The sequence below is a fragment of the Diorhabda carinulata genome, chromosome 4 (genome assembly GCF_026250575.1).
Source record: "Diorhabda carinulata isolate Delta chromosome 4, icDioCari1.1, whole genome shotgun sequence".
NCBI lineage: Eukaryota > Metazoa > Arthropoda > Insecta > Coleoptera > Chrysomelidae > Diorhabda > Diorhabda carinulata.
Genome location: NC_079463.1, coordinates 19,822,217 through 19,956,751, shown reverse-complemented (window position 1 = coordinate 19,956,751; position 134,535 = coordinate 19,822,217). Strand labels below are relative to the sequence as shown.

General features: G+C 32.5%; 4 protein-coding genes across 8 annotated transcripts; 3 read left to right on the top strand and 1 right to left on the bottom strand.

Moving 5' to 3' along the window:
• Window positions 1–26,129: 26,129 nt before the first annotated feature.
• Window positions 26,130–82,580, bottom strand: LOC130892802 (muscarinic acetylcholine receptor DM1). Of its 2 annotated transcripts, none has more exons than XM_057798431.1 (9): window positions 82,084–82,580; window positions 73,799–73,860; window positions 54,753–54,945; window positions 48,910–49,255; window positions 44,681–44,959; window positions 38,220–38,370; window positions 35,412–35,626; window positions 31,161–31,380; window positions 26,130–26,648 (listed from the first exon to the last, which is right to left on the bottom strand). In XM_057798431.1, the coding sequence occupies exons 3-9, from the start codon at window positions 54,859–54,861 to the stop codon at window positions 26,130–26,132; spliced, it is 1,839 nt and encodes a 612-aa protein (XP_057654414.1). In that variant the 5' UTR covers window positions 54,862–54,945; window positions 73,799–73,860; window positions 82,084–82,580. The 2 variants fall into 2 exon arrangements, with proteins under 2 accessions (XP_057654414.1, XP_057654415.1); XM_057798432.1 differs by having other exon boundaries at window positions 38,220–38,355; window positions 82,084–82,506.
• LOC130893013 (uncharacterized) lies at window positions 70,166–90,336 on the top strand. The gene is made up of 3 exons (XM_057798774.1): window positions 70,166–71,655; window positions 87,202–87,340; window positions 90,169–90,336. The coding sequence occupies exons 1-3, from the start codon at window positions 70,166–70,168 to the stop codon at window positions 90,334–90,336; spliced, it is 1,797 nt and encodes a 598-aa protein (XP_057654757.1).
• A 12,914-nt stretch (window positions 90,337–103,250) lies between these two features.
• LOC130893553 (dual specificity protein phosphatase 23-like) lies at window positions 103,251–127,834 on the top strand. Of its 4 annotated transcripts, none has more exons than XR_009059218.1 (5): window positions 103,251–103,508; window positions 105,524–105,648; window positions 110,346–110,506; window positions 125,025–125,801; window positions 127,261–127,834. XR_009059218.1 is itself a non-coding variant. In XM_057799802.1 (5 exons), exons 3-5 carry the CDS (start codon window positions 105,528–105,530, stop codon window positions 115,278–115,280), a joined length of 588 nt encoding a protein of 195 aa, XP_057655785.1. In that variant the 5' UTR covers window positions 103,405–103,508; window positions 103,702–104,112; window positions 104,195–105,527; the 3' UTR covers window positions 115,281–115,790. The 4 variants fall into 4 exon arrangements, 3 of the variants coding, with proteins under 3 accessions (XP_057655787.1, XP_057655784.1, XP_057655785.1); XM_057799802.1 differs by lacking the exons at window positions 125,025–125,801; window positions 127,261–127,834 and adding exons at window positions 103,702–104,112; window positions 114,975–115,790 and having other exon boundaries at window positions 103,405–103,508; window positions 104,195–105,648; XM_057799804.1 differs by having other exon boundaries at window positions 125,025–127,834.
• Window positions 125,323–127,619, top strand: LOC130893012 (uncharacterized). The gene is made up of 2 exons (XM_057798773.1): window positions 125,323–125,427; window positions 125,736–127,619. The coding sequence occupies exon 2, from the start codon at window positions 125,739–125,741 to the stop codon at window positions 127,617–127,619; it is 1,881 nt and encodes a 626-aa protein (XP_057654756.1). The 5' UTR covers window positions 125,323–125,427; window positions 125,736–125,738.
• Window positions 127,835–134,535: the final 6,701 nt, after the last annotated feature.

Sequence of the window (134,535 nt, the reverse complement as noted above, 5' to 3'; positions counted from 1 at the left end):
TACCTCTCGGTTAGGTTCGTCCTTACCACTACTATTTTTCAAATGCTGATCTACAAACTATTTTTTCTGCACACATTTATTTTGTTTCACTCAATATGAATGAGTATTGCATAAATTTCATAAAGCCTTTACAAACTGTTTCATGAGGCCTAAATTAATATGAGATGGTGGTAGGAGTACGTTTTTTGGGTCTACAAGGTTTTTGCGTAAAATGTTCTTTTCGCCAGGCTTTAAAGATTCTCTAGCAGGCTAGTTCTTTTTGCACCAATGTTGATTCCTAGCTCACCGTCCCATTCACACTGGAAACTTGGTAAAACCACCTTGCTGACCAAGGAGCATGCACGTTACTTTCAAATCACCACATAACATTCAACCATGTGCAGAATAACCTATTTTATTTAACACTATTTCTAGATTTTCGTAGCTCCTTCCATATGTACAGAATGACCGACAGGTATAGAAGCATACACGTTAGCATTGTGTAGTAAAACAGCCTTCAAACTATTTTTGAATGAATCAATAAACAGCCTCCAGTCTTCTTTTTTGTATTCAATTCTAAACCCACTTATTAGACCAGGAATGTCTGAGCAGTACACCAAATCACCCTCTGGTACAAAATACTTTGAAAATTGCTGTTCTCTCTCCCTATGCACATGAACGCTAGTTCCAGCCGCCAACAAGTTCTTTTCTTCTAGCCTAGAGCCAAGCAGTTCAGCTTTTTCTTTCGTTAAGCCTAGATCCGTCGTTAAGCTCGACCTGAGTACACAATTTAGGCTCCACATTGAAATTCTTCATCGTGTTCATCTAGCTCTGACTGTACATCAGAAAATTCTTCTGTTACAATAGAATTTAAGTTCTCTGGTGGTTCAGGGACCTGCAAATCTACACCGTGCCCTATTGGTCGGATAGCGGACGGAATGTTAGAGTTATTACCTTCTTGTTTCTAGAGTTATGCCACTTTTGCCACTGCTCGTGCGCAGCAGTTAAACGATCGATAATAATATACGTTTTAGAAACAGAGGTAAGTTCAAAAACGTGGCAGCATCTAAATACTTTTATGGCTCTCTCGACCGCTCGATGGGGAGGAACTTAAACGTTCCACAAGCTTTGATTGGCTAAACCTCATTGTTGTTAATTCAGTGATATAGCTCGCATGCGAACGTTTTGAAAGACCCTGTATATTTTAATTGAATATATTGTTTCCAATTTTTTCTGTCAAATCACCGATAGTTGATAGTTGAGAGGGATTAATGCGAAAAATGGTTATTAATGAGAAAAAATTCTCATAATTTCTTGAAATATACTGATAATTGATATCATTCATGTTCATAATTAGCTTTATTATCTCAATCAGTTTTATACATTTTTATTAGTAACATTATTTTTATAATACCCGTATTTTCTCAGTAATTCTATTAACTCCAGAAAAATTAGACTCATCTGACGAAACCTATTCATCTATATTAATAAAATCTTTATCTAATATTATCTGCATTAATCTCAAATATCTCAAAATTTCATATAGTACCTAGTGGTATGCGTCATCTACAACAAATTATTTTTACATAAAATCAAGATTCGTAAACGCTACACAATAAAAATGAAACACATTTATTCTTGTCTAATTTTACTGAAGTATAATGGGATTTTTCTTATAAAATCTTTTTAAATAAGTATATAAAACAATTTTTTATTTATTAACATCATTTACAAACTAACTTGTTATCGGGAATGATAAATTTTGCAGTCTTTCCATGCGTATATTTGCTTTATACTTATTTATAGACGTACTCAGGATATAATAACAGGAAATGTCGACAAAAATCGTTTCCCAAGATAAATTGGTTCTTTATTTTGCCTACAATAACTTTGTATTCATAGAATACCTAAGTATTCTATAAATTAACTAATGATAGACAATTGAGCCGAAAAAGAAGTAATTTTTTACAACAAGGATTACTAAAATAACACTTGGAATTACAAAGAACGTTATTTCTAAGACAAAAACATTTTTTGTTGACACACTGGGTTTCACACAAACATTTTTTAAATCCCCGACCAGTACCTAAACTTTGAGCTGTAGCAACCGACCGGAGCGATATTTCTACATCCGCTACATCTTCGATTCTCAATTTATGTAATTCTAATAGCAGATATTACTCCCTCTGCTACGGCGAAGGATTATAACTCTGTTAGGCATCGAAGAAATTAGATTCTGGACATACTCCACCGGCTTAGCATCCCATACTTCTCGAAGAAAAATTTGGAAATGATTTAAGTCATTAGGAGGAGGATGACGACGATGCCTCCCTAAATTATCCAACAAATGAATAGAATTCATATCGGGAAATCGTGCAGGTCAGTCCAGAAGATTCCCACTTGCTCCAAGTATTCGGTAACAATTATGGCGGTATGTAGACGAGCATTATCCTGCCTTAAAATTAATTGTTCACCAATAAATGGAGCAAATGGGATCACAATCTCTAGGAGGACTTCCTCGATGTAGCTCCGACCAGTCAGAGTCTCATTATTTATGAAAATCAGTTCAGTCCGGGCGAGGAAATTAAATCTACTTCAAATCATAACTGATCTCCTTTCAAAAGACCGTGAGTCACGAATGGTACATAGAGCAAATCGCTCCCCTAGTCGTCTCCACTCTCTGTCTCGATCGTCTGAGTGGTATAGACCAAATAGTGACTCATACATGGATAAAACAGTTCCCCATTGTTCCAGAGTCCAATGAGAATACTGATCGGTAAATAATCGCCTTTCCTGGAGTTGGGGCTACCAGGAAACGCCGTGAATGGTAGACTTCGCTACCCCAATCGTTTCGGTAATGTACCGCAGCCTTCTCTGGCCAAGACATCAGCTTAGGCTATTTCAAAATTTGAAAGAACTATTATTCTGGACCAAAATAAAAAACTTGTCTATTAATCACAGAAAAGGCTTGGTTAATAAATTAAAGATGTTTAAATGTGCGAAAAACTACTACAGTTTAGGATAGATCCGACAGGTAAATCAAGTTTTATCTAACTGTTTACTATTCCTGAAGGGATTAGTTCAATGAACATAGACCTTACATTCTCTGTAATAACTGGAATGCTCACAAAAACAAACACATCGCTGAAAATTAGCTTTTACTAAAAAAAATATGAAGTATCCGGTTTTTTGTTGTTGAGTATATATGTTAACGGAAATGTATGTAATCCGTCATTGTTTACAATTCCTAGGAAATGTATGTAATTCCTAAAATAGCACGGAAATGTGTAAAATAAATTATATTAAACACATTTCCTAGGAAATAGCAATCGGAAATGTAAATATTTGAGGCATAAGTTGGCGGGGACAAATAAATTTTTTTTGCTAAATCGTTTGTTCGTCGTTTGTTCTTGATTGTTCGATCAAATATGATGTTTGTTGGAAATTTATTTTTTTATAAATTATTATCAAAATTTTGGTCTTAACCCAGCTCTTAAGGTAATCAATTATGCGTTTTTTCTATTATTCTACTGAATCTCAGTTAGTTATCGTTTGTTCTGTTAAAAAATATGTTCGTTCGATCGTTTTATTCTTAATAATTAACAATTCCCTAGTATCATCATTTATCAATTATCATTTCTGCGGATGCGCGCTTATTACGCGGTTCATTTGAATCTTGTTGATAACAATCAATATGAACAATAATAATTTATTAAACATAATAATAATCATTCAACAAAAGACTAGGATTCTGTATGTAAGGTGTTCTAAAGATTAAGGATGTGTGAAAAATAAATCGTTGAATCTTAATTACTACAATAGAATTTCCAAGCTATTTCTAGGGGCGGGCAGCAACTGCGAGCCAAACGAAACTAAGCTAAGCGAGGATAAGTTTCCTAAAAAACAGCTGTCATACTTTTAAATGCCTAAACTAAACTAAACGAAACTGTGCAAACGAATGTTGAAATCGTATCTTCGTTTCGTTCGTTTTAGCCCGTGTCAGATTCTAGCTAGGTTTTGCCCATTGTTAGTTGATAATCGCACTTGTCAGAGGACGCATATTCGGAAAAGTATTGCACGCAAAATGTCCAAAACATGTCAAAGCGAACACTTAATTGAATGTGTACGAAAACACACTGTGCTGTATGACACCAGTTTAAAAGAGTATAGTGATGCTCATTTAATATATGAAGTATGGCTAACTCTGCCATAGTAAACAACCCAACGGTGAGTTAAAGTAGTCCATAAAATCATTTCTGAAGTCGAAAGCCTCTTGGGCAGCTCTTCGGCAATGGCAAAGTTTGTTTGGTATATTTAGTAACTGATTATGCGTAAAATCCGTAGTAATCTCGGTTAGATCGGATGTAGTTTCAGTTAAATAATTATGTAAAACACACGTGGCTCTAACAACAGTATCAACAACACTGTACTTCCACTGAGATTTCGAATGGCCTCCGATATACTTACCACCTTGCAGCCAAAATGCCAAAGGCATTTTCAACGATTCTACTGGCTCGAGATAAGCGATAATTAAAATTTTCAAGTCGCGGATTTTCAGATGCTTGTCTGTTTGGATTAAATGTTTCATCAATGGAAACGCCTCATCGCCGACAGCCACAAAAGGCATTGGTTTCCCTCCATTATACAAGGGTTCATCTTGTGGCAGACGTTTTCAGACGTTGACCAAGTGGGCTACTTGAAAAAATCCCGCCGTCACTAAAGAGACCTTTCGCCCCAATATCTATTGCTAAGAATTTGTAATTGGCATCCACTAGTACCATGAGTACTATAGAAAACGTCTTCTTGTAATTAAAAAATGATGAATGAACTTAGGAGGAGCTTTATCGCCTACGCAGTGATCAAAATTATGGTTACAATGTCAACCACATCACTTTAGTGACATCTTTGAAGCATCGTGCAACACTTCGTGGACTTAAGCGATAGCTGTAGGCGATGGTCTTATATGAATTGTCTGTTGCCATATATCTAAAAAAAAACAAGACTGACTTCACTTACCAGCTAATATTTGAACGATGAATAATTTAAGTAAGTTCATAAAAACTAGTATTTTTGTCATTTCTAGGGAAGGAAGCCAAAAATGCATGGAAAAATTTAAGAAATGGGCATAAAGGCTCTTTTAAAACAGCCACGTTTACCAAAAGTGATGATGCCGCCAAGAAAGCCAAACCGTGGAAGTTTTTGCAATAGGTGAATTTCTTCACTCCTTACATGAAGGATCGACCGAGAAGTTCCAATATTTCAGGGAATGGTGAATCTACATCTCCGCTGATTGAAACATAACATAACGATGACGATGATGAACACGTTTTGAAACTGACTGAAACGCCATCCACGTCATCTGCGAGGTACCTTACAAATAAAATAAAACAACAACAAACTAATGAGAGTGCATCTGTCAAGAAAAATAAATTGGTCGGAAGTAAATATGAGACATTGAAATTTCTCAAAGAGCAAGCATGGAAATGTGAGGAGAGATCCGAAATCAGGCAACGTACTAGGGACGCACTACTGCAACCAGTGAACGATAGTCCGAAATTATTCTTTGACTCTATGTGTGAAGCTACAAAGATTTTGCTGTTGCCATAACAGCGTCAAGTGAGAACTGCTCTTTATAACGCAGTTTCCAGTGCCGAGCATTCAGCTGAAAATCAAACCGTTGGTAGTGCTACTCCATTATCAGCATTTTCATTGCCACATTCCGACGACACTTGTACGACTGCGACATTTGTACCCAACGTACAAGCTACCTATGACGATTATAATATTGTAGACGTCGTGCAGAATGTGTCTGGACCCACATTTATCTAGGTAACGTGATATGTTAGAAATATTTAAACGTCTTATAGAACCAGATGTACAATACTATTTGTCAATAAAGAGTTTATAATTCGTATTTATGTATGTACTTACCGCAGGCAGATTGCTAGTCTCTCTTGAGTACTTATTTCTTGCCGAAAATTTTTGTTTTTCTTTTGAATATCATTCGCTATTAATTCGTATAATTCCCAAAATTGTTCTCGACTGACTCTGAAATAGTTCTTGAACTCAACATCGTCTAGGTCATTTATTAATTTATGAAATTCTCCGAATTGTTCTCGTGTCTGCATGTAATTGCTTATCCATTTTTTTTTCTTTTCTTCTTTATAACCACTGCAGTGATATCATCAAAACCATCGGATTCATCTGATTCCGAACTTAGATCTAATAACAGCACGTTTGCTACAGAACTCATCCTTCACACAAAACTTCAGCTGGCAACTAACCGAAATTCAGCCGCAGTGGTTTCACTCAACGTGTTCCGTTTAGTTCTCTTCGTTTCGCTCGCAGTGGCCGCCCGCCTTAAGAGTGTTGACTTACAAAGAAAAAAAAATTTTTTTTGATTTTTTTTTGTGTATGGTTGAGGTTGTAATACGAACAAGTGTTACTGTTTTAATAAGTAATCTTACCATAGAGTTATTATTGTTAAAATTATTTCTTTTCTACAAATGATTATTAATTATACAATTAATGATTTATTGAATGCGGGAATATGAGACTATCCGGTGAATGTTTTCATTTTTATCATCAAGTTTTTTGTCTTGAAATGACCTACGAAAAGAGTTTCTCACCCGTTTTCTACTTTTGTCGGGTAGATTTTCCGCTTTGTTCGTCATTTTTGCAGAGCTTCGGTTATCAACTTAAATTCTTCAGAGTTTACGGGCTAAAAAATCCAAAATTTATACTGCATAGAACATATAACATGAAAATCATAAATTGGCTACATAAATCATCAAAAACGCAATACTCTAGCATTTTTTAACATTTATTTGAATTTTAAACTGCTAATGATCAAAATAAACTATAGACTTATATAGACTATAGTTTCTTAAAATTTTAGGAGTATATAGGTCAAATTGACGTCGGATTCGGATACAGCGGGTTAAGATATAAAGACTTCGAAAGGTCCCGTCAAATGTACGGAGCACTTTTATTTTTCTTATGTGCAGAGGTAATTATTATTTGTGTTGATTGATATAAACAAGATTCAAATGAACCGCGTAATCTTGTATAATCGTGAATGCGCAGAAATGATAATTGGAACATAGGGAATTGAAAAATTAAATATTAAGAATAAAACGATCGAACAAACATATTTTTTGACCGAACAAACGATAACTGACTGAGATTGAGTAGAATAATAAAAAAACTCATAATTGATTACTTTAAGAGCTGGGTTAAGACCAAAATTTTGATAATAATTTATAAAACAATGAATATCGAGCAAACATCAAATTTGATCGAACAATCAAGAACAAATGACGAACAAACGATTTAGCAAAAAAATTTATTTGTCCCCCCCAACTTAAGGGAGTTATATTTGAGATATCAATGGGTATAGCGGGGGTGAGGGAAGGGTTAGGTTAGGTTATGTTAGGTTAGGACTTTATAAGAATAATATAAGTCGATTTTGTGATAAATACATTTTACAAGTTCCTAGATACTTCATTTTCTAAGCTTTAATTAGTAAGAAAATATGAAAATTATTGTATTTTACGATATGACTGTCACCTGAACTTTTGTTGTCTCAAAAGTATTATTTTTATACATTTCCTTATAGGTTATTGGAATTATATACAATTCCTAGGAATTCTGTACAATATTTTATTCATTTAGCTTCGGTATAATATAAATTTTCTAGGATTTGTATAGAATTTCTAGATTTCATACATTTCAGGTAACATATACAAAAATAAGGGTGATTCTTTATATACACTTTTCTATAGTCTATTTCAGAAATGTATAGAGCAATAAAATGGGGAATTCCGTCCAATTCGGCTCAATTTCGGTGTCGGCCATAGGTGTAGGTCTTGAAATATTGTCTAGGGATTACTTAGGTAGTAGATTATACAGTTACGTTTTGCGTTTAACAGGTACCGTTTAACCTTCTATTAGTGCCTCTGCCTAATTCCAACCCGATTTCAAATTCGGCTTTCCTTTTTACGAGTATCCTAACGGCACGCCTTTGGCACACTACTTTTAGTGTTGTGAATGGATAACAATAGGCTAAACCCATAAATTGACCCCAAACCATGTGGTAATACCTGCACTTGATAAAAAGAAAGAATTTTACAATGAAATCAATGCCAAACTATTAAAGTGGCTTAAATATTCCTTGGGTCACTCTATGGTCCCTTTGCATACCTAATGAGCTTTTATTACTATATACCTTTCTGAAATAAACTATAGAAAAGTAAACAGTAGGATGATTAATTTCATATCACTAACTACTTCATCCAGTTTAAATACAGGGTAGTTCAAGTATTCTTAAAATACGTATATTAGAAGAAAAGAACAATTTATAGAATATATATTTTTCAAAAAATTAGGAATAAAAAATATTTACGTAATAATTTTATTACATAACATTTGTGATTGCGCTATCAGCTTTTATAATATTTTATATCTTATTATTTCCACATATTTTTTCCTGAATATGTCTATACATGTATATATTTTTGAAAATTTGAAAGATATTCATCCTCACTGGTTTAAAATGACAAAGAGAACGAGTTTAGTTTACATATTTTGCTTTGTGCGCGTAAATATTTACAAAAACAAACATTGTGCATTATTTTTTAAAGTTTGAGATCTTTCATTTTATACATAAAAGTGTACTAATTATTTAACTGAAAGCTTTCGATAATACGTACAAATTTATTAATCAGCCGGACACCCACCGTTTATTTTGACCGGACACACAATCAAAAAGCCTGCCTATGTCCGGCTTTATCTGGACGCCTGAAAACGCTAGGCGTCGAAACAACCAGTGTGAGTTATTGCTGAAAGTACGGCCCTGCTAGTTGTTTGGATATGTTCATTTTTTTAATTGTTTTATTGTTAGGTGTGTTGAGGTAAATGAATTGTCTTGAAATCACTTTAAATTTGTGTTTAAAGTTTAAAAATTTGTGGTATTCAGTCCAATTCTGGCCGAAGACCATCGGAAAATCACACGCCAGATTACATTCCAGAATCGCGTTCAGATTCAGATTGACCAACATTTTATAAATTGTTAGTTTATACCCATTCTTCAGTACTTTAGTTGTTATAGTTTTTCCAATATCAATTGCAGAACACAGTTATGCGAGGAACAATCAATATTTCATAAATACGCATTCATACCAAATTAAGAAATTAAAAATAATGTTTACTCCCCGTATAAAATTCGGTAAACATCTAACAAACCGTCAGTCTACGTGGACTCAGCCGTAGCTGTCAGAAGACGTTTGTACACAATTTCTTCGAAGTATTCCTGCCAAGACAGACTGCGATAAGCAGTGGCGTGGCTGAGTAAGTTCTAAGTAATACTACAATTAAGTGCATAAATTAACTACGCCTATGGGAGATCAAACAAAATTGGCGACAAGGGTTTTTATAATCTGCAATTGATACTGGAATAATAAAAACAATTTTTGTAGTTTTAATTAGTTCAATTATAAATGTTTTTCCTCGTAAATACCGGTTTTTATTCGTAAATTTGACTTAATTATAATATTGTTAAGAGAAATAATATTTTTCAAATATTATTTTCATACTTTTCGAACTTAATCAAATATAAATATAAAACTTAGAAATTATAGTTCAAAATTCTTCTAGACGATAGTGAAAATCAAATCGATAAAAAATATTGCACAGTTGACAAGTTCTTTCTATTAAATTCAGTCCAAAATTTCACGTACACTTGATTTATTTTATAGAACACGTTTTGAGCGACAAACATTTACAAATATAAAAACATCTAGAAAGTTCGTTGAGGATTCTTATTACGGAATAATATGGGGTTAGAGGATATACATATGAGATACATGGGGCGACAAGATGCATGATACACTTTTAGCACCATTTATTTTCACCTTAAGGTCAGTCTGGGATTTTAGTTACAAAGTCACGATGTTTCAATGAAAACATGACACATAACCAGAGCATAATTGTACATATTAGTAATACGTAGTTATAATCTGTAACGGGAATAGAAAAATGTTTTATTTTATTATTTTCTTGTATTACTAAAATTAAAAATTGATGCAGTTTTCGAAAATCAGAAACTTTATAATCTTTGTTTTCAAAATAACATTTTTCACTGAAAAATTAATATAACATAATAATCATTTTGATCTAGTTAACAATTATTTTAATTTCAATCTTTTTTGCGACACAAAATTACAAACTACTGATACAACTTTTAGTTTTTTGAAAGTTTTGGAGTATTGCCTCTGGAGAAAAAATTTCGTTGCTTTAGAGCTCGAAATTGATAAATTAATAATAGTGAATGTCCATACAAATTTACACACTTTCTGTTTAAATTTTTTTCTGTTATCAGTACTTGTTTTCTTAATTATCTGTTGACTTTGTTCTGCATCTTTTTTTCACTTAGTGTTTATTACTATTTTCCTTCGTGTCTTATATATCTATTTATGGGCACGAGTACGATTTCCGTTGCCCCTGGATTTGATTATTCCCAAAATAAGTCGAAAATGAAGATTAAAATTTTTCGATATCTCGCTTCGTTTTCGAGATATCGATACTTTAAGCTGGAAAAATTTGTTTTTATTTAATATTTGTATATATCAACCTAACCTAACCTAACCTAACCTAACCTAATCTAACCTTCTCGTAGTGCACTTTGAGTGTAAAAATTTTAAAAATCGTGAATTTTTTACAGTCTAAAAAATTATCTTCTCGTGAGGATTATTTTAGTTTTATTTTATTATTTTTTTTTCTTATGGGGGGCTTCGCCTCCTCGACCCCACCAGGTCCCCTGGACCCCGGACCCTGGTTTGCCCAAAAGTCACAGATCGCGAAGAAAGGGTGAGTTTGGAAGGGGAGATTAGGGGCAGATAAATTCGGAGCGGGTAGATTTGGAACGATTTTTTATATTTTTCTTATTCGGCAGATTGTTTATTAAATTACAAGATTCATATTGAATTTGAATTAATAAATAATCATTTGGAACGAGGTATAGAACGCTATCTGTTCAATAAAGCAAATTTTGAACTAACGTTTGATTATAACTTTTAAGTATCGATATCTCGAAAACGAAGCAAGACATCAAAAAATTTCATTCTTCATTTTCGATTTATTTTGGCCTTATTAAGCCAAATTCGCTATTAAATCGCGGCGCCACGGCAATAGTACTCTTCACTATTTATGTTATACCTACATGTTTTATTTGATACTGCATTCTACAGGGTGTTCCGGGACTTCATATAAAAATTTTGGGATTGAGTAGATGACGTGAAAGTAATGATGTTCGCCATAAGAGATATTCTGAAAAAAAATATCAAAAATTGTGATTGTTTATTGAAAATACTTACAGGAGGTATTAAACATAATTTCTTTGAGAACTAATGAATAAATAAATAAATATTTCTACTACATACTATCGAAGATGATATTACTGACATAAGGAAAAACTTAAAAGATATTAATGATTATTTCATCTAGTAGGCAATGTCAAATAAGCTACTACGTGATATTCAATCAAAAATTGCAAGCGATTTAATTCGTTAATATCAGTTTGCTATCAATTTTTTCAATACCTGCCAACGATAATTATCATATCGTATTTAAAGTTTCAATATGGTAGAATTTACCTTAAGTGGATATACAGACATGCATTTGATGTATGGATTGGCTTCTGGTAACACGTCAGAAGCCAGAAGGTTGTATACCGAACGTTTTCGGGGCACAATTATGTGTTAGGGTTGATAGCTTACGGGAAACAGGTTTGTCTACATAAATTGAGTAAACTAGTTTCCATTATTTTTGCCCTACCAAAAAAGGTGGTGAAGGTTAATACGTACACCAGCTTTAAAGCAAAATGCAATAGAGGCAATTGGTGCCGATCCCACTACTACCGTATACAAAATTTCACTAAAATTTAACTTACAACGACCATTCTTCATAGGATTCTCCAGGACTTCATTACTCCTTTTACATCCAAAAGGAGCATGCAATGGAAGTAGAGGATTATCCAGCAAGACTAGCTTACGCTCGTTGGTTTCTAGATAAATAACGAGTCCATATTTTTTAAATAATAACATGACTGGTTAACGATACTTATATATACAAAATGATTTCTTACCCATGATAAGTAATATTCCTCTAAACATTCGCAGAGTCATGTGCACGATGGAGCCCCTCCCCACATCCTAAATGATGTAAAAAATCATCTTAATAACGTTTTTTCTAATATAGGTGGAATGGTCGAGATCTATTAGCATGGCCACCATGTTCCCCTGATTTAAATACAATGATTTAATTTTTTTGTGAATATCTTGAAAGCCTGGTATATACAACACCCGTAAACATAAGGAACGCTATAAGGCAGAATCTTTAAATGCTCATCCAAGTTCAAAGAAATATTCTTCGTAGACTCCGGAAGTTTGTAGAAGTGCAAGCTACCCGTTTCGAACATTTGTCATAGTTTTTGTTTGTTTATATTTGATAAGTTGTAGGCTAACCAACTAAATTTTTCTACACTTCAATTTTTTCTTATGTAAGTTACACAATGTTTAACAGTATGCAGTTCAATTAGAAATGTTTTAATAACTGCTATAAGTATTTTCGATAAATAATTACAATTTATGATAATTTTTTTCATGTCTCTTTATGGCGAACGGTTTTCTTAAATGTACAACGATCTAAATATCTACATATCTCCTGAACCATAAATTTTATCGAGTTAAACAAAGTTCACCGTTTTGTTATAAATTCGATTGAAAATTTAATTTTTGCTTTTTTTTGATTGCTTAATAGTTAAAGACATAAAGAACGGGCACTACAAAGTAATACCTCAAGAGGAATTATAAAATCTTGGTTTTCAAGAAATTAAATTCAATATTCCTCGGTTGGTTTCCAAGATGAAGGCTCTAAGTCTCACATTGAGACAAGAAGTTGCATTTCATCAAAATTCTCAGTGATCAAGGTTTTCAAAAATCTTCATGTAAAGTTGACAATGAACAGTGCAATTCAAATAAATTTGCCTGCTTTAAAATTGATAATCTATGTTCCTCTTAGTACCATAGAACCTTGATATGCAGTAATAAATAAATAGATATTTTGTTTTCGCAATTTTCACTTTATGTTGAGAATTTTAAGTATATTGAGTTTATTTCTTTGATGTGTATTTTACATTAGACAAAGTTTGCTTAGATATCTATACACTTACGAATTTCTTCAAATTTAGAAATGTTTATTGATGTATTTCTTTTGAAATAAAGCTGTGGTTAATGAATCTATTTTTTATATCTAATTGTGACAAGGAAATAACAGGAAAATTGTAAAATGCCTCAAAATAAACACGCAAAATGAGATACGTTGTCTCCCATATATGTTATGCCTAGGGTTCACACCAGCAATGAAAATTTAATGGTCTAAAAGGACCACCTAAGTTATGATTTAGTGGTCCAAAAATATAACGTGGTAGACAAAAGTAAAAAAATTAACATATGCATGCTACACACACTTTTATACATATTTTTACGGCATATATAAATTCTTTTATGCAAAAACAGCACAGTAAATATTATAAAACATAGGTTTTTTTAAAAATATTTTGGGCGACAAATTTGTCGTCGATGTGTATGATTTTGGCGACATTTCTTGATGATTTGGCGACAATTGTCGCTATGTCGCCATGTTGGCGTGAACCCTAGTTATGCTGGTATTTTGTCAAATTGCGTAAAATTATTTATAGTTTATTTCACAAAGGTATAGAGTAATATAAGCTCATTAGGTACGCAAAGGAACCATAGAGTGACCCAACGAATATTTAAGACACTAATAATTTGGCATTGATTTCATTGTAAAATTTTTTCTTTTTATCAAGTGCAGGTAGTACCACCCGGGTTGGGGTCAATATATGGGTTTAGCCTATTGTTATCCTTTCACAAACATTGAAAATACTGTGCCAAAGGCGTGCCGGTAGGATACTCGTAAAAAAAAGAATATTAATTTAACAGAATAAAAATTAGGCATTATGTACATAGTATTAGGTAAACTTATTTTTTATTGAATATTATACAAAAAATACATTATACAGAAACTAAATTATAAAAAATCATAATATTCTTCGTCATCTCAGGCACTGTGGTTATAATTAACGGGTCGACGGTCCGATCGATCATTGTTTCCTCTTCTTTAATAACATGCTGGACTGCTTTTGGCAGTTCTCTGGTTTCACCTCCTTAATGGCTTGATCAAACAGTAGCTTAACGTCTTTCATTTTGAATGTCGTGTTGTGTCTTGCTACAAATCCTTCCACTTGCGCCCATATAAGTTCCATAGGATTTAGTTCGCAATGATATGGCGGTGTGCGCAGCACACTTACATTATGTTTTTCTGCTATATCTTCCACGGCGTATTTCATAAAACGATGTTTGTGTAAATTTGCTATAGTTAATATGGCACGATTGAAAGGTTAGCAAACCTTCTTTTAAAAATCCCTCTACGCTTTCAATATGGACGATTATTAGTCTTTTCCCTTTACCTGAAGGCACCTTAATACCCGTTGACAGGCCTTCCATGAAAGCTTGGCGAGCCCTGGTTATATTTTTGTCTTGCCACATTTTTGATAGTGTATACCCTTCATTAATTCACGTCTCATCAAGATAAAAGATTTTCTTCTGCTGTTCTGTGCTGCTTTATACTTCTTAAGTATTTTCGTCGCCAGCAAACAATTTCATCGCTTTCCAGTAAAAGTGCTTTACGGTTATGGTTTTCCCAGACAAAATCCATATTTCTCAAAGGTCAAACATTTCGGATAAGGCACCATTGCCCTTACGGCGCATAGTTAAGCCGAATCTGAAATAGGGCTGGAACTAGGCAGAAGCACTAATCGAAGGTTAAACGGTACATGTTAAGCCCAAAACGTAACTGTATAATCTACTACCTAAGTAATCCCTACACAATATTTCAAGACCTACACCTATGGCCGACACCTACATTGAGCCGAACTGGACGGAGCTCCCCATTTTATTGCTCTATACCTTTCTGAAATAGTCTATAGTCATAATGCAAGAAAGCTCTCAGGATCACGTTTTGCCATTTTCGTAAAGTCTTTGTACACAGATAGAGGCAGTAAGAAAGAAATTATAGCTGTTTTAGCTGTATTATCAGCTCTAAAGAGTCCACCAACAAAATCTATAAATTTTCTGATAAATATCAAGTATTTAGGTAACCAGCTGGTTGCAGAATCTTCTTCCAATGACGTGCGGTGAAGATTATGTAGGTTCTGTATGGATAAGTCAGCTAAAAGGCTATGGTCGTTTCGTATTTTTTAATGTGTGAACTACAGAGTCCTTCACGACGAGCTGAATCGATATGCATATGGGAAAGTACTAGGACTAGTGTTCTGAAATTTTGCTTGCATGGGTTTTCCGAAATGCTCGTTTCAGCAAAAATAATTTCAGTTTTCTGAAATTTTCGGTTATATCGGAAGTGGACTCAAACTTCGTTATTTTAAACGGATTGCTATGGTTTTTATCAAATTTTTGGAATCTACGCAAAATTTCAATATAACTTTATATGAAACATAGTATGCCTAAAGTCCACTATTTTTTAATTATTTCACATTTTCGAAATTTTTGGATACATCCAGCCCTCCACTAAAAAAATTATATTCCTGTCAAGTCTAATATTTTTGGGATTTGGACAAATAACACTTACAGCTCTCAGAATCTGTGAAAACCTTGGCAAAAATTTATATAGGATGTTCAGAACATGGTGCCGAATTTCGCTATCTAAAAACTTCGAAAACTTTTTTTGGTCGCTCCAGAACAACCGACAATCAAAAACCATGAAAATTTCAGTTTCTAAAAATACCGTTAATTTGAGATATATGAATTTACTAACGAAGTTTACTTAATTTGAAGCGTAGAATCCAATGGTAAAGAAAAAAATGGGGGTTGCCATATGAAATAATTAAGTTTTCGAAGTTTTTACATAGCAAAATTCGGCAGCATTTTCTGAACACCCTATATAAATTTTTGTCAAGCTTTTCACAAATTCTGAAAGCTGTAACTGCTATTTGTCCAAATCCCTAAAACATTAGACCTGACACATTTAAACTTAGAAATATAATTTTTTTAATGGAGGGCTGCATGTGTCAAAAAATTTCGAAAATGTGAAATAATTAAAAAATGGTGGAATTTAGGCATACGATGCCTTATATAAAGTTATATTGAAATTTCGCGTGGATTCCCAAAAATTTAATAAAAACCATAGCATTCCATTTAAAATAACGAAGAGAACTGAACTTATTTTAGCTGAACCGAGTCTCTTGGAAAACCTGTGCAAGCAAATTTTCAGTCGCACTAGTCGCAGTACTTTCCCCATATGCATATCGATTCAGCTCGTCGTGAAGGACCCTGTACTTCATATTTTGATTCCAACGTGACGTCACATTATGAGATATATGGCGTGGCTGCGCATGAGCATACCGGTGTATGTGTATCGTGCTATCAAACACAATTCTACGTAGAATAATCTGATAATATGAAGTCGAGAAAGTGGATACATCCATGGAAAAAGCTAAAAGAGTCATTGCATTCTCGGGTGACAACATATTATTTATATACGTTAACTAACATCTAAAATATACAATGCGATCCATATGTATTTGATTCAATTTTAGCGTTATAATATTATAATGTGCTATGTAAAAAACATGAAACAGGTCGATTTTTATTCTTAAATTGACAATTTGCAGTACGAAAATATTATGCCTCTCTAGCACCTATTTTAATTATGATTGGTTGTGGTAATAAAACAAAAATTCAAAAGGAGGTTTCACAAATTTTTAATAATAAATACCCTGGTCAACACGTTTCACAGTCTACAGTTAGCAAAATTTAAAAAAAATTTTCGTGAAACTGGATATGTGAAAAATATTGAAAAACCAGGTAGAAATGTTCAATTTACTGAACAAAAAAGTTGAATGTACTTCTAGAGATTGAGGAAAGTTCGCATAAGACAACTCAAGAGCTTGCCGCCGAAAATGATAGATGATAAGAAAATCATCTATTTTGAGAGTTTTGCATAAAGAAAAATACCACCCTTACAAAGTTTAGGTTGTTCAGAAGTTAAACGAAGAGGTTCCCGATAGAAGGCAAGAATTCTGTAAATTGATGATGGACAGAATGAACGCAGATTTGCAGTTCATAAACAAAATAGTTTGTAATAGAGACATTATCAAAATTTTACATTTCAAAAATTAATTTTCTCAGTTATGATTACACCAAATTTAAAAAATTCATATTGCTGAACAGAGGACTAAAATCCCTTTCCAACAAGCTGCCACACGATCCCATTTCTTATTTAAAATTTTCGAGAGGGTGCTAGAGGGAGATAATATTTCCATACTGTAAATTGTCAATTTAAGATTAAAAATTGATTTGTTTCAGGTTTTTTTCACATAGTACATAAAAACGCTAAAACTGAATTTATTCCATACATATGGACCGCATTTTATAGCTAGAAAATATCTTGGGTAGGAAATTTGGAATTCAGATAGAAAGTTATTATTAAATTTTTTGCAAAATATTGATCACCGCCAATTATTCAGTTATCTCAAAAAAATTTAATGGATATCAAAAAGCAGAATGCAAAATCGGATGAAAATAATTCAAACAATATGACAGGAAACATCTCGTTATATTAGGAATAATAATATTTTTCGGAATTTATAAACATTTCATTGACCATTCTATGTTAATTATTACTGGACCGCTTATATGTTTTAAAACATATAAACGCTATTTTTCTAGATTCATACATAATGTTTTAATTCCTATTATCTTTTTTATGGAAAATTATTTTTTAAAATTGAATCAATTCATAATTGAATTCTGACTATTTTGAAAATTGAATCAATTCATAATATGTTAATTTTCAAGCAAAATAACCAATATTTTGAATTTTTCATGTTTGGATATCGATTTTAAGCGTATGTGAGAATTTTCATTAGGACTAATTTGGCTGTGACACTGTAAGAAATTTTTTTCAATATTTTAATGCATAGCGTTTGTTAGTCCAGGTGGTTTATTTTAAAAGTCACGAAACAGTAAATACTCTATACTTACTGAAAATGAAAAGTGACTTCTGGCAGCCCTGTGTGGCCGTGGAATACTACCCTAAAAGAAGGGTGAGAAATAAAATTTATTTTAGTTAAGGTATTAGTCATAAAATTTTTAAAAATAACTTTCGATAGTTTTCTGTCTTCATGGAAGTTTTGCCAGAACATTTACATCTCTCCTAATTATTGACAGAACGCTATAAATTGAAATAAACAGACAATTAATAATATACAATGCCAGAACGAATTTTCATCACCAACAGTCTGCCAGAGCGAAAAACGTATCCGTGCGAGTGAAAGTAAGACAGTAATATGGAAAACCAGCGGGTTAGAGTGAAAACGCTTACTGGGAAAGCTAACCTAACCTAACCTGCTATTAAAATAAATATTTTATACTGAAGTATTGGAAAAAAATTCTTTATTGTTAAAGATTTACAATATATTCGTGTAAAGACAATTTTAAAGTATTGTGAGGTATATTTCTACGTGTGTTGATTTGCCTACTTCATTATATAATACTTCTAACTCGTATGCGATAGACCAGAATCGTTATGGACAACACCTCCTACCACTGGCACCAACTCCTCAAGATACCAAATAATAGTAGTAACAAAGCTTTGGAAAAACTATTTTGAACATGTTATCAAAGAATGAGATGAGTATTTAGTACCACCCACTTCACAACTCTTCATAATTCAATCAAATTATAACTCTAGCTCAGACGATTCTGATTACCATGATTATTTATAAAGATATTCTGGAATTGAAATGTTTTTTTCTTTTAGTTTAATTTGCAAATAATTTATTTTCCTCTATGTTTTTGCTTTTTAATTTCGTTTTCCAGAAAAAAAAACGAATGGGGTACAAAAAGGGCTCAGTTCACGTCGGGTACCCTGTTTAAACCAAACGCCACTTCAGGCAGGTACCTTTTTCTCGTCTATTCACGTTTTATAATTTTTTTTACGCCCATGTCTGTAAACGTCAAAAATCGCACTGTCAACATTCCTTGTGAATGACATTTAATAATAACATGCAAGTAATGAGATCCCATAACATACACGTGCGTTTTGAGAAGAAAACTTAAACTTCTTGGTTTAATTAAATTGCAATCAAATTTTTATTTACGTAAGACTTTATTTGGTCTATTTACACAAATTTAGTCAATTGAAAAATATAAAAACTTTTAGCATTAGCGAGATATATTTAGGGCTGAAAGAGTAATGCCCCTAAATGTAGGCAGCACATTATGCAATTTCTTTAAAAATAAGACACGTTTGCTTAAGTAGCATACTATGAAAATAAATGTCATGTTATTTGTATTGTCATTTTCTTGACCAAAATATGATTGTATGTATCCGAACATTTTCTCAACTTTATCTACGAATATGTCTGATAGTAGTGAAAGTGATGAAAATGCGAGAACTCCATCGGAGATTTTAGAAAAAGCTCAAGCCGCCACACATAATTTGTTACCGCTAAAATCCAAAGAAAGGTACGAAATTACCTATCAATCCTTTTCGGAGAATGTTTTACTTGCGTATTTTGAAGAAATTTCAAACACTATAAAGTCATCTTCACTATGGGCTATTCATTAGATGCTAAGAACTACACTAAACATTAATAATAATATTAATATTTTTAACAACAAGTTTAAATAATTGCTATGTTTTTTATTTAATGGAAAAAAATGAATTGGCGTAGAAAAAGTATAGTATGTTATAAGAATTGTAAGCCCATTACGCACATTACACATTAAGTAGGACTACATTTATTATATATATTTTTAAAAGTATTTATAAAAATAATGAATTTATAAAATGAGGTATCTACGCCTATGGTAGATCAAACAGAATTGTCGGCAAGGGTTTTCATATTCTGTAATTGATATTGGAAGAACTAAAACAGCAATAAACTTACGAATCGTCACTCCTAAAAGAAAAAATACTTAGAATATTATATATGCGGTTTAATATTTTCCTATGGTATCCTTGACAATGACCTGGAGAACATCTGCGTCAAAGTTACAGAAAAATCTTTTAAAAGTGATGTTTCAAGAGGATTAAGGAAAAATCTATTGCATTATGTATCGTTTTAAATCTACGTTAAGTCCACAAATACCCAATAAGCGCTTTCCATATTACTGTCTGTGTCGCATGGACACGTTTTTCGCTCTGGCAGACTGTTGGTGATGGAATTTCGTTCTGGCATTGTATATTATTAATTGTTTATTTATTTTATTTATTTCATCAACAATCAGAAGAGATGTAAATGTTCTGGCAGAAATTTCATAAAGACAAAATGACGTCGAAAGAAATTTCCTGAAATTTTATGACTGATTCTGTAACTAAAATAAATCTTATTTCTTACCTTCCTTAAAATTTTAGGGTAGTCTTTTTTAATCATTACCCCAAAATATTTTGATATTACCCCATGGCTAAGAACAAAAAAAACGAAATCGCCTCTTTTTAGCATCTTTCATATTATAGCCCCCCATGATAATTTTGAAAAGAAAACAATAACTAAAAATTTAATTTAAACATCATTTATTCAATTTATCAATGTGATACTTAGTAAAACATAACGGTAATAATAGTAATATAAGTAATATTTATGTATATATAACAAATTGAAACCCATTGAGGTACAATTGAGGGTTGACAATTTGGGGTACTGTAACAAATTATAAAAATAATAATAATAATGGTGGTACAAACAAAAATTAGAATTGAAAAAACTAAAAAAAAAAATAATTTAAAACATCCTTCCTTCACGTTTTGGAGAAATGATGTTGTTTCACGTTCGATACAGTTGCTTCAAAATTGGGAATGTTTGATGTAAGAGCGATTTGAATGCAGTCTTCGGCATTTAATCGATTTCTGTTCTTCGTCTTTATGTTCATTCGAGTGGAAAAGCCTTGTTCGCACAAATATGTTGTTCCAAATGGCAGCAATTTTTTAACCGTCTCTTCATGTGCAATTTTGAGATCCTTCGCAACTTTTGGCATACAAAAAAACGACAGATTTGGTTTACTCTCAAATTGAATACGTGCTTCAGTATTAGATCGGAGTTCAAAAATTGCTTCTGCTAAACCTGAAGGTTCTTCTGGTATCATAGCAATCACACATTTAAAAGGATCTACAATCCAACTGACAGTAAGTGTATTAAAATCTGGAAAGTAATCTGAAAACCGCTTTCTGAGTTTGATAAGATGTCTTACAATTTATTGTATCCTTGATGTCAGCAAAATTAATATTTTCGCAATCTTCTAAAAACTAAGCAAACCTTGAAAAAGAAGCTATCTTGTTCTGTTTTACTTTATGTATCCAATATTGCAGCTTTAATCCAAACGCTGACATTATTTCGCTTTGTGAAATGATATTAATATTATTTACTTGCAATTCTTTGTTTAATACATTTATACTTTCAAAAGTGTCCGCTAAATATGCGAGATATGTAATCCAGGAAGAGTTTTTAAACTTATCCGATCAACCATAAAAATTTCTAGTTTTGAGAGTTCATACTCGATTTAGTAAATTTCCTCGAGAGAGCCACATTACTTCTGTATAATAAATTAGGTCCGTATATTCAGCTTCACCGACCTAACATAATTCACGAAATAGCCGCGTGTTTAGTGCATGTCCCTTGATAAAATTTATAATCTTGATGATATCATGCATGACGGCTCCAGTGTAGGTTCTAAATATTTCACAATAAGGGCCTGGCGATGGATCATACAGTGAGTAACTTCAATATTTGGGTTATTTTTTTTACGAAAGCCGAAAAACCATTAATATGACCCAGCATAGCTGGAGCTCCATCCAAAGATACAGAAATATAGTTTTCCCATTTCAAACTTTGCGCATTGAAGTATTCATTTACTTTATTGTAAACATCAATTCCACGAGAATTCAACGCGAGAGTAGAACAAAACAGCAATTCTTCTTCAAAATTATCTGCAGTCAGTACCTTCATACACACACTGTGGTTTCATTGTACCATTGTCTTCGATTTGTGTAAAGCCGTAATTAAGGAATTCGTCTGGGTATGTTCTTTTTCAATTTGCTGCCATCTGAAGGGAGACAAAAAATAATAGTTATCAAATACTGAATTTTCAAATTGCGGCTTACCTTGATCGATATATCGATGATTAATGATAAATACGCCATTAAAACGGTGCACAAAAAGGGGTCGAAGTGGAAAGTTTTGGAGTAATTGTTTTTATTGGTTTATTCTATGTTTTTAGGGGTGCTGAACACGAATCTGAAGTTGTCCAACAAAAATTTGCTCGGCAAATAAGAGAAATCATCAAAAAAACACTCAAAATATTGTTTTTTAATGGTTTTCAGCTTATAACTTGCAAAGTAAGCTATTTATGAAAAACGTGTTTATGTAGTAAAATAAAGAGGAGAAAATTTCCTACAATTTATGTCTCTTAACATTTTTTCGTATATCGTATGGTTTCCACGCAAAAGAGTGCTGAAATATGGGGCTAATCAGTATTTTTTTGGAAAAAAGCAAAACATAATGAATAAATTAATGCAACTTTCCCTTTAAGTGAAAAAATTCATTTGCAGCACCCCGCCTTTCAAAAAGCAAAGACAGTTCGGTTCGACTATCCTGACTGGAGGGGGTATCCGTCAAAATCACGTGACTGAAAAGGGTGAGCGTCAAGGGCACGTCTTCATGCATTCAGTACTGCTATTACCGTGGCCGTGTCATTTGTTTCTTTCTGTGGCGGCGCGAAGTCCTGTTATTTTCGTTTCCGAGTGTTTTCGTTGAGATACAATACAACAACTCCTTACAATGTCCAGTGATAAGTGTTTTATTTGTGAAAAACATTTAAGTGAGGGCCCAGTGAAAGTGGTAAAGGAAAAAGGAGTAGAAACTTTACGAGATGCTAGTAAAAAAAGAAATGATAGGAAGGGAAATGTTTTGGCTGGTAAAACGTCAGTAAACATACATGTTTCATGTCAGAAAAGTTACACAAATGAAAAAATGATAGCTGCTTACCTGAAAAATGCTGCTCAACCAAGCACATCTTCGAGAAAACTAAGATCATCCTCTGACTTTTGCTTCAAAACAGATTGTTTTGTGTGCGGAACACGAATTCCCGAAGATTACACAAGGTCACAACAACGACTGCCTCACCATAAACGTAATTTGGTACATCAGGTGATGAAAATAGAGATGAAAGATACAGTTATGAAATACGCTCACCTTCGTGGAGATGATTTCGGTGCAGCAGTTATCAAGAGGATCCAACCGATAACAGATATGGTGGCTGCTGATTGTCAGTACCATGATAAATGTTTAAAAAATCTGTACAGTAAGCCCAAGGTTGATGAAAAAAAGAAAGTTGGCCCTCATTCTGAAGAAATTGACAACGCTATGAATGACATTTTCTCTTTTATGGAAAGTAATGACGAGGAATGTCAATTTTCATTAGACCAGCTAATGACTCAGATAGAGGGCGACTATATTCCCCAAAGAAAAACTGTAATACAACATTTACTAGAAAGATATGGGGAAGATGTTATCATATCAAAAATCAAACAGAATACAATTGTATGTTTTAAACATACTGGCCATAAGATTTTGACAGATGCTTGGTACATTGAAAAACGTTTATCAGAACGGGAAGAACGTCTTCGAATAGTTGAAACAGCGGCTGATGTAATTCTTGAAGAGATACAATCAGTACCGTATGCGATGGATGACTATCCTCCTCCAGATTCTTTCTTGGACGAAAATGAAAGCCTTGTTCCGGAGGTTCCCAAAGTGTTCTGGTTAGGTAACTGTGCATGAATAATTCTATCTTACCATCATTTATCTGCTCACTAATTATTTGTGTGTCAAAATATGTGTCTACTGCTTTCATATCTATTCAATATGTTGAAAAGTGTTCGAAATTTGGTCTCTTATTTATTTCAGACGTTGAAGAACTGGATGGCTGCCCTAAGGAAAACATGGAGCCGGCATCTAAAAGGGCTCGTACAAGTAAATAGATAGGTACTACTACTTATAAATTGATATTTTTCATATTTATTCAATAAATAAAATTGTTGAATATTTTGCAATTAAGTCGATGATTTTTGTTTCAGACCTAGAAGAACTGGAATGCTGCCCTGCTGGAATCCGGTGTCTAAGAGGGCTCGTATTAGGTCATAAATATTTAAGTGTGTTGAAATAATTAAATACCTTTGTTTTCTTTTGTTTAATAACCTTTTTTATTGATGTATCAAATAATTAATTAAAACATTTTACAAAACATCAAATAATGTTCACCTACATAAAATAAAAAATATAAACTAATGCCGTATTCTGCTATTTTTTTTTGCAAATGCTAATTTCTCTCATATTTCACCACTCTTTTGCGTGGAAACCATACGACGTACGAAAAAATACTAAGAAACATAAATTATAGGAAATTTTCCCTCCTTTATTTTACTATATAAACGCTTTTTGCATAAATAGCTTGCTTTGCAAGTTATGAGCCGAAAACCACTAAAAAACAAGATTTTTAGAGTTTTTTTGATGATTTCTCTTATTTGCCGAGCAAATATTTGTTGGACAACTTCAGATTCGTGTTCAGCACCCCAAAAAACATAGAATAAACCAATAAAAACAATTACTCCAAAACTTTCCACTTCAAACTACCATTTGACTGGACAAAATGGTAGTTTTGTCAGCAACTAACTAGTAAAAACTCGCTCTCTGACTCGTCATTATATTTGTATCTTGACCTCATGGCACGGACTGAGCAGATAGCTTTACTGCGCAAAGATATAACTCGAGAACACTCTAATGGTGGGAAGTGAGCGTCGCGGCCTGCATATCTCGCTAAATTGTTTAAGTTGGAAAAATACTATCAGGTTTATAAAATAGCAAATTAAAAAAAATATAATTTTTACTCACATAAATTTCATTTTTACCCTCAAAATGTTCATTTTTACCCCAGTTCCCCGACCACTGGTATAGAGTATTTACTGTAGAAAGTTTCGTGACTTTTGAAATGAATACTTAAAATTGGTCACAGGCTCTTCTTCTGAAAGTCTGACAATCTAAAGATTCAATAATTGTTAGTGGATAATCAATTTTTCAGAATAATGTAGTTAAACATCACATACTACCAACATAATTGAACACTGAAACACACAAACTGAAAACGATTTTTCTTTCAAATTTGTTCATAAAATCTTAATATTATGTGTGTAGTAATTGATTGGTTTAATTATGATCCTCTTACGAACTAAATTGTTAAGCGCAATTATGTTAATGAATAATGTATTTTAATTTATTGTAACTAAAGAATGGAATTTAATGGTGATTATACATTTGGACCCATAATTGCAGAAATTCGCATTTTAAATGAGTATTGGAAAAATGGTCATCGACAGCTACTTATATAAAATTATCATTGCGGTTTAAAAAAAATTAGAGCGATGTTAAACACTCAATTATTGATCAGTTGAGTAGAAAACAGAAGTTTTGGCCAATAATAATCTTACCAACTACTTTTATATCACATATTATACTGTATCATATTTATATGACATTTACCAGATAAATCTAATTTTTTTATAAATATTTTTGTTTTGTATCTACATCTACAGATACCAACTTATTATTCTTGAAAGTAAATCAATACAAAATCCATCAAATAAAAATTACATGCATCATTATTATTATGGGTATTACTTCTCCAAAACTTGTAATATTTTTCTGTATGCAAATAATTTCCCGAGAAACGAATTCTAATAGATTTCTATTCGATAATATCTATGATAACAGAGAATAAACATGTTGAGTACATCAACTTGTTTATTAAATCTAAAAAGTGCACCATTAATAATCAATTCTCTCAATTTTATTATTATGGTAAGTAAGATTCGTGAATTTAATGATTTGGCCTACAAAACTACAGTTAGGTCTGCCAATTTATTACATCCCAATGAAATCTTACTCAGTTTTTAAAGTGCACCTGCAAGTTCAATCCTACGTTCGCCCCACGTCTCTGCTAATTGTAGTACCCCCTATTCATTGCAGCCCGGTTTCTGTTCTGCCATTTGCACTGCAGAATTCTTAAATAGGTTCTTCTAAAGCTAGCGTTGCACAAGGCATAACACACTGGATTTATAGTCGAGTTAATATAACACAAGAAATAGAAAAAGTCCCAAACCTGCGGAGGAAGACGCGTACTAGTGCTTGTCACAGGCTTTAACAGGACTAAAATATTATATGGTGTCCACGTTATTATGAAAGTTAATAAAATGGCTGACAAAGTCTTGGCTGCTTTTTTGTCAGCTTTCTTTTCTTGGGTTTTCTTTTTTTTCTTCCCTTGACTTTTGATGGCGTTTGCTAAAGGAGTTTTGCCAGCTAGTTGTTTAGGAATTATCTTTGCATTTAGAGGTATGCGGATATCTGGCATTGCCGAAGGACGACGGTTTATATGATTATCATGGTCTTGTAGATGATGAAAATCGCTGATGGTGGTTGTACCCGATGGACCTGTTGTGATAGGATGATTCCTTGGTGCCTAAAATACGACAAAAAATGTGAAATTTGAGAAAACTAATACAATATGCGTACTGGAAATTCGATTGTTTTTCATATTACGCTTCTAGAAGTGCATTTCGGAATCCGATTCCGAAAGCGCTTTGCGACTTAACTAAAATATTCGAATGCGTGGATAATTGTCCGAATAAATAATATAATCATAAACAGATCAATATATGCGCAGAATCTTGAGACGCGTAACTCAGAAGACAATTGGATATTGGTACTATCAAACATAAAAAGAAAGGAAACGATAAACTGGGCATCTGATCCTGTTGGATCGTGCAACTTATAAAGAACAAAGTCGACTAACAGAAACTACTGGAGATTATATTAAAGATTACTACTCTGCAAGAAAAAAACTATCATACAAAAGGTGGTCCCGGATAGATAGAAAACTGAAAAATATTTGGGGTTTTCTCAGTAAAAAAATTTTCGTAACGCCATCCGTATTCAAGATAAATCTTGATAAATCTTTTACGATTTTGCCGCAACTACAAATTTTATACGAATATATTTTTGAAACTGATAATTATGCGAGGAACATATTTCATAAATACGTACGGCACTCATACAAAATTAAGAAATGAAAAATTGTGTTTACTTCCCGTATAAACTCTAACAAACCGTCAGTTCACGTGGAATCATCATCTCCACTGAAAATGAAAACATCGAATCGTAAACATAAATGCAATTCTAATGGTCGCTGTTGCGGGAAGGCGTATGTATACAATTCCTTCGAAATATTCCTGCCAGGGATATGAGCAAACGTAAATTCAGAATTACGAAAATGGTATCAGTCTCCAGAACTAAGTAAAGAGGTAGTAGAACACGTAAAGAAAGCTCTAGCAACAGACTGCCAAGAGATTTGGGAAAACTGTGTTGAAAATGTTATCAAAGAAGAAGATGAGTGTATGTAGTACCACCCTCTTCATAATTCAATCAAATGATAACTCTAATTCTAATTTCATTTGAAAAAATTCATTTTCCTTTATGGAATTTTTCGTTTTCCAGATAAAAAACGAATGGGGTACAAAAAGGGCTCAGTTCACGTCTGGTACCCTGTTTAAATCAAACGCCCTTAGACCACACCTGCATCTCTAAAAATTTACGGAAAACATTCAATATATGGATAAAGGTAAGGTTTAGGTATAGAAAAGTATACATAAATTTGCCTTATTTTTTATCCTTGAATTCATTAAAATAGAAAAAACCGGTTGATTTAATTTTTTTACAGACCTTGACAAGGTAAAGAAAAATATTTTTTTATTTCTTACTGCTTGTATCAACAGGTCAAAATAAAATTTAGACCAGACCTGCATCTCTAAAAATTTACAGAAAACATTTAATATCTGGATAACGGTAAGGTTTAGGTATAGAAAAGTATACATAAATTTGCCTTATTTTTTATCCTTGAATGCATTAAAAAAATAAAGAAATTTGATATTTATAAACGTAAACTTTGAACATTTTTTATACACGTCCTGTATAAAATGAAAAAAAAAATTTCAACATAGATTCAAATATGTCTGACCTTGCTAGAAGCAACTGAATAGAAATATATTTAAGGGTATCCTCGTAAAAAATAATTTATAAGGTCTGCAAGGGTCAAATTTTTTACAAAAAAATTCGAAAAGTATCAATTATTCGAAAAAAGTATACTAAAATTTCACGTAGATTTCAAAAATTCATTATTATATAGGGTGTTCTACTTAAATTAGCAAAGTTACAGTCGACTTCCGGTAGAAATTATTATAGTTAAAAAGATCTTATACGAAAACCCAAACCTAGAAATTTTCATGATGTTACTATAATTTTGCCATATGCAGATAGTTTTAACTCTTTGTGGGACACACTGTATAATCATTACTTTTATACAGCTTCATGGATTTTGAAAATATTGGTATTATAAAATAAAATGCTCAATATAATCGTTTCCTTTCATTTTTTTCTAACGACTGCTAGGTGTTGCTTGAACAATTGTTATAATCTGTGGTGTTCTTTTCGACCATTCATTTGAAAGAACGTGAAACCATATCTCATACATTTGCGCCGAATATTAACAAGACAAGAAAAGTCAATCACGTCGGAATGATTGAAATCAGATTAACAAAAGCGTACCGATACTACCCGACCTTGACAGTTGTCAGTGTTTATACGAGGTTGTTGCAGACCTGTGACAATTGAAACGAATACATGTACACTTACCGGCGTGATTCAAAACTTTCTGTGTATTAAAAGCTAAAACTGAAAATTTAAGTTGCTTATTTGGCGGATTATAGATTTATTCAGATAATTAATGCAGATGTTGTTACTTGGGAATTATTTGTATTTTTTCCTTCTTGAAAACTTATTATGTTATCATGGGATATGTAATAAAAAAGTTCGAATTTAAGCTAATTTTATCCAAGCATTTAATGCAGTCTCGTTCTTTTTATTTCATTATTTTATCCCAAAATTCGTTATTGTTTTGAGTTGGTGAGCGGCTTCCCAATTTAATAAAAAATTTTTAGACTTTACAACAAAATTTACAACAGGTGGCACAGCTCAGTTGATGGTGCTGGCGAGAGATTAAGTTCACCTGGTTTTATGTTTACAATTTTTGTTTTTGATCATAACAACCAATTCCAGACCATTTGGACATCCTAAGAACTGGTTGCTAAGTTTTGCACACTTGTTTGCTTAAATTTCAATAATCATGCAGGGATGGGTTTACATTAGTGTGCGTTCACATTGGCAACGCTCTAGCAGTGTTAAAAAATATTTCTGGCTATAGACTTTAAATGAATGTGTTCACATTGCAAAAGACCACCGCTCAACGTCGCGCCGCTCGAGCTTCGATCTTGTTCGTTTTTTTGAACGGCATCGCCTTCGTGGTGCGCTCATGTTTATATTTTTGTTCAGTATGGAGTCGAAGTGCGACCAAACTATACGTTCTAGTTTTAATTAATAGTTATTAATATCGGAAATTGAAACCAGGCCAGCCCTTTGGAATGACACCGTTCCTAAAGACAGGAAAAAATCTTATTGGATCACTGCGAAGTTCATGATAAAGGTGATGGAATTCGCCATAAGCAAGTATATTTATATTAAGCTCATGAACGCCTTATATTTTTTTGCTTTTCTTTAAAATTGATTTTCGTATACTTTCTATAAGTGTTAATCGTTTAGATAGCAAATTCATTAGGTCCTTTTGGTTCGAAAGCTAGAAAATAACTAAAACGACGCTCAACCAATTTGAACAGGCCAACGCGCGCGATAATATCGCAAAAGTGGCATCGCTCGACGCTCATCGTTCGAGCGTCGCCATTGTGAACGCACACTTAGAATAACGAACGTGAGAGGTTCCGGGTTCCGAAATTCGTGGCCTTTTGTCTCATTTTGTCACCTCTTTTTCAATTTTTTCAAAAGTGACAGTTGCCGATGATAAAATATGGAAAACAATATAGAAATTTTCCAAGCTTTTTGTTTTGGTTGAATGGGGGTTTTTATTGTTCCATTAATTCAAATAATCAATAATTAAAAAAAATCAATTCTCAACCAAACTCCTTTATATTAAGTTTAAAAATCAACTCAAACAACAAATCGACAGGAAAAGGTAAGATTAGTTTTCATGAAATTCCTCAAAAGGAAAACATTTTTTTATTCCAAAACCAAGTTATATATATATATATATATATATATATATATATATATATATATATATATATATATATATATATATATATATATAACTTGCTATAAATATGATATAGTTAAAAAAAACATTTAGATTATGTGTGTTCCTGTGATATTTCGCAATATCGGCTTCGTCTTAAATATAAGGAGGTTATAACAATTGAAAAAATTATTATTTTATGAACCAGTTTAATTTGGTATTTATTACATCCTCGAAAATGGATGCAAAGTCGTTCGAAAGCTTGGTATAATCTAAATAAGTTCACAAAATTAATAAAATCTCTCCCATGACTGCTTTCCCCATGATTGAAAAATGGTATATGATTTTAGGTCTCTTCTGTTATAAAATTAGTTTTTTTTATATTTTTTCAATTTTTGGTAGACAGACAAATAAATAAAACTGCATTGACGATTCACGAAATATCCAAAAAAAACTTATATCGACCTTTTTGTCGATGTTGACATCCCCAATGGCTCACAACTGCAAGGAGAGGTTTGTAACCACTGATTAGTTTCGACGTTATTACGTCTCATCAGAATGGTATAACAAACTATCGTTCGGGCTAAAGAACCGAAGTGAAGAATAAGTCAAAGAGCGTCGCTATTTGATTCAAGTAGTTAAATATTTCCCAGCAAACGCTATCCTGGCGCCATACCCACTTCCAGCTGCAACCCACAGCTCAGGTAGAAATCTAGCGTAGTCGCCGATTATCTAGATTTCGATGGTATATGAGGTGCTTTGAATGTATCCAAACCTTATGAACAGATTTTGCAATAAAAACTTAGCAAAATATTATTTACAAGGCCTACTTACTTCGGTAATCATTTTAATAGAAACTCCTTCTCCAGATCCATCGCTCGAATCACCTGGAAGTCGAATTAATATGGTGTAAACACTTTCAGTTGACGAAGATCGACCAGTTAATCGATTACTGGTTGGCAAACTCCTAGAATCTCTCGGGCGTATTGGGGTTATGTTGGCCTGATTAAATGTTTGATCCCGCTGTGTAGTAAGATTCTGAACATATGAATCCCTGGAAATAGTAACACTTGTTAAATTTATTTTCATTCATGTTAATCAAATTGTAACTTGTTCAAATTGGATTGAATGAAATTTTATTTAAAAATATAAAATCCTGACGTTATTATTAATTTTATATGATGTGACATCGAAAAAATTGATTTTTTATGATATGAATTGAATTATCAATTTCCTTTTTCTCAATTCAATCATCTATGTGACGGTATATTTGTTTTACTTTGCTTAAAACTGATTCCTCAATATCTTCCAAAACTGATTGTGCTAAACACTCGATATGTAAATGACTGATATTTGAACTTCAATTCGTGTCAATCTATGTTACAAAAAAGATCAGTGATGATAAATTTAGCTGATAGATCTATCCAACTATTAGATCGTGGATTTAGAAGCATAAGTTTTAAAAAAGCAAAAACTGCATTGAAAGAAAATAATTATCGTGATAATATGATAATTGACATAGGTATTCAAGAGAAGGATAAACAAATTATATCAATTAAGGAACAAAACAGGGCATGAAAATCAAATTTCCTTACCATATGTACAAGGATATTCTTAATAACTAGCAAATTATTTCAATAATATTATTGTATTATTTCTCTGAATCAAAATCGAAACGCCCAAAAATACAACTAAAATAATATTGTGTATCAAATACCTTGTAATTTTATGCGACGCTGTTTACATAGGACAGACATTTCAATATTTGCAAAATAGACTAAAAGGTCATCAATATGTTAACAAATAAAACCGCATTAACACGCATATATATATATATATATATATATATATATATATATATATATATATATATTCACTTAATTTCCTCAACCATATGAGTATATTTATTTTTTTTCCTTAATTTCTTGTGATGATAATTGAAATATTTGTAGATATCTTAAAAACATTATTACAAACATTAAGTATTAATATACAAGTATTAAAATTAAAATTATACCAGATAAATTGAAATGAACTAATTAAGCAATTCATGGTAAATTTGGCTGAGGTTTTTTATATTTTGTCTATCCTTCACAGAAAACCTATTTTGTTTTATCTAAATAATTTCTTTGATTAATAATTTTTGATAGTTTGTGTCTTGAGCTGAGATTTTGGTTGTTTTAAAGTCAAATTCATGATGTTTATTTTTTTATATTTGTGTAAAGCAGTTGATGCATTTTTAATGTATTTGTGAAAACCTATTCTACTCTTCAAGTATTGTGTCGTCATTCCTATATAATTTTTAGGATAATTCAAACATGGTATGGAATATATAATATTCGATTTTTTAGTGTCTTTATTTTTTTTTAGTTTAGTGATGTTCTGATTTCACTTTAACTTTAAAGACCTATAACTCAAAAACAATAGGTCGTATTTAAAAATTTTTGACATGTCTGGTCTTATATAATGGTAAATTTTCCTTCTCACATACTTATGCAGACTTTGTTATTCTCTTCATGCCAATAAAAAATAGCGATTTTATGAATCGCGAATTCTCATTTGGCAAAAATAATTGGCAAATATTCGGAAGTTTTTCACTTATGAATAAAATTTCAAACACAGATGTAACGGAGTTTTTTTAAAAAACCTTGAATTTCTATTCTCTATTATACAATAAGGAAGTGAACTCATTATTTCGGCTTGTACTATACTTTCTTTGAAAGATAGGTACCACCCCAATTTTTTTAGAAAGAAAATATGAACTGTGATTGCTGGTGATGCCAAAATTAGTGATCAACATAATGGCAGATAATTTCAAATGTTTTAATCCATGTACAATTTTGAAATTACTTGAATTCGAATGTTAGTATAGTTCCTCCAATATCAATTGTAGAAGACACTCATTAAACATAACACTACATTAAGAAATGAAAAATAATGTTTACTCTCCGTAAAAAATTCGGTAAACATGTAACAAACCGTCAGTCCACGTGGACTCATCATCTCCACTGTTTACCAATGAAAACATCGAATCATAAGGACAAATGCATTTCTATTGGCCGAAGCTGTCGGAAGGTGTATGTACACAATTTCTTCGAAATATTCCTGCATTTATGTCTGAAAGAAATGTTCCTATTCCTGTCAGCGATTGTAAAAAAGGCCCAACAAACAAAGAATTGGTTACTGTTATTAAAGATCTAAAGTTAGACAAATTTATTACATTGACTAGCTGTGAAAAGATCTTTTATTGTCTATTCACAATAAAATCATTTGCTTTCTCTGAAACTACATGTTTCAAAATTTTAAATCTAATTCTATGGACGGCTACCAATGTATAAGTTTGGAACAATGGATTAATTGCTTCATTTTTCAAAAAAAAAACAACATTCGCATTCAACATAATCTTCTTGGATAGAATATGCAAAAGTATATGTTGGTTATGTTTTATACAAACTCAAAAAGTTGTGGTGGGGCATGGATTTACTTCTCATATGCCATGAGCTGTGGCAAAAAATCATCTCATCATAAAATTTTCCTCATGAAAGCACAGATTTAGGTATTTTTTTGCTCTAGGGATCGGAAACTATTACAATTTCGTTTTTTTCTTTGCAGTATATAACAAGAGAATGGATTGTGATCTGTTGGCTTGTCCTATGGTAGCTTTGTACTCAATTTCATGGGACTATGCTATACTTTTTTGAAAAATTACCGGTTATAACAAATTCAGATGGTTCCAGATTTCTTTTGTATGCTTCAGAGAAAATTCCTGCTGTTTGGAAGTGAAGTCATGCTGAACTAGAATTAATCAATAAATTCATCTGAATCTGTCTCTAAGAACTAGATATTAAACAATCTACTGAAACTCACTAACGGAATTGTACTTTTTCAACTGAATTTTCGAAAATGATCCTACAGCTGACAATCTTTTCCCTGATTTTTAAATTTATAATTTCCAAAAAACGTTTTTTTCTAAAAATTCTTTTCAAATGTTTGACCATGTATTTTGGGGTACCAAATTCATGCTTCATCTCTCTAATCTCTTAAACAGCAATGTTTTTGCATCAATGCTAATAATTGATCAATGCTGTTTACACCATAACTACACCAACACTCACAATTACACTGTCTGACGTGCGTTTCGATAACCAAGTTATCGCCTTCAGAGACTGAAGATAAACTAAAACTGTTTCATTTTACCTAAACTAAGATAATCTAAAACTGATTAACTTAGTTATCGAAACGCGCGTCAGACAGTGTAATGGTGAGTGTTGGTGTAGTGACAGTGTAAACAGTGCGTTCAATAAGAATATCATCAATGGTTCCAGAAATTCCAGCTTAAATACAAATAGTTGGTGTTTCTTTTTTGGGTTCTATAATTATACAATTTTATACCCTCATATTCCAGATACAAGTTGACAGATCTGGTTCACATTTTCATATTTCCTCTCCAATTTACACCTGTGCCAAATTTCAAGCATTTATGGAATGGTGATTATAAACATTGTTGTTGATTTGGTATGGCCCACAAACATTTCGGTTTGGTCAAATATATATGGATCAGCCAATAAAAATCAAGTAAAATCAGTTGATTAGTGAAGAAAGAATTTGCTGATGTGCTTGAAGCAAAGCAAAAGTAAGATGGCAACCGTTTAAATTATTTTTTATTATCAATTCCTAAACGGGAAATAAGTTAAGAGGATATTGTGAGGAATGATTTTTTTTTAATACTTTTAGATACCTTCATATTCTTGTACTCACAACAGAAGCTCTGCACTGATATAATTTGTTCTTCGCAAATGTTATCAATTCATATCTGACTGGAAGTAGAAGGAAGGGCTTCCAATTTAGAAGCAAAATAAATAAGCAAAAAACCAGCGGAATGCATTAACAAGTTAATAAGTTAGAGAGTTAATAATTATTCTTTAGACGTAAGTCAAAAATGTTAGATTCATCGCTTCATATAAATTACTAATCCGATATTAAAGAACATCATGGTACTCATATAACTTAGTCCTATTAATGCCTCTTAAACTAATACCACTTTTACATCAACAGGAAGATTTAATATTAGATTTTCTAACTAACCTGATGACGTTAAACGACGTACACCTTGAAACAGAACTTTGCAAAGGCGTGTCCAGAGAAACAGGAGTGATACATCCCTGTCCCTGTTCACTGGGACTCTCTTCTTCAGTGTCGCTGCTTTCTTCCCTTCCGGAATGCCACCAGGCTACGCACCATTCGCGGATGCGCCACAAACCAAGAAGTAAACCATGACGTCGATTCGATACGAGGATTACCTGATAATAATAAAACTTATATCACAATAGTATATGATGCTTGATGTTGTTGTGTCCTGTATATTGAAGCAAATATGTTGCTTGAAACGAAGTTTTTCCACTTGCATAATAAGAAATTGACTATACTGAACACACTGTTTACTGTCAAAGAAATTACATGGTTTTCACGTTTCGATAAATATTATTGTGAAACTACTGGGAATTAGAAAATTAAATATCTTTCAAAGCTTTGATCTAAATTTGTTTTTATCCTACTTTTAAAAAGCATATCAACAACTTGATTTTTATCTGAACCATTTATATATTTTTGAAACTATCAGAGTTAACGGTACCAAAAAATAAACAGATTACAGTTAGGGATACATTTGTACCCCAAACCTAAATACAGCTTCCCTATTTTTATGTTATTTTAAAAAGCAAAAAACAAAAATTGATGAAAATCATTCATTCATTTAAAAGAATATTTACTAGAAAATCTTGGTTATAATACAAAAACAAAACGCAAAAATATAAAAAAAATCAATTAAACTATTTTGTCACTTTCCACATGCATTTTTTGGAGTGAAAGAACACAAAAAATGATTACACTGACTGTATATTAGTCTCCATTGTCTTTTTTTCTAATCGCGTTAAAAAAGCATCCGGGAGTAGACCTTCATGTTCTACTGCATTTCTATTTTCCAGATCAGAAAATATATAAATAATATGAGAGTTATAAGAGTTCTATGCATTTTTCCCGGTCTCCAATCTTATAATAACATTGTTTTCCATCGGCGATTCTCCGAGCTCATTCAGGAATTTTCTACGGCAATATTTACGAGTAGTAGCTGATTTAATTGAAAATTACACACTCCCTAAAATAAATATATTTTATCCAGAAATATCCAGTAGTTGTCCAAATATTATCATAGATAATCTATTAGTTAGATAAGTTAGTCTACGTGCTTAATACTCTTCAACCATTCTATCAGTAGTATCTACAGCATCTGGTTAAATTTACTATCAACTCCAGCCACTGCATTATCCTGGTGTACTGTAGACAGCGGTAGAAAGTTGGTTTTTAATGACGTTACATTTTTTATAGAATTTGTTTTTTCAAAATCTAAAATATATGCATAGATTACACCAAGGTTATTTAAATCAGTTTTCTTATTAATGCATTTAGCATTTTGGGCAATATATGTTGTTTCTAAAAATAGACGTTTTTGACAGGTTTATGATGTATCGCTAATGAATATCAGGATATAATCTGCTATAACTCTTGTAAGAGGAATCCGATAGGTGAGTGACCCCCCAACTGACCGATGTACTTCTCGTTACAAATCAAACAAGGAATTTCATATACTATGCTAGACAATTTATTAATTGGTGTGTTATCTTTTATTTTACTAAAAATTGATCGAATTTTAAAGATTTGACTGACTGCACGCTATCTTAATATTGTGTTGTTTAAAGAGTACAGTCAAAATCCCAATATTCAATCTATTCAAAGAATTGTAAATAGGTTAATTAACCGTTATAGTTTTAAAAAATCTCTGTGGGAAATCACTTTTTTACAAATTCAAAATGAAAAACAAGAAAAATTTGCTCTGTTACCTTTAAAGTTTGTTTATACAAAGGGAGTGGAAAGAATATTTAACATGGGTTTTAAATTGGTTTATAAATCAAACAATACATTGAAACAATTGCTGGGTAATCCTAAGGATGAAATACCAAATTTGGAAAAGAATGATATATACGAAATAAGCTGTGGTGATTGTTATGGGAAGTACTTGTATTTTGGGCAGACTAAGAGATTGTCCGGTTTAAGGAGTACATAACACAAATACGGAGGGACCGAAAAATCGAGTATTGTCGATCACGCTGCCAGTCATAATTGAGAAGCAGATCAAATGTAAATATTTGTTCTGAATTTTTAGCACATCTAACCTAACCTAACCTAACGAATATCAGTTTTCATTTTTTTTATTTCCATATTTTTTTTCATAAATCTGCCGTAAAAACGAAGATTTAAACAAAAATTCATCGAAATCAGATTCGATTTTCTACAGCCAAAAAACGAGGGGACCGCGAAAGTATATAATTACTTCATGTAGCAAAATTTCTTATCAGCAATTAACAGTCTTTGTGGTTTTTTTAAATTTTCATTTTAATATTAATTTAAATTTATTAAACAAAAAAATATTTCCAGAAATCGGTGTCGTGCGTTATTTTTAACCACGAGTTATATATTTATATATGAATTTTAACAAAGTCTTGCCAGCTATATTATGAGCGTTTTCTTATTGGGAACGTGGCAATGAAACACCGAAGTAGACTAATTTCAATATATTTTCCGAGCTTTCGAATACTTCATTGTCTGTGAAATAATTAAGATTTTCGGTGGCTTTGAGTTGTATAGATTCTTGTAGGAATTTTAATGAATTTAAACCGTTCTATAGTGAAAAAAGTATTACTTTACTCACTCGTTGCATAAATAACTATTATAATACCGCTAATATTTATAATGTTAATTTATTTTTTTATTCGTTTTGTTTCAAAATAATTTTTTTCGTATTACGATAACAGAACAATATTTTACATGTGAACTCACCGGTTTTTTTCTTCTATGAGTATCTACACAAATATTGTGCATATACACAGAATCGGAGTCGGCTCCTGTAGATTCTGATCGTGGCCGCTTCCACTCGTCGTGGTCCATCGTTGAACAAGCATTGTTTTGCTCATCACTGCACACGAATACACTATATGTAACGTAACACACAATTAAATGAAAAAAATTAAAGATCGAATTGTTTTTTACCCTAGCAACATTGAACATCTAAGGAAAAAATAAGTAACTTGTAAAAAATTCCATACGTGTATAATAGTTTGAAGATAATTACCAAATATCAAGTGGCGAATGAAAAGATGCATTTCGAAAAATGAAGATTTCATAGTTTTAAAGAAACCAAAATTTGCTTGTATGACAAATTTTGAAGAATTAAGAAATTCGGCTAGAATGGAAATTATGCTAGTAGCTTTAATTTGGTAATGGTTACCAGTAATTGGTATTAACCAGAAATAATTAGTTAAACTGATTTAATAGGTTTCTTGACGAAGTTTTTTTAGCTTTTGGCTATTCTAAATTCAATAATTTTAGTGGACAAAACAGGTGAGAAAAATTTTTTTAGCTAAATTTGTTATATTAATTCAGAATCCAGTTTTATTGATGAGCTTTATTATTTATATATTTACTACTATGTATTTACAGACCCGGCCACGCATTGATGTGGCTGAGTGATTTAAACAGGATATATAGTGTATAGTCTAAGAAAATATATCAAATTAAAGTGTGGAGCCATCTATGAGGTGCAAATCGCAAAATTTTACAGTTCTCTCTAAAGAAATTCGCTTATGGCGCCATCTGTTCCAGATTTATGGAAACTACGATTAATAACAACAATCAACGTTGATTATCAGTTTATTATCAATTATTAATTATTGAGACCATTAGTTTAAATAATAAACATCCTATCATTTAATTTGGACCAAATTACATATACAGTGTGATCCAACGAAAAGGTTGCACCTAGCTTTTTTCTTGTAATTAAATTCAAAAATGCTCGGACACATCGATTTTAAGCATATTATTCGATCTGCGCCTTTCACCCTCTAGTGGGGGTGAGTAACAACCCTAAAATTTTAAATGGAAAGAGGGATCGACTGATACATCATTTAAAATGGCACAAAATTGTCTTTGTAATGATACCCTATTTGTTGAATTTTACTAAAACAGTTAATACGAAAACGGGGTTAAAGACATTAAGCCGAAAATTTTGATATTAATGAAAAATACAAATAAGTTTTAATTATTACGCGTGAAAACAACTGCAATCGTTAATACATTCCAATATTTGTTATTTTTAATATGCTTTGTAAAAAAAGTAAACTAGCCGTTAAATTGATTTATTAAAACCTCATTAACAAATGTTGAAAATGTGACCCATTTGATTCCATACAATAACACAGATTTTGTTCAAATCTATTTCTAACATTTCGTAGTATATCAGGTGTTATGTTTCTGTACTCTGCTGTAATCCGTTGGCGAAGATCTCCTATGGACTCGGGCTTCGTGAAAAACATTTATTTTTTAAGTATCTCCAAAGAAAAAAGTCTAAAGGCGATAAATCCGGTGACCTGGCAGGCCATCCAATTGAGCCCATCTTTCCAATCCACCGTCCAGGAAACCGGTCATCTAAGAACTGTCTTACAGAAGCCACATAGTGCGGAGGTGTTCCATCTTGCTGAAAATGAAGCCGATCAGCAGTATGATTTTGGTCATCTTCAATTATTTGTGTTATTAAAGGATCAATTGTAACTTCAAGCATGTTTAGGTAGACTTCACCAGTTAAATTTCCAGGAATAAAAAGTGGTCTTAGGATATGATTTCCTAATATGCCACACCAGACGTTTATAATAATTGCAAATCTTCAATTAAACGCTGACTGGTGTTTTACATTACAGACAGATCCGGTATCTACAATTTTTTAACTAACTTATCTCTCATTAAATAAGCGAGCCGTAAGTCTAGCACAACTATTATTTTGAAAATAAAGTTTAGCTATTTCAACTCGTTCTGGAATGGAATAAATCATTTTGTACCGTGAAATTAAAATAACTTGAAAAGCAACCAATCTGAATCAATAAAGAGAATAAAATAAACTGTGTAAATTCTTTTCCTACACGTATCTGCAATTTTTATTTCAACATAAAAAGGCAAACGATTAGTAAGGAATTTAGTTCTGATAAATAATGTCGTGTTTTTGAAATCCCATTTTCCTTTAAAATAAATAATTTAGAAATTATTGTAGTTGTTTTCACTCGTAATAATTAAAACTTATTCGTATTTTTCGTTAATACCAAAATTATTGGCTTAATGTCTTTAAAGTCGTTTTCGCATTAACTGTTTTAGTAAAATGCAACAAATAGGGAATAAAGACAATTTTGTGCCCTTTCAAATAATATATCAGTCCCTCTATTTGAAATTTTAGGGTTGTTACTCACTTAAAGGTGCAGATCGAATAATATGTTCAAAATGTGTTCCTATAAAAAGCAAAATCGTTGTGTCCGAGCATTTTTCAATTTAATTACAAAAAAAAAGAGAAAATTTAGTTGTAAACTTTGGACCACCCTGTATATGTAATCAATAAAGTTTGTTTGCTGATGACCTAGAATACAGTATAACTTTACTGTTCTTTGTTTTAAAGAGTTTTCATGAAAAATTTCAGTTCAATCTTCTTCATAGAATGGTTCATGATGATAATATTTTACCTATTTTTTGAATTAAACATCTCGTTTATCATTTTCTCTCTTATACCTGAAAATATCATTTCACATTCTCGACTTATCTTTTTAATTATAAGTAAAGGTTTGTATTAGAAAAAGTTGATGACAGACCCGAAGAAAATAAACATCATACCAAAGGCAATAACGTAGCTAGATTAGTTTTGTTAGCTTTGGTAAGTTTTGGGGCTAAACTGAGAAGGTACCTTGCGAAACTCAAAGGGATGCAAAACTCGTTAAGGTGCGTTAATCAAAGAAATGTGATAAAAATGACGATGTGGATATGGAAATAATAAAAGGAATGTTCTTACAGATAAAAGAAAGTCTCAAGAGTACGGAAGAAAAAATAGACATAAATGCATATATTATAGATGAATTAAAACAAGAAAATCAAAGGCTTAATCAAATAATAGCCGAACAAGAAGAAAGACTGGAAAATGTGAAAATATAAACGGATCGCAATGATATAATAATTCAAAGGGAAATGTCAATAAAACATAAAGGTTCAAATATTAATGAGAAAAATAGAGATAGAAGTTGACAAGGAAGCTGATTTAGTGGAATATAACTGACTAAGAGCTTTTAAAACAAATAGAAAGACATCAGTTATAGTTAAAATCAAAAAATGGAAGAAAAAATTAGAAATTATGAAACAAGCTAAAAAACTGAAAGGTACTCATGAAACAGAGGCATATGAGCAGAAAAAGTCGAGAAAAAATGACGACTAGAAACGTGCATCAAGCGATCTTCACCCAGATAAAAAGACGAACAGTTAAATTGGTTAGCTTGTAATGAAATTCGTGAAGCACAATTGAGAGAATTGCTCACATACACTTCGGCAACAGCACGATGGTTTTCAAGCGCAACCTCGTATCTCAAAAACTACTACTTTTCAGGAATGATAAAAAACGTTTTATAATGAAATTGAAAATTTTTTTAAACAATTTTTTTATTAATTTAAAAAATATTCACTCTCTTGATAAATTTCCAAGCTCAGTATAGTATTTAAAACATTTAATTATTAATTTTTCTTTTATTTTCTGAGATACGTGTTTGCTGCAGAGAAAAAAACGTAACATACATGATTGCATAGTATTATTTACAAATATAAGTACATGAAAAAGTTTTGTAAATTATTTTATTTTGCGAACAAATTAACTTTTTAAATCATTCTTAATCGAACAAAAGTGCTAAACTTTTAAATATACACCCCACAAAAATTATCGGATCACTGGTATTTTAGGATATTTTTAATATTTAATTTTAGTTTTTTTTATTTTTTTTAATTTTTTTTAGTTTAGTTTTTGGTTTTTTAGTTTTTTGTATATGTATTAACTTAATAGATATTTCTGGTTTGTTATCATGGGCAAAAAAATATCACAATTTCTTACAAAGCAAAAATGCTCGAGTAAATGATTTCTGTCTTTGAGAATGCATTGAGATCGAGAACTTTCTAAGCAAATTGTGTTATTGTATAGTGAAAATTTAAATTTATTTTGTTAATAATGGATGTGTCTCAACGTTTAACAAGACATGTGACGAATGAAAAAGCCGCTAGAATCATCGCGCTCATACAAGATGGCCGCAGTCAAAGATACGTCGCCGGGGTAATTGGAGTTCAACAAAGCACCGGACAAGGCCGCGGAAGGGTAACTTCGGTAGATGATGATCTTTATTTGAGGTTAACGGCGTTAAGAATTAGGCAAACCACCGCTCGAAGGCTGGAAATAGATCTGTTGGCTGCTCGTAATGTACGAATAAGCCTACAAACAGTTCGAAATAGGTTGAGAGAAGCAGGTATACGAGCCTGAGTGCCAGCTAGAGGTCCACGTCCACGTCTTACTAGAGAACATCGAGTAGTAATATTGGAATTTGCTCGAGAACACGCAAATTTTAATATTCAAGATTGGTCCAATATTTTATTCACGGATAAATCAAGATTTTGTCTGTATTCATCAGATAGGCGTATACCAGTATAAAGGTTACGTGGTCAACGGCACGATCAAGTTAATTTTTGTCAAACTGAGAGCTTTGGTGGTGGCTCTGTCATAGTTTAGGGAGGAATTTCTTTCGAGGGTCACACGGAGTTAGTACCAGTGAATGATGGAAAACTAAATGCTGGCAGGTACATAACCAATATCCTATAACCCAATGTTGTGCCCTATATGCCTCATATCGGTGACAACTCTGTGCTAATGCACAAAATGCTATAGTGGTTCAGCAGTGCTGAGAAGAAATAGAGATACCCACCCTGAATTGGCCTGCACGTAGCCCGGACCTTAACCCAATAGATCATGTGCAGAACCTGTTAAGAAGCCTTCCAAGACGAATGGAAGCTGTAATTAGAGCGAGGGGCGGCAACATACGCTATTACATACATAGAAATTCATTTTTGAATTTTCACAAAAACAGTGAGAGTTCTCAGATATTAATGGTTTCAGAGATAATAAGTCCATGTATTTTTGCTTAGTTAACGGGATTTCTTTGGAATATAAATAAACATTATCTTGTCTTGACAATGTTTTAATCATCTCAATTGTAATACTAACTAAATCACATTGCTGAGAGGGAACTTGTTTATGCGCCATAATGTATTTTAAGATACGAGGTTGCGCATGACACAGTTTTAAATAAAAAAAAATTGGATGAATATTTTTATTTACAATTACCGATTAATTTTTCGTTTAAATCCCAAAATCGTTAAAAATCGAATTAGTAATATTTGAATCCATTTGCCTTCCATTCGTAAGGATTCTCCAATTTCAGAAAGGTCATTGCAGGGCTATCCACTTAGGGACGCGGAGCAGGACCTTTACATACCTACAGAACTACTTAAGGGCTCAATATTTTACAATGCAAAAAATGCACAATCACTTGCCAATTGAAATCAAATCGATATCATATTTTCTCACATTCCGCAACAATTTGAGGGCATATTTACTGGTAAGTGCATTCTACAAGCGACTTGACTTCTAATAATAATATTTAATTCTGGACATGCTGCATACTGCTTTAATTTTTGGACTTATATAATAATTATTACCTATTACTATTACCTATATTTCTTTTACTCATTGTACTCATATTTATTTAGTTTATGTTTGTTTTTTAGTTCTCACAAGCATTTGTCTACAAACTGTGACAATTTTTTCACAATAAAGCATTTTTCTCTATTCATCTGGTTGCGGCAAACTTAAATATATCGTAACTAACGATGGAAGTGTTTATACCAACAATTTGATTTGTACATTTTCCATTTCTATATGATAGGTCTCAATTCAGCATATTTTTGATATAAATGTATTAAATTCATGTTTGAACAGGTTTCTCCGATAACTTTTAAACCTCGACTTGTAGCGTTTTAAAATCTGGGGTTCGTGATGAGTTGTAACTTCCCCTTATTTTCAATGTCAATAATTTCCATTTTAACTCTTCAACTCTTCTCTTCGACAGCCTACATCTATTCCCAGTGTTAAAGACTATTCATCGAAGAAAAATAGTAAACCAAAATATAATCACGCATAGAGCAAGTGTACAGGGTTGAAATATAAATAATGATGCACACTTATTATTACAAAAATATACAATATGAACGTGAAGTATAGTTAATGTCAACTACTTTATCATTGTCTCCGTGTGAGACATGCTTAAGACAATCATACAACAAGGAAATCCAAGATGAAGTGAAAATTAATAACTATGAAAACATACAAGTAATAATATCCTCACCTTGAATTACTTCTTTTACTACTATCCTTTTTTCCCGCTTGTAGGTTTGGAAGGTCCTTTTGTCTTTTTTCTGTTTCCCTCCATATCCTCCAATACAAAACAATCATTACAGTTACGGGTACATAAAACGCAGCTATCGCCGTTCCAAAGGTAATGTAGTGATTGGTTTCGATGAACTGTATGTAACATTCATCTTTTGGTACAGTCCGTTGTCCTTCGATGTATGGCCAACTATAGATCCATGGAGGCCATAGCAGCAGACTGATTCCCCAAGCAGATCTGGATAATTTTAAATAGCACATTAAAACATCTTTGAATCAAAGAAGAACTAATTTTTAGAACACGATCAATAGAAACAGAGATTTTTTTCAGATAATTGATTGGAAATATTTGAAGCTGAGATAACAAGAAGGTAAAAAATTGTGGGGAAAGTGACACAAGTCACCGTTAAAAAACTAGATAAATAAAGAACATTAGTTGGGGTGATTTAAGTTGCATAGAAAATAACATCTAAGTGATACTAACATCATAAACAATATAACTAGCGAAATTAACGAAATGTTGAAGGATACATCATAATGGAAAAATTAGAAACAAACAGACAGATTTTAAATAGAAAATAAGCTGAGGAAGATGACAATAGATATACAATAGATATACGACGAGTTTCGGTTTTCGGATACCATGTTTTTAACTAAAAGATTCCCGACTGTAACATTATCATTTTAAATGGGACACCATGCAAAATCCAAACTTTTTGAGTTATTAATATTTTTGTAATTAATTTGACCGTTGCAGGCCCTTCTAAATTATTTTTTTACGAGGATACCATTAAATATATGAAAATGGTTTCTATTCGGCTGTTTTTAGCAAGGTGAGACGTATGTAAATTTATGTTGAGAAATTTTTCATTTTATACAGGATGTATATAAAAAGTGTTCAAAGTTTAACTTCATAAATATCAAATTTCTTTTTTTAAATAGAACCATCCAGTTTTTCCTATTTTAATGCATTCAGGGGCAAATTCATGTATACTTCCCTATACCTAAACCTTAACGTTATCCAGATATTGAATGTTTCCTGTATATTTTTAGAGATGCAGGTCTGGTCTAAATTTTATTTTGACCCGTTGATACAAGCAGTAAGAAATAAAAAAATATTTTTCTTCATCTTGTCAAGGTCTGTAAAAAAATTGAATCAAATTGTATTGACCACTCCTATTCCAACTTTTAGTCGTTCCCGAGATATTCGAGGTTTTAAATTATTATAGTATTTTTGAACAAATTTTAATTTTCCATGTATATTTTTAGTAAGCTTTGTAATAAATGTTATTTATTCAACTGATATGACATATGCATAATTTTTTACCCCTGAATGCATTAAAATAGAAAAAACCGGGTGGTTCTATTTAAAAAAATGAAGAAATTTGACATTTATAAAGGTAAACTTTGAACATTTTTTATACACGCCCTGTATAAAATGAAAAATTCACATATATTCAAATACATGTGAATTTGCTAAAAGTTTCTGAACAGAATCTATTTTCATATCTTTAAGGATATTCTCGTAAAAAAATAATTTATTAGGATTTGCAATGGTGAAATTTTTTACAAACAAATTAATGACTCAAAAAGTAAGCATTTTTTGAAAGAAGTTCTCAAAAAGTATACGAATATTTTGGGTATATTTCAAAAATGTATCAATATACAGGGTATTCTATTTAAAATAACAAAGCTACAGTCGACTTCCGGTAAAACTAGAAGTCAGCCATCTTTTAAAATATTTTAGTTAAAAATATCGTATCTGAAAACCCAAACGTAAAAATTTTCATGATTTTACTATAAGTATTTTGCCATATACAGATAGTTTTATCTCGACGTGGTTCACCCTGTATATAAAATATAAATTTACTAATAGGAAATGGAGAAGATCTTGTCTATTGACGTACCACAAGAACAAAAACATAAGAAATATGGCCTAATGGAAGATGCATTCTATAAGTATCCTAGAGAATTTTCTACAAAATGACAAATAGAATTTGATGCAGGACTTGGAAGTAAAACAAAAATAATATAATAAGAAAATGGGATGTATGAGATACCACGGAAAAACAACAATTAACAAATATGTATACGAAAAGAATCATAAATACACTTGCATTATAAAATGCTTCAAATCTGCTATGTTCATATCGCAAGTTAAATGAAAATATTACAAAAATACAACAAGAAGGAAGATAACAAGAAAGAAGAGAAAAATTACATTCAGAGGAAGAATAAATGTTTGTCAACTACTATGTAAACAAGTTCCACAAAGGACCTTAAGAATAATATACAATGCTAAAATAAATAAAAAAGGTCAAGATGAAATATCGAGAAGAATTCAAATATAGGACAAAACAGGAAAAGGAGGCGGAAGGGACTAAATAGCATCAGAATGTAATAGATAGTTGGTTGAAAGTGAATAGATATGGAGGATCATGTGAGAAACAGCATATACCAAGAGAATATAATTAACTAAGTATGTATACATACAGTGTGAGTTTTATGTATGGAAGATGAGTAAGATAATGGAATCCGAATATGTCTGGCAATATGTCTGGCTCAAGGAAGTTACAAACTACATGCAAAAATTTCAGATTAAATATTGTAGCCCTGGTAAGAACTAAAACTATAAGCTTTATCGAATACTTGTAAAGGAACTGAGTGGATTAGAAAAGCAACAAAGCGAGAAAAATTAACACAAGAATCAATTAAATTAGTGTACATAAGTCGTAAAAATTCAAAGAGATAGGGAGGAAAATCATGACATCGGGAATAAACAATGAAAAAACTCAGAAAGACATTGATCAACTGGGAGAACAACAGTGGAAAATCTTGACATGATTTCGGTAAACGAGAAATGGGAGCCCTAAATAAACACCCGAAAAAGTAAAGTGAAAAGAGACGACGAAGAAAGCAGAGGTTGTTAATTTTTTCGAAATTTTGTAACAATTGTGGTTTTGATTATAGATCGTTAATTTTTGGAGTGATTTTTGGTTGTTAGTAGTTATATCAATAAAGCATTCGAGATCACTTATATTTCAACTAAATCCGAAAATTATGGACATATAAAAATAACTGAGTAGTTGAATAATTTAAGCGTTTATTTTGATAGTGGCCTCAGTCCATTTATATTTAAATAATCAAATAAGGATATTTATTAATGAAATGTGATTGATGAAGATGATTTAAATCGATTAGTATTCAATACGTTTACCTTAGTGAAATTACCTCCAAAATAACACAGCTCATATATTTAATGACGTCGAATAATAAAGGTGCAGAAAATAGAGCCATGGGGAGAGTGAATAATCTTTTCTAATAGTGTTAAAAATTACATCTTTTTTAATCGCTAATTTTCATTTAAACAACGAATATAATACAAATTTTGATAGTAACAAGGAAAAAAGAAACAAAAACTCTGAAATAAAAAGCAAAACAAAAGCCAGACATGTTTAATATGGCCACATGGAATGTGAGAGGCACTTTTCATGAAGGAGGAATAAAGATACTGATGAAAGAAATAAAAAGATATAACGTAGATATTATATCTTTGTAGAAAACAACTTTGTGTATCTAAAAGTAGTAATAGAAAACAAGGGAGTAGAAGAATTAGAACTGAAAGCCAGAATAACTGGAGGAGCACAAAAACTCGGTAAGTATAAGATCACTGATGAAGTCAAAACACGTGTCAAGAAAAAAAAATAAGAATATATAAAACAGTAGTGAGACCCACCGCAACATATTCATGTGAGACATGGATATTAAAAAAGAAAGATGAAGCCATGTAAGAAAGATGGGAGAGAGAGAAGAAAATACGGAGGAGTACACACGGATGAGGGCTGGAGGAGAACAGCTAATAAAGAAAGAGAGAAAGTGGTGACCAAGAAAGCGATGAGATGACTGTGTAATAAAAATAATAATGTTCAGAATTGGATAGAAAAAGCTGTAAACAGAAAGGAATGGAGAAATATTTTGTGGAAAATGCAAAATAGAGGACTTTGATATATAATATATAAAACTATATAATATTGCCATTCTTGCCCTATTTTCACAATGTTTCGTGAAAGAAGTTGTTGATAAAGTGTGTGTTGTGTAATAGGTTCTCTGGAAAATTCTATCTATTGACAAAATTCCTTCGAATTTGGAATTGAAACATTTCTATGTACTATTGAAAAAGGTACTCACGCTATCATAACAGCAGCTCTTCTTGTCGTTCTCTTCGCTCGGTATGAAAATGGTCTTGTAACTGAAAAATACCTATCAAAACTGATGATAAGCAGATTCAGTACGCTAGCGTTGCTTGCCAAATAATCTAATGCCAACCAGGTGTCACATATTAGCGGTCCCAAAGGCCAATAACCCAGAAGTGTGTATATAGTAAAGAGCGGCATTGAAATCAGTCCTATGGCAAAATCCGCTACTGCCAATGAGAATAAGAAGTAATTGCTAATGGTTTGAAGCTGTTTATCGATTTTGAATGATATCATCACCATAATGTTTCCTATTACGGTTATGATGGCTAAGATAGCCGCTGAAAGTAAATGTATATAAATTGCCTACAAATAAAAAGTATCTCTTTCTTAATAGGCTAGAGCACTTACAAAAAAACAGGCTTTTGGTGATAAAATTAATAATAGAAAAAAACAACGCCAGCAACAAATTATTGAAATTTAATTTATAAAAGCTTATTTTGAAAATTCTTCAATTCTCTACAATATTGTCCATAGTAACAAAGACAAGTCTTGCATAAGTTCAGCGCAAAACGCTAATAACAAAATTTGTACCGATTTTTTAGTGTTTTTATTGTTTAAAAAAATAACGCATAGACAAAAAATGTGGAATTCTATGCATATAACTTTCATTTGACCCCTAGAACACGATGGCGTTGTTTTTTCCTACTATTAATTGTATCACGTAATTTCGTAAATGCCCTGACCTGTAAACATAATTAAAATATTCACCTCTAAAACTCTTCATGATTTATGTGATTACTATTTCCCTGTATTTTGTCATTTTTCATTTTTTAGCTGTTTTAAAAGCTGAGGGCTACATTCCTTAACTACTAAGCTATACAGTGGGCTGTAAGGAATATGCCCTTTGTTTTTATTTAAACTATTCTTAAATTTAACAATCTAAATCAGAGTTTCCTAACCTTTGTTTTGTTGAGGCTCCTCAGACTATTAATAATTTTCTCATGCCGCCCTTTACACTTTCAATAAATACAAAAAAACGCACATTATGTACTTAAAATCCTTTCATTTTAATTATTATAAACACTTTTTAAAATTTTAAATTAAAATAATAAGTGTTTTATGAAAAAATCATAATAATCATAATGAGATTGCATGCTCAGAACCAGTTGGTTAATTCAAGGTTCTGTTTCGAATTAACAGGCAATCTTTTGATCCAAAATTGCTCCAATGTCAAAAAATGGAAGTCATCGTCCATGAACGAAGCAGCTATAAATTCTTCCAGAACTTCTTCTGGTAACTGTAACACATCGACAACAAATAGATTTCTTGTCATGTTCCATATTGGTGACTCGAAATCGATGTCTCGATAGTATCGGCGAAATTCGTCTTCCAGCTCTTGCAAATGAGCTTTTACGTCAGCTTTCAAATTTGCGTGTGTTATTTTTAGTTGCTTCGAACAGCCGAGAAAAATGTTATAACATTTTCAGAAGATAATTTTTGATTCCAAAGTCGAAGCTTTGCTATGAACCTCTAAATATAATCATAATTGTTTATTTTAGTACTGTTTCTGCCCTGAAGTTTCAAGTTTAGCTCATTCAGTTACGAAGATATATTGAAAAATTGTTAGCCTACTATAGAACCAAACAAAATTTCAATGTCAAAATATTTTATTACTCGACATATTCTCCTCTTAATTAGATACATTTATTACAGCGAACCTGCAACGTCTATAGACTTTAAAAAAAAAATGTTTCTTCTTGCTCTGCAAACCAAACCTCCACGTTGGAAGAAAATTTACGACCTTTGAACTTTTTCTCAGTTGAAGAAAGAGATGATAGTCGGACAGAGCCAAATCTGATGAATAAGGGGGGTGTTCTAGTAATTCAAACTCTAAATAACGAATTTTTTGCATGGGAAAATGAGATTTGTGTGCAGGGGCATTGTCCTGCAAAAACAAAGCACCTTTGGATAGCTTTCCGCGTCTTTTCTCTTTAATTTTTTTCCGTAGAGTGATCAATAATGTCGAATAGTAATCTCCAGTTATTGTTACACTTATCCAATCCAATCAATCATGATTACTCCATTTGGACACGAAACTTCTTAGGTCTTGGAGAACCAGAGTATCGCCATTCCATCGATTGTTGATTTGTTTCTGGATCGTAGAAATGTACCCAAGTCTCATCCATAGTAACAATTCGGTTCAAGAAGTCTACATCGTTTTCAAACCGAGCACAGATCGAACGCGATGCTTCTACCCTTGCACCCCATTCAAGCATTTGGGGATCCATTTTGCAGCAATTTTTCTCATGTCCAAATTGACGTGAATTATATGATGAACGCGTTTGTATGAAATATTCAGTTCTTCACATATCTGTTTTAGCCCAAGTCGACGGTCTGATAAAATCATGTCATGAACTGCATCGATATTTTCGAGGACTGACACAGAAACTGGCATTCCCGATCGGTCATCATCTTCAATGGAAAATTTACCTCTTTTTAAGCTTGCAGTTCATTTTTTCACGGTCACATACGAACGACATTGATCACCAAGGGTATTAAGCATATCTTCGTAAATCTGCTTACCTCTTAACCCTTTTAAATACCAGTACTTGATGATGGCTCGATGGCTCCAATTTTTCGATTTTCACAATTTCGGTGGACGTCTTTTTTCTTTTAATTTATTGCGTAACTCTGGTCTACTTTTTTGACGTCAAGCTTTACACTGACACTTCTAATAAGCTATTGTTCGTTGCTATGGTAACACAATATTTTGTTTATCCATGAAACTGGTCTAGGCTAACTAGATATCAATACATCCTCGTAAATAAGCCAACTTCCATTGAAATATGTCATTTTTGAACATTGTGAGGAAAACGTGTTTTTCTTTGACCTCGAGAAAAATAATTACCTCTTCTTTCAATTCATAAAGGCGAGCAAACATGTTTCCTTTGGAAAGCCCGCGTACCTCTGTATGGAACAGAAAAGCTTTGTGATTTGAATCGAGATCTTCGCAGTGTAATGTAAATAACCAACTGTTCAAAGCGCTGTTCTTGATGTAGTTGACAATTTTTATAGCTGAGTCCAAAGTTTGTGACAAAGTTTTGGAAGCCAAAGCTTGCCTATCAATAAAACTACTGTGTGTAATAACCATTGCGGGATTCTTTTCCTTGAGCTTTTTAGCTAACCCCGATCGTACACCTATCATTGCAGGTGCGCCATCTGTGCAAAGTCCAATGAGCTTGTTCCAATCCAAATTATTTTTTTTCAACGAAATTTGATTTTGGATTAAATATATCTTTAGATGTAGTACCTGCTGTCAAAGATTGGGAGTATAAAATCTCTTCTTCAATGATATTTCCACCGATGTAACGAACATACAATTGTGCACAATTAATTGCGATAACTTTATTTTGTTAATTATTTATGACTTAATGTCTGCTGCAATGTCATCGATTCTACGATTGACTGTGTTATGCGAAAGAGAAATGGACTTTATTTTTTGCTCTGCAACTTCGCCTAAAGTTATCTGCGTGGCTTTTAGGACACATGGTTTTATTAATTCTTCACCGATAATATGTGGTTTCTTCTTTGCTATCATAAAAGCTACAAGGATGTATTAATATCTAGTTAATCTTTTGAGATTGCCGGATCCCGGACTATGTGGTTTGTTATCAGAAATATAATATTTTCAATATCAAGACAATTAAAGTGTACAATTAAGGAGAGCACTTGACCCTATCGCGACAAGTAATTATCATAAAGATTTCGAGTAGCAGAATTCATAAGTGTCCGAGAGAAAACGCTGGAAATTATGTAGTAATTTAAAAGATTGTTGCGCAGCGAGACAAAATGGAAAAAATTAAAAATCATTGCATAAACAAAATATTGCGTAACAATAAATTATTAGAAGTGTCAGTGCGAAGTTTGACGTCAAAAAAGTAAACCAGAGTTCGCAATAAATTAAAAGAAAAAAAATGTCCACCGAAATTATGAACTTCGAAAAATTGGAGTATCGAGCAATCATCAAGTATCTGTATTTAAAAGGGTTAAGAGGTAAGCAAATTTACGAAGATATGCTTAATACCCTTGGTGATCAATGTCCTTCGTATGCGACCGAGAAAAATTGGACTGCAAGCTTCAAAAGAGGTAAAATTTCCATTGAAGATGATGACTGATCGTGAAGGCCAGTTTCTGTATTAGTCCCCGAAAATATCGACGCAATTCAAGACATGATATTATTAGACCGTCGAATGGGGCTAAAACGGATATCTGAAGCACTGAACATTTCATACTAACGCGTTCATCACATAGTTCACGTCAATTTGGACATGAAAAAAATTGCTGCAAAATGGATCCCGAAATGTTTGAATGTTGACCAAAAGCTTGAAAAGGTAGAAGCATCGCGTTCGATCTGTGCTTGATTTGGAATGACGATACTCTGGTTCTCCAAGACCTATGAAGTTTCGTGTCCAAAAATCTGCTGGAAAAGTTCTTGCTTCAGTTTTTTGGGATTACCATGGAGTTAGCATGATTGATTGGATTGAATAAGAGTAGAACAATAACTGGAGATTACTATTCGACATTACTGACCACTCTACATGAAAAAATTGAACGGAAAAGACACGGAAAGCTTCCAAAGGTGTTTTGTTTTTGCAGGACAACGCCTCTGCACACAAATCTCATGTTGCCATGCAAAAAATTCGTGATTTAGGGTTTTTACTACTAGAACACCCCCCTTATTCACCAGATTTCTTTCCTCAACTGAAAAAAAGTAAAGAGGTCGTAAATTTTCTTCCAACGAGGAGGTAATAGATGCTGTGGAGGTCTGGTTTACAGAGCAAGAAGAAACATTTTTTTTTGAAAAGTCTAGAGACGGTGCAGGTTCGCAGTAATAAATTTATCCAATTAAGAGGAGAATATGTTGAGTAATAAAATATTTTGACATTGATGTTTTGTTTGAGTCTATAGTAGGTTAGGAATTTTTCAATATACCCTCGTAAAATATTTTTTCAGAATCATTCAATGTTCTGGATACATATTGAATTAATTAACTTTCAAATCATCTAATCCTATCAATCCTTCAAAAATTTTATGAAATTTCAAATTATGATTTGATCTAAATGCTATAAAGCTTGGAAAAGTAAAAGAATCCTCTTGAGATTGAGTTTGAAAATTGATAAATATTTTAAAAATAATATTTCATATTATTTTTAAAATATTGAAAAGCAATATCAGGATTCAACAATAATTTTGTTAAGCCTCTATCTACGAGGAGTTTTAATAGTAGATTTTTAATTATAATTAAAGGTAAATTCTGTTTTATCTGAAAAATTATCAATTTCTACTACCACTTTGAATTTAGATTTTAACTTTTACGAAAATTTTCATTATACCTAGTTAAGATTTTCATTGAACTCTTTATCATTTTGTTCACATGTAAAATTTTAATTATTATAATTTTTTGTGAAAATTTGGTTAGGTGTGTAGGTGTACTTGATATGCTCATAGGGATTGGTTTAGGAATATTTCCATTCGTTTGCATTTGTCTTGGTTAATGTGCCCAGACGTTGGGGCTTACCAAACAGCTGTATGTTCCTAAACTCATCAAAATGAACGATAAAGTAGCCCATCTTAATGTTAAATATCTCATGGAGTTAGCACCTATAGGCAGTGCGTCATAAGACACAAAATACTTTATACAAGTCGTGTAGAGTGGCAGGAATGATATTTATTTCCATTCTCATTTTCAAAGTTGTGTTTCGAACCATATGATTCTAATATTTTATCACAAAATCACTTATAGTTTTCAATTAAATTAAAATAAATTTAGCTTACCTATCGTGCCAAAAAGAACTACCTCTGTTATATTATACGTGGGATCATTAGAATCAATTGTTGTAACTGAAGACGAGTTGTCGTCTGTCACCAATAGCGACGAGTTCATCTTCACGTCACGAAAAACATCTGCCGGAGGAGCCCAGGCGCCACCGTCGCCGCAGCATTGTGTTTTTTGTTGATGTTATCACTGCTGTAAATAAAATATTAAGAAATTTTAGTATACAATCGTACGTCCAATTAATATGCATGGTAATTTCAAGATGACGTAAACATAATTATAATATTTTCCAATGTATATTCGTCCTAGTATTAAATGCTGAAAAAACAGAAAATTCATGATTAATGAAAATAATGAAAATGTGAAGTGAACTGACAAAATTATTCATCTACTCTACCTACTCTTCCTATTACATAATATAATAATTCCAATATAAGTTGACAAGAAATTGTGGTGTTATATAAATATGTCAATGTTTCCAATTCTACCATGTCTTCTTCAAAAATTACGCGAAGCTACAGAAAAATAAGACAATAAAAGCTGCCAAAGATATTTATTATAATAGGAGACTCGCTAATTCTCGTGATGTTTCTAAAGAAACATGGTCCATTGTTAATGATCAAAGAAATAAGGCTTCTTCATTGAGCATATTCTCTTATAGGGGATTACCCTATTACCCTAATGGCTCCTCCCGTCAATAATATATTTTCCAGGCGCGCCAAAACCTCTAAACCCGCCAATAGGTTCCCTATAATTACAAGGTTGAGATGACTAGCTCCCCAGATAGCTCAAGACCAGCAGTAATTGTCTTAGTGTCAACAGTGATCTTGATGGTAACATATTATTTTTATTTTCTATTTGATTCATTTTATATTTTTTTATTTCAGCTTTCATTTCCTCGGTGGAATTTCAAGGAGTAGGCAGATTGAGGCCTTGGAATCAACCAAAAAAATGGGTGATTCGTTGCGTGGAGTAGGTAGATTGAGATCACAGATCACTTCTTACCAATGAAAGAATAACCACCCTATCCCTACTTTTCTCTTGATAAAGGTTCCAAAGTGGGAGCCGAAATGTTGAGAATTTTCAAAATTCCAACTATCAAAGTGTGAAGTGTAGAAGTAAGATTAATTATAACTTACTGAGTTTTAATATATGTTACCTACGCCATTGCCCTTAAGTAGCCAGTTTAGATTGTCGACTCAACACTTTTTAATTCGTTGGTCTAGAATTGAAATTGTAAGCAGTATTTTGTTGTTAGTAATAAAGTCAGTTCTGAAAACACGTTTACAGTAAATAAAAATATAAGTGGCGCAGTCAGTAGGATAGTCAAACGAGCGTCAATGAACATTCGGTTAGTTTCTACGATTTATTGACTATTCGAGTTTATAAAGCTGGGCGAGTCGAATAAGCCAACTGCGTTGTGCTAAAACCTAGAAGAAGCAAGTGATATCGAAATAAAATTGAAATTAGTTTCATCAAAACTTTATCCTTCAAGTAATTCAAATAATAAAATGGCTATTACAAAAAAAGAATATTTGGATATTATTCCAAAATTCGATAATACTTTTAGCACTCAGAGTATTGCAACGCGATTTGAAAGAACCATTAGGTACATGAATGGGCACTAAAAACCCAGAAAATTTAAATATCGATCAAATATTTAACCTAATGATATTTAAGTCTATATTTTATTCCTTCCGTACAAGGAAATTGACAATTTGCTATACTGCAATAGTTTCAATCCTATAGAAAGAGAGTATTATAAACGAAGAAAATATATGGGAAATAATGAGAAATAGAAAACTTGAGATAAACACCTGATAAACATACTTACTTAGGAACATATATATAAAAAATAGAGAATGTGTTACGAGTTAGCGGGACAAGTAGTTTTGTAACTTACAGTAGAGTGAGACAAGGAGGCGTTTTGGGCCGGTTATTGTTTCTTCTAGGCATGGACGAAAAAGCTGAAGAAGTGAAAAAAGAAGTAAAGAAAACAAATATAGGATAGAACAGATTGAGACCAATTTACGTAAACGAGCTAATGTATGCGAACGACCTACTAATATTCGATAACACAGAAGAAGAGCTACAAAATAAGATATGGAAGGGGAGCAATGAAATGAAACAAAGCAGACTAGACTTCAGATGAACATACAAAAGACAGAAATAATGAAAATATCAAACAAACCAGAAGAAACAACTGTGGAAACACAAGATATGGAAAACAAGAACGTTAAAAATCGTAAAGCCAAATGGAAGAATTGACGAAGAGGTAGTCAATAGGGTAAAGAAAAGTATTTCTCAAAAAAACCAGAACCACAAAAAAGAGGATCTACGAACCAGTATTACAAGTAACGCTGATCTACGGCTGCGAATCCTGAGTGCTAACTAACAAATAGAAGCAAAAAATAACAATATGTGAAATAAAGATACTGACAAAAATTGAGAAGAGACACTATTAAATTAGGAACGACATGATTAGACTTGAATTAAACGTGCAGTGGGTGCAGTGTAAAAAATTGAGCAATAGTTGAGATGGTTTGAACACATTGTGAGAATGAAAGGGGACAGAACAGTTAAGGTGATATGAAAAGAGGCAGGCCCAGAAGAAAATAGAGAAAGAGAACTAAACTGGAAACGGGCTAAGCAGGAAGGATAAGTTAAAATTGAATGGAGAAGAAATATCACCTCCAGATGTAGTAGAAGAGGTTCCAAAGGAAACAAGAGCCAAGGAAGGGGTCGCTAAATTAGTATCAAAGAGAATTGTTGCATGTAAAATGAGATTAGGAGAAGAGCTAATCAATATCATAGTAATATATGCGCCGGAAAATAATAGAGAAGAACACATCAGAGAGATATTTTTCGAAGATCTACAGACAACAATAGATGATATGCCATCAAACAGGTGCATGATTGTTTTTGATGACTTCAATGCTCGAATTGGAAATGACATCATCCCAGGAATAAAACAACGATTCAACGAAGATTTCAGGAACGAAAATGGGGACCTTTTAATAGATTTATGCAATAAAAATGAATTACGCATAAATAATACATTTTCTCACATAAAGACCAATACAAATATACCTTTGAAAACACAAGAGGACATAGATCCATGATCGATTATATACGAACTAATAGAGAAATACACCCGTCCAAAATCTTAGATGTAAGAGCACTAACTTCGACAGAAGTAGGGAGTGACCGCAAATTAATCATGGGAAAAATAAGAATGGTAAAATCAATTTACAATCCGAACACACCATCACAATACATCACAAAAATAAGAGTTGAAAACCTACAAGATGATTCAATAAAGTACCTATATGAAAGCAGATGGAAGCACGGATGATGATGGAATAGAGAATAGCTGGCTAAAAGTAACAACTAATATTCTAAAAGCAGGAAAGGAATCTCTTGGCAAGAAAACGGTGGATAAAAATAAAGAACTCAAAAAGAAAACGCCATGGTTCTGTTGAGAAGTAAAAGAAAAATGTAAAGAAGAGAAAAAAACAAAACAAAACACCACAGAGACAAGAAATGAAATGAATAGTAGAAATAAAACATATGGGAATAAAAACTTGGATAGACTACCTAAAAAGATTGTACTCACAAAACCAATTCACAACAGGAGAATCGGAAACACCAAAAATCAGAAATGATGAAGAGACCAGAATAAGTACAAAGGAAGTGGAGGAAGCTCAGTAAAATCTAAAAAACCGAAAGGCTAGCAGCAGTAATGGAATAGCAAATGAACTTTAAAAAAATGGGGAAAGTAATGACTGAGCAGTTGGCACTGTTCATTAACAAAATATTAAAACACAAAAAAGTTTGTGAAGAATGGAAAACAAGTATACTAATTCCACTGTTTAAACACTACTCTAAAAATGACAACCAAAATAAATCACTAACTAATAAATCAAAGAATATCTTTTGAGGTCGAACAACAAGGTTTTAGAAGGGAGATCATGTACAGACCCAGTATTTGTAACTAGACAAATCAAATAGAAAGCTCTAGAATATAATTGACCGGGTTCATTTGCTTAATTGACTTAACAAAAGCCTTTGACAGAGTTAGATTAAAAGACGTTATACCATATACAAATACCGTTCGACATCATCAAAACAATCCAAGACATATATAAGGACAACAAAATACAGGCCAGAATAGACGGACAACTTACAGAGGAAATAAACATAAGCACGAGTATAATACAGGAAGATTAAGCCCCCTACTTTTTAATCTCATAATGGATAAAATAATAAAGGCAGTGGAAAGCAAGAAAGGTTATAAGATGGAAAATAGAGAAGTAAAAATTCTCTGCTATGCAGACGATGATATCCTCATAACAGAAAGTGAAGACGATCTACAAAGATTGATCCACAAGTTTAACATAGTAGCAAAGAAGATCAACATGGTAATTTCATCCTAAAAAACAAAAACACTGGTCACTGGTCACTGGAACCGATTAGATGTAAGATAGAAATTGACGGTATACAGAATGGAACAAATTATGGAAACTAACTACTTAGGCATCACACTACAGCTGAGATAATAATACTGAGGAGAATCACGGGGAACACACTCAGATTGAGTAGTACCTACATTAGAATAACATGTAATGTGGAAAAGATTAATCATATAAGTAGAATGACAGATGATAGGGTAGTAAAGTTTCGGTCGACCCCGGAAAAGATGGAGCGATAATATAACTTAAAAGCACAACAAAAGAAAGAAACGGGCAGAATTACCTATTACAAAGATAGAAGAAGAAGACTAGTGAACTTTATAGGATCAATTTTACTAATTTTTGTTAAAACAACTGTTTCTGTCTTTACAAGTGCCAAACTCCAGTTATTTTCTCCATTCAATATCAAATAACAAGCAGGCCTAGATTGACTTTATGCATTGAGGTATATTAATTTTTTTCTGTACCCACCATCGCAAAATCATCTGCAAAGCTATTCGAAGTAGATCGTCGTATAAAACATTCCACAGGGTGGGTCAAACAACCGAGCCTTGAGGTACACCGCTGCTTATATTTATTACCTCTTAGTTCCCTAGGTTAAATTGTTATTACTAGTTCCGGCTACAGTCAAATAACCCGATTTTTGTTTACCATACCAATTCTAAAGACTCGTTTCGTTCACTGTCAGGTTACTTGGAGTGATATCTGGGGTTTCTAAATATTTATTGTTGTACTGTATATGTCTCACTGTATCCTCGTGTTGAAGAGTGAAACGTTATTTGAATTTTTCGGGTTCATTCCATGTTTACCGAGATCCACAAATTATGATGCTTCAAATCCTATCCTGATTCATGTTTCAATCCAGAGTTCAAGGTCGATCTGAGTAGCTGTCTAGATTTTGAGTGTCTGCCAGTCCTTGGCTGTTAATCGTCTACGTCTGAACTAATCATCATCGAGGAATGATTTAAGGTCAGATTATCTGGGAAAAACTTAGATAAATAGGTTTTATGTGATCTATCACCATTTGTATCTTTTTTTAACTGTATATTATCGCATATCCACTAATAGGTCTTAGTACCTATAAGTAACATTCTATTTGACAAAAGTGATCAGATTTATTCACTTTTTTTGGTAATCATTCTGGATACCATTCCAGAAAATCACATATTTTTTTGTAATTCATTCATCACTGTATATAATTGTACACAATCACTATTATTGCTGACGTATTAACAATAAAGTATCATTGGGGATTTTTGACTATTTTTGCATAATGCTCTGTCTCAAATTATTCAGGTTTCTGGATTCCATGCTATCAAAAATTTAGTAGCGATCAAAACATTGAATGTAACTACCTAAGTTTTCAGTTATTACTCGAATCACGATCCAGTGCCGCCCTATGGGTCCCTAAGACAGCCCTGTTCTGCTACAATAAAATTTTAAATTCGGCAAATAACAAACTGTTATTTGTAGTAAAAAACAAACAACAGTTTGATTTCCACAATCGCAAGACAACTACATTGGATGTATCAACTTTTAAAACATATTCGAAATTTTAATACAATGTTGCCAGTAGTTGCGGCAAAATGTACAAAATTCTTCAACGCCCTTTATCTTGAATACGGATGGCGTTACAAAGATTTTTCACTGAGCTACCTAGGAACTAGGTGGTGCAGTCCCCGGTGCCCTCAAGCCCAGAGGGGCCTCGAATCCTTACCAGAAATCCCGATCGAACTGAACTTTTAGAAATTTCTCCAATTTTCAAAATAAATATGACAGGTTCCAACCCCACTTCAATCATGACAACTCAGTCGAGAGAAATTCAAAAGTTATGCCTAGGGAATTCCCCTAAATTCTTTGTGTAGGATGGCAGTATTGTCAATTTGACGGAGTTATATGTGCGTTTTATTATTTATCATCGATGTGCGTGTTATTGTGAATTCGAGTTAAAATTTTTTTTCGAGAACGGTTAAAAAATTAGTGCTGTATCAGGAGTAAATAAGCTAAGTCAATAAACTTTTTTGTACTGGTCAATATAGGGGTTCAATTTTATTTGATTTTGCAGCAAGTTTTGGATTTACTCAAAGGTAATAATAATTATTTCTGAGTTTCTTCATCGTTTTATTTTTTTAATAATTAATATCAGGACTTTATTTTTTATGTTTTTAGGATCTACATGTTATCTAAGTGCAACAATTCAAAATTAAATGACTGGGGATCAAACTCGAGACCCATCTACTAGAACAAATTAGAGCGTCACCGTTTTTTGCCATCATAATGGATATAGAACGGGACATATCGAAAGTAGAAACAGCATCAAACGTTGGGATCTACTGTCAAAATTCACTGGCGAATCGGACACCACTCTAAAAACACTAAATCCGACTAGATGGTCCAGTATGGACGATACGATATCTGCAATAAAACTTCGTTATTTTGATATTATCGAAGCATTATCAGCAATAGTTCTAAAGAGTTGTAATAAAGATAAGCGTAGTGAAGCAGAGAGTATTAACACAAAAACGCTAAATTTCGAATTCGTGTTGCTTTGCGAATTCATGGTACAGTGTATTGAACGACATCAATTTTGCAACCAAAACTTTATAAAAATGCGATATCAATTTGGGCGAGGCGAGTAAAGTTTTAGCAGAGACTAAAGCAAAGTTACAAATTTATAGAAATGACTTCGAACTATTCAATTTTTATGAATGAATGAATGATGAAGCAACCTTATTACAAAAGTGTGACAAATTCCACAGAAAATATTTAGATATAAATAATAGGCCCTAGTTTTTCATTTCAATTTATTTATATTTACCACCTAGTTTTATCTCAACTAACTTAAGCATTCACCAATTACGTAAGAAAATAATGAGCAAATATGGAGTGCTAGAATGAAATAGTAATTCTTTACAATTCCTGTTACTTCTGCAGCAGCTGAAAGGTCATTTAGCAAATTAAAAGTAATAAAAAAATATTTAAGAAATAATATGGGCCAAACTCGACTCCGTCATTTATCGCTAATAGCAATTAAAAACCGCATCAAGCCTGGATTTAAACGAAGTCATTGATACTTTTGCGAAAACTAAAGCTAGGAAAAAATTGTAAATATAATTGTTATTTAGTCAGTTGGTAAGTCCAACCTTTATATAATAATCCCTTGAATCTTCTCTATTTCGTTTATTAGCAAAACGTACACCAAGTATTAATAGTAATTTATATAGTTACTGTTTAACATTTTTATTATCTACCCTGCAGTGCACAAAAAAGAGCTTACGAGGATATATTAAAAAATTCTAAACCTATTATAGAACCAAACAAAATTTCAATGTCAAAATATTTTATTCCTCAAATTATGCTCCTCTTAATTGGATACATTTATTACAGCGAACCTGCAACGTCTCTAGACCTTTCAAACCTTCTTGCTCTATAAACCAGACCTCCACAGCTTTTATTACCTCCTCGTTGGAAGAAAATTTACGACCTTTTAAACTTTTTGTCAGTTGAGAAGCAAGAACTTTTCCAGCAGATTTTTGTAACCGAAACTTCTTAGGTCTTGGAGAACCAGAGTGTCTCCATTCTATCGATTGTGGCTTTGTTTTTGGATCGTAGAAATGTACCCAAGTCTCATCAATAGTAACAATTTGGTTCAAGTAGTCTACCCTTGCATGATTTTGGTCAACATTCAAACATTTGGGCATCCATTTTGCAACAATTTTTCTCATGTCCAAATATTCAGATATCCGTTTCAGCCCAATTCGACGGTCTAATAAAATCATGTCACGAACTGCATCGATATTTTCGGGGACTGACACAGAAACTGGCCTTCCCGATAGGTCATCATCTTCTATGGAACATTTACCTCTTTTGAAGCTTGCAGTCCAATTTTTCACGGTCGCATACGAAGGACATTGATCACCAAGGGTATTAAGCATATCTTCGTAAATCTGCTTACATCTTAACCCTTTTAAATACAGGTACTTGATGATGGCTTGATACTGCAACTTTTCGATTTTCATAATTTCCGTGGACATTTTTTCTCTTTTAATTTATTGCGTAACTCTGGTTTACTTTTTTGACAACAAACTTTACACTGACACTTTTAATAAGTTATTGTTCGTTGCTATGGTAACGCAATATTTTGTTTATGCATGGAACTGGTCTAGGCTAACTAGATATCAATACATCCCCGTAAGTAGTTTAGCATTGTTCAAGTATTTGTATATTTCATATTTTTATTTGATAAAATCTAATCAGCTTACATAGCAGCGGGGCCCCATTTTTTAATTTGGTATGGGCACTTGGCTACCTAGCTTCACCACTGGAAGGGATTTCCTTTTTTTGTAACACAATTTGAATTCAATTGGTAGAGTTTTCCATTAATATACACTAAAGAAACATAAATCATATCACCATTCATCATTACTTAATTCTTATACTGGTTTTTGTTCATCATTCATAAACAAGTCAGCTTTATGAAGTAACTCATGAAATCCCTGTAAACATTTTCCACAACTTATTTACCTGATATAACTGAAATATACAGTACAATCACAGTATTTTGAATCCAATTCTCAAGAACTTAAATTTCTGAGGCGGAAGCGCATGTGAACTAATGTAGTTCACTGTTTTCACGACTACTTGCATAACATGGTTTATTGACAATACTTGAGAACAAAGATTCTGTTGATGACTCAAACATTCGATTAAAAATAAATCACCTCTTTTCCAGCAATTATTAGTTTTCCTGGTGGATACTATTTTATCGATCAGTTATTTTACAGCTCCCTTTTCTTTATCAACCATAACAGATGTTGTTTGTGTATAAACAGTGTTCAAAATGAAAAATATCTTCACCTTTTATAGTACCTTTCAAACTTCTTCAGTTATTTGAAATTATCAATTTACTCTTCGAAAGAATATTACAAGTTGATTTGTATTTGGATGTATCTATACTTATGTCACATATTAAAGAAAAATTATTGAAATCTTGAATTCGATCACGTAGTTTGAAATATCATTAATTATCTCTAATGTTTGTCGAGATAGACTTATATTAGAAAATAATTTTTCATCAAATGAAATATCCTTTTGTTAAAGCTTTCGGACATTCTTTTACAAATTCACCATCCGAACATGTTTCCATTTTTATGCAATCAAATAACTTTGACAATATTGGATGGCTGCTGTTATGCTGAACTAAAAATTTTTGGTAATTATTTAGAATTGGGGCTCCACCCCAAACTTACACCAAAAATTTTTTCGCTTTGTTTTTTAGAGCTCAGAAAGTACTTTAAGGGTGGGGGAGACACATATTTTCCATCTTAACTGTCACGTCCTTGATACCTATAATATTAAATAAAAGAAATACATACATGCTTCACGCTAAGCTTTCAACGATTGACTTAACCTAACCTAACCTAACTCAACCTAACTTAACGTATCCTAGCCTAACGTAACATAACTTAACCTAACATAACCTAACCTAACCCAACCTAACCTAACCCAACCTAACCTAACCCAACCTAACCTAACCTAACCCAACCTAACCTAACCCAACCTAACCTAACCCAACCTAACCTAACCCAACCTAACCTAACCTCAGCTCTTGTGCTATTGCTCTGGGTGACCGAGTATTCAGATATTATTGGATAATTATTGACATTCAATATGCATAAGATAATGGGTATCATGATAGAAAATATGTGACTCCCCCACCCTTAAAGTACTTTCGTAGCACTAAAAAACAACCCTATATGCGCCAAAAAATTTTTGGAGTAAGTTTGGGATGGAGCCCCAATTCTAAATAATTACCAATTTTTTTTGAGTTTTCAATCGTGATTTGATTCTCTGACTTTGGATGATTCACTTCACTATCAGATTTTGAAAATTAATCAGTTTTTGCTTTATAATGCTTTTTAACGTTATATTCCTCAAATTCCCGGCAAATTAAACACTTTAATTTTGTGTTTTTGATTTCACTATACTTTCTATTTTCATCACTATAATTCTCTATTTCTGCAATCATATTTTTTGGCTGAAGAACATCTTCCAATTAGTCATTAGTTGCAGCCTTAAAGGTATCACCTGTTGTCACTATCACATTGGAAGGGTTAAGGCTATACGTTTCACACCCTGGGGTCGTTGAAGGTGACTAACTCAAAGCAAGGCAGACCACGGTGCAGGTAGGAACAGATCTCTTTGGTTATAGTTTTAACTTACAATCTGTAATTAATTTTAATAGAATGTTGAAGACAATCGGCAATTGGCAATTTAAAGACAGTAAGCTCATTAAGTTGAAAACAAAAATGTATTTCAAGTCGCATATACGGTTACAATTATCGCACAGCATTCATATTTAAAATTGCTATTAATGTTTTGTTGTCGAATAAAATGAAATAAATAATTCTCGCGCAGTTACAACACTTCCAATTAAAACTGAGCGCATTTCAACAGTCGCGTTGTGCGGAAATTCCAGAATATTCTATGGGCACGAAAATACTTTTTTTTTTAAATTTTCGATGAATCTTAAGAGCCGCAAAAGTTTCAAGCCAGACCGCGGGTTGGTCATCCCTGATTTAACGAATGAAAATTCACTGTATTGACCCCATATTTATGTCATGTGTCAATTTGAATATTAATTTTTGAATTCGATAATGAAAAAAAAAAGGAGAAAACTTCAATGCATTACAATTCTTAGTCGATTAATGTGAGTAATTTTTTAATATACTTGTATACATATTTTTATATTGTTGTTTGACAATAATTTCAGTCTCGATGATGACATAATTATTCGAATGTTAGGAATATATATTGAAAACAGTATTATTTTGTTTTTGATTGCCGCAATCCCTCTGCTAGAACGCTCCTAAACTATTAATTAATACAGAGTTTTATGTATAGAACGCCTCAATTATAAATTTTTGTATACAAGGGTCTTGTGATACGGCCGGTAGTATGGTTGTATTTACATTGTTGTCAGCTCTTTTCTTTTTCCGGAAAAATAATAAACTTTGTTATTTAAATATATCTTCCTGTATATTTTTCGCTTTTCGAAATTCTTAAGAAATACTTATCATTTTCCATCTGATGTACCTTATACCTACATGCCATAATTTCGGAGTTATATTTAGGTGGCTATGACTGCTACAATAACTAATTTGATGTTTGAATAAATTATTATTGTTGTAGGACGGTCCTGTTAAAACATCGAAAAGTCGTGTAAAAATCAGCTCTCGTCGATTAATCATTTTACAAGTGTAAATATAGTTATTTAGTGAAAAAAAAACTACAACCATTATCGCAATCATCACCCCATATATATCATCTCAAAGTAAGCAAATTTAAAATCTTCATAACGAATTCAACATTTGAATGCTAACAATCAAACACGATTGTTGTTAGTCAAGGTACAAAACCTGTTGCCGCTTATCAGCAAAACAACATTTAGAAACCAGTACCGGTTTAAGTACTAATATGTTAATTAGATTCAAAGAAGATGGATGAAAACAGCACAAACAATTTTACTTTTACCCTACCTAATAACCCTCCACAATCTTATTCATCCATTACAAGCCAACAAAAAACAATTTTTCCAACGAAACAACAAGCAATAGTAATTAGCTCACTAAATGGAGTAAAATTAGAAGAATACCTGATAGCCGTAGGCACTATTATCAATCCCAGCAAAATTACATTTTCATCAAGAATAACCAATAATAGAATATGCATATATCTAACTAAAAAAGAAGACGTGGACGAATTTTTAACAAAATGCAATGGAAAAATCAAAGTGAATAACGAAATTCTTTCTGTACGTCGACTTATAACACCTAGTGAAAGATTACTACTATCGAACGTCTGTCCAACTATACCTCATCAAATTATCGAAAAGGAACTCAGACAATTGGGCCTCCATCTGTCGTCTTCCATAACATTCCTCAAAATCGGTACTTCTAACCCAAACTTTAAACACATTCTAAGCTTTCGCCGTATTGTTTACATATCTCCCACACAAATCACAATACCTACCTCGATTCTTATTAATTTTGAAGATACTACATACCGAATCTTCTTAACGCATGATAGCCATTTGTGTTCTTTATGCAACGAATCAGGACATAACTCTAATAATTGTCAGAACACATCAATAAGCACTACATCCGACAATACATCATTACCAATGGACACTAATACAACAAGATCAACAAACATCGTCAATCAAATCTACAACAAACCTTCAGTTTCGAACTCGACCACAACAAACCTAACAAATGTGAATAATCAAACAGAAGACATACCATCACATATAGCTCCTACCAACCTCAAACATACCACTCAATCCACAACCGATAGCAAATATTCTAAAAAACTAACCATATCAGCAGAAATACACATGGATACAGATACAACGAATACAAAACGCACCTTATCTGAGATCACAACTCTACCTTCACCTACACCACAAACAAAGGATACATTTAATAAACCAAACGAACAAACAATTAAGAAAGCGAAAAAGATAGTAAACAACAAATCAAATACACAAACAAGTACTTACTACAAATTAATGGAGTCAGCACAACAAATATTTGAAGACGAAAGCCAAATTTTAACTTTCGCGGAAGCCGTTGATTTCTTCGAAAATGCAATAGGAACAAAAGATCCATTAAGTATATCAAAAATATATACAGAAGATACAAAAAGCTTCTTAAAACTACTCGCACACATGCATCCATATTTTACAAACAAAAGAATGAAAAGCATCAGTACAAGAATCAGGAAAAAAATCATGGGACAGCTAAATTTACACCCGTCAACTATCGCACAAGAAATAGAAGACTACTCTGAATCATCAATTGAATCATCGCAGGAATAATGACTAATAATAACTCAATTTTACAGTGGAATCTAAGAGGATTCTACAGAAGATTCGAAATGCTTAAAAACCTACTCTCCGAACTATCACCAAACATAATATGCTTACAAGAAACCAATTTTAAAAATCAACATTATTACAACTTGAAAAACTACACCTGCTTCTACAAAAATAGAACGTACAATGGAAAGGCATCTGGAGGTGTAGCAATATACGTCCACAATAAATATAACACACAACAAATCATTTCTATAGCAAACAATATTGAATTAATAACTGTAGCAGTTGATATACCACAAAGAATATATATATCCTCTCTATACATACCCCCAGACCAAAATATCGATACGTCAGAACTTGAACAAGTTCTAAAAACTATTCCAAGTCCTCGATTGATTTTAGGTGATTTTAACGCTCACAATACACTATGGGGATCAAACTATACCACAGCCCGAGGCAAAACAATTGACAACATGATAAATTCCCTAAATCTTAACATCTTAAATGACGGAAGACCAACAAGAATTGACATACACACAGGAACATGCTCAGCCATTGATATCACCCTGTGTGAACCAGTCCTGACTCCCACATTAACTTGGGATGTAATACCATATTTATTTGGAAGCGATCATTATCCTATAAAGATTTCATATACATCAAAACTCTCTGAGAATAATAGCTTACCAAACCCAAAATGGAATCTAAAAAATGCTAATTGGGAAAAATTTAGCGAAACAGTTGAAACGAAGATTAACACTACAAAAGACCAGCCAATTTTAAATGTAGAAAATCTCGTAGAAACCTTCACATCTATAATCGTAGATGCTGCCAAAACACACATAGGATATACTAAAATATTATTAAACCATAAACCACTACCTTGGTGGAACAAAGACTGTCAAAACGCAATCAGAATTTATAAGTCCTCTTTTAACAAGTTTAAACGGAAGAATACTGTAGAAAATTTAATTGAATATAAAAAACAAAGAGCCCGAGCGAGATATATTATGAAGAAGAGTAGACAGGAGTCATGGATTAAATTTGTATCTACAATAACATCCTCAACTCCACCATCCTTAGTTTGGCAAAATATTCGGAAGATGTCTGGAATAAAACAATCCCCAAGAATTCCATTTTTAGTTAAAAATAACACTCTGATCACAAATGCAAGTGAAATAGCGGAAGCATTAGCTTCACAATACGAATATAACTCTAATGATTCAAACTATGATGCAAAGTTCATAAAGAATATAAAAAATATCGAAGAAGAAATTTTGGAAGATTTTAGTGAAGAACAATCAAATCCTATTAACTGCGCGTTCAGCCAAATAGAACTTTATGAAGCTTTGAAATCACAAAAACATACTGCCCCTGGTCCAGATCAAATACCAGTAGTATTCCTACAAAAACTTTCAGATAGCACCAAAAACTACCTATTAAAACTGTATAACTACATTTGGACTAATAAAGTCTTTCCTTCAAGCTGGCGCGAAGCTGTGATAATCCCACTTTTGAAACCTGACAAAATAAGAACAAAACCAGAGTCTTACCGGCCAATATCCTTAACGAACGTCCTATGCAAGATTATGGAGAAAATGGTTAATCGTAGACTACTCTGGGTACTAGAACAAAATAATTTATTGGCACCAGAACAAAGCGGATTTCGCCAAAATAGGTGCACAGCTGATAACCTGATAGACCTAGAATCCGAAATAAGCGAAGGTTTTGCCAATAAACAAGAATGCATAGCCGTATATATGGATATCACCAAGGCATATGACATGGTTTGGAAACACAATATAACCTCAAAACTACAAAAGTGGGGTCTAGGAGGGAACATTCTACACTTCATAAAAAATTTCCTGACAGACAGATACTTCCAAGTGAGAGTAGACAGAAGCCTATCAGCTGAAAAACTACAGAAGAATGGGATTCCACAAGGGTCTACAATAAGTACCACTCTATTCCTGATTGCTATCACCGATATTCTTGACAAATGCTCTCCGCTAGTCAAAGGAAGATTATACGCCGATGATTTAGTACTATAACCACTATCCAAATGCATTTACAAACCGTACTCGATAACCTAAGCAACTGGTCTAACACCAACGGATTGAAATTCTCGGAAACTAAAACAAAATGTATTCTGTTCTCCAGAAATGTACTTTCTGGAGAAAAACCTATATTAATCTTAAATGGTCAAAATTTAGAGTTCGTAGAATATATAAAATTTTTGGGCATAACTTTTGATAAAAAACTCACCTGGAAACAACATATTGACTACCTTAAGAAAGTCTGTCAAAATGGTCTGAATCTATTGAAAACAATTGCCAGCCATAAATGGGGCGCGGATTATAAGGCTCTTATAAGATCAAGGATCGACTATGGCTCCATAGTTTATGCATCATGCGAGAAAACATACCTCAAGCAACTTGACGTATTAGAAAACACTGCACTAAGAATCGCCACCGGCGCATTACGAACAACACCGATAGAGAGTCTCCACTGTCTAACTGGAGAACCACCCCTTCGACTGCGAAGAATGCAACTTAGCATAACCTACGCAACATCAGTATTATCAAATAGAAATAATCCAGTTAATTACAACATCAAAACAGATCGCTTTAAAAATTTATTCGGAAACAAACAAACAACGATTCCCTTCTACGAAAGAATTCGCCAATACACAAACATCTTGACAATTGAACTACCAGTTTTCTTTCCAATCAATATAAAAACTCCTCCCCCTTGGATAATCCCTATTCCTACCATCAACGTTAATTTGAGTTACAACAAAAAAGAGGAAACAAACCACCCCCTGATAGTTCAATCATTTCGCACCCTCGTTGAAGAAAACCTCAAAGAATACCATCTTATGTACACTGACGCATCCAAAACACCTAATGGCATAGGAGCAGCAGTTATACTAGCAAACGAAAATTTTGCATTTAAGCTATCTCCTCACAATAGCGTCCACACTGGCGAACTTTATGCCATATTTCAGGCATTAACAATCGCCAGTAGATATGAATATAAAAAAATTGCAGTAATTACTGATTCTATGAGCTCCATCAACACCATTAAACAACTCTTTCCCAAACACCCACTAGGTTCCCTCATTAAAACCCAACTATACCTCCTCCACCAATCCAAAGCGTGCGTCCAAATTATCTGGGTCCCATCACACACCAATATCCCAGGAAACGAAAAAGCGGATCAATACGCCAGAGAAGCAGCAGATAACAACAAAGTAACAATTGTGCGCGAAGTGATAGTCAGTGATTTCAAAGCGGTAATAAAAGCGAAAGCTCAGTGTAAGTGGCAAAGTGAGTGGAACAGGTCGCAGTCAATATTGAAAACCATCAAACCATACGTTAAACCATGGAAAGGTAGCCCAAAAAGTCGCGCAGATCAAATAAAAATCGATCGCTTAAGGCTGGGTCACACTAAAGCAACACACTCCCATCTATTTAATAGAGAAAACCCACCGATATGTGAAACTTGTAACGAGAACCTTAATGTTGAACATTTATTGTTAAACTGTCGAAAGTACAGAAATGAAAGAATACTTAACAATTTCCCAGACAATATAACCACCTTACTCAATGAAAATTGTAATAATGCAAACATAATTAAGTATTTGAAAGACACCAAATTATATCACAAACTATAATTGACATGTCGCTAATAACCTTTGTAGTTGATGCGACAATAAATTTAAAAAAAAAAAAAAATTATTGTTGTAGTTTATTGAAATTCACAATGGATCGTTTATCGGAAAAAAACCGGATTGATATTTTAATGATATAAGGATATGGTGATTGGCGTAGAAATCAACAAGAAACGTGCGATATCTTTAATAATTTATATCCTAACCGAAATCCCATAACAAGATCTACTGTCAGTAAATTAGTTAAAAAGTTTAACGAAACTGTTTCAGTAAAAAATTTATCCGAATCAAGGCGCAGAAAAACAAATCTTTAGATGTTTATCCCTGTTAGAAGACACGATCTGTACTTGAGTACTAGACAAATATCCAGGAAACTTTATATTTCGTAAATATCCAAAATGAAAATTTTACGTGGTGATAAATTCCATCCAAAGAAAGTAACGTTCGATTTTGATAGACGTGAATAGTTTGTAGAGACCTAATATTACAATCAAAACGATCCAAATTTTTTAAGTAATGTTTTGCAATGAGGCCACTTTTTGTATTAATGGAAACGTTAATCGGTATAATTGTAGATACTGGTGACGTAACAATCCTCGTTGGATGCGTGAATCCCACACTTGAATGGTCCGGCGTATTTAGATTTATTGGAAAATAGTTTTATACCTTAATTGGCTTGGATAATTTCAAATCCAAGTTTGTATTTTCAATTACATTTAAAAAAAACTTTTCAGACAATAACAATATCCCAAACGACAATATTTGGCTACAACAAGTTGGTGCCCCACCTCACTATATGTGTTTGGTAAAGCAATACCTAAATAATTTATTTCCCAGAAGATGGGAAGATGGATTGGAAGGCGTGGTTTTATCGAATGGCCCCCGCGATCATGTATCCTTTAGACTATTTCGTGGGGGTCAATTAAAAAACATCCTTCATAAAACACAACCTACCAATATTCAGAAATTAAAAGATTACCACAGAGATAAGAAGAATTGAGAAGTCAAGGATGTTGCAAAATGTATTGCAAAGTTTTAAAAATTGTATGGCTTTAATCGCCTTTACTCTATGTTTTTAAAAATTCATAATTTTTCTACTTCACAAATGTGAATCTACTTCCAACATGACACAAACATATAAATATTTGTCTACAGTTGTTGTAGATTTTCTACGCCATGATTTGGATAAATCTTTTAGTGCGCCAGTTTCATTAAACACTTTACTAACTTACTGACACTAGACCTTGTTACAAAATTTGTATTAGCACATAAATTATTAAAGAATATCTAGATTAAATGAGTTTATTCAATCGTATATCAAATATATAGAGTGATCCATTTGAAATAACAAAATCCATTATTTTTCCGAAAAAATGAAAGATCTGACAACAATGTAGATACCATTATAATACCAGTCGTATCAAAAATTTAGGCGTTCTATACATAAAAATCACTCTGTACATACAGAGGGTGTCTCACAAATAATGTCGGCTTCGAATACTCACTTTGCTTACTAAATAATCATACAAAAAGACGGGCCTAATATTAGAAGTATAGTCCATCGAATTATATCATTCCAACCCAACGTTCACCTACCTATTTGAGACCTTTGGGCTTAAATGATAAAAATTGTCGTACTTCATTTTCTACATCTGGTTTCAAATGTTTCCCACGCAAAAAGTCCACCGTATATCTAAAGAAATAGTAATAGATCCATCTAAATACGGTAGGAGTTCAATACCACCAAGTTCTTATAATTTAATATAATTCTCGTAATTTGTGATTTGGTCTTGTTTTAACAGAATACCCTCCCGATTAACTAAACTCCAATAATAACTCAACCATTCACATTTGCTTGTATTTAATTTTGCAACACTCCTACTACGAAAACGTTGGCAAAAATATATATTATACCTTAAATTATATCTATCTGAAACTACTCCTGAAATCTCAATAAAACACGGTCCTAATTAACAGAAAAATATTTAGACACAAAGATAAATATAGATATTGTCTACTCACGGATCTTAAGTAGCCTCGAATAAAAATTTTTCAAGTAGAATGGTAAATAAGAGTTCCATTTTCTGGAAAGAAAAAATATTAAATGAGTTTGAATGTTTTCGTGAACATACATAGGAGAATACCTTTCCTCGCCATATGTACAAGACTACCATAACAACTATCAAAGTTCTTTAATGAATATAAGTGTGAGTCATGAAGTTTATAATAAATACATTATCGATATGTTTCACTAAATTCATATTTGAAAAACCCAAAAACAAAATAAATAATATTATATATCAAGTAGCTTGTAGCATAAACATCTCAATATGTAGGAAACTGATTAAAAAATTGAATTCGTCTAAAATCTTAATAAGTACATATAAATTATAATATACATGGTGATCCCGTCTCGACGAAAAGGGCGTTGAAGAAAAAAAATACACATTTATTACGATTTTGCCGTAACTACTTGCAACATTGTATCGAAATTTTACACGAATATGTTTTGGAACATAACTTTTTCAATATTAGATTTATCAAGCAAAATTTTAAGTAAACTTGAACATCATTTGATTTTACACCAAACAGGTACTCTTGATAAAACATGATACTGTATACCGTTTTCGGAATATTTTGATTTGAAAATTAAAAATTAATAACTGATTTTCAATTTACATATTGCTTACTAGTGAATAATACTAATAATAATTAATTCATTTATCATTACTTCGTACCAGCACCGATTATTACTTCATAATAATGTGGTGTAAAAGTAAATAAAATTCACTTGAAATTTTATTTAAAGAATCTAATATTGAAAATGTTATGTTGAATACTACTTGGCACGAACTGTGTAACTAGCGCCATCTATGAGAATCAGATATAGACACAAATTAATTAAATGTATAAGCTTCCAAAACATATTCGTATGAAATTTCGATACAATGTTGCCAGTGGTTGCGGCAAAATTCAACTTTATCTTGAATACGGATGGTGTTACGAAAATTTTTTACTGAGCAAAATCCAAATATTTTCCAATCTATCCTAGAGACGGGATCACCTTTTCGTGAAACACCGTGTATTGATAAACTCGTGTTGTGAAACAATATTCATCCCCAATTCTCCACCAAACAAATTATCACTATAATCGCTAGAATTATTTAAAAGCAACAGATATCACAAACGCAGTACTTATTAAGGATCAATGATAAGGACACGAGTTCGCTATCAACATAAAATCTAAGTCATTCTTGTTAACTTGATTTCTATTTATGATAGCAGACCATTTGACCATTTGAGGCTCCACAAAGCAAATAAAAAATTACTTTATCCTTAAATTATCTTTGTGAACGTATATGAACTAAGTGATTTAATATTATCGCCTAGTAATTTTCGTAATTATTTAGAATTGGGGCTCCAGACAAAAATCATTCTAAAAAATTTGTCACGCATCTGGGGTTGTTTCTGAGGGTACAAATAGTAAATTTGAGGCGGGGGAGACATATTATTTCCGTTATTTCAGACATTACATGGTACAATTTACATATGATAAATTAATGAAACCTAACCTAAACTAAACCTAACCAATTCTAAATAATTACCATCTTGGTTAGGTTAGGTTTCATTGATGTGAGAAATTTTTTAGAACGAGTTTTGCCTGGAACACCAATTTTAAATAATTACCGTAATTTTTTGAGAAAAGTATTTATTTGTGAATTACTATGAACTATTGTTAAAAAATATATTCGAACACACATTTTTATGAAGATCTATTGGATAATTGGCGAGATTTTAATCAGTTGTAAATATTTTCAGCGCTTTGGAGTACACGAGTATTGAATTGGTATTCATCTGAGTTTGAAATAATAAAATTTCACCTCGATTCAGTAGATAAAACATGATTCCTCAAAAATTAAAAACCTGTTAGTGTCTTCTTTCACATTACTTGATTCATATAGTTCAACCTACTACATGCCTATACCACTTAACGTCGCTTCTTTCAAATCATTCTTCATTTTGTCTCCGTTGCGTACATTACTTCGAATATTTTTTTCACTCTTACTCACAGTTATTCAGAGAACAGCGAAATTCATTTACATTAAAAATTCAATTACTATTTTTAGTAAAATGCCACCCAAAAAATCCAACCTTAATGCCCGTAGAAAGCAGAGCCGATGTGCACGTGTTGAAAGACCTCGACACGAAAATTTAATTCTTGCCTCCAAATGACGTCGTTTGGAGCATCCAAAGTTTGTGATTTGTCATCTGATGGTCGTAATTTTGAGACAACATTTAAAATTCAATGCCAGGTGTATCATAAAATTGGATTACTGATGCCAAGGCCAAAAGAAGATCCAAAATTTCTTCAGATCTATTTTATGGACAATTGTGAAGAACGTGTAACAACTTAATGCCAGTATAATTTCATTGAACAAGTAGAAGAGAGAGCAATTGGTCATTAGAATTATTTCAAATCAAATCACTCAGCCATAGCAACGCGTGGCCGGGTCTGCTAGTCAATATATAAAACTTCACAAACCCTCGACAGCGCAATAATCTTTTAAACACAGTAATAATTATTCATTTTACAAAAATAATATGTAATTAAAAAATATCCTACGGGAATTTTTTGCAAAACTTTCAACCACTTTATCATTAAAATTATTTAGCTTTTTATCTATTATAGCTCTGAGTACACTCATCAAGGTCAGACCATTAATTGTCCAGTGATCACAGCTCCTGGCCCACGAAAATTAGTTATGTCGCCGATTTTCTGGATTTAGGTAGCTCTAAGGGTGTTTTAACGATACAGTGAAAGTTAACAGCTTCAGAAGACTAAAAACATGGCTAAGAAGCACCATGGCAGAAGATCACCTTATAGTTCAGTGAGTACAGCCCAATTAGAGCCAAAAAAGTTAACATCAAAATTGCGGCCGCTAAGCGATATATTTTTGTTTAAATTTTCAAAAGTTCGAATTTTAAAATAACTCGAAATATATACCAAATTTCGGAAAAAGTGCAGGATTCAAAAATTTAGTTTAAGAAATTTTCTACAAAAAAGGTTCCGTGTAAGTTTTCCCTAAGAACTGTCTTTTCTGTGTAAAATGCGCACAAAACTCAACATTTCGGGACGAAAGAAAGTGCATTGTACTCGTTAGAGTCTCTATTTTTTAAGTGCATCTGCAAAAAAAATTCAGACTTGTAAAATTTTTTTTGGAAAACAACACGGACGGGATTGTTTTTTGCTAGTTGCCTGGGTGAACTTAAAACATGTGTATCTGTGACTCTGCTTCACCCAGCAGCAAACCCTTGCTTGAGGTCTTCAATTAGACGATTACCTTTAAAATGAGACCAATTATACCTTTGAACTCACTTTGTGATAAGAAAAAAACTACTTTCACCAATGTTAGATTTTTTCATAGTTGACAAGTTTGCTTACTTTTTTATAAGTTGTTGAATACCAGCCATTTTCGCAAAATAATGTGAAAACTAAAGCATATATTTTATAGCTGAGTTGTTGAGCTTCAATTTCCTCCCCAAATAAGTTCGTAAGACCCTCGGTTTCCCATCAAAAATTTGAAAACTCGCCAAGTGCTCCAAAACGACATTTTTTTCTTAAATCGTTTTGCGATTTTCGTGGGTTTTGTTTTAACGCATCAAACGAAAGATTACGTGACAGAGAATCGGATGAGCACAGTCACCCTCTATATAGATATCCATTACAAAAAAAACCTCTTTGTACTGGGAGAGTTTCTTCAATACATCAGCCGAAGATTCTACGGGCGTAGAGGGCGCCGTCGGAGCAAAACACTTCTTACTTCTTATTAGTGCACATGTTTTAACGTTAATTGTTGAATGAAAATGGTGAAAAAAATAGTAAAAATAGCAGGGAAGGAACCCAATGTGCTTCAAGGTAAAAAGTTAATTTTGTTTCTTTTTTAGTACGTAAAGTGTCGTAAATGCCAGCATCAAAATACTCTTTGATTAGTGAAATGTTGAATTCTTTTTATTGTTTTGAAAATGTGGTCAATCTAAGGTCTCTTCCTCCAACCTCAGATGCAGCCAAATTGCATTGCTTAAGAGTGTATTTCCAGGTTCAAGAATGGCTCTCCAATACCTGCTTAGATCCAGTAAAGTGGGGATGAGAGTTTCGAGACATTTTGTCACTGAAAGCAATTAAGCAGCCACCAGCGCACTCAGATATCTTAAAAAAGATTTTTTGTAACTGCCAAAAAGGTTGTAGTAAGATGTGTACTTGCAAGAAGGCTGGACTGCTATTTAAAAGCCTGTGCGGGTCGTGTTTACAAAATTCCTGCACGAATCTGATTCCTGCTGACTTGGGGGGAAGAAGAATTTTTTGATGGAGAGACCAGTCCTGCAGGAGAAGACAGTGAACACGCCCTGACGAGCACGGAATTCCTCTTGGAAGAAACGCTCGAGACTGATGATGAAATCGACTAGATCGCAATTGATTTCTTATATTCGATTTTTGATATTTTCTCCATTTTTGATAAATCTTTAAATAAAGTTCTCACAAAAATAGCGTTTTTAAGGATTATCCCTGTCCCATACTTAAGTTTAGAGTATTTACAGCAATCAAGATTTTAAAAGAGGATTTCTGGCATTTTAGAGTTTTTTTTTGAGTTTTTTGAATCCGCAAAAAATGCACTGTTGAAAAAATCCCGTAACACGAAATTCACTTTTTGTGAGAGTAATTTTGAGATTAGGAAAAAATCACAAGGAACCGTTTTTGTAGAAATATTTTTTTAATACATTTTTGATCCCTTCACTTTTTTCGAAAGTCAGTATAGATTCCGAGTTGTTAGTAAAATTCGAAATTTTGAAAATTTAAACAAAAATATATCGCTTAGCGGCCGCAATTTTGATGTTAACTTTTACTGTATCGATAGAGCAGCCTCAGAACTATCTAAATTAATTTTCGTGGGTTTTGGCTCTAATTGGGCTGTACTCAATGAACTATGAGGCGATCTTCTGCCATGGTGCTTCTTAGCCATGTTTTTAGTCTTCTGAAGCTGCTAAAGGATCGCTCTACTGTACAGGTTGTGCATGGTAAAACGATCAAAAATTTTAATGCTTTTTCCGTTTCGGGAAAGAAGGAATTTGTTTCTTTTAGGACATCAACAATTGTTAGATTTGTTAGATTAAGCCTATCGTGCTACAATTGCTGCCAAAGTTCAAAAATTATAAAACTGGGTAATAGATTCACAAGTTTGTTTCAGATTTTCATTTGTCACCTTTTGCATCTTTGCCGAGTTTAACTTAGATAATGCGAATGATGGCGTGTTTTCTTCAGCAAAACGTACTTCAAGGGAAGTGATAAATGAATCCAAGTATGATATTACTAAAGGCTTCTTCCAGTATTCTAAAGAGCTTTCTGCTTTCTGCTGGATGGTTGCTTCTATGATGTTGTTTCCCCGTAATACGCGGCAATGATGTAATGTCCTCCTCCAATCCTTCTGCTTCCTTTATAATTTCGTCTGTCACTTTTTCCGGATTATCACGGTGGTTTTTAATTAAAAGTAACGTCCAAAGCTACAGATTGGAGTATATGAACAACGGGTTTCTTCAAAGCCGAGGCTACCAACATAATCCCGAGAATGAAAGAAATTTTGGAAGTAGCCGCCTGCAGTTGAAAGACACTTTTCCGACTTGCACTGTTTCCTTCCTGAGATAATGTTTGTAAGGCTTCCAGAATTACTGAAAGATTTTATTTAAAAACTCTGATGGTTTCGTGTTTCTCACTCCATCTTGTCTCGCAAAGTCTGGAAATATTAGGTATAACTTCCTCCTCAAAGCCGATTACCGAAAAAAGTTTATAGTTTCTTTGGTGGTTCTCATGGCATTTCTAATTTCAGGAAGTGAATTTAGAACATTGATAACTAGATTCAGTTTGAGGGTCGAGCAATGATAGTAGAGGGTTACGGTGTACTTTTTGCTTGTATCCCTTCGTTTTTTCCTGACATCGTTGAACAACCATCAAAACCAAAACCAACTTATTTTAAAAACGGTCAAAATCTTAATGTTATTCTGAATATTTCAATACTTTCTAAAATATACATTAAACCTTAATTTGTCATTCGATGGGGAATTTATTAATAGGTAAGGAAGTCAAGCACGGCCTTAGGACTTTGGTCGCTTTGCGGCTAGCTATATTTGATCTCTAGGGGGAACAACTGCCCCCCAGCCCCCCTTTAGTGACGCCCTTGAATAAAGTGTCATTTATGTGATTGCTTTATTATGAATATTGATTAATCATAATTATCAAAGTTAAAATACCATTGTCGAAAAAGTTTTCTTAATAATTTAAACAGAATTGGTCGATAAAAGTTTCTGAGAGTTTTATATTTTTGATAATACTTGTTCCATTTAGATTATAAGTTGGAATATTGAAAATTATGGGTGGTATCGAGAATTCATAATGCTTTTTGTATTTTTTTCCAAATCTTGAAATAAGCTCTAACCCACAATTTTTTGTTATAATTTGGTTAGTCGTCAAATAATTTCCTGCATATTTTATCGGTCAGAAAGTGAATAAATATACAAACCAATATCCCCTTCAATGGTTATTTTCATTTAAAAAACTTTTTTGTGATCGTATTATGACGTTCGAAGTTTTGAAAAACAATGATTATTCAAACCAAATCTTTTACAGTATCCACAGAACCAAGAAGATGTAAACTTTCAATATACAATCAAAACAAGCGATGTCATGCAAACATCTAGGAGCGAACATAACAAGTAATAGAAATCTAAAGAATGAAGTGAAAGCTCTATCAACGAAGACGTCATTAATATCAGGGTACCTGAGAGAAGTAAATTGGCGGAATAAATACAGGGTGTTTATATATTCGATCGATAATGCTCTACCACTAGGAGATCTCAATAAATGATTAATTTTGATATAGGAATACGAATCCTAGTTGTTGAGATACAGAGTAATCAAACTTTTAAATTAAAATCAAAAATTTTCCATAAATCAGAAACGCCTCTAAATTTTTGTTTTCAAATTTGATAACCATTATTCTCCTTAATTAAGTAATATTTTGACATGAACAAACTTTGGGGAAATTTAATCAGTGGTGCGCTGTCAGGGTTAGTTGTCATTTTTATCTCCCTTTTTTTACGCCACTGGAGCAAATTCTTTCTCGAATTTTGTATTAAATTACCTGATTATTTTAAGTTGAGAAACTAATAACCTATTGTGGAGCTAAAATGAACGGTGTTGTAGAAATTTACCTCTAGAAATGATGAAATAAAGGAGATATGTGACATTCAGAATATAGTGATATGGGCGACAAATCGGCGAAAGGAATGGATACATCATGTGGACATAATGTCAGATGACATGTTGGTAAATATTGCAAAGGAAGAAAAACCGAATATATCCCGACCCCCAGGAAGACTATCTACAAGATGGTATGAAAGCTGATCTTCATCATCCCAGCTGCAGCTAGGCAACCATTGATGCAAATACAGGACCAAGTCCTAACGTACAATGAAGAAGAAGAAGATTATTTAGAAAGATTGGGTAAATGGAAAAACCAACGGGTCATCCACACTAATTCTTTTTAATGAACTATTATGTTTATAAACTTTTCATTTATTTTGCTGTATAGCCTGTATATCTGTGATTAGATTAGATATAATATCATCTCAAAAGTAGAAATGCAAATTTTTTCTGAGATGGTTCAATTATATTCCTTAATATTAGTTCTAATTCAATGGAAAATATTCGTTTTATAGCAATGCGTGCTTGACCTTCCAACAATATTCTGGCCTTTTTTAGATATCTCTTATGAAATATCATTAACCCATATATAATACGATATATCAAAAATGGGATTATATTAGAATAGCGAGGAAATATATTAATCCCTATTGATATAATTTCAGTTTCATATTGATACGAATTTTTCCATTATTTTGGATAATTATAACTAATTTCCAATGCAAAATTGCTACCAAATATTGATAAGTAGAAAATTATTCATATATTCCATAAATTTAGGGAATGAACGATCAGATCTAATTGAATCAATTAGTGAAAAATTTTGAGTTATATCTAGAATTGGAGTTATTACATATCTGCAGGTATCTTAGAAATTCGATTATCTTGCTGAAGCTATAAAATAAATATAAATTTGTATGTGAGATAAATCTTCAATAGCTTATATAATCAACCACACATATATCCGTGGTTTTATATCAAATTGCATAAAAAAAAACTTGAAAATAATGAATGATGCGCCTTGTTAATTCATGTATCAATTTGTTAAGCTTACCGTCAAATATATATTATTCCACTGTTATGTAACAATCACTTGTAAATAAATATACCATTAACGAAAATAACCAGCACTTCGTTGTATATCGTGTAATGGGATAAGCTATATATTCAACAGCGTATTCGCATAATTTCCGTAGTCGGCACGAAACATTTCTTAAATAAGTTAATGAACACAAATTCGTTAATAAAAAACGTTCACACTAAACCATTTCAAGCTATAAACGTTCAACAAATACTAAACATTTTGAGCTACATCATCTTATACCCAGGTCAAATGCCCAGCATCCCCGAAAACATGCGTTTACGTTGCTCTCCCGCCAGTCGATATTTTCCTGAAATATTCATGAAAAGTCCGTAGAAAAGCGTTCATCTCACACGTTGAGCTTATTTTCACTCATATTATACCATCACTTCACACTATTCCAATAAACATGTCACTAACTCCTGGTGTTTTCTGCAAGATGCAGCTGGACCCATAGGCGTGGACTGTCCGGGTTCGAGCTACTGAGAATCGGTCGCCCCTCCAAAACACACCCTGAGCAGATCCGGATCGGGGTAGGAGAGAGGAATGGATTGGAAACGTGGGGATGGAAAATAAGCCCTAAGATTCAATAATTGGAATGACGTGTTTCTTTATAAAGTATTGGTAAGGTCGGGCTTATTTAATTCGATAGTATTTCCAGTATAGAGAAAATGGTTTCTCAAATGAATGGGATTCTGAATGTTTTTTTGCATAGAAATGATATTTGTTTACTTCATACATTTAATAGAAAAATATACATTTGGTTTAAATAATAGTTTACTCCAAATTAACAACAACGAAGAACTACATTAACCAAATAGTTCCAATTTTCAATTTGCCTATGCCTTTTTGGCCAAAATACATAGTTGTAATATTGAAATCGGTATATTTCTTTGGTTTTTGGTCTGTGATTGCTAGAGCGATATTCATTTCCATCTACTATTACAAAAAGTTTCACAAACCTCCAATGTACAGTTTAAGTGATTGAATATAGAATATAGAATACTATATAGAATCACAATTGTGGACAAAAAAATCTTCTTTTTGACATAAACAATTATGTAAGATACATTTTATGATTATCTAATTATCAGCTACTCTGTAAGCGACTTCTATTCTAATAATAATATTTAATTCCGGCCATACTGCATACTGATGTAATTTTGCTATGAACTTATATACTAATTATTACCTTTAATTTCTTATTTCTTACACCTTTTGATATAATAATGCTTCTAAATGTTCTCGATTTTAGGTCTCTTCTGTTTTTTAGCTATTCAAAAAGCAAAAACTGCATTGAAAGAAAATAATTATCCGGAAAAAATTATAAATTAAAATCAAAAACACCAAAAACAAAAGAAGTAATATTATATATCAAGTGCCTCGTACTAATTGTGACGCTGTCTACATAAGGTAGACATCTCAATATTTAGAAAATAGTTTAAAAGGTCATCAATACGATAAAAAAAATGAAACTGCATTAACGAACCATGAAATATCAATAAAACATAAACTCAATTATAAAGATTCAAAAATTCACGGAACGGAATCTAATACACGAAAAAGAGAATTTTTAGAAATTGTTCACATCCATAAGAACGAAAAAGTTATAAATGATAAAAAAGACCTAAGTAAATTCATAGCTCTATTTGTAAATTCTAATAAAACTACAAATAATTTGATTGATTAAGTACTGCTACATATATAAGGACTAGGTAAAAATGAATTTTTCTTATTAGAACAAATTTCTATTTTGAATTTATTCTAATTTTGTTGTTCATGATGTAAGTGATCTATTGATAGTATAGATACGAAATTTTACATCAATCTTTCAAAAATTGGTAAAAAAAATGAAGATCATTTAGAAACACTAATTATTACCTATTGAAATTTTATTATATTTGTTCTATCTTCATTTAGTTATTTTTATGTTTGTTTTACAGTTTTTACAAGCTTTTGTCTACAAATTGTAACAATTTTTTAACAATAAAGCATTTCTCCCTCTCTCTCTCTCTTTTACAATAAATATCTTCAGAATAATCTATGCATTTGAACACAATTAATGAGGAAAAAAATACTTTTTTGGCAATTTTTCAATAAGAAAGTACTAGGATGAGGTTGCTTACTAATTAAATGATACGTATACAAATCGAACCCAAATTATCAAAATTGCAGTTTGGAAAATTGCGAGACTTTTTGAAGAAATGAGTTGAATAAAAATCGCATTAAATCGCGGTAAATTATTTTTTTTTTTTAGTTTTTTTTTTAGAACAGTATAATGAATAACGTTTTAAAGGTAGCTTGACATAATGCAAGATAACTAGCAAGAAATTGCATGTAATTTCTTCCAAAGTCAAACTATTGCTTAAAACCGCTCGACATGATACAACAAAACGCAATATTTCTTGATTAAAAGCATGCTCAGATGAAGTTTAGCAGATTGTTTCATGCAAGATCTCGCACTCACAATTTTATCGATTAGGTGCCATTTCAGTTTCAATTTTAGAGAGAAATGAGTTTCTATACTGCTTATATTACGTTTTATTTTCCTCAGGAGTTTTTCAAATGTTTCTTCATCAAATCTTAACTGAATTTTATATGTTTTCTCGTTAATTCTCTAGCTAAACTGTCCATCAAACTCCAAAAGCAAGGCAAAGGCAGATATAATTATTGCCAGTGTTTGAGATTAGGAAAATGTTCACTTTTACTTTTGGAATTTTGCTTAGTGGCAACTATGATGCAATGGTAAGAGATTTGTATTTGTATTTGCACATATGATGTGCAATATTCCTCTATGTAAAATTATGATCTTGCAAGGAATGGCATTATACAAGTCTCTTATCATTATTTCGTGGTTGTCACTAACAAAAATTCCATAATTAAAAATAAACATTTTACTAATCTCAAATTTTATCATATATAATACTTGTGGGCGATTTAAAAATAAAAAAACAGCGCTAAAGGCCGCTTGACATGAAACAATACAACGTGCAATGCAATGCAAGACGCAATATTTCTTGATCAAAAGCATGCAAGTTTTGGACATTATCGGTTTTGTGCCATTTTTATTGCGTCAAGTTGCGATTCTAGGGAGAAATCTAGTCACTTTTGGCAACAACAAATCAGCTGACTTTCGTAAAACTTAGCTTTGTTATTTTCATTGTTAAACTAGACACAAAACATTAGATAATTGAGGTTAAGAATTTGTTTACTTTTACTCATGGAATTTTAGTTAGTGAAAGCCATGATACAATGGCACTTACATGCGATTTCTTGCACTTTGTATTGTAATGTCGTAAAAAGAGCACTTAGGCGATGGTGGACCAGGCACTAGCTAAATAGTCAGCTTTTTTCTAGAAAGTTTATATCTTCTTTCCCCTTAGATGAGAATTCGGGGCCTAGGAGCTATATTCGCTGCTGTAATATCTATAGTGATCTAAATTAAGTTGAAACTACTAATTAAATTATGTTACTCCAGCGTCCATACACTAATCTGTCACTATATCTTCTAAAACTCATTTAAATTTTCCAAGAGTCGTGGAATTATACAGAGAGAGTGTATGGAACGCCTCGATTATCTCGAAAACGGCTTGTACGATTTTTATAAATGTGCGCAAGGGTATTGTGATATTATGGTGCTATGGTGGTATTTACATTATTGTCAGATCTTTCGTTTTTCCGGAAAAATAATATACTTTGTTATTTCAAATGAATCATTCTGTATATTTCTTGTTTTTAGAAATCCTTGAGAATTACTGATTATCCTAAGTTAATAAAAAACGTGTAATATCTTGAATAATTTATATCCTAAACGAAATATCATAACAATATATTTATGATCAGTAAATTAGTAAAAAAGTTTAACAAAACTGATTCAGTAAAGGATTTATCCAAATCAGGGAGCAGAAAAACTGCTTTAATCTTTTACTGAATCTGTTTCGTTAAACTTTTTTACAAATTTACTGACAGTAGATCTTGCTAGGAGATTTCGGTTAGGATATAAATTATATTAAAGATATTACACGTTTCTTATTAACTTATAATATAATAATCAGTATTTCTCAAGGATTTCTAAAAACACAAAATATACAGAGTGATTAATTTGAAATAACAAAGTTCATCATTTTTCCGGAAAAAAGAAAAATCTGACAAAATGTAAATACCACCATAATACCGGCTGCATCACAAGATCCTTGTACACAAAAATCGTACAAGCCGTTTCCTGTATTTTATATTTTATTCGTATACTTTTCACAAATTGAGGCCAACTTATACGGCAAATTTGTCGAACTATCTTAAAGCCGGCTTTAGACTTATCGCGAAATAGCAAGATAAGACAGCGAAAACGCGAAACGCGATAAGTGTAAAGAGATGCATTTGGTCTTTCGAAAGCAATTTCGCGAAACATTTTTTTCGCGTTTCGCGTTTCATGTCGTTTCTCTCTACAGGCCGGTTTTTTACGAAATATCAAAGGAATTTCGCAGAATACTGTCTACAATTACAACACGCTTTACATTTATCACGAAAAATTGCATTATTCAGGGCAACATTCATCCTCGTTCTACATGTGTTAGCGCATCAGTTGGCCAGTTCACTATTATGTTGGTTACATCATCGAACTTGTTTAGTTATTAGGCCTTATAATTCGGATGTTATAATTAAGTTTACAAGCACGAAACAGAGTTCGGTCCTTTTTTTGACGCTGTAGAGGTACTTGCTGTGTGCGCAAGAATTTGCAGTGCGTGTCGTTAAAAGTGGGTACACATTCTTCATGGACACTTTGTGTTTTAAAATGCCTGGCTCTATTTAATCGCACCAGGTCAGAATTTTTTATAGTCTATTTAGTTTGATGTCTGTTATTAGCGAGTCGTGTATAGTTCAATCATGGAGTGACAATATTTGAGTCTATGTTTGATTCGTGAAGTTCACGATCGACACCCATCATATGGGATACGGTGCACGAAGACAGAAAACAAGGAACAAAAAAGAAGATGCTTTCAAAGAAATTGCATTAGCTTTAGAAGCCGACGGCGCAAAATTTTCTGCTGCCGAAGTCAGATGAAAGTACTCCAGTTTATGTCAAAGTTATAGAGTTTATCAAAGGAAAATTGCCGCGTCTATAAGATCGGGAGCTAGAGCCAATGAAATATATCATCCCAACTGGTTTGCGTTCGGTGCTATGAATGCTTTTCTGCGCGATACGTACGCTCCACAAGAAGCTAATGATGTGGTGAGTAGTCACCTCATTTTATATACAAATAAAGACAAATAAAAGTAGAATTACAATTAGTATAATTGAAAGTGATGATTAACATTGGCCAAAGAAGATCAAGTATAAAAGGGAAAACTATTTGAGTAAAGTCTTAAAACACTAATATATTACTGCAGATAATTTTGTCAAGGAAACTACATAAAATGCCGCAAACTTGCTTTAACTCTTGGCCCCGATCGTCTTCCTGAATGTACCAATGGTAGAGATGAAGTCAAGTTAGCAGTATCGGCTCTCCAAGAGCCAGGTACAAACTGAAGTTGACTACCCACAATGACGTAGGTGTCCACCAGACTTGCTGGAGTGTATGCTCCAGTAGAAGTTCTGCTTCTTCTTAAAAATTGTGTGAGAGAACAACAATACGTGCCTTTTCTGGTTCTAGAAGCATACGTTTACGAAATATCCGGAAAATGGTCATTATTCCAAATGTGTTTTAGATCCTGCTTCGAGCTAATGAGAGACGATAATTAAAAATTCGTTCAGGTGTATTAGTTTGTAAGATTGCATGTCCTAATATGGAACCATCAAATTTGGGTCCAGTGCAAAAGCGTTGTCGGCAACAATAGCATATGGGACACCAATTCTCCCTGGAGCGAGCGATTGGTGGCAAATTAAGAAGTCCTCTGCCCAATTTGGTGGCAAGCGAATTATTATGAGAGACAATCGGTGATGCAAGATATACACAGTGTAATGTCGAGAGCTACTCTAAAACAGTCACGTCAAAATACTCCATCTTATCATTCAGCCTCATCCTCTCCATACTCTCTGTCGCCATTACCTTCACCTCACTCTAAATATTCCTCCATTCACCTACAGATACCTTCTCTGTATTATCACCTTCTACACAACCTGTGCTGTCTCCTCTCAATCCACTTTCATCCACCTCTTCATTTTACCATGCCCCTCATTATTCCGGATATCCCATATCCCATATTCTATATCTACAAGTGAAGGACGGAAAAATATAGCTGCCCATACACAGAAAATTCGAAAATTTTTGTACATCCTCTTACTAAGATCGATTCCGGTACAGTGCAATACTCGACCATCTTCTTTTTTGCCGTTTTTTTTTCTTTTATCTTTTGCAAGCAATGAGCAGCAATAATGACAGTCGTCGCAACAACGGTATCTTCGTCGCTATCGCTCATTATTATTCTTATTCAAATAAATATTAAAAAATAAAATAAAAAACACAACTTTTCATGTTTATCTATGTACATCAACTGAACATTTTTCGTGTTCGAACTTTTTTTCCGTCAATATCGCGAAAACGCGAAAACTCAATAAATCTAAAGCCGGCTTAACTTGTAACATTCAATCGAAGAAATTTTTGAATGTTGAGAAAATCTTAACATCTATTTTGATGTAGATTTATGAATGACAGATTCTTGAAAAACCGATTTTTTGTCAAAAGACATGAGATTTTGCTAACTAAAGATAAGAAATTTGGTATAATTTAAAAAAAAAATTTAATCAACTTCAGAGTAGCCTTTACTGCATTATTCTTTCTAGCTTAATAATTTAATTTTATAATAGGTTCAACTGTTTAATTTTAGTTATTTTCTCGTTAGGACTTGAGCTTTTTCATTAACATTGTCAATTGATTCCTGTATCTTAGTTGTTTAGTTATGATACTATATCATTCATCACTCAATTCTAAATTTTGATGGAAACCTCATACACTTAATTTATTCATAAGTAATTGAGGAAGTTTATTTCTGCGTTTGCTAAATCTCAGATAATGCGTTAAACATATTTTTACTTAGAGCTAGTATAGGAAAATTAACAGGTAAAATACAAATATTAATTGGTTTGCGAACATGATTGAAAACAGAAAAGAAATCAGAAAAGTTTTAAATTTAAGTGTTGGAGACTAACGAAACATTGGCTGTTTATACAAGTCCTTATTAACTTAAAACCATTCAAGAACGAAACTCCTTATAATTTTGATATGGGATGCCAAGATTCTAGGAGCCTCATTATTTCTAAATTGAGCACTTTACATTTAGACTTAAGTAGAAAAGGATTATATCTTAAGAATTACGATAATTTAGCTTTAAAAACGTTTGCACCTGGCTTACCTTCACCTATAAAAGCGTTTACGATCACCTGATAATCTAGAAAAGGCTATGAGCTTAGTTGTAGAAAAAAAAGACTTCTTGTGGTCTTCTCAAAGATCAAGTAATTCGAATTCAAATGTGTCATTAAAACCTAGTTTAAGAGTTATACGTACCAGAAACACAAATCTCAATGGTTATCCCACAAATGATAACAATGTACAATCATTTCAACCGCTGCGACCAATATTATATTTCCTCCTAATTTGATAACTCGTCCTCCAGTATCATTTCCACCGAAGTACATAACATTCTCCTACAAATCAGTCTTACAATAATTGGCATCCAAATAACAATTATCCTCCTTAAGGTTATCCATTTTTCACAAACCAAAATTACAACCCAATACAACGACCCTAACAGCCAAGACACAATTTTAACCAACCACAATATAATCGTCTAAATAATACCCACGTTCTCAAACCAGACCAATTGATATTTCTTCAGGAAAAACTGCCATTTATAGAAATACCAGGAATAAATTCAAAGTTTTTAGTTGACACAGGAAGCTCAAAGTCACTAATAAATCCGGATCTATCGTAGAAATTTCATAAGAATTACATCTTCAATGAAAAATTTAATATTCAAACTACTTATCACGAGAAAGTAGCATACATTCCATTGTTGAATATTTTTAATTTGCAAGAGTCTCACAAATTATATCTTTTCAAGTTTAGGGAAATATCAAAGTTAATAGAAGAGAACGAATTAGAACATGAACTTCTAACTTTGATTCCAATTTTAACTCCCGTTATTCCCCAAACCTTCACTTTTGACAAAAATGTAGATACTGACCCTGAAACACAACCTGGATCATCAAAAAGAACTAAAATAGACTAGGTAGTACAAAATGCCAGGTAAATTTAATCATTATTCAAATCTCTCTCACCTACAACTGGGAATACCACGTAGGTGGCGGAGAAAAGAGTCTATTAAAAGACATAAAATATATAAATAATCAAAAAAAATATGAAAAGAAAAGAAAAAGAAAAAAAATGGCACAATGTGGTAAGAGACACGCCCCGTCACTTTTGGAGCGCTGTAGGGGCCATAAGAATGAGTGGAATTAAAAAAATCCACATATAAAATCAATCCTTGAAGAACGATCTAAGAGATTATTCTGAAGTAATTTTATTGAAAAATCAAAAAATAAAGAGTTATTGAGCGAAAAAAGAAATTATTGACAAAATTTTTGCACTTTTTGACAAATACAATACAAATAATTTATTTGCTTCACTCACTTGGGAGAGAGCAACGTATCATAGACCGTGTGAGTAGCAGCTTACACCAAGATCCACCCCTGAAACGAGTAGAATCTGGCCCTGTGCTTTATTGATAATCATTGCATAACAAAAACTAACCGGGAATTGGACTTGTTTGAAATAAAATGGATGAGAGGAATTCTTAGTATGAACACCCGCTCACGCTCAGCGTTCAATCGGATATTTCTTTTGGTGGCCGTTTCCGCGGAGCGAGAAATAACATGGCTTCTCGATCTTTGTTTTGTCGAGCTTCCCTTTCGGGTTTCCAAAGAACGACTTAAAGCTTGGTGTTCTCTAACCATGGCAAGTCTCGTTTCTCGATCCTCATTGGATTCCTGAGATCGAACTAACTTTAGTCTTTTAGCCCCTTGTGAGTATTCAGAAAGATTAGACCGTTTTTTCGGTATTGTTTGAGATTCCTGAAATAAAATAAGAAACTAATTAAGCAGATGTCATCGATCGTTAAAGAGGCTAGACTATCAACGCTCACTGCATACAAACGTAGCCCCCTAGATAATCCTCTTGAACTAACTTTTGTTTTAATAAAAATGTATAATACTCCAAAATTGATAAAAATAACTTTTTTAGACGACGCCATCTGAAAGTTGTTCGTTCTGTATTCATTCACATGCCGAAAGTTGCGTTTTGAGTGTTCCATGTAGTGAAAGTGACAGTTCCGTACTGCAAAACACTTTCGTGACTCTAGCCACTTCAATGTTGACAGTTGACAGTTTCGCTTCGATGATTTTGCATAACCTTAAATTTTTAATTTTCTGAAATTATTTGTTTTATCCGAAGTTTTGTCTAAATTTATGAATAACAATGAATGATGATGAAAAAGAAAACATCAGCGACGAAGAGTTACTCGAATCTACGCCACCTGACCTCACCGAAGAAAGCAATGCGGCCGTTCTTAATTCGTTGCCGGATAAATCTTGTGCAAGGTACGGAAAACAGTACGAGCTCTTTATGAAGTGGTGTCACCAGAAAAAGGCGAAAAACCCAACGGAAAACGTAGTGCTCGTTTATTTTTCAGAAAAATCTAAAATCTGGAAAAGTTCTACTTTATGGTCTACATTATCGATGATTAAAAGTACTCTCGCAACAAAACAAGATGTTCACCCCAACAAATATCCAAAACTCATCAATTTACTAAAGAAACAAAACAAGGGGTACACTGCATAAAAATCAAAAACTTTAACCAGAAAATATATAAAAGAATACTACAATACTACTTTGTTGGACTCGTCTGTTGCTCGCCTTGCTTCGCTCGTCTCGCAATTTTCAAACTCGTCCAACAAAGTAGCACTTTCAGTCTTTGGCATACAAATAACTATTATCACTGAAAACCTTCTTTAATCTGAATATTGTATGACGGCTTCATTAATTCCATTTAATTGTATTTCCTAAAATCGCTATTAGAAGTGGTTTTCATTTATCAACCTTATTAAGGTGTTGGGCTAGGTTATAGCATAAAAATATCTAACAGATACAGAATAGGTTCGTTATATGGCACTTATAATATTAACACTACAATTATGGCTAAAATCCTTTTTTGATTTATTAATTTTTCCATGGCAATACATCCTAGGTACTTACTTACATGGTACTCAAATTACTCCAAAGGCAGCTGCGAAGCAGTTTTGATCAAATATAGTCTAAATGTAGCTCCAGGCTAAACTGAAGCAATTAGGGAAAGTTTTATGAAAATCCGTCGAGTAGTTCCAGAGATTAGCGTTTACAAACAGACGGATATTTTTTTCGAAAATTTGTATTTTTGTATTCAGCTACACTTCCTTTATCGCCTACATCATTTTTTTGAAAAACAAATCAATGGGCAGACACACTCCGATTCTTCAGTTTTATTATAATCTAGGATTATGTAAACTTATATATTCCAAACATACTTTTATATATTATATAAACTAATAAATTAAAAAGGAGATAGAAAATTTTTAACAAAATTTTTATAGTTTAAGAAATAGAATATATATATATATATATATATATAAATTGTAATGTCTTTGCCTGCTGAGCGGTTTCTTATTGGGAACGTGGTAATGAAATACCAATGGACTAACTTTAATATATTTTTCGAGTTTTCGAATACTTATGTATTCGTCTGGGAAATAATTAATTAAGATTTTCGGTGGTTTCCAATTGTATTAATTAAATCCAATATTCAAATTGACGTTGATAGAAATATTAATTAAATTGTGACAAAAAGTACATTGGTCAATCGAAAAGGTCACTGATCAGTGATAGCAGATTATATCCTGATAGATGCTCATTAGCGACTCATGTCTATCATGAAGGACACAATATGAATTCTGCTAAAGTTTTGACAACTGAAAAAAACTACAAAAAATGTCTATTTTAGAAACAACATATTATACTCGTATTGCCCAAAATGATCAATGCATTAATAAGAAAACTGATTTAAATACCCTTACCTAGTATAATTTATGCATATCTTTTAGATTTTGAAAAAACAAATTCTATAGAAATTCAACGCTATTAAGGGGGTCATCCTATGTGACGTCCTGTTTTTTAGGGATTTTTTGGGATTTTTTTTTGCGACCAGTAAATAGATAGAGCTTTCAGTTTATTATAATTTATTAACATATATTTTGACAGTATAAATATACATTTTAAGCTAAAAATATTGTGTTACACTTGAGTTACAGCGTTCTGAACACGACTCGAAAAAATGAGCTCGCACCTCCTCCACGATTCCGGCTGATTGGCGGATTGGACTATTACCAAATGAATATACAAAAAATTGGTTTTTTGGTAGACATTTGAAATAAAAGTTGCGAATTTTGCGTTTTTCTTTTATTTTTTGCTAAAAAAAATCAAAATTTTGCATATTTTCGATTGATAATAGTTCATTTCATGCGTTTATATGTGTTGAGTGTCCCCTATAAATTTCAAGTCATTCGGTAAAGCCGTTTTTGAGATACGATGGAGGAAAGTTTTGAGAAAATCGCGTTTAAAGTTTCAAGTCCATTTAAAACTATGAAAATCTCAACTTACCCTTACCAACTAACATCACCTAACCTATAAACTTCAACTTCACTTATAACGACCTAACCTATAAAATGTAATGTCCTTCATAATCGAACCAACAAATTTTATCACAGTGTAATTCTCGACTAATTGATTCTCTGACAATGAATACACAAGGATTTAAAAGCTCAGAATATATTAAGAGTTAGTACACTTTGGTATTTATAGCTCTCCCAATATCAATTGCAGCTTATAAAAACCCTTGCTGACAATTTTGTTTAATCTACCGTAGGCGTAAATACCTAACCTAACCTAACCACAATATTTCTATCGATTCAAAACCACCGAAAATCTTGATTAATTATTTTCCAAACGATGAATACATAAGTATTCGAAAGCTCGGAAAATATATTAAAGTTAGTCCACTTTGGTGTTTCATTGCCACGTTCCCAATAAGAAAGAATAAAAGAGGAATCAAAGATATAGAAAACAAACTAAGAATAAAACCTGAAGGAAAATTCTACTCGAAGAGATTTAAGAAGCAGATTAAACATAAATAATGGCAGAAGAGAAGAAAGAGAAAATACAAATGTGGAAGAAATCAGCTATGAAGAAGTCAAAGAGGCAATACGGAGAATTAAAATCAACTAAGCGAGAGGAGGAGATAAATTAGATCCAAGAAGTGATCAAATATCTAAAAGATGGAGTACTTGCGACAGATACGATGGATAAAATTATAAGAAACACTTTATTACAAGAAACAATCAAAGAAAAAATTAATGAGAAATTTGCTTGGAAATTTAACAAGGATGGAACAAGAACAAGAACAGAAGTACCTAAATATACTTTCCCCCCTACTTATTTTGATTAGTTATAAATTTATAAAAAAAGTATATTCGTTGCACTACCTATAATACTGCAAAATTAATTAAGTAGAGATCAGAAGAACTGTTAGTAACGAAGTATGAAAAATATAGAAAAGGGTTTTTGTTGATTTAAGTGAAATAAGGTGTAAATCAACTAGAAAATATGTTTAAGAAGTATTTACATGCAAAGTTTGGGTGTGGAGAATCTCATGCAAACATTCGTGAATGTGAGGTTTTGTTATTTGAGAAAAATATATTTCCACCAGTACCGAACTAACCTCTTTCATTTTACTTTATATTACAATTAAGATATAGGATAAAAGTAAGTTTGGATTTAGCTTCGTAAGGAGAAATTTATTTTTAGTAATAAAGTTTATTCTTCAACTCCTCTACAGTTAATTAAAAATTCGGTTAGTTTCTACGGTATTTTGACTAGTGACGAACAAGTTTTTGATCTAGAACTTTTAGCTGGTGTAACTAAGTAACCCATCTAAAATATTTGTACTATAACCCGAAAGGATCAAAGGAATATTGGATACTTCCAATAGAAATGATCTTTGATTTTATACTTATGTGCTTTTATGTCCAATATAAGGAAAATTTTAATTATTCTGATACTTCTGACAATTCTGGATCAAATATTGACGCAACGAATGGTGGCAAAGTTGGACTCTGAGGATAATACGAAAGTGCATGTTTTTCTATTTAGCGGAATTAGATTTTATATTGATATCGTATATTTTAGATTTTGGAGTATTCATAGACATAGTTTCTAATGTAGAAAATATAATTTTTTGTCAATATTCATTTATTATGATATTTCATTTTTTAATACGAGGATGTATTGATATCTAGTTAGCCTAGACCAGTTCGGTGCATAAACAAAATATTAAGTTACCATAGCAATGAATAATAACTTATTAGAAGTTTCAGTGTAAAGTTTGACGTCAAAGTAAATCAGAGTTACGCTTAATACCCTTGGTGATCAATGTCCTTCGTATGTGACTGTGAAAAATTGGACTGCCAGCTTCAAAAGAGGTAAATTTTCCATTGAAGATGATGACCGATCAGGAACGCCAGTTTCTGTATCTGTCCCTGAAAATACCGATGCAGTTCATGACATGATTTTATCAGATCGTCAAATTGGGCTAAAACGGATATCTGAAGTACTGAATATTTCATACGAATGCGTTCATATAGTTCACGTCAATTTGGACATTAGAAAAATTGCTGCAAAATGGATGAGACTTGGGTACATTTTTAGGATCCAGAAACAAAGCAACAATCGATGGAATGACGATACACTGGTTCTCCAAGACCTAAGAAGTTTAGTGTCCAAAAATCTATGGAAAAGTTCTTGCTTCAGTTTTTTGGAATTGCCATGGAGTAATCATGATTAATTTTTTGGATAAGGGTAGAACAATAACTGGAGATTACTATTCGACATTACTGACCACTCTATGGGAAAAATTGAAGAGAAAAGACGCGGAAAGCTATCCAAAGGTGTATCCTCTCCATCAGAAGTTCAATCAGAAATAAGTGACATTAATATTCAATTTTAATTAAATTTTACTTTAATCAAACACTATTTTTGAACCTTACATGACATTTTCAATCGCTGCAACATATTCAAATATCCTCATTTACAGGATAACAATAATAATGAGTACAGAAAAGATATTGCTAAGAAAGTCCACACTGTCAATAGACAAAAATTGAATGAATGAAAGAAGTTAAATCTTGCGATCTTCTAACCAAGAAATATTCTAGCTTATAGATACTAACCTATTAAATATAAAATAACTTTCTCCTCTTATTTTTTCTATAATATAAGAAAAAGCAGTATATTCTTCGCTATTTTGAGTCTGATATGGACACATATTTGAAATTTTTAACTGCTATTTGACCATAAGCGCTTGAGAGGATTTGGTAGTATCCCATATTTGTGTAGAAATTTAAATAAAGTCTTTGCCAATGTGAAAAATTTTGTTCTGATTGGTTTTCTGATGCTTTTTAATTGTAATTTAGAAGCGTTTCTTTTTTATGGGATTAGTTATTATACCCTGTCAAATTTTTACATCATAATAATGAAATTAATAATTATGTTTATTTAACTGAAGTAAGAAAGAAAGGAGGAGGAAATAACATAAACAAATTTAGTCGATGTAAAATAAATGAAACCCTTAATTGGAGCAATAAAAATTAAACAATACATAAAAAAGATATGAGTAATGTTTATTTATAAGCTTATATGCAGACCCTCTAGGTCCATAGCCTTGTAATTTTTCTCCACTTCTTTCGGTCACTTGCTTTTTTTCTCCAGCTCTGGATATTTTTCTCTTTAAGGTCTTCTTCCATCGCTTCCCTCCACCGTTCTCTGGTATCTTCCATGCAAATCGTTTCAATAGACTATCTTCATTCGTTCGTTCTAAGTGACCTATTTTTTTCTTTATAAACGCGCTGATTGTTGCCTCATTGAAAAGTGTATAAATTTCATGGTTTGATCTTCTCTCCCATCTTAACTCAGATTGCTCTCTTCCAAAAATCTTCTAAGTATTGTTCTTTCCCAGATTTCCAATTTCTGTTTAGTTTTATTTGTTATTATCCAAGTTTCACAGGCTTATTTCAGAGAGGGTCTCAACATTGTCATATAAATTCGAACTTTCGTAGATCTGGATATCTCGTTCGATGTTAATATTGTCCTAAAACTGCTTGCACAGCTGTAACTTTTGGCAATTCTTAGTTCGATTTATCTTCTTGGCATTATTATCTAGTAGTACACCCAGATACATGAAATTATATAGACTTTACCTGTTTATAACTATAAAATTGTTTTTCGTCCAACTTTCTGAAAATTTTGCAAAAAGTTATATTCAAGTTTACGTCAACGTATTGCTATATTTTTTTGGAAAATGTGAATTGTATTGTTTTCGTTACCAACATATTCATCTACTTTCGATTACATTTCAAAATGATTATTATTTCCATTTTCCTTGTCGCAGTAGTAATTGGTAGACGTCTAGCCAAGTTATTTTGATCATAACTTAAGCTTCTAACAATTCTAAAACTCGGTTCTACCAAATACTTTAGTATTAGAAAAATATCTTCATTTATTCATTAGGCAAGAACGAATAGGAATTGGACCTTGTGAGAAGGTATTATTAGATTATTAGTATTATTAATTGTTGTTAAGGCATTCTTTGATGTGAAAAAAAATTTTCATTTTATTGTAGTTTCGAGAATGATTTTAAGTTTAAATTGGAATTCATTTTTGTAAGCATCAAAATCTTAAACGTTTTCGACTTCTACTAACATTAGGAATATTAGTCATTTCTAGATTATTGTCTTCTAAGCAGAATAACAGTTCGTTTCACCTGGAGTAAAGTTTTTATCATAATTTACTTTAAAAACGTAGAAAAAGTGCCAACATAGTTCGTATTTACAATTGATTATATTAATTCCAATTTTCCTAATTTACTTTGCTAATTTCTGACTTTCATTTTATTTTGAACTCGTTAACACATTTAATCGGAAGACAGCTGGAATTCTAGTGATGTTGCTCACATGAACTTATATTCTGTTTTTTTAAATATTTTGTCTACTATTGTTAGTCTCTCAGCTTTTCTGATTTTTTTCAATGATCCTTGTATTTGTCATCAACGTCATATCTTGTGATAGTACAATACTTCATATCCACTGTAATATATCCGATGATCTGAAGTTCTCTTCTTTTGTGGTCTTGATCTGATCACTTTTTCACTTATAAGAAAATTTGAGATGGATTTTTCCTACACACATCACTCAAAACTATTATTTATTATGGTTTCTAGTGACCAAACCAATGGTATCAATTACGAGTAATTAATCGTTCGTCGCTTTCAAGATGCTAACAGATCTCTTAAAGTCCTTCCCTGCGCTCAGATCGCGCATGGGGCTCATTGATTTTATGTATATCTCCGAATCTTGTTGACGGACTTCTTCTTTTCTACAACAAATACAATGGACCGAATGAAAGCACATCAACGAACCTTGAAACAGAAAAAGTATACTCAATCACCAAAATACAAAAATTCTAATCAAATACAAAGCCAAGAAGAGATATTGTAGGTACTCGTTCGTATACATAGGAATACCTACGCAAACTCCGAAATTTATATAAATAAATAAATGTTCTGGAACAGAAAAATCAAAATTGTTTTTCTCGGTTAAGTGTTTTTCGTTAGTTTATTTTGATGAATATGTTCCACATTTTGGCCTACCTTTGGATTCTTTGGAAATATACTTAGACATTCACAGAACTAATATGCAGAGTTTTCCTAGACATGATGCAAAAATTGAGGAGTGAGTAGATGAGGTGAGATGATGTTGTGACAGAAAAACGACCACTCGTTTCTGAGTCACAACTTAGAAACGAGTGGTCTTTAAAGTAGCGAAATCAAAATTTTTTTAAACTATACATGAGCATCATGAATTTTTAACGGATGATTACGTATGTCCATGTTTAACAATCTTTTTACCGACGATTTCGTAATATTCAGTTCAGATCGTAAATTAGAATCAACCAATACCAAAAGTGGCGGTGGAGTTTTGTTTGCATTGAGAAAGCACTACAACTCTTTCGGCCTGTCAGATATAACTAACGACTATGGTTGATGTTATTGGAATCAGGACTGTTTTGTTGTGAAAGGTTTGGTATTTTGTGTTAATTTATTTTCCCCAAAATTTGAGCTCAGATGTAAATGATATATTCTATAATATTCTCACAAACTGTGTTTACTTGTTGAATGATGATGGTCTTGTTATTATTGGCGATTTTAATATTCCCCAATACTATAGGATGCACGCTGACTCAACTAATGATGATAGGTTTGTGACTTCCTTAAACAACTTCACCAAATTTCTTAATGTTACACAATTGGACAAAGCCCCAAAACTCCCACAAAGTCTAGCAATATCGATGCTACTTACTGACATTTTCATTTTATAATTTTTATTTCGAGATTCCTCAAAAAAAATTTTTTTATAGGATATCGAGAACTTTCAGTCTTTCGACTAATAAAAAAAGGAAAGTTTATCGGTAATATCCTTAAAAATGTTCATACATAAAATCAAGGAAAATAAGGAAATAAAGGTACTAAAAATAATAAAATGATCACGAATGATGACCTCTGGTAGGGTTCAATGAATTTTCGCTAAGAAACTGAAGTTGACCAGGAAATGTGAAAGTTTCGTACGAAAAAACTGTTCGCAGCACTAGAAATGTTTTACACCAACAATGGAACTTTCTTACAATTTTTCGTTAATGATTGTTAGTTACATCATTGCGTATTAAGTAAAAAAGAACAAAACAATTTACACAAGAATTCATTTAATTATGCTGATGTCGTGAAAATAATGGTGTGACATAAAAAAGGAGTTTTTTGATCGATTTTTTAGCAATAAGATTGTTTAGCTCCAGAGAATTCATGATTTAGGAGATAAGTAGATTTTTAGATCGTTGTACATGTCAAGAAAACCGTTCGCCATAAAGAGACATTCTGAAGAAAATTATCATAAATTGTTGTTCTTGATATTTTATAAAAAATATTTTTTCTGAAGATTCTCGAAATAATAATTGTAAAATGGAAATATCATTAACATCGATATTGCTAGACTTTGTGCTACTCAACCTGAATTTTCTAAAGACACTGATAATATTTCGACGTTCATTAGAGCTGTTAATAGTCGGGGAGCTGGCTACCTAAAACAGCATCGATAAGGTACCCGACGTTTGAGCTTGGAAACGTGGAGCCCGTAATTAGTACATTGACAAGTGACATTTCTGGCACTCTGTACAGGTCGAATATGAAAATGCCAGCCGGCTTTCCCGGGCGAAAAAATGGGCTTGAAAACATCATATGGTACACGAGTGAAAACTCTTGGATCGTTAGATCCGAACCTCAAATAAGAACGCTGTAATAATGCCAGAAGTGACCTAAAGTGTCGAAAAATTCGTCCGAAAAACCCGATATGGTACACGAGTGAAACCTTGTGGAACGTGAGGCCGGACTCTCAAATAGTAGCAGTATAATAGTACAAGAAGTATCGCAGGTCGGCAAACCTTCGCCAGAAGCGACCGAAAGTGTCGGAAAATTAATCTGAAAAACCTCACGTGGTACACGCGTCAAACTTTTTTACTTGACTTTTGGTTGGGTTAGGTTAGGTGTAATAACAGCAGAAGTTTAACAGGTCGAAAAACCTCCAAAAAAAATCGACGTATTTGTGAAAATGAAAACTTTTCGCTTTCGGCTCAAATGAAAATTTTTTTTGTTGGCTTCATTGAAACTATCTGTTTGCGCTACCCGAAATTAAAAAAAATCATTAGGAAACGATGAAAAATCGTTGAAATACAACCTTTTTTTGCGCGCGCGTGTTTTCATGTCGATTACTCATTTTCGGCTGTTTCGCGCCACCACCGCGAAGATGGGCTTCTAATTCATTTACAGCGCTAATTATTAACCGATTTTCTTAAAAAATATCTGGTAACAGTTGTATTTATGCCAAAATTTGTATTTATGCCAAGAAACTTTGAAGAACATTGGGGTAAGATGATGCTCGCTTTTCAGAAATGTGTTCGCTCATTTAACGCGCCCATTTCGTTTTTAATTCATTACGACATTTTTTGCACGCAATATATGTAATAATAAAAGGATTTGATTTGAGCTGTATAAACAATATATAATTAACAACAAAATGTTGTGATTAGAAAAAAAAATCCGTTATTGATTCGCAAAGAAATCCGTTATTGATTCGCAAAGAAACTAAGGCTATGAGCGAAAACTTTTAACTTAGTAGCCTTTCGCTGTACGACCCACCCTAAAAATTTTCACCCGAGCACGTCAAAATTTTTGACATAGGCCTTACCATCTGACGTCGAAGAGAGATAGAGAAAGCGAGCAGATGCTGTGCCATTCCGCTGATGCCAGTCAATGACAAGTGAGCGTAGAAGCTAGACCTCCAATATCGTTTACTAATGATTTTCCGACCTGGAAAACTTCTGGCGTTATTACACCACTCTTAGTTAAGACCACAAAAGGTAAAAAAGTTTGACGCATGTACCTCGTGAGGTTTTTCGGATGAATTTTCCGGCACTTTCGGTCGCTTCTGGGGATGGTTTCCCAACCTGGAAAACTTCTTGTACTATTACACCGCTACTACACGTTTCACAAGGTATCACTCGTGAATCATATCGGGTTTTTCAGTCGAATTTTCCGGAACTTTCGGTCGCTTCTGGCGAGGCTTTTCCGACCTCCAAAACTTCTAGCGTTATTACAGCGTTCTTATTTGAGGTTCGGACCCCACGATCCAAGAGTTTTCACACGTGTACCATATGAGGTTTTCCAACCAATTTTTTCGCTCGGGAAAACCGGCTGGAATTTTCATATCCGACCTGTAGAGAGTGCCAGAAATGCCCTTTGGTAATATACTAATTACGGGACCCCCGTTTCCAAGCTCAAACATCGAGTACCTTACCCATGCTGTTTTAGATAGCCAGCTGTGAGTTTTTAAATTATCTGAAGCGTACTACACGGTGTTGGACAATATGCAGTTTAATTAGAAATGCTGTGTTTTATTGTCTCCTGTAGGTATTTTCAATAAATAATATCAATTTATGATAATTTTCTTCAGAATGTCTTTTTATGGCGAACGGTTACCTTGGCATATACAAAGATCTAAAAATATACATATCTCCTAAACCATAAATTTTATCTAGTCAACCCATAAACGGGGGTCGTATTATATTTGATACCAACCTTTAAACCTGGTTTCTTTTATCAGGGCAACGAAATTTTATTCTGAATATGTAGTTCATACTATTTCCTTCAATTGTTTACATTTTATCAGTAAAATGGCGTCTCATTCTGAAAAAGTAATTTGTTTTTTGTTATTGAGTTTTTTGAATGCGGTAAATTGTCACAGCTTCATAATATTATACAATTAAAGATATGGCGTAACGACAACGTCGCAACTAATCAGTGGTACGACCCTCTCCTTGTCATTAAGGTTACAAATTACGGCGGATTATATATGACATTACGTTCTTCAGCGGAGATGTAATTTAATATTGTTTGTGGTATTAGCCAAGAAAGCAGTTGTTTTCTCCTTTTAAGAACGGTAAGCCAGCATTTCGAATAATGAAATTCGAAATTATAGGTGTAAATAGATTGTTAGAAATAGATGTTTTTTAATTACTGAGCATGCCTCATATATCACCTAATAGTTTAATTCATATATAACCTTTTTCTTATTGGGAATGTGGTAAAATTAAACACCAAAATGTACCAACTTCAATATAATCTGAGCTTTCGAATACTTTTTCAGTTACAATATGAGAAATTTGTATAAACGTAAAACAATAATAAAATTTACTTACAATGATTAATAAAGGTTTGCGGTGGTGTAAAATTTTGTTAATTCTTGTAAAAATATTAAATTCATGGGTTTCAATATTCAAAATGACGTTTGACGTTTGATATATATTCCATTTTATATAAACATTGATGCTATTCTAGGAATCACTAAGTAATTTAAAATTATTTATCTGTATCAAATAAAACACTTCGTAGCCTTGTCGGTTGAGAACAATGTGAAGCATGTGATTTGGCAAGTAGAGAACAAACGTGTTGAACTGAAGTAAAAATAATATCAACATACCTACCTATCAAGATTAAAATATAAAATTGTGCATTAAGTTTTGTTACACAATTTTATTTTCACTGGTGAAAAGTATCGTTGAGGTATTAATCATTGTTTTTCATTCGCAAAACTGAACTATGATTTTGGAAGATCAATTACGCTTGAAATTATTAGAAGTTACAAATGCTGAGGATTACCGGTGAGTGAAAATTATATATATATAAAATTCTCGGGTCGCGATGTTTGTAATTGAACTCCTCCGAAACCGCTTGACCGATTTTCATGAAATTTTGTGTGCATATCGGGTAGGTCTGCGAATCGAACAGCATATATTTCTCACTCCCCCTAGATGTTAAGGGTAGTCCAACCCTAAATTTTTTTTAATTTTTTAGATCTACGATCAACGATTATTTATTTTATCCACATATCCGCAATAGGATGGCAAGATGGCAATGGAATATAATAATTATAGTTCAATAAATTCTTATTTATAATTTCAATTTCCTTTTTCTATCGATCGTAGCAGTGACTGTTATACGTATCATTTTGATTTTTCTGTGCTCTAAAGTTAATTTTACTCTCATCGTAAATTTATCATTAAGTTCCAGTGCAATAATTATTTATTAATAACTGAGAAGACAGTTTTTACTCTCATGTAAATAAACACGTGTTGTGAGCTCCCGCTAACAACAGCCGTTATCGTACCTGTACATATTGTACCTATCATTTTTTGTAAATAGTTTTAAATCGAAACAAAAACGTATACGAGTTTAATAAATATACGTGTTCTCTTATTTTGGAAGGTAAGTCAAATAATAAGCAAACGAGTACAATATTGAGTCACTGTTTCTCACAAAGAAGTATTTCAACTTGATTTATTTACAGGTACCAGCAAGATTAAAGGGACCAACGAACAATCAAATCTCATGCATACAAGAGCATGAACATCAGGCGGACAAACAATGCAGATATGCGTGTGAGCACGACGCAGTTATGTCAATCACATTCACGAGAGGCACGAAATAAACAGAAACAATTAGAACGGAGAGAAACGCGTAGATTCATAGTAAACAGACGTAGAGGAATTGACCAATAATACTAACAAGTTCTTCTAGCATTTACATTAGATTTATTTCTTCGACTAGCATTCCAGTATGAGTCTGATGTAGAATATTAGGCTCAGTTCAAAGTGGTTTTTGGACAACTATGTGCGGTATATTCTCGCCTAGTAAAAATATGAATAATTATTTTTGATTACTAGACAGCTACCAAGAATTTTAATTTAAAATATATTCGTCACTTTAATAAAGAATACTTCATTAACCTAAAAAAAGCTTACTTCCATTGTCTATACAACACTTTCGATTATAAGTACATCCCTATACACTTGTAGTTAGTTAGTTATTTTTATTGAACTAGTCCAGTCATTTTAGGTAGATTTATGCAAGAATTTCGGAAAATCGAGATACTCAGCTATAAAGTAGTTCATTTGACATCCTTAAACTCCTCTCAAAACTCACATATAATACGATGTGAGCAACTTCAAAAATCGGGAGTCAAAAGTGAAAAAAATCGATTTTCCTAGGTGAACTACCTTAACTGACTGGACTAAACTAAACTAGCCGGGTCAGCTAGTATAGGTATATGATTCTTAATAAGAAGTCTCGCGTTGGCATATCTTTCTACAATTCAATCTTCCACGATATATTGAGTACAATATTTATTTATCCATTTCAATATGTTATTTATTATATCATGGGAATAACATTTTTTTAGTCCAGTTTCATACTAGTAGCGTGTCTAAATTCTAAAGTTGAATACCTCAATCAGCCGAACTAAAACTCACTCAATGGAATGTTGATGTTTGGTTTACCCATTACATCCCTATCCCAATAAATATAAATATATACTATAGAACACTTATTTATTCGAAAAATTAAAATAATTGAATCTTAGGTTCTTAACTGGTATAAGTTTGTTATGAGATATCCTTGAAATTTGTTTTACTATTTGTATATTATCTACAATTGTAAATTGAAATGTTCATATTTCTAATTTTTTGTTTTAAACATTGAAATAATATTTATTTGTATATTTATGTGATACTAAGTACAAAATTTTTTTAATATTATTATATGCGTCCCCAATGTATGTTGGTTTATTTATTATAGTGAAATATTTTCACAAATAATCTAACTTCATTGTTTTTCTAAGCTTAATGTTGCGAAATGAAGAAGATGCTTTATATCCACCATGGTTTTTCACCTATGTAGATAAAGAAGTAACTGCATTTGCTTGGCCTCAAACTAGGGGTAATATGGAGTACCTTTGGCAAATAGGTAAGTAAAAATCAAGATGATTCTTACATATGTATCTAAAAACTTTCCAAGAAACGATCCATCTAGTAATTGGAATTTATAATTTATGGGAATATTATCATTAATTCTGCTATGTGATTCATTTAACCTTGGAGGTACATATATACAGTCATAAAGGTTCTTCCCATAATTGTTTTTTGTACAACATAAAATTATTTTTCGTAATTTCATTTTTTAACTAGTTCGTCATGACTAATCACCTGTTTCAATTGGAAAGAAGTCTTTGCCAGCTATATTATCAGAGTTTTCGTAGTGGGATTGTGCCAAAATTAAACACCAAAGTGTACTAACTCTAATATATTCCGAGCTTTCTAATACTTATGTATTCATCGTCTGGGACTGAAATTATGATCAAATACAATATAAAAATATGTGTAAAACAATAATAGAAATTACTTTCATCAATTAGTTAAAAATGTATCGCTAATGAACACCTGTCTACGATTAAGGACATAATATAAATTATGAATTTGCCAATGTCTATTTTTAGAAACAACGTATATCGCCCAAAATGATCAATGTATTAATGAGAAAACTTATTTAAATAAACTTAGTGTAATCTATGCATATTCTTTAGATTTTAAAAAACAAATTCTAGTAAAGAAATTCAACGCCATCGATAGCCAACTAGCCTCATCCAACCTATGAAATTCAATTTCACTCTTAACAACCGACCTATAAAATGTAATGTCATTCATAAATCGAATCAACAAACTTAATCACACCGCAATTCATAACTACTGATTCTCTACCGATGAATACACAAATATTCAAAAGCTCGAAATATGCAGATGCACTTAATTGTAGTCCTACTTGGAACTTAGAAAAAAAATCATTATTATACCTCGTCAACTTGCTAGAACTGAATATTAAATTATAAAACGTAAATAGACGAGTAAAATGTACCTGCCTGTAAAGGAGTTTGGTTTAAACAGGGTACCGGACGTGAACTGAGCTCGTTTTGTATTCCACTCGTTTTTTTTTCTGGAAAACGGAATTTCAAAGCAAAAACCAATCAAAATCAATTCTTTGCAAATAAAACAAAAGAAAAAAAAACATTTCAATTCCAAAGTATCATTTAATTGAATTATAATGCGTTTTAAAGAGGGTGATCCCACATACTCATCTTCTTCTTTGATAACATGTTGAACACAACTTTTCATAAGCTCTTGGTGGTCTACTACTACAACATTCTTTACGAGCTCTACAACCTCTTCACTTTACAGAAATAGGAATTTTTTTTCAGCATAAATGCTAAAATTTGAGCCTAGTTACTACTACTATTTGGTTAGGTTATGTTACAACTCTTAAGGAGTTGCCGTGAGTGGTAGAATGCGTTGTCCATAACGATTACTGACTGTGGTGGAACATTAGGTAAAAGGTGTTCATTAAACCACTTTTCAAATAATTCTGCTGTCATATCTTCATGATAACCATCTGCACTTGCACTTGCCTTCCGTTTATTATTTATTTTTTGTGTTTAAAGCCACAAGCTGTCAAAACTTAATTGTCTTCTAGATAATCTGCTACTTTTTGTTGTATTACTTCTAATATTGCAAACTTGTTCTCCTTATATAAACTATAAGTTGTCCTACGTATAAAATCTTGAGTAGCTGTGTCAACTGATTTCAGTTTCTCTTTACATTTATTTACTCTATTCAAATCAGCAATTCTTATTATGATTGCATTATCAGATTGCTGAATATTTTCCTCTTTCAAACAATCGAATATATTTAAAATAACTCGCTGTGTTTGTATATTTTAGAACGTTTTAATGCTTCAATTGATTATGAAAATAGAATTTTAAGAAAATTAATATTAGAGTTCCTTTTTCAACATTATACTATAAAATAAGGTGTTGTGTGAAAATTAAAGTTGGGAAATCAGAGTTTCTATAGTTTGGAAAAGTTACTATTTTTTTTGAAATCGGAGTTCATCTTGCGAACGCGAAAGCAGTCGAAAGTTTCATACACTAGGCTTTTAAAAACGGTAATAAAAAATTATTTTTCCTTTAGAAGCATATTTTCCGATCGCGCAACTACAATTTAACGGAAATCATCAGTTTTGGACATATTTGATTTACTTTAACAAAAAATCATGTAAGGCATAAAGGTTATTGATTTTGAGTTTCGTGCCAATTGTGCAGCTCTTCTCTTGTTTAGATAATAATATTATCTAGTGGAGGTGGCTACACTTCGAGTTTCATCCACACCCCTCTCATCCATCCAACCAATGAGGATGGGGTTTGTTATTTACATTAGTTACACATTGTATTTTTGGTACTTTTCTTTGGTTTTTAGTATCGTTTCTTTGGTAGACCTTTTTTTGTTGTACCTCTTCTGTACTTTTACCTGATCCATGAACCACTCTGTATTTTGATTTGCTTTCAAAACTGGGCATAAATAATCTAGATTCTAGTAGAGCTCTAATGTAACCGTCTCTTGATTGGGACCCACACACCTTGAGCGACGCTTCGGTGATGAGCTTCACGCACCTTTCGACAGCTTGTAAATGACAGGGAAACTTTTTACATCCCTACTCTACACTTCTGAGGACTAACTTATAAACTTTATCAATCCTACTTTGAACTCCAATGCATCCTACTACTTAGAGTTGATGGATTGGTCTAACACAAGGGTATTTCTGTGTCTACTCATTTTCTTGGGAATGAATACGATGACGAAATTTCCTCAATAATAAAAGAATTTTTGAAATTACATAAAATTGAAATTCACTTTTGATTGAAAAATTAAGAACTCTTCAAGAAAAATATCCTCAAGACCCTCTCGAAAATATTTTCACACATGTTACTTCATTCTATAACCATAAAAATTTCTCACCTTTTTCAATTCTTTGTAGTCGTTATCCCGAAGAGTTACATTTCGATATCGATCTTCCCTTATAACTTATAACCAAAAAAAGTAGAGCCCATTCATGAGATTAACCCGTCACAAACTTTATACGTTACATAAATCTAGATTACTTCTTACTTCTTAATTACTTCTTATACCACTATGAAATCAGAAATACAAAACAAAATAAAAATAATTGGTAAAACTAATACAAAGAATCAAACTATTACACATTTAAAATATGTAAAACGGGTCCGTTAGGTAACGAATAAAAACTCCCAGGAAAACAATTCTTTACAGATGTCCCTGGGACAACCTCTCAAAAATCTATGAGTTTCCAAATAATGCATATTACTCCGAAGAAATCGGAAATTTAAGAGAAATTTCTCACTACAATAGACACGTTCTGCTCATTGACTTAAACAAATTAGAAGAAATATTATACACATATCCGAAAACTTATTTCAAAGGTTTATTCAACTTTCTCGGTTCTGCTACAGATAATTCCAACGACACTCACCTAGACTCACTTAAAACACATTTAACCGCTTTAGAATTAAAACAAAATGCAATTGTGGGAAAATTCAATAATCAAATATATTTCAGTCAGTCTCTCGATATGAGATTCAATAAATTTCTACAGCTGTTAATATTATTGGTTGACGACAAAGTAATTTCAGATTTATAGTATAAAATAAAACATTTTTTTCTAACAAAAAATAGCTTTTAATTAACTTTTTTTTATTTTGCTCAATGACCTTTTGCTATATTTCCTTTAGCTTCATGATTCCCTTTTAGCTCATCAAATGTCTAGTCATTATCAGCAAAAACTGAACCAGGTGGGATTAAAGGTCATTGTCATTTGTGAAATTTGGTCCATTCAAAGAATTCTGCAAACTTCGAAATAAATGGTAATCAGATCAGGGCTGAATTGGGGATAAGGCATCATTTCCCAGCCAAGCTCCAATAGTTTGTCATGAGTTGCCAAATATGTGTGAGTCCTTGCATTATCATAGAGGAACACTAAACCTTTCTGATTTGACAATTCTGGCTGTTTTTCTTTGATGAATTCCTCCTGTTTCATTAATTATTTAAAGTAAATATCAGAATGATCGTTTGGTTCCTTGGAACCAGCTCAAAAACACAACATCTTTGTAATCCCACCAAACTAACAGCATGTTCTTTTTTATTGTTTTTCAGCTTTCGATGCTTGTATTAGTTTATCGTGATTTCTCCACAATCGTTTTCGAACTACCTTGCTGTACAGGACCCATTTTTCATCACCATTGATGATTCTTTTTAGGAAAGAGTCGGTTCCATTTCGTTTAAGGTGCATATCGCAAATGTTGTTAAATGAATTTTCTTCAATTCGTGAGGTACCCAAATATCAAGCTTCTTAACTAGCACCAGACATTTTAAGTGTTTTTCAATTGTTGTGTGCAATACATGTAACCTCTTCGCAGCCTCTCTAACAGTTATATGACAATACTCTTCCATTATGACTGATTTCATCATCAACTTCAGTAGGCCGATCAGAACGTTGCTCATCTTTGATAGAAAAATCTCCGGAACGGAATTTTTATAAAAACTCTGCGCTTTGTGCGATTTTTATATGCCGTAAGTAAGGTAGAGCTTGTTGATATTTTTATCTTACAACGTCCTTCTTAATATCACTTTTCTTTATATGGTTCAAAGTCTATGATTTTCAAATGTGAGTCTTTCGTGATAATACTAATTTATCATGTTTGTCATCGTAAACAGATTAATAATTAAGTTTTAGGTATAACTTTATTGTTTTTATTATAGGAATGCGACATATAGTAACTTTGTGCCCAGAAAAAATACCCAATATAAACGAGTCAAAATTCAACTGGACTTACATACCTATCGAAGAATGTAATGCTCCTGATATTGAACAAATTTTCAAATTTATCAGAACAATACAGATGTGCAGAAAACATAAATTGGTAAATATTTATTTTGAACTCCAGCATCACAATTGCTAGTCCATTACACTTAAATTTAATTTGAAAAACATTCTGTTTTATATAAACAAAAGGTATTTTTATTTTACTTTACAATTTACAAATTTTCAAAACAATTTACTTGTTTTTGGTTTTATGGGAGAAATTTTCAAATAGTTATTTATGCAACACGTAAGTAAAGTAATACTTTTTTTCACGAGTAGGACAGTTTGACCAGGAATTCCCTCTAGTGAAAAAAAAGTTATTTTACTCCAGAGTTTCATACAAAATTTTTTCTATGTTCGTAGTTCGACAAAACTTTTATCAATTTTCATTTTGTAATAGTAATATTGAAAGTACGTCGTTATTTACCATTAGGGTGCCTTTCAGTTTTGAAATAAATTGACCAAAGTGTTGAAGACTTCCACATTTTGGATTTAGTTTCAAAGTAAGCTAGTAACACTCTTTCTGAGAAGATATTTAAGCTTTTTTTAGTACGCCACTCCATAAAAGAATTATATTCTTTCAAATACTGTTCCCTGGATTCATAGTCGCTACAGTTACCGATTCAACAACATCTTCTGGTGTGCAGTTTAAGCTTTCTTCACTATTACGGAAATAAAGTGTTTATCGGAGAAACGAATTGACATGAGAAAGAAAGTGTTTACAGCTCACTATCTTGATAAAAATATTTTGTATTTGCGTTAAAAAACGACACGTTACGGCACTTTTCTTAAAGCAAAAGCGTGAAAAAATGAGCCGCTACGGTATTCATTTATGAATGCAAATAAATGAAAAAAAAACGTGAATATTATAACGGACGTAGAAAAAATGAATTTATTAGATGTATCACCCAAAACAATTGGATTTTTTATGCATCAACCACGCAGGGTTATTAGCGTGTATTTAGGTTTGAAACATTCGACCGTTAGATCTAGATTTTACTGCTTAGTTTGCAGTCTTTCATGTGGTTCATAAGTTTCTTTGGGTCTTTTGGACGTAGCTTTTCCAGTGAATGTGATAATTTATTAATTTTTCGTTCATAGTCATATTGTAAACAGTCAATTAAAAGGTGTTTCACTGTTAAAACACTATTACACATCTCGCTCGTTGGTTAGTGAGTTCCCGCTAATAGGTAGTCATGTGTGATACGAGTATGTAAACGATTAGATTAAAAATATTTCAATTGATAATATACCTCTTATTTTACAGTTTCTACCACTAAAATCCACCTATACCACATAATGGTGAGTGGTCTAAATTTACAGTTATGACTATATACAAATTTTGTCTATTCATTTTTAGAAAGTGCAGTTATTTCTACTTCTCTCCATGTTGTCACTCTTTTCTCAAGTATAGTACCAATTACTCTTTGTCTGATGTGGCTGTAGGTTTTCCCCTTTTTTTGTTTTTGTGTAATTTCACTCTCTTCATTGGTCTTGAATTTTCCATTCTCTGTAAATGACCCCACCAACTCAATTGTCTGATCAGTGAATTCCATATATGTCATGAGTTCCAGATTTTATCGTATTTGGACGTTCGTTAACCTATCCCCTTTCATCTCTAACACCTAAGATATTCCATATTTACAGCTTGCAATTTCATAGCTGCAAGACAATATTGGTCTGTAAATTGCTTTATGAACATTTAGTTTCCTATTTCTTCAAACTTCTCTTTCATTTATCAGGCAGTTATTTATGTTGTTATATGTATTTAGGACATTTTTTATTTTCTGCGTCTCCATTCGAAGTATTTTCTATTTTCTGTTCCAAGGTATGGTTTATTGTTTGTTGTTAGAGTGCCATTACCTCATTTTTTTGCATTTATTTTTCGTGCCATGTATTATTCCAGGTGTCAAAGTTTTTCTGTAGATCTTGGATAATTTCTGCAATGAGGACTATACCATCAGAATATGCTCCTTCAAATATTTTCACTATGTGCAGGGTTTTATTTTCACCGTACACTTTATTAGAGCTGGATGAACAGATATTCGTTAAATCATCTATAGATTTGTTAAAAGCCATGCCAACTACCTTATCTTATTTCTTCTGTGGTTAGAAATGACTCTCAAATTTTTTACTAATAACATAATTGACACTCATGATTGCATTTCGTGAGTCAACATTTATTTTAGTTCTTTCCTACCTTTCCCATATTTTTGCCCTCAGTATTTTATCGAAAGATTTCTCCATATCAATAAAGCCAAATATTGCATCTGTATTTCAGTGGACAGTTTTATTCATAATTTGTTTAATGGTAAATATGTGATCTTGGACGGATCCACTTTATGCATTTTTTAATGTATTTTCTACTTTTGGTCCCATTTTGTTATCTAGGTTTTTATTTCGTCGATATAGACAGTAAAGTGATTATTAAATTAGGGTAGTAGTAACAATGATATTTCCCATTCTTTTGATATCTTTGCTATGTTGTGAATGATTTTTAAACCCTCCCTCCCATATTTTTTAAAATTTCAGGAGTTGTTTTATCGCACCCTGCAGCTTTTCTATTTTTTAGCCATTTGATCGCTCTTATAACTTCTTCCCCCATTATCCTTTCTTCGTTTTCATCGTCGTCCTCTTTATTACTTGTTCTATTAATTTCTTTATTCAGCTCATTATCATCTTCTGTTCCCATCAGTATTTGTTTAAAATACCACTTCCATCTCTCAATTATATTTGCTCTTCTTTAAAAATTCAAAAATTTTATGTATATTTCGTCTTGTTTCTTACCCTTTCATAAAGATTTTATCGTTTTTTTATGATTTCCTTTGCTGTTATATTCCAGTTTGTTACCGAAGTCTGTCCAACTCGATCTCTTTGCTTTAGCTACTATATATTCCACTTTTTTCTCTGTTCGTTGTATTTTTCATAGTTTTCTATTGTTATGCTTTCCAAATATTGCTTCCGTGTGTCTTGTTGATAGTTGTTTTGAGATATTCCGCATATTTCTTTTGCTGTTTCGCTTATGGCTGCTTTGAAAGTATCCACGTTTCTTACAAGTTTCCCGAAAATTTTTTCAGTTGATTAATTCGTATAATTTCTGCGGCTGTCTGTTCGTATAGTTCTGCTACTTCTTCCTCTTCCAATTTATATGTCCTTATAGTTTTAAAATTGACTTTTCTATAGTTATCTTTTTCACTTTTGTTTCATATTATTCTATTTTCTCTTAACGTTGATACTAGCAGAAAGTGATCACTACCAATCTCAGATCTGCGTTCAACCCTAGTATCAGTTGTGATTATTCTGTTTATTTTTCCACTATAACGTAGTCAATAATAGATCTTTCCTCTCTGTTCTTCACTTCCCTTGTATACTTGTACATATTTTTGTGATAGAACCATGTGTTTTTTATCATTATGTAAAAGCAGCCGTTTACCATTATTGTTTCTTGTTTTCTCCCTACTATTCCCTTGAAATCCTCTCTATTAGATATATTTTTCTATTCTTTTTTCTACGTTTTCTGCCGGGTCATGTCAAAATTTATCCTTGTTATTTGGCCCATATACCGCAACAATAATATAAAACCAAAAAATTTTTTAAAAGAAAATCCAAATTTAATAGTCATACCATTTGACGATGGTAATGTCAAAATTATAGTGAAGAGACAGCAATATTTAACAATATCATATAAGAACATAATAATGATGCCAGTGTCAAATTAACTGATAATTATAATGAATGAATAAAAAAAGCTTTCACAAAAAACAAATTGACAAAGAAACTAAAGAGAAATTAACAAACCATAATGCTATTCCTCCTAAATTCTATTGTTCATCGAAAATTAGTAAACAAACTCTATTAGCTAAACCAATTATAGCATCAATAAACACTCGAATTAAACCTCTTATTGTTTGGTTAACTGAAATTTTAACTAAATCTTATAACTATAAAAATGCATATTATATCAAAGACTCATTTACAAACAATAAAACTGAATGTAATATCACTTTTTAGTAAGGTTCACTTACATATATGCCTAACAGCTCTACAACACAATTGGAGTGACATAAGTAGAAATTGCAAACTTAATTAATTTGTCCGAGACTCAAAGAATAGATATTTTAATTATGATTGGTTGTGGTAATAAAGCAAGAACTCAAAAGGAGGTTTCTCAAATAAATAAATACCCTGGACAACACGTTTCGCAGCCTACAGTTAGCAAAATTGAAAAACAAGTTTCGTGAAACTGGAAATGTAAAAAATATTTAGTTCGGGTCTCAAGCTCAAACGAGAAGTGTTAAACTGCTCTGATGAGACGTAATAACGTCGAAGCTAGTCAGTAGTTACACCCTCTCCTTGCAATTGCGAGCCATTGGGAATGTTAATATCGACAAAAAGGTTACAACACGCTCTTCAGAGGGGTTGTAATTCAATATTCGTCGAGGCATTAGCCAGGAAAGTAGTTGTTTTCCCCTTTGAAGAACGGCGGATTACATTTTCAAAATATTGATTTTCGAAATTATTTTTAGCCTGTTGGCGTACACGATCGAATGGGTTTAGGTCGTACCGGAGTAATGATTGCAATCTATCTAATGTATTTCTATGGTATGACAGCTGACCAAGCAATCAAAAATTTGAGATATAATCGTCCAGGTTCTTTGGATACCCCTATACAGGAAGAGTGTGTTAAAAATTATAGAATTAATGCCGAACATGCAAATAATATGAGATTAAAGAAAATCACAAGAAAAAATAGGTATTTTCTAAGTTTTCTTGAGGGAGAAGATAAAAAAGGTACTTGGGGATTACCAAAAAAAGAATATGTTTCAAAATGAAAATTTTCTCGTACATTCATTTGTTTTATCAACTTAAATTGTGGAGGGCCTCAAAAGTCATATATGAGTTATTTAAATCACCTAGGTACACATACGCAACTATTGTATTCATTGCATCTTTTATTTTGTTAGATTTGGAAGCAATTGCTTTGCTTAGAATCATATTTTTCAACCAGTAATTTTATATATTTTATCTGTGCGATTTGTGAGTAAGTTGGAAGTTCAACAAATCTTTCTGACTCAAAAAGCACTTCAATTGCAAGAGAAATTCTACAACAACCTCAAAATTTATAAAACCCTCATAATCTACTCAATTCCAAATTCGTTCGATAGATATAAATATAATGACGTCAACTAATAGCGATATCCCAAGAGCTTGTGCCACGTTATGATTGCATTGCAATTGCATTTCCACAGTTTTATAAAATAAAGGACAGTGGTCTGAAGAAGACAGTTTATTTAGGGCGGAAATTCCTCTTTTATTGTATAATAAATATATATAAACATCAACAATTTTTTTATTTGTTGACCTTATTAATCGAAATTATGTCGAAATACCAAAAATATTTATTGAAGGATTCCTAAAATCAAAATCGTTTTTTACGTGATTATTTATTAAACGCAGTTTGTATATCAATGAAATTAATAGGCTTGAAATACTACACTGACGAACTATAAGTAATATTGACAGACCTTCGACTATATAGGTTAAAGCGAAAAAATATTTCTCCCGCCCTGACGTAACATCAGTACAAGGTAATTACTCAATATTCCGTTCACTTTATAATCCTTAATTTATTGAATCTTTATTGTTAAGCCAGGGCATTTAGGAAAAATAGGCTTTTGTTGACAAAATTAATAGTAGAAAAAAAAACAACGCCATCGTGTTAAATAAAAGTTATGTGCATAAAATCAACATTTTTTGTCTATGCGTTATTTTTTTAAACAATAAGAACACCAAAAAATCGGTACAAATTTTGTTCCTTGCGTTTTGCGCTGAACCTATGCAAGACTCGTCATTGTTACTATTCGCAATATTGTAGAGAATTGAAAAATCTTCAAAATAAGATTTTATAAATTAAGTTTCGATAATTTGTTGCTTGATAATTTAACCGAAAGGAGAAAGTCTTTAATTTTTTAAATTGTTTATAATTTGTTTAATTTTGAATATAAAGATTTCTTCTTCACTGAAAACCGAGATCTCGATGTACTTAATCAATGGGCCCTGTGGCCCCAACAGTTTTTGCATTATGGCAAATTAAACCATTAAACCCTTTGAAAAAAAGGGTCTCCTACCAATGTTGCGTTGGAAAGAAGAAGAGTTGAACTAAAAATCCCTAATCTCAGTTTTTTGAATTTTTTTTGACCTCAAGAAAGTGTTCAAAAAATGGGTAAAAAAAATTATAAACAATTTATTGTTTTTTAAACATTTTATAAAAATATCGTAATACCAATGTCATATTCGGCAAGATTGCAGTTTAATTTGGGGCGAAGTAAGACATTTTTTTTTAAACTCAAATTCAAAAGAGGAGTATTTTCAAATTTTTCATATGAAACCTATAAATGCGTTCAAGTAAAGCAATAAATACGAAATATTTCCCCATAAAGTTAAGTATTTTCACCTAGAATGCAAAGTATTTTATGCCAGTATGAATAACAGTTTATGTAGTTAATAAATAAATCTTACAAAAAATTGCAAAATTCCTAGAGGGGAAAATTCTGGGAAAATTATTAATTTTAGCAAAAATCTAATGTGACAGCTAAATTTAGCTGAACGAGTTAGCCCAGTTTGAAAAAAAAAGATCTAAATCGACCCAATAGTTCCTGAGATAATTAATATTTTTCAGCGCTCCGCAGATTTGAGTCTGTCGGAGCATTTTTGAGCCCGCCGTCTTTGCTTCATTCCATTATCCCCACTCATCCGCTGTGGCGGAGCAGCGGAGAAAAACAGTGTCACTTATACTGCTAACAAATGTACATTTTCAATAATAGATTATTAAAACTTTCATTGATAAAGCTTTCCCTACAAAATGACGCAAAAAACATTCCTTAATATTGAAAAACAATGAATTTAAAAAATATGTCTAGCTTCTATGACATTGGTATTACGATATTTTTATAAAATGTTTAAAAAACAATAAATTGTTCATAATTTTTTTACCCCTTTTTTGAACACTTTTTTGAAGTCAAAAAAAAACTGAAATGAGGGATTTTTAGTTCAACTCTTCTTCTTTGCAACGCGACTTTCCAAATGATAGGACCATCCGGTGAGCAAGAATGGCTCTTTGAAAAAAAAGATCTTCTATGGTTTAATTGCCCTTTTGCAAAAATTATTGGGACCACAGGGCCCATCTTTAGTGCATTGATCAAGTACATCGAGATCTCGGTTTTCAGTGAATAAGAAACCTTTATATTCAAAATTAAACAAATTATAAACAATTTAAAAAATTAAAAATTTCCCCCTTTCGGTTAAATTATCTAAGCAACAAATTATCGAAATTTAATCTATAAAATCTTATTTCAATTCTCTACAATATTGCCAATACTAACAATGGTTCAGCACAAAACGCAAAAAACATTTGTACCGATTTTTTGGTGTTTTTATGGTTTAACAAAATAACGAATAGACAAAAAATGTTGAATTCTATGCACATAACTTTTATTTAACCCCTAGAACACGATGGCGTTGTTTTTTTTCTACTATTAATTTTGTCACGTAATTTCGTAAATGTCCTGGCCTATGTATGTAGTTTCATAAAATAAAGACAGTGTTTCTAATATCATTTCATTTAAAAATATTTCTTATTCTTAAGGTTCTTTTCTAGAAAAACAATATTTCAATTACAATCCAATAGTAGACTATTACTTAGGGAATTTATTCATGTCACCTTAATGTTTATTCATATTTGAGAGATCTGATTCCAAACTCTATTATTGTTTACTTATGAATTTGTAATTAATCGTTTTTAAGTTTGTCTACCTCTTTACCAGTTTAATTTATTCGTTTTATAACATATCGCTATTATCCTATTTTAAAAGTGCCATATGCCAAAAAAATTTGACATTTTCCAGCCAATGTATCCTTTAAGATGATATTTACAGGATGTAATAGTGCCATATCATTAGTACTAACAGATACAGAATATCAAATGCAGATTATAAAAACCCTTGCCGACAATTTTGTTTGATCTACCATAGGCGTAGATACCTTATGCACTTGATTGTAGTATTACTTAGAACTTAGAAAATAATCATTATTATAACTCGTTAACTTGCTACAACTGAATATTAAATTATGAAACGTAAATAGACTAGTAAAATGTCTGCCTTTAAGGGAGTTTGGTTTAAGCAAGGTACCAGACGTGAACTGAGCCCTTTTTGTACCACATTCGTTTATTAGAACTTCAGTAGTCTTTTATTTGAAGCAAATAATCTTCTTCATTGGACTATCCTTGACGATTCGGTTATTACCATCCTTTTATTTAGTTTTTTGTGTTTAAAATCACATGCTGACAAAACATGAAGCAATGTTTCTAAACTGATATAATTGTAGTCCAGAAATATTTCACATTGCGATAGTATGGAGAATAAAAATAAATAAAAAAGGATTTATTGGGAATAATTTCAGATGTAAATAGTAGAAATAATTTATTTTGATATATTGGATTCAGCATCAGATTTAGGGAGTGTCTAAGGGGGCTAGAGCACCAAGCCCCGAGCATGTAGGGGTCCCGCAAAATTACTAATTTGATCATTTATTTTAAAAATAATATTGGATCCATAGCGAAATTGCATTTTTTTCATAAATTTAATTCATTTTTACTTATAATCCATATTTAATGTAAAACTAATATATTACATTAAAAAAAAATAAACTTATTTTGATTTCTTTTTGTTTTTGGTTTTGAAGTGGGCCCCTAACCCATTTCAGCCCCAGGTTCCACTATTTCTCAATCCAAAACTGGTTGGATTGTATAAAATCAAAATTATCGGTGACTAAGAAAGAGACAAGAGTCTATATACTTTTTCCAGTAGTTTCCTTTTTAATCCTTTCTAATAGTAGTCATAATATGTATTTATATATGTTATAACGTCTCCGACTGATGAAAACCTCCCTGCTAAAACTCCAAATTAGGAAACAGGAAAAATTACTGGGAACCAGATCAGGTAAATGTGGTAAATGGTCAAACAATTCGAAATGCAATTCGTGAATTTCAGCCTTGGCGATTACCGTAGTGTGGATAAGGTCTTTATTTTTTCAAATGCGGTCGCTATTGATTTATTTTTCTGAAGATAATGTAATCCACTGTCTTGACTGTTCTTTCGTTTCAAGAGTGTAGTGATGGATCCAGGTTTTATCTAAAATTATGAATCGACACCAAAAATTCGACTCATTTTACTGAAACTGCACTAATGCTTGGGATAAGTTCATTCGAATACATTTTCAGTCCAAAGTGAGTAAACGCGACACCCACATAGCTTTCGCTTGCATAATACTTCAGTCAGTATAAGGCGAATGCGTTCTTTTGACATGCCGTTATCCACTAATTTGGAATTTCTGGAACCGTTGGTGATATTCATACTGAATAACACTGTTTATACATACTACCACTACACCAACATAATTACACTGTCTGACGCGCCATTCGATAACCAAGTTATCGTCTTTAAAGTATTAAGGTAAACTAAAACCTATAACTTGATAATACTAAATTTTCCCACCAATAAACCTTCTCCCTCCTTGGCGGGAATCTTCACATACATTCCTTGACTACTAAACTATAGAGTGTCCTGTAAGGAATTGGCCCTTTGACCTTATTATTTAGAAAAGAGTGGAATATGTAAAATTAGTTATAGTGATTGTGACGGGAAGTATATTGGGTAGACTAAGAGATCTGTTAATACCCGATTAAAAGAGCACATTTAAAATATGGACGGAACGAAAAATCGAGTATTGCTGATCACGCTACCAATAATAATCTTGACTTAAATATTAATAATGTAAAATTTTTAAAAAATATATCCAATAAAAAATTGTTGTATACATTTGTAAGCCTTGAAATTACTAAATGTAAGAAAAGTTTAAATAAGGCCAAAGAGCCAATTCTTTACAGCCCAATCTATAGTTTAGCAATCAAGGAATAAATGTAAAGATTCCCGTCAAGAAGGTTTTCCCGCTGGAATTAATTTTCGCGGGAGAAGATTTATTGGTGGAAAAATTCAGTATAAAAAGGTAAGTCAAGTTATTAGTTTACCTTCAGTGTCTGAAGACGATAACTTGATTATCGAAGCGCGCTTCAGGCAGTGTAATTGTGAGTGTTGGTGGGGTAGTAGTGTAAACAGTGTTTTCTGTATGCCAAATATCCTTTTCTGTCTCTCTAGCCTTAATCCGACGGTCACCCAATATCATTTTTGGAACTTTTTCGATGAAATCGCTGGTTATCGCACTTTTTAGCCGTCCCAAACGTTCGTTGTCAGTAAAGATGATATGGCTACGTTTGAATTACTCACTTATATGATTGTCAAGATCGTCAAAAATTGAAGAAATTTTATTGAGAATCTCTGAACGCATACACGAATTTAACTCCCAACTGGCACCTTCAATTTCAGGTCAGAGACTTTTCATATAACCTTTGTTCTCTCTTATCTCATAGGTTTCAAACTTTTCGGAAATTATTTTTGAGTTATTTATTACTTCTCGTTTGCCAGTGTTTAGAGATCTAGGAACTTCATGTTGACATATTTTTCACGAGAAACTATTTTATTTTTTCTACATTTATAGTACTGAAAATAGATTACGTAAAATATATAGAATTTTTGAAGTTTTCCTTGAAATAACGTTTGATTTCTTAGGCTTGAGAACCGCTGGTTTATAAACTCATATCTATAGATATAGAAGCATAATAGCTCCACACTATAATAGATTTGAATAAACAGAAATGTGAATAACAGCTTCTGAGTGAATTGTTTGCTCGTCACAATACGACTCTTGATAACATTCAATAAAATGCTATACTCTGGGTAGATGATGAAAAATGTTTTGTATTCGCCATTATGGCTTCAGTGATAGGCAGCTATTGAAACTTCCTGGAAATACATGCTCAAATTATAATAACTCATAACAACACCTACAAAACATGATGATGTCCAAATATAGTAAAACAATGCTTTGATAATAATAGTTTTATGCGATTTAGAAGAATAAGCAGCAGTTTAAAATTTCGAGATAAATCGATATCAAAATGTATGAGTTTTCCATGACTTCTTGTTTACAGTATACAAGTTTAATAAAAATTTAAAAAAACTGTAATAATTCTTAGCAACTAACATTAATATATATTCTGTTACCTGCTGCTTAATAGGTGGTAACTGTTTATATTTCTGCGATGAATTCTCTAATACATCAGTAGATATTCGCAGTTGATTCAATTTAATCATTATTATCAATTGTTTTGATCCCATCAAGATGAGCATATTTTCAGATTGAATATTTCTGACAACTTAACGATTTGATACAATTATACACTTGTAATACAAATATGTTTCTCATACCTTGTTATCAATACACATTTTCAATAAACAGATTCAGACAATATTAACAAGATAAATGAGTGAGATGTATTTAAAAACGTGGAACTTGGAAATGGAAGGAACCTCAATATCGCATTAAAATGTAATAGAGATAAAACCAAATAGTATTTAAAATTTGGTATCAGTAGGCATAATAGCTATAATTCTTCCAATAGCACATGCAGAAGATGGTTATGCGAGGAACAATTAATATTTCATAAATACGCAAGGCACTCATACCAAATTAAGAAATGGAGAATAATGTTTACTCCCCGTATACAATTCGGTAAACATTTAACAAACTGTCAGTCCACGTGGGCTCATCATCTCCACTGATTACCAATGAAAACATCGAATCGTAAACATAACTGCATTTTTATTGGCCCAAGTTGTCGGAAGGCGTATGTATACAATTTTTTTGAAATATTACTGCTTGACAGTCTGCGATAAGCAGTGGTGTCGTTTGGTGAGATTCATTTAATTCATAAATTTCTTTAAATAAATAGAAATATAGCGTTCTATAAACTATGAGCGAATGAAGACATTTAGTCCTCGGGCCCTCGACCCATTTTTTTTAAGATGACCAACAAGCTGGAAATTTGTAAATCGCTTGTTTAGGTCAAGACCGACAACTTTTTTTCTTTGAGAAAAACCTTGATTTTGCGCCATTCGCTCCGTAGAGGGCAGTAAACATGTAATATGGCCGAGTTATCAATAATTAATTACCAACTGGTTGATATTTATTTCAAACGGGAGATTATTAATTATTATTACCTCAGAGAACTTTGAGCGACAAAAATAATGCGCCATTTCCCCTGTCCGACAGGCTAATTATGTCACTTTACCACGCTTATATTAATGGATAACCAGCAAGCTGATTTTTTGAGATTTCGAAGGTTAATAATTTGAAAAAACATGTACTCATGTAAAGGGTGTCCGACACTTGGAACTTGTGTTTTTAACAACTAATGCATCACTGATTACCAACAGGCTGATTTTTTTTACTTCATAATTATATATGAAACCTATTAAGTTTATTGGCCGACAAAAATCATGGGTCAAACTCTTTAGATAATTAAAAAATACATTTGCTTTTTTGTTCAGTATAACGGTCTAACTGTATCTTCATTTTTGGTTTTTTCCCTTGATCTACTTACTTTAAAACAGCTGAATGTTAACATATTCTTATTTTTAATAACTAAAACTAAAAATGATAAAATTAAGCATTTTTAGCTTTCTTGGCTCAGTTTTTGAATCGACGAATTCAGGGTTGACTTGTACAAAATTTTTATACAATTGTACAGAATTTTCTAAAATAAATTTCTGAGAGCTTTGTGAAAGATTTCAGAAGGAATAGAAGAGATCTTAAGAGATACATCAATAGTTTTTTATTGTCTAAGCTTGAAATCTTTCAGAAAGATTTCAGAAATATTTTGTGTTTTCTGGGTAGTAATATGCCTGAATCACAGAGAAGTATTGGTATTATTCTTCAAACCGTGTGCGTGAATACAGCTCGCCACGAATTACAAAAGCATGCTCATACTTGGAAAAGTCTATTTTATGTATTTGTATACTATTGAATTAGTGAGCGTGAATATTGAGGGAAAACCGGCTTACTCGTAGATTTCAGTTCGCCACGTGTCTTATAATAATTTATATTTAAAAAAAGCAATGGAGTGTTTCTTGTATGAAATTAAAACAGAAAAGATAGGCGTACAAGTGAGGAAATTAAGCCCTTCGACCCAGATACTTTAAAAATTAACAAAAAAGAAAAAAATCAAGAAAAAAATGAATTCATATGTTCTTTGTGTCGGACTACGTTTATGGCGCAATATTTCTGTCGGTCAAAGTGATAATTAGTCAGAAAATATGTTTTTTTATAAACCCTCCCGTTGTCCGACGGTTGGTAATCAGTGATGCAATTGTTGTTAAAAACGCAGGTGTTGGATTCCCTTTATAACGCGCGCTATACGTCGGACAAAATGAGTACATGTTTTTTTAATTTATTAACCTTCGAATTCACAAAAAATCAGCTTGCTGGTTATTCATTAATATAAGCGTGGTAAAGTGACATAATTAGCCTGTCGGACAGAGGAAATGGCGCATTATTTTTGTTGAACAAATTTCTTTGAGGTAATAATAATAAATAATATCCCGTTTGAAATAAATATCAACCAGTTGATAATTAATTATTGATAACTCGGCCATATTACATGTTTACCGCCCTCTACGGAGCGAATGGAGCAAAATCGAGGTTTTTCGCAAAGGAAAAAGTTGTCGGTATTGACCTAAACAAGCGATTTACAAATTTCCAGCTTGTTGGTCATCATCAAAAAAATGGGTCGAGGGCCCGAGGACTAAATGTCTTCATTCGCTCATAGTTTATAGAACGCTATATTTCTATTTATTTAAAGAAATTTATGAATTAAATGAATCTCACCAAACGACACCACTGCTTATCGCAGGCCCAAGGACTAAATGAAATTGCACATTGTAGTATAATGCCTTCCAATTAATGATTCGATTGCCTTTTAACGAAAACTTTCTCGTATTAGGTATACATGTTTTTAAAAGTATTTATAAAAATAATAAATTTATAAAATGAGGTATTTTCGCCTATGGTACATCGAACAAAATTGTCGGCAACTTTCCTTACTTAGCAAACCTCGAAAATATGTCATATGAAAAAAGTGGAAAATACTTTACTTCCGACTTAGTTTTTCGGTATTAGTAACAAGTCATAGTGAATAAACTATATGGAAGTCAGTTCACGGATTAGAAAGAGAGAGGGAGAGAGAGAAATGCTTTATTGTAAAAAAATTACTACAATTTGTAGACAAAGACTAAAAAACAAACATAAAAGTAACTAAATAAAGAGAAAACAAATAAAATAAAATTTTAGCATACAGAATAAAACCATAATGAGTAACTAAATTATAGGTGATAGTAATAGGTAAAAATTAGTAAATAAGTCCATAGCAAAAATTAAAGCAGCGCAGCATGTCCAGAATTAAATATTATTATTTGAATAAGCACTTTCTAGTCAATATGTCCTCAAATTATTGCGGAATACGAGAAAAGATGATGTCGATTTAATTTCAATTGGCAAGTGATTGTGCATTTTTTTTGTATTGTAACATATTGAGCCCTTAACTAATTCTGAACGTGGTGTAGGTAGGTGAAGATCGCGCTCCGCATTCCTAAAGTGGATAGCCGTGCAACGATCTTTCTGAAATTGGAGAAGCCTGCTTACGAATTAGGCAAACGGATTCAAAGATGAATAAGAAAGGAAAAGTCAGAATTTTTAATCTCAGAATTCCCGGCAGTGAGCCCTGATGTTTAGTTTGAGAATTCCCTCAAATTGAGACGCACCACACGAACCCCAGGAAGGAAGGGCTTATCGGAGATGCGACTTAATAAGTAAGGGAAGGGTGTACAAAATGACATAGTGGGGTAAAATGACACAGCGCTCGAATACACACAAATTTTCGTTCGGAAGCGCTCGGAAACGAATATGCTATTGCGGAATGGGTAGCAGGTATGCTCCTTTACATTTAGTACCGCTTCGTCACTCAGAGTAAGTGCACGTCCGATTATAGTATTTTTAACCGCCAAAATTTTTTGTCGTGAAACATTAAAAACTGCTATAACTTTTTAATGCGATAAACTGTTGAGTTGGAATATTTATGTTGAGTTATGTGATTGTTGCTTTTAGAATTGAATTATTCAGATTTGTTAAGCGGGTTCTTGTTTTGGCAAAAATTGCATTTGTTTACATAAGGTTCATATGGGGTAAAATGACATAGAATGTGGGAGGGCAAATTGACATACTATGTCATTTTGACCCATCATAATAAACGTATTAAAATATCCTTTTTGTTATAGATAATGCCAAGAAATTACGTAAGAAAATCTAGTAGGCAATCATGGGATCCTGCTTCTATGTTAAAGGTAATAGAAGCTGTTAATAATGGTGAAATGGGGTGGCTCAAGGCATCAAAAACTTACCACATACCTCAAGCAACTCTAAGGAGACATGCCTTGCAAAAAAATAAGACTTTAAAAAAAGGCGAAAAACGACTGGGCAGGTTTAAAACCACATTTCCTGTAGAAGTAGAACGGCAGTTGGTGGAGCATTTAAAACTGCTAGAATCAAGGTTCTTTGGACTCACAAGACAAGACGTACTGGAGTTAGCCTACAATTTAGCAGTAAAAAATGGGTTTGAGCACCAGTTTAATATTCAGAAAAAGGCTGCAGGAAAAGACTGGTTAAGAGGATTTCGGAAAAGAAATCGAGATATAACACTGCGTAAACCCGAAGCTACATCCGCAGCGAGAGCGCAGGCATTTAATAAGCCTCAAGTGGCTCAGTTTTTTAAGGTCTTCGACCAGATCATGCAAAAAGAAAATATCGACCCCATGAAGATATACAATGCAGATGAATCTGCTCTATCTACAGTGCAGCGCCCGCAGAAAATATTTGCTACAGCCGGTCGGAAGCAAGAAGGAGCAATCACCAGCGCTGAAAGAGGTTCTCATGTAACAATTGTTTGCTGCATGTGCACCGCTGGAAACTTTATTCCGCCTGCCCTAATTTTTCCCCGGAAAAATATGAAAAAAGAATTGGCTGACCATGCACCTGCAGGAACTTTATGCATTGCCCAGGAGTCCGGCTGGATGACTGGCCCAGTGTTTTTACAGTGGCTGCAACATTTCCAAAAATATGTCAACAAGACATCTCCCACTGAAAAGGTTTTGTTAATTGTGGATGGACATGCAAGTCATAAATATCTCGATGCCCTTGTGTACGCCAAAGAAAATGGCATTGTGCTTTTGTGTCTGCCACCTCATTGCACACATCGAATGCAACCTCTCGATGTGGCATTTTTTGGGCCACTCAAGACGTATTATGACCAAGCAATAACCAGATGGCTCAAAGCTCATCCTAGACGAGTTGTGACACAATTTCAAATTGGTGGTCTGCTAAATGAAGCGTATGGAAAAGCGGCTACAGTCCAGAATGCCACTCATGGATTTGCTAAAACAGACATCTACCCAATAAACCCTGATGTGTTCCCTGACTATATGTTTCAAGCATCTGAAACTACAAATATTGTAGTCGATGGTTCTGTCCAACAGGCTACAAATGGCCTTACCGATAATAATGCTCAACCTGGACCTAGTTCAGAAAATGCTTCCGCCATAGATCCTCCCGTCCAAAAAGCTGCTAATGTTCTGACTGATGATAATGGTCAACCTGGACCTAGTTCAAAAAATACTTCCGTCATAAAACTTCCCCTCATCATTCCTACAGCCACTCAGGAAAACTTGCAAAATTCAACACGTGGGGTTTCAATTTTGGTTACACCGGCCGATTTAAGTCCAGTTCCGATCGGATCATTTGTTTCAGGCCAGGGAAAGCGAAAGCCAAGGAAACGTCAGGGAACTTCTGTCTTAAACTCTACCCCAAATTTGGAAGAGGCCAAAGAAAAAAACAAACCAAAACTGATAATTCGAGAAAAAAGAAAAAGGGTGGTATCAAGAAAAGTCCTTGCAGAGCCTGACGAGTCAGACACAGAAAAAGAGGCTTTTTCTGCCGACGAAGATGAAGACGATTGTGCTTGCATTTATTGCACAGAAGTGTATAAATTTTCCAAACAAGGTGAACTGTGGCTACGTTGCTGTTCCTGTCAAAAGTGGGCACATGCCGACTGTGCCGGGGTAGACAAAAAAACAAAAAGTTTTGTTTGTGAACTTTGTACAGACTAAAAATATATTAAAAAATATTGATGTGTCATTTTGCCCTCCAGGTGGGGTAAAATGAATTTTTCTTGTTCATTTTGATTTTTTTTACTAAAAATTTGTGTTTTATTTTATCGAGGTAAAGACTCGTCTAAGATGTTGCGAAAGGGTTATTATATGTTTTGTTTAATATTCGTTTGAAAAATGCAGTTTTTTGATTAAATTTTTCTAGTTTTATAAAATGTATGTCATTTTGTACACCCTTCCCCTACATAATAGACTGTTAGGGAGGTGGATAAGTGAAGTGCAGTTCTTTGTGTGTCGTCTGCAAATAGACATATTTTATCAAAGATGTCTAGATAGGCGATGTCGTTTATAAACAGAAGAAACAAAATAGGGCTTAATACTGAGCCTTGGACCACTCCACATTCTATTGGCTTGCAAGATGACATCGTTGTATCGACCCTTACAAGCTGACTTATGTTGGTAAGGTATGACTTAAACCATGCAAAATCACAAAAAAGTTGTTGCAGTGGAGTGATGTCTATTTAGAGGCTAGAGTAGACATTATTTTGGGGAGAAAATATAGCATCATTTGTGCATTTGTTACTTAAAAGCACAAATTGATAGGTAGTAAGTACTTAATATTTAAAAACAAATGATAAAAGCCTCTTTTTGACCAATCTTTATATGATCTTAGATAACGTGGAAAGGAGTGCTATTAGGTGTTAATTCGATACTTAATTTTTATCTCCTCCTTTATGCAGAAGTATAATTATAGTCATCTTAAGGAAATTGGTAAAAGATCCATTTTGAAATGGAACGTTAATTGAAGTGGTAAGTTGATTTAATGTGCAATCGGGCAGAATTGAAAACATTTTTATTGTAAAACGATCAGTTCCATATGAGTATTTATTTTTGATGTCATTAATTGTACTGCGAAGATCTGCTAAAACTACGGGTATAAATAAGGAACTGTGTAAGTTAGCATTAACATCAGGGAGATATGAAAGCAGATCATGATAAATTTTTGGCTACATTTACAAAGTAATTATTGTGGTTATCAGGTGAAGTATAAATTATGCTCGATGAAGATTATCCTGGCTGAAGACTCTACCTCATGAAGTGGTATACAGGATCTGACAAAATGATCGGATTACCGAATTGGTGTCTTAATTTTAACTTTTACGAACAATTGTTTTAGATAAAATTTATTGTATATTTTGTATACTACCAAAGGTGTTTGCAGGATTTCAGTTTATCGCACATTTTTTGTGGCATGAGCATACTTTTTCATTTTTTTATTTCTTCTCCTTTTCCTGAAGTTCCTACTCCAATTCTTTTTTGTATGGGCTACTGGTCAAGATAGCGGTAGTTCCACACTTTCTTTTTTTGTCTTGTAGTTATTTTTTTCTCGTGTTTATCACAGCCAAATTATTTGTGTGTGTTGTGGCCAGTACTAGAAGTACTGGGTCTTCCTTTGTAGATTTCTCGAATCTAATGCGATCAAACCACTGTTCAAAGATATGTAGCTTCATTCATCTAGAATCCCTACAAGCAAAAACGCAACCAGGTGGTGCTCCTTCAATCAATTCTATTTCCATTCATTTTCTCGGAAAAATTATAAGTGGCATAAAATTTCCTCCTGCAGCCATGCAAATAAAATTTGTGCACAGCATACCTCGACTAGAAGTTGACTCTGGGATTCCCAGAGAGAATGTCTTTTGCGAAAGTGAACCACCCAGTCTTTACCTGCTATTTCCAGTTCTTTATCAAATTTATGAGCTAATTTGTCTTTGCTCCATATCTAGAATTAGCTGGAGTAGTTCTTGTTCTTTGTTGAATACCGGTCTATAAGCACCCATTATGATTTTTTTGTATACGGCATCTTTGTTGACATTTAAAACTCTTTGTTTTAGTGTAGTATGTAATAGATTATAACCCCGACTTGCGGTCTTAAAACACATCCCATGATATTTTATTGCTTGTATATATATATATATATATATATATATATATATATATATATATATATATATATATATATATATATATCTTTAAGGGGCAAAGTGGTCACCTTGTGTGACCACATTGCCCCGAATAACTATTTTTGATAAAATAAATAATATTACCTATCAAACAAAAAGAAAATTCGTTTCTACCACTTTATTCGGCCTAAAATTCTTTTTCCAATCATTTATTAACCATTTGTGCAATGGCAGGTACATTTGAATATGTTAGAGACTTACCTTAGATCAGCCGTTGCAAAAACCAATAAAATCACGATAAATTTCCAGCTAACTGAAAAATTTGACTGGGTGACAAAGGGGAGAATGAATACTGAATCGAGCCGTGCGTTTAATCGTTTAATCCACAAGATTCGAATAGAAATCGATATAAATCGAAATTGGTTCGATTATAGATGCAATTGAGATAGATTTAAGTAGTCTACACACTTTGTCACCAGATTCATGCGCAGTGTGAAATTATACGTTCGCAGTGATAATAAAACATGTTCAGGATTTAAAATCCTGTGTTCGTGGAACACTGATTTCTAGTTCCGAACGTGTTCTGAATAATGGATAAGGATTTTTAATCTGGCGCATGTGCATTTGTGATATTTATCACGAAATAACATCCAACCTATGTGGTTTTCTACGTAATGGTAATTAAAAAACGTTGTAGTTAACTTTGTACTTACAAATATCAAGAATAAACCTTTTACTAGTTGATTTATATTATAATTTTAGACGTTCATGAATCGTTTGTGGAGGAATATATGTTCAGAACATATTCTGAATAAAGTCCAGAACATATTCTGAACAAAGTCCAGAAGATATTCAGAATACATTCGAATGTGTCCAAATGTTCTATCGCGAACGAAGCTTATATAAATTCGATTCGATTTACATATTACACGATTCATATGAATTAGTTTCATTAATCTGAATCGATTTCTTTTCATATAAGAACCTAATCTGATTAAATGAATCCTGCATTGACAGACACTATTTAGCTACTGTTACAAATATATCTTTGTTATGTATTGCATAATATATTTTTATATTTATATAGATCGATTCTAATTTCCCTGCAACGGATATATTTGAATTATTTCTTTATGAAATGAAACTATACAAATAATGTACAATCTGAATCTATTTGAACCTAATTTATATAAATCGAACCTTTTCGAATCCATTTTACATAAAAAGACTAGATGAAATGAATTTCGAATCTATAAGAATTGATTATAAGTGCCTAAATATGAGGCGTAGAATTCCAAAACCAGCCAAGTCCATTTTTAAAAATTTTTCACAGTTGGCCGATAAAGGTCACATATTTTTGTGTTATCAGTGAACAGCTGATGTTATCTCTTCTTTTTTTTCTTTGCCACTTAGATACCAGTCCTCTAACAGCAATACAAAATTTTCGAGAAAAAAAAATTAATTTACCTAAAAAAAATCTTCGAATTGGACTTGGCTGGTTTTGGAATTCTACGCCTCATATAGTCTACACAAATACGTCGACACACATAAAGCAAATTTATATGATTCGAACCTTTGTACAGTAATATAAATTCAATTTTTTTAATATGAATTGAATATATGAATGGAATTCATAGCTATCGAACCAGGGCCGTAGCTAGAGGGGGGCTGGCCAGAGCAGAGCCCTGGTAAAAAAAATTTGAGCCCTGGTAAAAAAAATACTATAAGCACGAGTCAAAAATTTCGGCAAGTCATTTGACTTTACAAGTTTTATTTTCTATATGTATATATTTTTTTTATACGGGTAGAGTCCTGTCCTGTGCCATGCCGACCACCATACCACCGCGTGCCGCGTTGGTTAAGACGCGGCGGGCGCGGCGGCGTAAAGATTTACACATTGGATTGGAAAATTAGTCTGTAGCGAACCTGCTTGGCACTCGGTAGTCGGGAAAGTTACGAAAGACGAGAGCCACCTGTTGAATTGCCGCGCCGGCGCGATAATCCGTTTATAATTATTTTCATGTAGCTGTCATATTTATTTCTTTATCAAGGGAAATTTTTTGCGGCTGCTTTAGTGAGTATTTTTAGTATTGTTTTTGACTTTCTGAGCGAGTGTCGTGAGTAAGTTGAATAAAAATGGACATAAGACAATTTTTTAATAAAAAACGTGCTATTGACTCTGTACCTGATACATCGGGCAGTAATTCCAAAAGTCAGAAAAATGCTGATGGGTCAACCAATTTATCCAGTTTAACCAGCAGTTCAGCTCCAGATCTGGCACCAAAAGGTGAGGATATAAAACAAATAATACTAGCTAATTATCCCAAACAAGAAAATAACCGGTCTTTTCAAGTAAACTGGTATAAGAGATTTTTGTGGCTAGGATATTCCCAAGAGCTAAATGCTGCATTTTGTTATGCATGTCGTCAGTTCCAACCAAATGGAAGCAAAGGACACACGGTGTATACCTATTCCGGATTTAGTAACTGGAAAAATGCAACAGATCTTAAAAACGGATTTCCAGCGCATGAAAAAACGGCAGTTCACATTAAAGCTATGCAAATGTGGAACGAGAAAAAAATCAGAGACTTAACTGGCACTGCTGTGTCTACGCTTATCAATAGTGATATTTTGCAAAAATACAGATATTATGTTAAGTCGATTGCTGAGATAATTCAGTTCTTAACAGTAAATGAACTAGCTCTTCGGGGCAATTATGACATTGAGCATGAACAAGAGCGGGGATTATTCTTAAATTTATTTAAATATACAATTAAAAAGGACGAAAAATTGGCCGAATGTCTTCCACATATTCCTCAAAATGCTAAGTATACATTTCCTGATATTCAAAATGAGATAATAGCTATTTTAGCTGAAATGGTACGTGAACAAGTTGTTGGTGATCTAAAAACTGCAGATGTACCATGGTTTACATTACTTGAAGATGGCACAAGAGATAAAAACAACAAATGTATCAATTGGAGTAAGATATGTCAAAAATGGTAAAGTGTTTGAATCTTTACTAGGTATTTACACTACAGAAAAGTTAGATGCCAAAACTTTCACAAATATGACACTTAATATTCTTAATGATAATGGAATAGATACAAAACACCTTCTTAGCCAATGTTATGACGTTTTATTCCACGTTTTATTCCATAAGTACATTGCTTTAACCATCGTCTCCATCTTGTAGTTGTGCGAACTATTTCAGAAATAGATTCAATTAAACACTTCTTTGACCAAGCTGTTATGTTACATGAATTTTTTGGACATGGAAAAGTGGCTGCTATTTATCGGGGAAAGTCTATTGGTAGACTATTGGAGCAGCGCTGGTCTGGGCATATAGCAATTGTTAAAGTTATATTTTCAAACTACACTGAAATATTAAGATCATATAGTTTAAGCGTAACTATGAAGGAATATCTGGTAATGGAAAAACTGCCGTCTGAAATGTCTAATAAACCAAATGCCAGTAAAAGTGGCACTGAAGCCGAATTATTTGAGTCCTTGGACCTTGTATTATCCCTATTAAACGAGAGGTTCTCTAACAATGATGAACTAATTACTGCAATAAGTAGCATTGAGCTTTTTGATCTGGAGAAAATCAAATATCTGGAAAAGTTGGGTAAGTGTCATTTTGTTTTGTAGCAATTCTTAAGTTATAGTGTTATACATTTTTTTAGGGATTTCACTACCAACTCTGGAGGAGTTGGCAGTAGTCAAGGATTACATGCACAATAAACCAAAGTCAGATATTTTTGCTGAATTATATATACAACGGGAAGTATTTAAAAATACATACGCCCTGTTTGCGACAGTATATACCCTTGGGTGTAGTACTGCAGTAAATGAATCTTCGTTTTCAACATTAACTGCAATTAACAGACCACAGAGATATTCTATGAGTCAGCCTCGTATGGCCGATTTAATTTACTTGGCTTTTGAAAGTCGAAGAACAGAGTCCTTCGACATGGAGTCATTTTTAATAAAATTTAACAATCGTAAACAAAGAAAATTGCAACTTTTTTAGTTTTAATCATTTTAATTATCTGTCTGAAAATTTATTTTATTTGTATTTGTGTTGTTTTTATGATTTTCTATGTAGATATTCTAACAATAAGTGTTAAATGCATATTTGTTCACATGTAAGTCAAAGAATAAAATATTTTTTTCATGTTTGGTTCTAAAGAACTTTTTAAATTTATAAATTTATTCTTATTTAATAGAACATGTTTAACACTCAATTTGGTTTTATTTCTTAGGGAAAAAACATATTTAATAGCGGTGTATGTTTCGTCCGTAAATCGTCCCTTAAAATTAAAATATCAGTATATTTCAATGTGAAAATATGGGCCCTGGTAAAAAATCTAATAGCCCTGCTAAAATTTTGGTTCTGACTACGGCCCTGTATCGAGCCTAAATAAATAGAGAATAAATTTCAACAGAAGCTCGAATTCTGCATAATTTTCTGTAATACAAAATATACTGTTACGCTCAAAGGATGTCAGGTGTAACTGCAGCAAACATGTTCCTACTCCTAATTTTCATATCATGGGGAAATCTTTTTCACGTGCTCCTATAGAAAAAACGAAGCAATATTGTAACGGAAATTTCATAATTTTAAAATAATTTGTAACGTACCATTCGCCTTTTTACGTTTTTCTTCAAATATTGTGAATATTCCTTTGTTCACATATTGTGGCACAGTCACTTCAGATTCATTTATTCTAACACTCGAGTTATTGAAGAAATTAATTTGTTATCGACCTCCCGTTTTATTCAAGAAATTCAAGAAAACCTCGACATTGAATAGAATTCTTCCTCTACCTATCTACACTACACTATCAAAGTAAATTTTGGCAAAATTTGATGCACCCTGAAATCTGCCGCTCTGGGCTATAGCCCTTTCAGCCTATATATAAATCCAGCCCTGTTCATTCACTGCAAGTCCA

What these genes read in the sequence shown, in the direction of transcription:
- LOC130893553 (XM_057799801.1), top strand. Translation starts at nt 103,447, where the DNA reads ATGATTTTGGAAGATCAATTACGCTTGAAATTATTAGAAGTTACAAAT. An exon ending in ACAAATGCTGAGGATTACCG is followed by an intron (nt 103,509 to 105,523) that starts GTGAGTGAAAAT and finishes TGTTTTTCTAAG; the next exon opens with CTTAATGTTGCGAAATGAAG. An exon ending in GGAGTACCTTTGGCAAATAG is followed by an intron (nt 105,649 to 110,345) that starts GTAAGTAAAAAT and finishes TTTTTATTATAG; the next exon opens with GAATGCGACATATAGTAACT.
- LOC130892802 (XM_057798431.1), bottom strand. Translation starts at nt 54,861, where the DNA reads ATGAACTCGTCGCTATTGGTGACAGACGACAACTCGTCTTCAGTTACA. An exon ending in AGTAAAAGAAGTAATTCAAG is followed by an intron (nt 38,371 to 44,680) that starts GTGAGGATATTA and finishes CGTTACATATAG; the next exon opens with TGTATTCGTGTGCAGTGATG. An exon ending in ACGTCGTTTAACGTCATCAG is followed by an intron (nt 31,381 to 35,411) that starts GTTAGTTAGAAA and finishes TACTATTTCCAG; the next exon opens with GGATTCATATGTTCAGAATC.
- LOC130893012 (XM_057798773.1), top strand. Translation starts at nt 125,739, where the DNA reads ATGCCAAGAAATTACGTAAGAAAATCTAGTAGGCAATCATGGGATCCT.
- LOC130893013 (XM_057798774.1), top strand. Translation starts at nt 70,166, where the DNA reads ATGCATTTACAAACCGTACTCGATAACCTAAGCAACTGGTCTAACACC. An exon ending in TTATTGTTAAACTGTCGAAA is followed by an intron (nt 71,656 to 87,201) that starts GTACAGAAATGA and finishes TCAAAGTTATAG; the next exon opens with AGTTTATCAAAGGAAAATTG. An exon ending in CACAAGAAGCTAATGATGTG is followed by an intron (nt 87,341 to 90,168) that starts GTGAGTAGTCAC and finishes TATCTTTTCAAG; the next exon opens with TTTAGGGAAATATCAAAGTT.